The sequence below is a fragment of the Cibotium barometz genome, chromosome 27, assembly GCF_041138505.1.
Source record: "Cibotium barometz isolate CiBa-2024 chromosome 27, ASM4113850v1, whole genome shotgun sequence".
Lineage (NCBI taxonomy): Eukaryota > Viridiplantae > Streptophyta > Polypodiopsida > Cyatheales > Cibotiaceae > Cibotium > Cibotium barometz.
In genome coordinates, this window is record NC_141072.1 from 15951359 (window position 1) to 16095537 (window position 144179).

General features: G+C 43.7%; 2 protein-coding genes across 9 annotated transcripts; one reads left to right on the plus strand and one right to left on the minus strand.

Moving 5' to 3' along the window:
• Nucleotides 1–10724: 10724 nt before the first annotated feature.
• LOC147623091 (uncharacterized) lies at nt 10725–111583 on the minus strand. Of its 8 annotated transcripts, XM_086821151.1 has the most exons (13): nt 111526–111583; nt 111107–111445; nt 85186–85275; nt 85009–85097; nt 72220–72326; nt 65160–65279; nt 52206–52413; nt 51946–52091; nt 50230–51758; nt 42931–43181; nt 42428–42518; nt 12307–12549; nt 10725–12198 (listed from the first exon to the last, which is right to left on the minus strand). In XM_086821151.1, exons 3-13 carry the CDS (start codon nt 85234–85236, stop codon nt 11428–11430), a joined length of 3606 nt encoding a protein of 1201 aa, XP_086677277.1. In that variant the 5' UTR covers nt 85237–85275; nt 111107–111445; nt 111526–111583; the 3' UTR covers nt 10725–11427. The 8 variants fall into 8 exon arrangements, with proteins under 8 accessions (XP_086677277.1, XP_086677279.1, XP_086677281.1 ...); XM_086821153.1 differs by lacking the exon at nt 111526–111583 and having other exon boundaries at nt 85009–85080; nt 111107–111515; XM_086821155.1 differs by lacking the exon at nt 111526–111583 and having other exon boundaries at nt 72220–72303; nt 85009–85094; nt 111107–111515.
• LOC147623092 (uncharacterized) lies at nt 53025–54273 on the plus strand. Its single transcript, XM_086821149.1, has one exon. It carries the CDS (start codon nt 53025–53027, stop codon nt 54255–54257), a length of 1233 nt encoding a protein of 410 aa, XP_086677275.1. The 3' UTR covers nt 54258–54273.
• Nucleotides 111584–144179: the final 32596 nt, after the last annotated feature.

Sequence of the window (144179 nt, forward strand, 5' to 3'; positions counted from 1 at the left end):
ACGCTCAACAAGATCTCGACAGGGTCGTTTGACTCTCTCTCACACACCGCGCACAGACACACACACTTTTTTTTTTGGGTAATATCCAGTGCAGTATATTTATATGCTCATAAATTTACAAGATGGGAAGTCTCCGAAGCGGAGAGTATCCCAAATGTCAGAAACATAAAAAGAAAAGCTCTAAACAAGAAGCATCCATATCACCCTCATGGCAGGCATCATATAAGGATTGCTGCAATGAGGCTCTGAAGGATTCATACGACTGGTGATTCTGCCGACCCAAGTATGCCAAATTATGCTCACTCCAAATTGTCCAAAGAGCCCAATATCTCACCCAAGAGAGAAATAGTGAGTATTGGGACAAGGACCGCATATATCTGCCAAAAAGCCAGAAATGTTTCCCAAATATGTGACTAGGGAAACGGAGCTGAAGAAAATCTGAAATTCTCCTGAGGAGGATCCTGGAACAAGGGCAGTGCCAAAGCAGATGAAGAACAATCTCTGAGGGAGCCTGACATCTTAGACATGTGGAAGGTGCAATGTGACGTTTAGCAAGTATGACCCCCACTGACAATGTGCCTGTCAAACATCTCCAAAGAAAAAGTCTTTGTTTCAATGGCATTTTACACTTCCACAACATCCGGAGATTCTTCCGCCACCATGAGAGGGGCTTCTTTATATGCCACAGAGAATTAGCATGTTGATGAATCCATGGGGCAGGCTGAAGAAGCCTGTAGGCTTTGATGGAGGTTAAGACAGGAAGGGGAATAGGATGAATGCATGTAGTAGATGGCTGCAATTGCCAATCCATAAGCCTGTCTGTGTCAGCCACGGGTGGAATAGGTAAAAAGGGATGCAATAAATAAGCAATTTTCTTCCATATCAACCTATGATGCATTCCCAATGCATAGGTAGCAGTGGCCCGGGGAAAGGATAAGACATATCCCCGATCATCTACCACATCATGTATGTACCTAATTCCCAATTTCATAAGACTGTATGCCCGAACAGGTTCCTGTAAAGCAAGTGGAGTGTCAAAGATGGCACTCCAATGAATACTTTCTTTCCTCATCGAGTTTGTTTCCAAGCAATTATCAGGAGCCCATTTGACCTTAGAGAGAACTTGTTTCCAATCAAGTATGAGGGCAGTAGAGAAAGGACAACCAGGTATTCTCCCTACAAATCTCCCAATCACAACCTCCCAATGATCCGTAATCCAATGACCATAAGCACAAGTTCTCATGTTGACACACATGGATGCTAACATACAAGTCCATGGTTGCTGTTGACGGAAGAAAGCATGCAACATTGTAGCCTTCCTTGCAAGTACATGATATTTTATATTGAGGACATTAAGTCCACAATGCATCCTTGGGGAGCACACCATTTTCATCTTCATCAGTCTCAATGCTTTAACAGCAGTTTTTGTCTTCCATAATATCTCCATAGCTTGAGACATAAAAGCTGAAATATCCCTGGAGGACCAATGCAGCAAGGGCAAATAGAATTGGACATAGGACATCACAATGGATTGTACTATTCTGAGCCTGACATGAAGAGGCCAAGTAGAAATCTTCCAGTATTCTAGTTTATGTTGAAGTCTCTGGAAAATCCATTTTAACTGCTGCTTTCTGGTGATATGCCATCCTATGGGATATCCCAAATGCCTGACAATATCTCTGGAATGCACCACCTGACCGGCCAAAGAATAGAATGCCAGTCACATTGTTTCAAGGAGAGCAATTTAGATTTTTCAAAATTGACATGCAATCCCGCTGCCAACCCATATAAGGAAAGAGTGGCCATAAGTATGCGAAGTTTCTGAGGAGAATTCTGTGGCATGAAGAAGGAATCATCAGCATATGCTTGTGCCAAAAAAGATGTAGCCCCTGGGATTTTGAGACCAGTCATCTATCCTATGCTTGTAAGATGATCAAGATACATCAAAAGAGGATGGGTCGCAATGGCATAGAAGAGGGCACTGAGAGGGCAGCCCTGTCTAACTGATCGACCCAATATCCATGACCGAGACAGATGGCGCCCAAGAATGCATTGAGCAGTAGAGCCAGAATAAAGCCAATAAACAGCATTTGCCATCTTGGGACCAAAGCCCAACTTTGTCATGATCTGAGAGATAAAATCCCATTGAACATTGTCAAATGCCTTAGCAATATCCACCTGCAATATAAGCACATCTTGATGCGAATACTTAGCATATTCAATTGCAGTCAAGGCATTGGATATATTGTCATGGATTTGTCTTCGCGGCACAAAACCATACTGATGAGGATGAAGTCCTGCATGCAGTATCCTGTGAAGCCTATGTACAATCATTTTGGCAATAAGTTTGTAAAGTACAAGCATCAAAGTAATAGGCCTCCAATCCGATATATGATCACACAGATGTTTTTTGGGGACAAGCTTGACTATACCATGTTTCCAAGAGTACGGCACAACTGATTTTCTTGCCAAGCCACATTGATCATTCGCAAAAGGATCTCTTTCAAATCATCCCAAAAAGAAATATAAAATTCCACTGTAAGGCCATCCCAGCCAGGGGACTTGTATTTGCTGAGGTGGAACAACGCATTGTCAAGTTCTGTGTCAGTAAAAGGCCTCTCCAAGGTAAGAGCATCATCCATTTCAACTATTCCAGAAACATATTGAAGAAATTCAGTCCTGGCATCAGTCACTTGATTTGATGGGGAACCAGGAGCAGAAAACAATTTCTGGAAATAATTGAGGCATTCGTCTTGGAGATCAGAGAAAGAGTGAGTCCAAGAGCCATCCAGTTTCCTAACCCTTAGACATGAATTTTTATTTCGAGTAGCATGCAAGCCTTGGAAAAAGGATTTTGAAGAGCAGCCCTTATCCATGAGGGGCTTCATTCTTGCCCTAATCTGCCATTTGTGCAATTTCCTCTGATCATTAACAGTGAGTTTAAATTGTGCATGTGAAAGGGAATCCTTTTCTGAATCAGAGAGTGGCCTCGACTGAGAAAATTCAGTCAAATGTTGTGCTGTCCTTTTTGCCCATTTAACCTCATTCCTCCATTTTGTCATGTGCCATTTGCCATACTCCCTAATGACATTCTGAATACGAGAGACGAAGCTGTCCCAAGCATAATTCATGTCCTCCTGGGCATGAACTGGCAAAGGATGAATGGCAAATCTGATCATTTGCTGAAAGTTGTACACAGACACACACACACACACACACACACACACACACACACACACACACACACACTAACTTGAGTAACACACACGTGCGCACGCTTTTTTAGTGAAACCACTGTCTCATTAAGGAAAATCATAGCTGTCCCAAAGTGGGGCAACTAATATGAAGAACACGCGAACAGGAACCCGTCGACTGCTCCCATATTGAGCGCTCCTCTGCTGCCGCCCTGACCTGCACCCTTCCTAGCCCTTCACTGCCCTGTTCTTCGCCTGCCTGCTGCTGATCACGCAGCCCTCCCTCCTATTTGTCCAATCTATATGTCCAAGTCCAAGAAACACTCGCTCATCCCATGAGTAATCTCCACAACTCCTATAGCCTTGTCCATGAAGAAAACCATTGGAAATGCTCCTTCTCGCAAGACAACTAATATAAAGCCTGTTTTAATGGTTTTTGGGTGATAAAAACATCCTTGATGAAATCTACAAACATTTGAGCTCTTCTTTGCTCATGTTCTCTTTTGGTTCTCCAAGAAATAAATTCTTCGTCTCTAAAAGATCGTCTGAACTGCTGAAACTCATGGTACTCTTCTGATGTCATGGCCACAGTTCCCATCAAGAATTTCTGTAACAACCTCATGGTTGTTCCCTTCATGAGGCCCATGGTCTCCCTCTGCTCTCGACATGGCTCTGTCACCCCAAGAAGATTTCTTTAAGAGAAATCCTGCTCTGATACCACTGTAAGCCCAACGGGGCATGCAGTGAGGACAGACTCAACCACGTGTCCAAGAGATAAAAAAATAAAGAGAGAGAGGGGAGAGAGAAAAGGGAATGGGGATCTTGCACAATACACCACATTGAGCGGGGAACAGGTCCCGCCCCCTTTCAAGAATTTATTCAGGAAAAATCCACGGGCACGTTGGCCCGGATCAATACAATCAATGAATACAAAACAAACAAATATACCGATGTAGGATATCCGAGTCATTAGGAAAAATTTGGACTCACTTTTGGACCTTTTAAGCTCTTTGAGATTCTAGGGAATATTCCATAAAGACCAATGAGGGTGAGGCTTCTGTTACGGAACTTTTGAGGTTACTTTTTAGTGGGGAGGCCACAACTTGAGCATAAAAACTCAAAAAAATTTCCGAGGTTGGTGCGTAAGAATCCTCTCATCAAGATCTTTCCAATGATATGTTACATGATATAGTTTTGAGGTACTATGGATAGAGTTATCCACGATCCCCCTTTTCGTAATAGAATGATGACTTGGCATTTCTTAGAGGGCCCAAAAATGAGTCCACATTTTCCCTAATGCGATGTCGATGTTGACATACAAGATCTCTGATGTCGAGCACACCACGGGGATGACACACAAGTATCTCTCACCGGGATAGTACCAAATCAAAATATCCAAATCTAAATCCAATGTATCCAAACCCAAATCCAAGTAGAAGTCGAAGTCGAAGTCCAGATCCGAGTCCAAGTCAAAATCCAAGTCCAAGTTCCATAACCAAGTTCCATGTTCATGTCGAAGCTTCATGCCCAACCTATATGTCTAAGTTCCATGTTTATGTCCAAGCTTCATGTTCCATGTCCAATCTATATGAACAAGTCCAAGAAACGCTCATCCCATGAGTAATCTCCACAACTCCTATAGCCTTGTCCATGTAGAAAACCATGGAAACGCTTTTTTTCGCAAGAAAACTAATATAAATTCTGTTTTAATGGTTTTTGGGTGATAAAAACATCCAAAAAGCAGTTTTTAGGGTTTTTGGAGCAATTTTAGGGTTTTTGCAATTTTTTGGGTTTTTGATTTTTTTGTCCGTACAGCTCCGTACACACGTCCATATCGCCCATGCATATGCCCATACAAGTCTTGGGATGACTGTACATCTAAAAAGCATGTTGGAGAGAAGGTGTTGATGGTGACGAAGAAGAAGCTCTTCACGGTCATAATGATGTCCACACATACTCCACGATCTCCTTCAATCTTCAATCATCTTGTTCATGGTACTACAAGAGAAGTCCAATCCTTTTTTATACTTGTAAGAGACCCTACTTTTTGCCAAAAAGCCTTCATGCTTGTGCTCTTCTCTTTTTACTTTTATTAATAAAATATTACTCAACTTTGGGTGCTTTGCTTTTCTGGCTTTAAGGCCTTGCTTTTCGGCCTTAGAGCTGCTTTTGAGAAAGCGCCTTTTACCTTTTTGGTTCGGCTCAGTCTCCTCTTTCCAATGGTGCCATTGGCTCGTGGTCAACCTTGTTTGACTTTTTGCTTTTTCCTACTTTTTGACCAAGAATGGTGCTTTTTTCTTAACCAAACCTTATGGATCTTCCACCTGTCTGGTATCCGGGCTGCATTTCATCATGTGAAATAGAGCTAAGAGGGCCAAATAGTTACATTACCTCCGTCTTACATCGCAGCTGTCCTCAACTGCGGACCGCAAGTGTTCTAGGCAATTCCATATCTTCCAAGTACATCCATATGTCCGTGGTATATCCATATGTTCTTGGTACATCAAGTAATCCATATGTTTTAAGGTACATCAAGTACATTCATATGTTTCAAGGTAGTAGATACTAGCCCCATCTCGTGAGCTTGTGCATATGGTCTTTTCTCATATCTGTGGTGTGATCTGCTCATCTTGCAACATCTCAATGCCTTTTCTTTGTCCGATGTCCTTGTTCTTGATGGTACATCTTCATGGCCTCTCACATGTGTTAGATAAAATAAATGCATATTTACCTCCTGCAAAGACTAGACACAAGTCAACAAACAAGTATGCATCGTTCGCGTCTACTATGTATTCCAGGTACTGGCCAGGTAGTCTGGAGCCCAATGGATCCAAGCATTGTCCATACATTCGCGAATCTAACAAAACAAACATTCGCGAAATCATAAAGCTCAATGTCTTTCTCATACTAGGCAAAAAATAGCTCTCCAAAGCTTGAAGTGTAGTCAAGGTGTCTCTATGCCCCATGTATGGAGAAGCAGGGCACTCTTCCATTACACCTGGCCTCGATTCCTTGTGTTACACATGACTTGGGTTTGTATCATAAGAAAACCCTCCTTGATGACATAAAAAGTCACTAAATTTCTATTCTGCAATCTGTTCCAAAACATCTTTGAAATCCTCTTTGGTAGCATAAGGATTCTTCATCAAAGTGAAATCCATATGGTAACCCATAGAAACCGCATGGCTCAAGGGTCTCTGAGATAATGCATCTACTTCCTTGTTGGCTTTGACATCCATCGGCCACAACATGGCTTGCTTGGTTCAAGACTGCTCCAATACAATCTCATCATGTTCAACCACAAATAAAAGGTCTAGAATATCCAACATCGGTTCTTTGCTAGCATAAAGTCTCAATGCTTCAAAAGGATTCTGTTTCAGCTTTGTCCACAAAGATCCCATGGCTTTATTTGTCGAAACATGCAATGGACTAACCACCACTGCAAACCATTTGTCGAACTTCCTGGCATGATGTCAATTTGATGATCTTCTGATCTCTCTGGCTTCTTTGACTTCCTTTACTTTACCTGTCCTGAGGAAACTTCATCTAAAAGAATAGGCCTAGAAATAGGTTCCTTGTCTCCTCCATGATAAATAGAGCGGCTGGCTCTAGATTCTTCTGCAATGGTGACTTGAAAATAGGCTTTAGCAGCTCCAACTCCTTTGGCTTCAGTGGCTCAATCCTTGATGAAATCTACAAACATTTGAGCTCTTCTTTGCTCATGTTCTCTTTTGGTTCTCCAAGAAATAAGTTCTTCGTCTCTAAGAGATTGTCTAAACTGCTGAAAGTCATGGTACTCTTCTGATGTCATGGCCGCAGTTCCCATCAAGAATTTCTATAACAACCTCATGGTTGTTCCCTTCATGAGGCCCATGGTCTCCCTCTGCTCTCGACATGGCTCTGTCACCCCAAGAAAGTTTCTTCAAGAGAAATCCTGCTCTGATACCACTGTAAGCCCAACGGGAAGTGCAGTGACAAACTCAACCACGTGTCTAAGAGATAAAAATATAAAGAGAGAGGGGAAAGAGAAAAGGGAATGGGGATCTTGCATAGTACACCACATTGAGCAGGGAACAGGTCCCGCCCCCTTTCAAGAATTTATTCAGGAACAATCCACAGGCACGCTGGCCAGGATCAATAAAATCAATGAATACAAGACAAACAAATATGCCGATGTAGGATATCCAAGTCGATGTCGATGTTGACATACAAGATCTCTGATGTCGAGCACACCACGGGGATGACACACAAGTATCTCTCACTGGGGTCGTGCCAAATCCAAATATCCAAATCTAAATCCAATGAATCCAAATCCAAGTCCAAGTCCAAGTCCAAGTCCAAGTCCAGATCCAAGTCCAAGTTCCATAACCAAGTGCCATGTTCATGTCCAAGCTTCATGCCCAACCTATATGTCCAAGTTCCATGTTTATGTCCAAGCTTCATGTTCCATGTCCAATCTATATGTCCAAGTCTAAGAAACACTCGCTCATTCCATGAGTAATCTCCACAACTCCTATAGCCTCGTCCATGAAGAAAACCATGGAAACACTCTTTTTCGCAAGAAAACTAATATAAAACCTGTTTTAATGGTTTTTGGGTGATAAAAACATCCAGAAAGCAATTTTTAGGATTTTTGGAGCAGTTTTAGGGTTTTTGATTTTTTGTCCGTACAGCTCTGTACACACGTCCATATTGCCCATGCATATGCCAAAACAAGTCTTGGGATGACCGTACATCTAAAAAGCATGTTGGAGAAGGTGTTGATGGCAAAGAAGAAGCTCTTCATGATCATAATGATGTCCACACATACTCCACGATCTCCTTCAATCTTCAATCATCTTGTTCATGGTACTACAAGAGAAGTCCAATCCTTTTTTATACTTGTAAGAGACCTTGCTTTTTGCCAAAAAGCCTTCATGCTTTTGCTTTTGTCTTTTTACTTTTATTAATAAAATATTACTCAACTTTTGGTGCTTTGCTTTTCTGGCTTTAAGGCCTTGCTTTTTGGCCTTAGAGCTGCTTTCTGAGAAAGTGCCTTTTTCTTTTTGGTTCGGCTCAGTCTCCTCTTTCCAATGGTGCCCTTGGCTTGCGGTCAACCTTGTTTGACTTTTTGCTTTTTTCTACTTTTTGACCAAGAATGGTGCTTTTTAATAGAGCTAAAAGGGCCATATGTTACAGCGGACAAAAAGGGTGGCCATGAGGGTAGAACACACCCCTTGGAGAGAGCCTCCTAGGAGAGATTTATACTCTCCTTCTATGGCAGGGATTGTTGGACAGAGGATGATTTCCAGAGGAGGCCTATGGCATGTGTGCCTCTTTGGATTGTGTGCCTCTTTGCATGAATGTCAAGCATCTATGGCAAGGATTGTTGGACCGTAGAAGCGGGGATGAAAGTATCTTTGCACTGTTGGACAGATTTTATGTGGATGATTGGGCCTAGATAGAGGAGGCTCTATTGCCATCTTGCTAGGTACTACCAAATCAGATCATTGCCCGGTTATCTTTTACATCAGGGAACTTGGGCGCCAGAAGGCTGTACCATGTGCCCGCATCCCAGACGCTTTTTATCAGGATGTAGAGACCTCCCAGGAGGTTAGAGAGATTTGGAGGCTTTGTGATCATCTTGACCCATGGGAGAGGCTTGTTTTGGTCCATGAGAGGATTAACCAGGACTATCATTATGTTGCTTTGGCCAAGAAAGAAGAGGCTCTAGCCAAGGAGGGAGCTATCAGACGCAAGTTGGCTACGCTTCAGAGGGAACACGAGAAGCATCTTGCATCCTCCTAGATCCCAGACCTTTTGTTCACTGTTAGAGTAGAGTTATAGGTGGCCATGGATAGGCTGGCTGAGTTTGCATTTCATGCTAATCATGCATTTTGGTCATAGATGGGTGGCATATGCAATAAACCATTTTTCTCAGCACATGGACTTATGCACAATAGGGATAGTTTGAGATGCTTGTTGGGTGGCATAGATGGGTGGCATATGCAATAAACCATTTTTCTCAGCACATGGACTTATGCACAAGATTCTCACGGAGAATTTCATACTAATCCAAATAAGGTGAGGAGTATTGCCTTAGATTTTTATCAGACCTTTCTCTCTGCAGAGGCCCACTCTTTAGATAGAGATACTGCACAATAGCTAATTTGGGAGAGCATGCCCAAGCTTATTATAGATGATATGTGTGCCTCTTTGGATGCCCCCTTTTCAAAGGATGAGTTAAGCACCCTCTCGAAAGGCAAACGCCCAGAGGATGATGGCCTCTCTTCTTCCTTCTTTTTGCAGTTTTGGGATTACATTGGTGATGATGTTACTATTGGTCTGCATGAGATGTGGTGTTATGGTATAATGGCCCCTTTTATTATGGAGGGTCTTATCCACCTTGTCCTGAAAGAAGGTGGGGATAAGACCAATGTAAGACAGTGGGGACCCATTACTTTGCTTGGTTCTGCTTACAAAATTTTAGCGAAGGCAGATAGCATGAGGCTTCAGCCTGTTAGAGCTATTCATGTTACACAAAATGGTTTCCTCCAAGGAGGTCTTTGATAACATCTTTTCATTTTGGGAGGTTGTGGAGTGGGCTAAATCCAGCCAACAACCCCTTGCCATTCTTTTGCTAGATTTTGAAAAAGCTTATGACAAAGTGGATTGGGACTTCTTGGATGGCACGATGGCACGGATGGGTTTCTCCCAGGAGTGGATCAGAGGGGTCTCATGTATGTATAGGGAGGTCCACAACAAAATTTTAGCTTGTGGCGGGCGTGGTGAGCGCTTTTAGATCTCCCGAGGTAGGAATGCCACTATACCTTTTAGTAGTGGAGACTATGAGCAGGTTTCTCAGAGCTACCCCAGGGGTCTCGGGCCTCAAGCTGCCTCTGACACTACATGGGGGTATATTGCTAGCATCACAGCGTCGCACATCTGGAAGGCTAGATGCACTGAGGCCATGGAGGGCACTTTGGTTTATGATGCTCAGTGCATTTGTAGAATCTGGTGTGATATTATCCACACGCTCATGGCCACTTTGGCTAGGATTCAGGGATCTTCGAGGGCTGCGAGAAAAAACGCTGCCAATTTATAAGAGAATGGGATCATGGCATTTTTTTCACTCGATCTCATATGGGGCTTTGTTGGCAGCACAAGGCACCCGATTGGTTGAGATTTCCCCCTTGCTCTGTTTGAAATCTCCCTCTTTTGTAAAATTTTTTCATACTTAATAGAAGTCTCTTTTCCGGAAAGAGAAAAAGGTGGGGTAACTACTACTCAGTTTAGAAATAGTGGGAAAACACTTCTAGTTGTTGGAAGGAAAGGCCTCCCATTTCATGAGAATATCAAAGGGATTGTAAAACGGCCTAGTCTAGTCAAGGAAGTTTGTATAGTCACCTCCCTAAGGTATGGGTGCCAATGCAAGTCCAAACTACATTGAAATTTAAAATATTAACCTTTCTTACAAAAAGTGAATCGTATTTATTTTTTAAGACCCATACTTCAAAAGAAAGACAAACATATGCAATTAAGTATATTAAATAGTATGACACCAAATTTGCCAATATCAAAAATACAAAAAATCATATTATACCCCATCCATGGTCCATGCCTGAAATTTGCAACCCTACCTTGGCCTTCAAAATAGTCCCCGGGTCACTGGTGGAGTGGATAGGGCGTTGAAGTCTCTCGAAAAGAACTCAGGTTCAAGCCCCCTCCATAACCAATGGATGGACGTAGCCCATTGGGGTTGAGCTCATTGTGGTGATGTGAATGCCCCGTGGTTGGGCCAGATGCAAGTCCCAGGTGATTTTGATGGCATAGATGTCCCAAGATAACACAGCTCTCTAAGCGCTTAGCAAAAAAAAAAAAAAATCCAAGTTTGAAGGCCTACAAAGTACCTTGGCTTCGTCTGAAACCCATCACTCACAAAAATTTACTTGGGGTGGGCTTCTTTAGAACCCAATTTTTAAGGTAGACTTCCTGTTCCGAAGTCTTGGAGGGCAATGATGCCTGCTGAAGGCTGCAAACAAAATTCAGCAAGTTTGACGAAAATGATTGACTGTCCCAAGAAAATCCCACTCCTCACAATGTTCCGGAGCTGCTGATGAAAGGCAAGACCAAAAAAGATCGAATGCTGAGTTCTCCTTTTAATTATTATTATTTTTTAAAGATTGCATGGTAAAGAAGAAGACTTATAGAGACATTCCACAGTATTATTCCACAGAAAGTTGAAATTGGCAAGTCAACCGGTTGACCAATCGGAGTCGTATCCAAGACATTGTGGAGAATTGTGAACATTAGCTCTTCGTGGAAGTTGTGCTAGCACTGCTTTCGTGGAAGCCTCTAATATTTCTTTCTTTTCCTCCAAGGAAGACATTGGCTGTTGATTTTCCTTGTCATTGTCATTTCTTGACTCACACACGAACATAGACAAGTTCTCCAGGGCATCATCATCTATACTCCTTTTTGAGAGTAACACCTTTTCACTGAACATGGCTCTCGCTCTATTTTCATCACATTCCTTGCTTTTGCATGGAAACAGATCCGTGGTGGTGTTGTCATCACATCCCTTGACCTTGCAAGGAGACACAGCTCTTCCACTCCTTTGCTCTACTTTCAACTGTGTTCTGCCCTCTTGAATCTCTTTACTCACATGGTCGAACATGTTCAAGAATTGATGCATTGTTCTGAATAGATCCAGTTGCCTTGGTGGTTGCTCATCACCATTCTCTCCAAAATATTCGGAGACACCTCTAAGCTTGTTGAGGGTCACATTGAGCTGTTCTTTGAGCTTGGCTACATGGACGGAGCAGTCTTCATAGAAAGGAAGTATTGAGTTAAGAAATCTAGATTCAAAGACGGACATATTACTAAGATCAGTTCTTGCAAACTCTATCTCTTGCTTGGTCAATTCCAAGCCCCTATCCAAGTCTCCGATGCTTGCCATAATGCTTTCCAGCTTCAAGGTGGAAGCAAGTTTGATGCTCTTGAGCTCATCTGGAAGATATAGAATCTGCATAAGATGAATGCCTTAGCTTTTTACTCCTTTAGAGAGCTCTACTCTTACAGAGGGAAAAAAACCCCTTGATAGCTGAAACATGGTGAAGCCAGGACCTTATACCTGATCATCCACCTTGACAAGCTCTGCCACGACAAAATGCAGAAGAGTTGTCTGCCTGTTCGATCCTTTGACATCCATCAGCTTTAGTAATGCATCCAACTTGAAGCCTTTTGCATCTCCTCTGCTACTGTCGCCATTCAGGTAGTTTCCAATAACTAAAACAGCCTCGAGTAGCTTAACAAACTTTCCACTTCTTTTGAGCTCATCACATGCATGTTGTAGCAGCAGCAAGTCTTGATTTATCTAGGGAATATGGATATACAGTAGTGCAAATGAATGCCCTTATTTTTGTGACTTAATAAGGTTTGTTCTTAATTTGATAAACGGAAAAAAAAGCCAAGAACATGCATAATGAACCAAAAATGTTTGGCACTACTATAAATAGCTCTAGGACTATAGGTACCCCTTAGAGTAACCTCTTGGAGGCAATTGCCAAAAAAATACCTTGGACTCTTTTTCAAACTCCTAGCTTTAGAATTCAAGTCATAGAGATATGATGTGAAATTAATCTCAAAACTATTCCATAACTATCCCATTAGTGAACCTAAGACTTAAGTATCCCTTTTTGGTCGTCCAAGGCACATTGTTATGTCACATCATCTCTGCAGATGGGACCCTAACAACATTGTGGCTATCCTCGGGTTACCCCCTCCAATCACCCCTATAGGGACCCAAATCTTTGGACACACCGGCTACCACTGTCTCCACGTGTATGCTGACATCGCACTCCCATTGACCTACCGGTTGTTAGCCGTCCACCCTGTTCCAGGTCCAACCCTGAATCAGACACCTTTGCCTATCTCAAAAAGCGTCTCACTGGGGCCCCATCCTCATCCAACTTCCATGTTCACATTGACGCTAGTCTCACAGTTGTGGGTGCGGTACTCAAGAACTCACCCAACCTAGCAAGGAGCACAACAGGGACCGCCCCATCTACTATGTAAGGCACCTTCTCACTCAGGCAGAGAAGAACTACATCACCACCGAGTGGGAAGGGCTTTCCATTGTCTATGCCTGTCAAAGGTTCTGCCACAATCCCAGAGCCTCCACTCCCGCGAAAGATGGACAGCTTCTATGCATGAAGCTAGGCTACAAGGAAGAGGACCCTCTCCCCTTCACCAAAGCATGGAGAGCCGGGAAAGACTCAACACGCAAGCAAGTCCTCATCCTATAGTTTGCAGGAGAGACGGAGAGGGTCACCTTCATGAGGAAGAGGGTCATACTACGAGGCTTAGAGGGAGTATTTTCTTGGATGATCTCACGAGGATGCAGCTAGAGCATAGGAGAGCTTGCATGCCATGAGTCTTACACGCGAGGAGAGAAGGCAAGAAGGCCTTCTATCGATATGGTCGGGTCATCATTGATGGTGGCTGGCCCATGGATTAGCAATTTGGGGCCTATGGGACACAAACCAGGCCACTGACAGAGATACACATGGCAGTATGGAACTGTAATGGTTCACTATGGGTGCAGCTTGGACGACTGGAGCATGTGATGGTGGGGAGAGACATCATACTTCTAATAGAGACACATCAGAGCCCAGAGAGAGGGCTACCTCGAGTAGAGGGATTCCAGTGGGCAGTCAACATACAAGAGGACCACACGCCAGGGTACCTCGAGAGGGTCGGGGGGAGTAGCAGTTATATTCAGACGGGAGCTACAGGGGAGACTGAGAGTGGTAGCACAGGATCCAAAGGCCAAAATGTTACTTTCCTCCATCAGGATCCTCCTATGTCATTATAGAGGACATGCCACAGGAGGAGGAGACAGGGGGCTCGCCATACACTTGTCTGTCAGAGGAGATTATGCATTATTCTACACTAGGGGAAGTATTTCTTACGGGTGACTTCAATGCCCACACACAGAGCAGACAGTGTGAGGTGTATGACTATGATGACATGGAGATCCTCCACCCTGTGGATCCAGAGGAGATAGGGGCTAGTCGGGCATCAGAGGACACTGGACCAGATAGAGGACATTATGGGGATCACTTACTAGAGTTGGGAGCCAAGCATCGTCTCGTTATTTATAACGGGATGCTACAGTGGCCGGGATCAGGAGGGCTGACATGCTTCCCACATGGGGGTTATACACGGACCGGAGGCACGGTGGTGGACTACATTATGGGGTCTTTGGAGGCATCACAGCTTGTCATCTCATTCTCCATCCCACCTCGTCCTATTGGGGCAGATCATACATACTTGGCATTTTCACTAGCCGGATCACCAGTATCACTAGTCCCCTACATACCGACGCCACACACTATCATCTACTTCACACATGACATGGCAGACATATACACTAGCAGAGTAGAGGATGGGCTCCTACTCATGGATACCATTACAGCCTAGCTGGCATCACTTCTACACACGGCTGCATTACAGAGCTTCCCACATTGTGTCCACTCTGGAGAGCCTGCGAGATCTGGGACTATGCCCCAGAACAGATGGTATCATGACGAGTGCATAGCCCTATACTCACGGCTCCGCATACAGAGAGCCCTGGGAGCCATCGCAGAGAGCAGGAGTCGAGGAGAGAGATGAGGAGACTTACTCGCCGCAAAAGGCGGGCCTTCGCAGAGTTACAGGAGCTAGAGATCTTCCATTTCTTCATGATAGCGGATGCATATCCCATGCTATTCGAAAGACCGTGGCTCAAAGTGGAAGGATCAAGCACAACGGGGATACGGACAGGATCACAATCCAGAGAGGGAAAAAGAACATCGACATCTCGATCGCAGGAAAAGATGAGCTGAATCTGGCCAGTCGACCGTTGCATGCAGAAGGCCTCAATTACCTGGAAGGAGTAGAAGACGACGAAGAAGAGCAAATCTTGAAAGAAAATCCAGATCTGTTGTCGCTCTTCGAGGTGGATACTGAGAGGATTGTATAGAGATACGATCCAAATGTTCTTGTCGCTCATCTTGAAGTACTCTTGAATGAAGAAAGTGCAAAGGAAGATGAGGAAGACACTCAAGCTCTCCTATTGGCAAAATATCTATCTAATCAAGCCTAATTCTATACTAATTAAACATGATTAAGCTCTCCTACTGGCAAAATATCTATCTAATCAAGCCTAATTCTATACTAATTAAACATGATTAATCTAAGGTGGATGTAATTTAAGTTTACTCATGATGAAGAGTATGTGCAATAGACTGAAGCACAATTAGGTTACAAGATTAAGACTTGTACTCATAAAGAGACTTGAGATTTGTGCAAGTGATGTGTTTCATTGCTTGAAATGGCCCCCTTCTATATGAGGAGGCACACCCTTGGACTTGTACATCAATGTGGAATAAATCCCTTTGCTCATGTGGCTTCATGCTAGGCTTTGCACTTTCTTGGCTACTCATTCTCACTCCCTACCTCTTCCTTGGGCTCTTTGGCACCACATTTCTCAGCAAACATAAGAGTTCATGAAGATCAGCTTGAAGAAGTAAACCTAGGAGACAAACAAGAGCCCAGAATAGTCAGAGTCAGTGCAAAACTCAATCAAGAATTCAAACGAAGACTTTTGGAACTGTTAAAATCCTACAAATATGTGTTCGCATGGAACTACTCTCACATGAAGGGAATTAATCCTAGCTTCTACCAACACAAGATCAACCTAAAAGAATCAAGAATTCAAACGAAGACTCTTGGAACAACTAAAATCCTACAAATATGTGTTCGCATGGAACTACTCCCATATGAAGGGAATTGATCCTAGCTTCTACCAACACAAGATCAACCTAAAAGAGGATGCAATTTCTATCATGCAGACCGGTATAAAATGAACCCCAACTATGCCAAACAAGTGGAGAAGACTGATAAGCTGTTAAGAGTAGGGTTCATCTATCTAGTGGACAGAGCAGAATGACTTTCATCAATAGTCATTATCGGCGAAGAAGAATGGGAAGCTAACAGTCTGTATAGACTACCGCAAATTGAACACCTCCACCATATCGGATGCATGTATGTATTATACCTGGGCATGTGTATGGATCATATGAGTGGATGCATACGAGTCCAAGGACATGGCAGGACATTTGTGGACTTTCGGGCGGTGCCCGTGTGGATTCCGGCCATGCACACATGGTGTGTTATGATGGCAGGCGGAATATTTTCAAGTACAAGAATGATGATAGGTGGTTCTCCAAGTTTACATGTGCACAATGCATAAATGATGCATGCCATAACTTTATTTTACTTTGTGTGACATTGTCTTGCTGCCTGGACAATGCTTGTTATTTTGGCTTGTGAAGTCCGAGGGACTGGGGACGCCCGGGCACCTTGTGGACGCGTGTGTGCACTCCTGTTTGGGCCTAAAACTGTGGGCTTATGGGTTTTGCAGGTGGTAAGTGCGTCCACACTCAATTTACAGCTTATTTCATTTACTACTAAAGTTTATTGGTTTGCAGGTCCACACTCATTAATAAGTGTCCGGACAACTTATAATGCGTTCGCATTTGGTTGGACCAAAATTAATGAAGTCCGGACAACTTATGGCCATTTCCCATTTGGTTGGACCTAAACTTATACAAATAGGACAAATGGAGCACTATGGGCTGGACACCTACCTGGACACCTTATGGGGACACGTGTCAGCCTGTATGTGTACCTACCAAGCCCCTTAGGCGGCACTGGAGAAAGGCGCCTCCTTCAAGAGGCCTTGTGGGCTGTTTTATTCAATATTCAACACATTGGAGAGCTGGTTGAAGCTTTGGGAGTTGCTACAGGGCTGGTTGCTTGCTTCCCGGACTCACACAAGCTTGGATATCGATCCCCACACTCTCCTAAAGGGCTGGTTGGTAAATTTCAGACCTGTAATTTCTGGTTATTGCGAGTTTTGGGCTGGTTACAGGTGTCCAAAGTCAACTTGGACAGTACAGGACAGCTCTAGGGACCTCCACAGGGCTGTAGGACCCCTTACAGGTGGATTTCTCGCGATAGAAAGTTGCTGTTTTGGACTGCTTATTGCACAAAACAGGCCGGACAGCAATAGAATATGTGAGCATGGATGTGTCTCAAGGATTCCTCGTATAACAGGTGCTTAGGGCAAGCATTGGGGACACTTGCTCGCGGAGAACACAGGTTTCTGGATCAGTTTCTCGCGTGGAAACAGGGCCTAAAGATCCATTTACATCCTGTGCAGGGCGGAGTACCTGTGAGGATTGTGATACTCTTGTGCAGGGCGGATGTACCTGTGAAGAGGCTTGTGCAGGGCGGATGTACCTGTGTGTAGGGCGGATGTACCTACAAATTCTCTTGTTTGAAATGTATTCATTCATGATGTATTTGGAAGAATCAGGTGCAGGCTGGTGGTGAATCCCCAGGCACCCGTAATCTTGTACTTTGCAGACTCTTTTGGTAATATAACCTAAAGGGGGGGGGTCAGCCTATCATCGGCCCCTTTATGTGGTGTACTGTCATTTTCAGTTTTGTGATTGTGATGCTCAAGTGTTAAGTGCTCAGAATCTTGTTCACATTTATACGATTCCAATACACGCGTCCGCCTCCCGTTACATTGGTATCAGAGCTCAGTTTTTCCCCTCATTGGAAAACGGTCTAAGGCTTGGAATCATAAGTGGTGACCTGATTTGAGTGTCATGGACAGCCACATTTCTGAAATTGTGGAGAACACACAGGACCGTGAACTTCATGGTACAAGGGATGCAAGAGATGCTGCAAGCAATGATGTCTATGGAGATGCAGGTACTCATGACACTATGCATTCTGATTTGGAATCTTTGAGGCGTCAAGTGCGACGCTATGGGGCTGAAACCGAAGAGCTTAGGTCATTGAAAAATGACCCGGACGTACAAAGGGTGTTGGCTGTGAAGGCAAAGGCTTCGGTCCATGAAGTCACTTTTGAAGCAATTGCAAAGGAAATGGATGTTGAGAAACCCCGGGAGCTTGCACTTGCATACCTAATGGTTAAGGGTGATGTATACACTGAAGCAGATGGTAGTTTGGCTTTCAAGAAGTCACCCCTCATGGCTGCCCGTGGTGATGCACATGATGCACAACAAGCAGAAAGAGCACAGCAAGTGCCAAATGTTGAAAGGACAAGAGTCCCTGGTGCTAGGCTTGATGCAGGTCAAGAGAAGAGTAAGGATGAGGGATCCTCTACTCATTCCCGCTTTGCTCCAAGAAGACATGTCCGTTCTCGTGTTGAGCTTTCCACTCATTTGGAGAGTGTGGCTCAAGAGAGAACCAAGAGGGATCGTGAATCTTCATCGCGGCATCATCGTCATGCAGATGAACAGGATGTACATAGGGATGCATATAGAAGGAAGAAGCCTCGAGAGTTCAAGTCCGGTGACAAGGATGTAAAGTTTGAAAACTTTTAGGGACGGATGGAGTGTACCAAAGCACTTGCTTTCATCAGACAGTTTGAGATAGCTTTTTGCAATGAAGACTTTTCGGAAAAGTCTATGCTCAGGCATGTGGGAATGCATCTCAAGGATACGGCAAGTGATTGGTGGCTTGCAAAAATACTTGATGGAAGTGCTGCCCCAACTTGGTCTTCTTTCAAAATTCAGTTTTATGATCAATTCTTACCACCAAACTTTGCAAAGGATGTACGCAAGGAGTGGGATTGGCTGTCCCAAGATGAGGGAGAGTCCGTTGCTTCATACATAGCAAAGTTTTGGAAAGTCCTTCTCAAGGTTACTCCCTTCATGAAGATTGGAGAGGACGAGAAGAAGAGAAAGTTTGAATCGGGGCTCCATCACATCATCCAACAAAGCTTGGAAGTGTACCCAAATAAGACCATACAAGAGCTTATACACTCAGCCATGATTGCGGAGAACTTGCACATAAAAGCACCCACAAATAAGTCATTTGCAGGTCAAAACAAGAGCAAATTCAGGGCTGGTTATGACCAAAAAAAGGGTGGACAGCCACCTAAGAATGCTCCCAAAGATGGCCGAGATGCAAAGGATGACTCCGAAAAGAAGCCGGGGGGTAAACGCCACAATTTTGGGCTCTCAAAACAGCAATTGGAAGAGTACAGGAAGGCTGGAAAATGCTTTAAGTGTGGCAGTAAAGATCATATATATCCTAAATGCCCACAGAATCCTAAGAATGCTGAGCCTAATGTGCAAAAGCCTCTTGTGAATGTTGTACCCGATGTGCAAGGTAATACAGGGCATGAGCCCAAGAGTAGAGTCATATGCAAGGCTTGGGGCAAATTGAAGGATCAGCCCGCTTTGTTTCTTTTTGATGATGCTTCCACAGATAACTTTATATCCGTACATATGGCTGCCGCCATAGGTCTCAATGTGGAAGACATGGGAATGCAAATGAATGCAGATGCCGCCTTTGAGGGCAAACAGGTTGATGTAACTCCGGTCATTGGTAAGCTCCGTGTACAAATACAGGACTACCTCGACTATGAGAGCTTTCTAGTGGCTCCTCTTACAGGTTGTGATGTTTTGTTGGGGATGCCCTGGCATCACCGTTTAGAGCCTGTTAAGGCTTACAAAGAGAAGAAAATCAGCTTTGTACATAGAGGCCGTGAGCACTCTATAGATGCTAGTACTACTGGAAGTACCATACCTCTTGTAAGCCATGTACAAATTAATAAGGCAATAAAGAAATCAGCTTGTTCTTACTTGGTTTTTGTACGTGATACCATTGAACATTCTAGTGTTGATGTTAGTACAATAGATCAAGACAAGCTTAACTTTTTAAATGAGTTCAAAGATTGTTTTGCGAATGCTTTACCAGCAAGGTTGCCACCAGAGAGGCCGGAAGATCATTGCATAGATCTAATTCCCGGTAGCTCTCCACCTAATAGGCCACCATACAGGGTGAGTGCTAGTCAACAAGAAGAGATTATGGCACAGGTGAATGAACTTTTGGAAAAGGGTTTGATTCGACCTAGTTCCTCGCCATATTGCTCGCCGGTACTTCTTGTTCAAAAGAAGGATGGTACTTACAGGATGTGTGTGGATTACCGTGCCCTCAATAAGATAACCATCAAGAATCGGTTTCCGATTCCGCGCATTGATGACATCTTGGACAAGTTTGAAGGTTCGGCATGTTTCAGCCGAATAGACCTCAAGAGTGGGTATCATCAAGTGAGAGTGGCACCTCAAGATGTACACAAAAATGCAAAAAAGAGTGAATTCTTCCTCCCAGAGATTCACTATCTTGGTCACATTGTATCAAAGGATGGTGTGCGCATGGATCCCGCAAAGATACAAGCCATGCAAGAATGGCCAGAGCTGAAATCAGTCCATGAAGTGAGGAGCTTCCTTGGTTTATGTGCTTACTACAGGAGGTTCGTTAAGCATTTTGCTTTCATTGCCGCTCCGTTACATGACTTAACGAAGAAGAAAGCAATCTTTAAATGGACACAAGAAGAGAGAGATGCCTTTCAAAAGTTGAAGAGTGCAATCATCTCGGGACCGGTACTCATTATTCCGGATTTGCACAAACCTTTTGTGGTGGAATGTGATGCATGTGGGGACTGCATAGGGGCTGTTTTGAACCAAGAAGGACATGCCATTGCCTATGAGAGCAGACGCTTGCAACATGCAGAGCTTCACTTACAGGTTTATGAGAAGGAGTTGTTGGTTGTAATTCATGCCCTTACTATTTGGAAACACTATCTTTTAGGGGCTGATTTTATGGTCAAAACTGATCATCAAAGTTTGAGATACTTTTTGACTCAAAGTAAGCTCTCAGAGAAGCATATGAGATGGGCAAATTTCCTCTCAATGTTTCATTTTCAGATTTTACACACTCCAGGGAAAAAGAATGTGGTGGCGGATGCCTTATCTAGACGACCACAGGTTCATGCTATTACAGTTGCATACCATGAGGACTTATCGGATATGCGTAATACTTATCATCTGGATGAGGATTTTGCACATGTATGGGCTGATTTGCAAGAGGGTATTGCTGTCCCATCTTATGTCATAAGAGATGGATATCTCATGATGCAAAATCGTATGTGTGTGGTAAAGAACCTTCGCCATAAGGTTATGGATGAGTGTCATGCTCCTCCATATGCAGGTCATAGAGGCATTTTGGCCACAGCACAAGCTTTGGAGAGGTATTTCTTTTGGCCACATATTCGCAAGGATATTGAAGCATATGTACGTGAATGTATGGTGTGTCAAAAGGTCAAGTTTGATCGACATAAAGCACCTGGATTGCTTCAGCCTTTGCCTATACCAAATGAACCATGGGAAAGCATTGCTATGGATTTCATTATGGATTTGCCAAAGACGCCACAGGGAAATGATGCTATTTGGACCATTATTGATAGGTTTAGCAAGCACGCACATTTCATTCCCGTGCGCAAGACAATAAAGCCAGATCATATGGCTAGGATGTTTTTGGCACAGATATTTAAACACCATGGCATGCCTAAATCTATTGTGGGGGATAGAGATCCTAGAACCACAAGCTTATTTTGGCGCGCATTATTTGACAATATGGGTACAAAGCTGAACTTCTCATCAGCTTACCATCCACAGACAGATGGGCAAAGTGAAATAGCAAATTCAGCCATCCTCGACTTACTGAAATCTTATGTATCCGACCGCAAATCGGATTGGGAGAAGTATTTGCCACTTGTGGAGTTTGCCTACAACAATACGGTACATACTTCTACGGGCAAGGCGCCCTTTGAGATTATCTATGGCAAGGTGGTGCTACCACCCATCCTTCGTACAAAGGATGAGATTTTTGCAGTAGATGAGTATGTCAGAGACTTGGATACTGCATTTGCACAGGTACGGACAGCCATAGAGAGGTCTCAAACCAAGATTAAAAAGGCAGCTGATAAGCATAGAAGGGATGTACAATTCAAACAAGGTGATTGGGTCTTGTTGAAATTTGAAAAGGCACGCCTTCGGAAGAGGCCAGGGAAAGAGGGAAAGTACCCTAAACTTTCCAACAGGTATTATGGACCTTTTCAGATCTTGGAGAAGATCAATGATGTTGCATTTCGGCTTGTACTCCCAGATCATTGGAACATGCATAATGCTTTTCATGTGAGCCTATTGAGGCCTTATGTGGGACCGACACCGTTTGAGCCGGTTTTGGAAGACCCACCCGAGGTGGATGAGCTGGAAGAGATTCTTCAACCTGAACAGATTGTTTTTCACAAGGAATGAAAGCTTGCGGGAGGCAAACTTGTTCGTAGGTACCTTGTGAAGTTCAAGAATTATTCAGCTTTGGATGCGAAATGGATGGATGAGGCCTACTTCGAGGATTACCCAGATCTTTTGAAGGCCTATCTGGAGCCTTTTCAGTTGCGGTCAGTTGATTAGAAGCCGGGGGGATGTCACAAATCCCTATATTCTAGGGACATGCGGATGCGTGTCAGGCCTGGAAACATGCGGATGCATGTATGTATTATACCTGGGCATGTGTATGGATCATATGAGTGGATGCCTATGAGTCCAAGGACATGGCAGGACATTTGTGGACTTTCGGGCGGTGCCCGTGTGGATTCCGGCCATGCACACATGGTGTGTTATGATGGCAGGCGGAATATTTTCAAGTACAAGAATGATGATAGGTGGTTCTCCAAGTTTACATGTGCACAATGCATAAATGATGCATGCCATAACTTTATTTTACTTTGTGTGACATTGTCTTGCTGCCTGGACAATGCTTGTTATTTTGGCTTGTGAAGTCCGAGGGACTGCGGACGCCCGGGCACCTTGTGGGCGCGTGTGTGCACTCCTGTTTGGGCCTAAAACTGTGGGCTTATGGGTTTTGCAGGTGGTAAGTGCGTCCACACTCAATTTACAGCTTATTTCATTTACTACTAAAGTTTATTGGTTTGCAGGTCCACACTCATTAATAAGTGGCCAGACAACTTATAATGCGTTCGCATTTGGTTGGACCAAAATTAATGAAGTCCGGACAACTTATGGCCATTTCCCATTTGGTTGGACCTAAACTTATACAAACAGGACAAATGGAGCACTATGGGCTGGACACCTACCTGGACACCTTATGGGGACACTTGTCAGCCTGTATGTGTACCCACCAAGCCCCTTAGGTGGCACTGGAGAAAGGCGCCTCCTTCAAGAGGCCTTTTGGGCTGTTTTATTCAATATTCAACACATTGGAGAGCTGGTTGAAGCTTTGGGAGTTGCTACAGGGCTGGTTGCTTGCTTCCCGGACTCACACAAGCTTGGATATCGATCCCCACTCTCTCCTAAAGGGCTGGTTTGTAAATTTCAGACCTGTAATTTCTGGTTATTGCGAGTTTTGGGCTGGTTACAGGTGTCCAAAGTCAACTTGGACAGTACAGGACAGCTCTAGGGACCTCCACAGGGCTGTAGGACCCCTTACAGGTGGATTTCTCGTGATAGAAAGTTGCTGTTTTGGACTGCTTATTGCACAAAACAGGCCGGACAGCAATAGAATATGTGAGCATGGATGTGTCTCAAGGATTCCTGGTATAACAGGTGCTTAGGGCAAGCATTGGGGACACTTGCTCGCGGAGAACACACGTTTCTGGATCAGTTTCTCGTGTGGAAACAGGGCCTAAAGATCCATTTACATCCTGTGCAGGGCAGAGTACCTGTGAGGATTGTGATACTCTTGTGCAGGGCGGATGTACATGTGAAGAGGCTTGTGCAGGGCGGATGTACCTGTGTGTAGGGCGGATGTACCTACAAATTCTCTTGTTTGAAATGTATTCATTCATGATGTATTTGGAAGAATCAGGTGCAGGCTGGTGGTGAATCCCCAGGCACCCGTAATCTTGTACTTTGCAGACTCTTTTGGTAATATAACCTAAAGGGGGGGGTTAGCCTATCATCGGCCCCTTTATGTGGTGTACTGTCATTTTTAGTTTTGTGATTGTGATGCTCAAGTGTTAAGTGCTCAAAATCTTGTTCACATTTATACGATTCCAATACACGCGTCCGCCTCCCGTTACAACTTCTCGGATGCTCAATTCTTCATCATAGATGGTAAAAACCCAGCTGGTATGATGAGATGCTGCAGTTCCTCTCTGACTTGTCCTTTCCGAAGTATATGTCCAGAGATCAGAGAAAAAAGCTGACTCTCCGGAGCAAGTCGTTTATGGTGGTTAGTACGTCAGCTCTACAAGATAGGCATTTATTATCAAATACTGAGAAGATGCGTCACCAAGCATGAATAACAGGCTGTGCTGGCTGAAGCGCATCAAGGAATAAGTGGAGGGCACTTTTCTAGAGAGGTCATGGGGCAAAAAGTGTTCCAGGAAGGATTGTGGTGGCCAACAGCATTAAACGATGCACACAAATTTGCAAAAGAGTGCGATATGTGCCAAAGGCTGGGCGAGCCTAATGATGCTGACAGAATGCCTCACATCCCAATATTGCCAGAGCCAAGGACATCATTGGAGAGAGGAGAGTAAGCTGGACCAAAAAGCTGAAAGCCGCTTTTCCAAAAAGCAACTCCAGGGCCAAAAAGAAAGGCCCTAATGCTAGAAAAGCAAAACTAAGGAACTTGAGTAATATTTTATTATTAAAAGTGAAAAAGTGAAAAGCAAAGAGTAAAAAAAGACCAAAAGCAAAGTTAAAAAAAAAGAAAACAAAGCAAAAGCATTGCTTTTGGCAAAAATCAGGGATCCTCTCAAGTATAAAAGAAGCATGTATCTCTCCAAGTGAACCACCACCATGGTTGAAGGGTGTGTGGAGTTCTTCATCATCATCAAGGCTTAGAGCTCTCCCTCGCCTTCATCATCAAGAACGTGGAGAAGTGAAGATCATCACCCTCGTCAACATCATCATCATCTCGATGCTGCAGTTTGTGCGCCGCCACCTATTGAAAAATACCGTCCTCCTGCTGTACTGAATCAACATTGTATCATTGCTGTGCGCTGCCTGCATCTGTGGGCCGCCCGCCCTCAGCGCCTTTGCACTGCCTGCACCAGTGCGTCCCTACTGATAGTGGCTGCCGCCTCTTACCAGTTGCTGCCACCACCTGGAATCTGCCGCCCCTCTCTGCTGTCCAGCGTTGCAGTAGCCGCCCTCCCCCACCAAAACCGCATGGCTACTGTGCGCCACTGTTAGCTGCTCTGTCGAGAGCTGACAATTGCTGCAGCCACGTACCTAGTGCTGGCTGCAGTCTTTGCCATTAAGCACTACCAGCTGCTAAGGTTCCGCCACCTGGCTGCTACCTACTGAACTGTTGTTTGCGTCCCCTACAGACAGAACTATTGTTGTAGCCGCTTGCACCCTCTGAACAGCACTGCCATCTGCCTGCACTTTTCAAGCGCCGCTTCTTCGGAACAGGTAAGGGAAAGAAGGGACACTTGGCTACAAATTGTCCCGACAAGCCAAAGTAAGAAACCAAAGAGATTGGAGGATCATCATATTGACATCATGCCGAGAAGCTCAACAAGAGGAGATTATGAAGCAAATGACCGAGTTATTGGAAAAGGGTTTGATTAAACCTAGCTCATTATCTTTTTGCTTTCTCAGTCTTATTGGTTCACAAAAAGGATGGTTCTTGGCATATGTGTATTGATTATAGGGCTCTTAACAAGGTCACTCTGAAGAATAGGTTTCCTATTCCTAGGATTGACGATATTCTGGATAGATTCGATGGAGCCACAATCTTTAGCAGGATCGACTTGAAGAGTGGTTACCATCAAGTCAGGATTGTTCCAGAGAGGACATTCACAAGACCGCATTCAGGACTACCTTTGGACTATATGAGTACCTTTTTGTCTTACCAATGCTTGGCTACTTTCAAACTAAATGATGGAAATAATATTTCGAGCACAGAGAAAGTTTGTAGCTACTTCTTTGATGACATTATTGTGAATTCAAATAACAAAGAAGAGCATAGAAAGCACTTGGATATGGTATTTCAGGAATTGCGGAAGCACAACTTGTATATGAATGGCAAGAAGAGAGTTCTTTTGTCAGAGATTCACTTGTTGGGGTAAAGGCGTTATGCCCACCCTTATACTCTGGAAAGGCCAAGGTGGTAGAAGCGATTACCACAGCCGAATAGAGGCCTGACGAAAGACACGTAAGCTGAGTGCTGGGCGTGAACGAAGGCAGCAAAGCGAGCGTTGGCCATTGAAGGAGGCGTAGCCAATCAGGCGGCGAAGGCTTTAGTCGACCATTGGTCACCGAGCGAAAGCCTGTGTAGGCTGAGTGCTGGGCGTGAACGAAGGCAGCAAAGCGAGCGAATACACAGGCGACGCACACCTCGTGGCTTTACGCCTGCTGCAGCAGCCAGGCGGAACAGGCATCTTGCACCTTGTGCCTGCGACTGCCCTCTTGAGGCCTGCGCGAACCCAACGCGAAGAGCTTCCTTCCAAAGGACCCACATGCACGTCCTACTGCACGCTTCTGGGCAGACTTCGTAGACCAGAAGCCTTACGCGTGTTCCGTGAAAACCCAAGTCGACAAGGATGCCTTGGCTGTGGAAAAAGGTGGAGAAAAGGAGTTCCGAGCACTTCATAATCGCTACGAGTTTCTCAGAGTTGTATACACGCAGCACAGTAATGCTGAAGATGAGAGCTTCATAGCAGGCAGCCAACCGTACATCAGCTACAGCAGCTTCATCATCCCCCTTCTGCACAGCATCAACCCCCCTTTTCTTGCAACAACAAAACCCGCCTGCAAATCAGAGAAAAAATTAGAAAATTACAAGGTATTTTCCTCAAATTTTTTTTGGGACTTGCAATTGAGCAGGTACAACCAACAATTGAGCAGATACAGGTGTCGAATTGCTCAATTTTGAGCAAAATTGGCAAAATTGGGTGACATTGGTCACAATCAGGATCAATTTGCAGGAAATTGGATGTCGAAATTTGGGGCTTTTGATGTAATTGTGCAATTAAGCACTCACACATGCTGTATGATGTGAAAAATCGCACATTTGGGCAAAATTGCAGCAAATTGCAGTGCAAATCAAGGGGCTTTTGTGCCGATTTGGTTGATTTGCACGCAGGCAACCGCATTTGATGCTGTGGATAATGTGTTGATGCCTTACAAGCACTCAATGTGCCTGTAAATCAAGGGGGTTTCATGTATTTGATGTATATGTGGCCAAGGGGAAGCATCGTGAACACTCTGGATGCCTTCATGTGCGTCAATGTACCATGTATGATCAGAAATTGATCTTAAATCAAGGGGCTTTTCAAGTTCGTATGCTTGTTGAGCTTGGCAAAGCAGCAGGCAAGACATTTATGCCTTGAATCCTCAAAAATCAGCTTGCAGTCAAGGGGCTTTTGCCCAATTTCTGTTCGGAACTGTTGTATACAGTGTTCGGGATTGTAAAAGTCTGATTTTCACTCATTTGGACAGCCAGGAGAGCATTTATTGCTATTGTACCTGCTGGTACAGATTTGGCATAGCTTTGTGCAAGTTTTGGCATGGCTGTACACTGTTTTGAGTGACCAAAAGGTTCATTTACAGCTGCTGTATTTGTCGGTACAGGTTTGGTACATCATTTGTGAGCAATTGGTACTGTTGTACATTACTTTGGAAGGGCAACAGAGCACATTTAAGGTGCTGTCCAAAATCTGCAGCAACCAGATTTTGGTGATTTCATCACATAAAGTGGGAGAAAAGTTGCATTCTTGCTTCCGCAGTGGGAGATAAAGCTTGGGAGAAAATCTGTGAGCACTTTGTGTGCTTTTTGGTGCAGTGTTTGCACATTTTGCAGGGAGTCAGGCATTGACAGGTTGCATTTTGCTATGGCAACCACAGGTGAGAGCTCTTCATTGCTTCACATCAAGAAGCTTGAAGGCTCGCATAATTATGATATTTGGCAAACCCAGTGCTACAATGTGTTGCTCCAGAAAAAGCAGCACAAGCCTATCAAAGAAAGGGGTGTGATGCCCGCTTCTCTTACTGCTGAAGAGTGGGAAGATATGGATGAGCTGGCAAGATCTACTATCATGTTGTCTATGTCAGACTCATTACTTTTCAGCATTCGTGAAGAGAAGACAGCTTGGGGAATGTGGCAGAGATTGCAGGACTTGTATGCCCAACAAAGTGCCTCAAGCAAAGTGTATTGGTTGAAGAAACTCATAGGTCTTCAGATGAAGGAAGGGGCGTCTATGACAGCCCATCTAAATGAGTTTAATGGTATTGTCAGCCAGGTCATTAATCAAAAGTTGGCAATGGACGATGAGTTCAAAGCCACCTTTTTGTTATGCACTTTGCCAGAGAGTTGGGACACATTCAGGACAGCCACTAGCAATTCGAATGCTATGCTGTCATATGCAGATGTTGAGGGTGCTCTTCTTCAAGAAGAGATGAACAAGAAAAACAACTCTGTTGGAAAGTCCAATGCAATGAATGCACGTGGGAGATCCCAGCAAAGGGGGAAAAGCCAAGAAAGGGGAAGGAGCAAGTCTCGCTCCAAAAAGGATTTGGAATGCCATTATTGTGGCAAGAAGGGACACATTAAAAAGCAATGCTACAAATGGAAAAATGATCAAAAAGAAAAGGGAAAAGGCAAAGACAAAGACAAGAATGAAGCCAAAGATGTAAAGCCGAAGGGCAAAAGTGGAGTCAAGATTGAAGAAATCAATGTGTCACATGCAGGTGGCAGTGAGGATGAGGTCCTATTTACGTCTTCACTTGATGCCCATTCACTTCTTACAGGTGGTCATGGTATGCACTCATGGATCATTGATTGAGGTGCCTCCTTTCATGTCACAGGTTGCAGAGACTTGTTTGTCAGGTATACTGCTGGCAATGAAGGAGTGGTTTATTTGGGTGATAACCATGCATGCAAGATTCTTGGCAGAGGTGATGTGAGGCTTGTGTTTTCAGATGGCTCACAGCTTATGCTCCATGATGTCAGGCATGTGCCTGAGATCAAGAAGAATCTGCTTTCTACTGGACAGCTTGATGATGCTGATTATGTTACCACATTTGGTAGTGGAAAGTGGAAAATTAGTAAGGGCTCACTGGTTGTTGCCAGAGGCTCTAAAGTGGACACTCTTTACTTTATGCATGCAGGTGTTTGTCACCATGCTAATGTAAATGCAACCGAGCTGCCGGAAATCTCTATGTGGCATAGCCGGTTGGGACACATGAGTGTCAAAGGAATGGAGCAATTGTCTTGTTTGGGTTACTTGCCTTCTCTAAAGTTTTCAAGTTTTCAGTTTTGTGAGCATTGTATATATGGTAGGCAACTACAGTGCCCCCACAAGAAAGCTCTTGGACAGAAAGATGCTCAGTTAGAGCTTGTGCATACAGATGTATGTGAGATGCCTCAGCTTTCTTTGGGAGGGGCAAAATATTTTGTGTCTTTTATTGATGATGCCACACGCAAGGTGTGGGTCTATCCTCTTCGTTTGAAGAGTGATACATTCTCAGTGTTTGAGAAGTTTGTTGCTCTTGTTGAGAATCAAACTGGCAAAACACTGAAAGCTTTGCGTTCCGACAATGGTGAAGAGTACATGTCCAAACAGTTTCAGGACTTTTGTGATGCTAAAGGCATCAAGAGGGAGCTCTCTACTCCTTATGATCCTCCACAAAACGGGACAGCAGAGAGGATGAACAGGACCATACAGGAGAAGGTCCGTTCTATGTTGTCACATGCTGCATTACCTCATGGTTTTTGGGCTGAAGCTGTTATGACAGCCGTTCACCTTATAAACAGGTCACCTAACACGAGGCTTGGTGGGAAAGTGCCAGAAGAAGTATGGACAGGGAAGCCTCCGTCATACAAGCACTTGAGAGTGTTTGGTTGCGTTGCGTACGTGCACATACGCAGGGAAATGCGCACCAAACTTGATCCTAAGTCTCACAAATGCATATTCCTAGGATATGGTGACAAAGGTGAAATGGGGTATAGACTTTGGGATCCCATGAATAGAAAGATCATACGCAGCAATGATGTCATTTTTGATGAAACATGCATGTATAAGGAGCCTGTAAGGCAACAGGAGCCTGGCAGAGTCATCTTTGATGATGATGGACATCATGGACAACAACAAAGGGCTGTAAATCAGCCATTACAGCAGGAAAACCAGCCCTTAAATGGTGCTGAAAATGGTCCAAATGGACAGCCAGAGATGGCAGAAGATATCCCTATGGATATACCACAGTTAGAGGAGATACCGGGCATGATTTTTCAGCCTTATGGCATGGAACAGGAGCCACCAATGGGTGATATGCAGGCTGGACAGCAACCTGCAAATGATGGTCATTGGGTACGGAGGTCCACTAGACCCTCCAAAGCCCCTGACAGGTTTGTTCCAGGGGTTGACTACTTGATGCTCACTGACTGTGGGGAGCCCTCATGTTATAAGGAGGCTTTACAGAGGGCAGATAAGGCTCTATGGGAGCGTGCCATGAAGTCAGAGATGGATTCTCTGCATAAAAATGGCACTTGGAAGTTGGTGCATTTGCCTGCAGGCAAGAAAGTTTTGCCATGCAAGTGGGTTTACAGGCTCAAAGTTGCACCAGATGCAAAGCCAAGATACAAAGCCAGGTTAGTGGCTAAGGGCTTCAAGCAGGAATATGGTGTGGACTTTGATGAGATCTTCTCTCCAGTGGTCAAAATGACCACACTTAGAGCTGTGTTAGCTTTGGTTGCTCATGATGATCTGGACTTGATTCAGATGGATGTGAAGACTGCTTTTCTTCACGGTGATCTCCATGAGGAGATATATATGCAGCAGCCAGAGGGTTATGCAGTGAGTGGAAAGGAGAAGCTTGTATGCAAGCTGAAAAAGAGTCTTTATGGGCTCAAACAGGCACCAAGGGAATGGTATCACAAATTTGATACATTCATGAAATCTCAGAAATTCAGGAGAAGTGACATAGATCACTGCTTGTACACCAAGAAAGCTTTGGATGGCAGTCTATTGATCCTCATCTTGTATGTTGATGATATGTTGATTGCCGGGAAATCTCGTAAAGAGATGGATGCCTTGAAGCAGAGGCTGCATCAAACCTTTGATATGAAGGATTTGGGTGATGCAAATCACATCTTGGGTATGCGGATACTTCGGGACAGAAATCAGCATGTGTTGTATTTGTCTCAGAAGGAATACATTGGCAAAGTTTTGCAGAGATTCAATATGGACGGGGGGAAGAAGACTAGTACTCCTTTGCCTCCATATGTGAAACTCAGTGCTATGGACAGCCCACAGTCAGATAGAGACAGGGCTGATATGGCCAAGATTCCGTATGCTTCAGCTTGTGGCAGTCTCATGTATGCCATGGTTGCTACTAGGCCGGACATTGCATTTGCAGTGGGAGTGGTTTCTAGATACATGGCCAACCCTGGCAAGAAGCATTGGGAAGCAGTGAAAGGTGTCATGAGATACCTGAAGGGCACACAGGATTTGTGCATTTGCTTTGGCAAACAGGATGCATTAGTGCATGGTTACACGGATTCGGATTATGCCGGTCATCCAGATAACCGGAAGTCTACTACCGGTTATGTATTTACATTCACAGGAGGTGCTGTGTCATGGATATCCAGGATGCAGAAGTGCACTGCCTTATCTACTACAGAGGCCGAGTATATTGCAGCCACAGAGGCTTGCAAGGAGGCATTATGGCTATCTCGGTTAGTGGTTGATTTGGGTTATACAGGGGATATTCCATTGTTGCATTGTGACAGTCAGAGTGCCATCCAGTTGGCAAAGAACCCTGTCTTTCATGCAAAGACGAAGCATGTGGATGTGAAGTATCACTTCATCAGAGAGGTGATAGAGAACAAGCAAATTCAGCTTGTTAAGATTCATACGGATGACAACCCGGCTGATCTGTTGACGAAGAGTTTGCCTCCGGAGCGGTTTGCTCATTGCAGACACTTGATGGGCATTGGATGAGGCCAGTTTCAGCCTTGATATGGCCTTGTATATTATCATGTACATGCTGATTTTTTTTTTTCTTCATTTAAGGGCACTTTGCCTTTAAGTGGGAGGTTGTTGGAGTAAAGGCGTTATGCCCACCCTTATAGTGTGTACAAGCCCATAAGTTATAGTACATAGTACACTTAGTACTTTTAATGTACTAAGTGCACTATGTGTACTAGTGCAATATACATGTGTGATAGGGGAGTCACACACTCACTTGATGAGTTGACTTATCCCCACAACTCTCTCTCTCTCTCTCTCCCTTGTGCTTCTCTGTGTATGTCTCCCACATGAACTCTTAACCTAACCCTAATTCTCCCATCATCACTGCTTGGGCCATATAGTGTCCAAAGAAGGGGTCAGGATGGACCCAGATATGGTCAAGGCTATTATGGAATGGCCAGAGTTGACTAGTGTGCATGTAGTTCGAAATTTCCTTGGCTTATGCTCTTATTACACAAAGTTCATCAAGTGATTTGCCGTGGTAGCAAGTCCACTACATGATCTGACAAAGAAAGCCGTGGGATTTCAAAGGACCAAAGCTGAAAAAGAACCCTTTGAAGTACTAAAGTTTTATGCTAGGAAAGGACCAATATTGATTATTCCAAATTTATCAAAACCATTTATGGTAGAGTGTGATGCCTCAGGAGATTGCATTGGAGCGGTCTTAAACCAAGAAGGCCATGCCGTGGCCTATGAGAATCGAAGACTTTAAGGAGCTGAAAAGACTGCACCCACTTACGAGAAAGAATTGATGGCTATCATTCATGCGTTAAAGATTTGGAAGCACTATCTTATGGATGTTGAGTTTGTTATCAAGACACATCATCAAAGTCTTAGGTATTTTATGTCTCAACCTAAGATATTAGAAAAGCATATAAGATGGGCTAGTTATTTGGCCCAATTTCATTTTCAGGTTATGCATACCCATGGGTGGTAAAGACAACAAAGTAGCAGATGCTCTATTTTGAAGACCCTTGAGCCATGAGGTTTCTATGGGTTACCATATGGATTTCACTTTGATGAAGGATCCTTATGCTACCAAAGAGGATTTCAAAGATGTTTTGGAACATATTGTAGAATATAGATTTGGTGACTTTTTATGCCATCAAGTAGGGTTTTCTTTTGATGCGAACCTAGGTTATGTGTGACACAAGGAATTGAGGCCAAGGTAATAAAAGATTGCCATGCTCCTTCCTACCTGGGGCATAGAGACACCTTGACTAAACTTCAAGCTTTGGAGAGCTACTTTTATTGGCCTTGTATGAGAAAGAACATTGAGTTATATGTTAAAAAATGTTTGGTTTGTTAGAATGTCAAGTTTGATTGACAAAAGCTAGCAGAATGTTCTATGGGAGAGTATTGTTATGGATTTTATCTTTGGATTGCCAAAGTCAGGGAATCATGGTATATGGACCTGTTCAGGAAACCAAGAAGATCAACCATGTATGTCATCGGTTGGACCTTTCAAATCATTGGAAGATATATGATGTTTTCCATGACAGTTTATTGAAACCATGTACAGGTTATCCCCAGAAGAACTTGTTTTGAAGGATCCACCAAGGGTGGAAGAGCCAAAACAGATTCTGTTTCATTTTGTGAAAAAAAGAGGAAAGACAATGGTCAGAAAGTTCCTCTTGGAATTCAAGAACTATTTGCTATTGGATGCAAAATGGATGCCAAAGAAGTAGTTCTAGGACTATCCAGATATACTTCGAGCTTATGAGCATTGAGAAAGTGGTTGGTCCAACTGTATTTAAAGTACAGATATGGACGTCTTGCAAAATCAAGACAGATTCAAGAGGGAGGGATTGTGCCTCTAGCTCTCTTCATTGTATATATATATTGGACTGGAACTAATCATTATTCTGCTTAAATAATGGTTACTTGGACAAGCTCTAGTTTGGGTGGCAATGATGCTCGATAGTCCAAGGAGCAGGATTTGTATATAGGAGGCAGTGATGCCAGATGACCCATTGACGACAACGATGCCAGATGACCCATTCGACGATGCCAGATGACCCATTGACGACAACGATGCTAGATGACCCATTCGACGGCAACAGTGCCAGATATCTTGGACCTCACAGTCGGGCGATCATTTTGCAACCAGATGGCCTAGATGATGATTGTATTGGATTTCGGAGTCGAGCGGTCATTTTGCGACCAGATGACTGCATTGGATTTCACAGTCGGGCGGTCATTGTGACCAGATGGCCCACATGACTATTGGATTTCGCAGTCCAGCGGTCATTGCCACCAGATGGCCCACATGACTGTATTGGATTTCACGGTCAAGCGGTCATTGCAACCAGATGGCCCACATGACTGTATTGGATTTCGCAGTCGGGCAGTCATTGCGACCAGATGGCCCAGATGACTGTATTGGATTTTGTAGTCAGGCGGTCATTGCAACCAGATGGTCCATATGATTGTATTGGATCTCATAGTTAGGCGGTCAATGCGACCAGATGGCCCATATGACTATGGAAGAACTCTCGGGCGGTCCTAGTGGGCCTTCAGGATAGACAGAGTGGTCCTAGTGGCCAGATGGCTCAGCACGGTTTCAATGAAACCAGACAGGACAATCCATGAACAGTAGGATCATTACTTGTGCATTGCATACTGATGTATGTTTGAATTTCTTTGATTTTCTGTGCTATTTTTGATCTATGGACAATGCTTGGATTTATGGCATGTGATAGTCCAGTGGGCTTTAGTCTACTTGGCCAATAGCTGGAATACCCACTAGACGCGAATGATGCATACTTGTTTGTTGACTAGCTTGTATCTAGTTTTTAGAGGTAACTATGCATTTATTTTATCTAACACATGTGACAGGCCATGAAGATGTACCATCAAGAATAAAGCTATTGGTCAAAGAAAAGGCACTGAGATGTTGCCAGATGAGCAGATGACAACAGAGATATGGCGAGAGACCAGATGCATAAGCTCACCAGATGGGGCTAGTACCTTGAAACATATGGATGTACTTGTACCTTGAAACATATGGATGTACTTTATATACCAGGAATATATACTAGGGACATATGGATATACCAGGAAAATATTGTTGTATGTTTTTCTTATACTTAATAGAAGTCTCTTTCTGAAAAAAAAATGGAACAATGGGAAGGTCATGCAATAGATGACCTTAAGGGGATGTGGGGAGAATATCTGGAGAAATTAACAGTTGTAATGCAAGCCCCCACACCTTGCTACAATTGGCTCCCAACCAATGACAGGGTGGAAATCCGGACGAGAGATCTAGAAATCCGAATACAACCTTGATAGCAGGCCTAGAGCAAACAAAGGCCTTGGAAGCAGTTTTGCAACTGGTCAAGTGGGCAAGGAGGTTGGCAGCAGTAGTGAGGGAGGCGCCACAGCAGAGAGGAAGAGCTGCAAACGAAAAATGAGTAGCTGCCACAAGAAATAGAAGCCTAGAAAAAGAAATTCACGGTCGTGAAGGGAGATGGAAAGAAGCCAGCCGTAGAATCAGAAGGGAAGGGGAAAGAGATTGCGCTATGCAAAGGTTCATCAATGGACCTAATCCCCGACGACGAACTAAAAGAGCAGGCGTGGGCAACTACAAAGAAGCTGGAGGAAAAAGAAAACAATAAGGCTGCTCTTAAAGTCCAAATTGAAGAGCTGGAGGCACTCGTCGAAGAATTCAAAGAACACCAGAAATAGGATGGAAAAACAATAAAGGCCTTGAAAAAGAAGGTGGAAGCAGCTACAACTATAAGGGTGACAAGAGGGAAAGGGGAGAAAATGACAATAAATGAGCTGAACGTCGCTGTGACGACAGCCAATGCTGACCTCAAGAAGAGAACATATCAAATAGAGGCCATGAGAAAGGCACATGCAAAGGAAGTGCAGGCTAAGGAAAAGATGCTAGAGGACTTCTAAAGCTGGGCTAAAAGAGAGAAAAAGGCAAAGAAGGATCTGCAGAAAAAGATCCAAGAGGAAATGGGCCAGAAGAGCAAGGGTGTCTAGAAGGAGACTGCACTGAAGTGCATGCAAAATCTAATCCAAACGGCTCAACATGCAAGTGCCATGAGGTCTCCCAACTGGGACGAAATTGCAAAATTCATGAATCAGTTGGAAGCGCCTAAGACAGCAAGATAGGGCCAGAGCAGCTCTCAAGCAGGAGCAGCCAGATACGGAAGAAGCCCCTCCTCTGGATCTAGAGCACTGCGTGGAAGCAACGGGCTCTTATGACTGGGTGAGGAGGCAACAACTCACTCGAAGAGCGATACTGCTAGTGCCCCTCGCCAATGGAGTCACCTGGCAGAAAGAGGAAGGGGAGTAACAAAGTCCACTCTATGGGTGGAAATGGAGTTGGGGTAGGAGAAGAAGGCCAAAAGAGCCAGAGCAAACAGTTTTCGAAGACGATGCCATCACCCAAAGCAAACAAAGCCCCATGCCTTTGCAGCAGGCATGCCTGTGGACACAATGAAAAGGGCCAGGGCAAGGTATCCAGAGGCGTGACGCATAGATGTTCAATTTCGATAGGCTGATGAGAGGTTAAGGGCATGCCATGGTGGTGAGCAACAAGAAAAGGGCTTACGAGCCAAGATATGCTTAGGACCACCCTATCAAATCACGAACCTGCCTAGAAAGCACTGTCTCCCCACCATCCATCACCTCATCATCGGCCTCTTGTCCACATCCTTGGAACTCGGGATCCAAGAAATACACAGCAGCATGCATAGGAGAATGATAACCATTCCATCGTGCTTCACATAATTCTCGAACCTCTGCATATTTCTCATCAGACAAGCCCATTTCCCCTATTTTCCCGATCATTCACTCAATCCCCTCATAAACCTTGCCAATGCATGGCTCCCATCCATCTGCAATCCACATCAAGCGCATGATCGGCTTCATCAAAACATTGATAGTGTTGACTTTATCCCAAAATGTGCAGTCTTGTATGGTTCTTGCAACCTCTATGCCAGCTCTTGACCGAGAAAGAGCCCATCCAATCCACTCATTGCATACAACCAACTGCTTCAAAGGCAAGTGCACTTTGGATAACCTCTTCATCATGAGAAAGTTATAACCAAAGCGTGTCTCTGAGTACTTCAAGAGATCCTTTTTGGGCGATCTCTTGCGGAATTCATTCAAAATAAACTGATGGTTTTGAATGAAGCTTATTATCTCCTTGCCTTTTTGAATGTGTGGATCAACCCATGGCAAGCTGCCAACATCCTTCAATAAGTTGCTCAAACAATGAGCAAAGCATGGACTAAATGTGATATGTGGATACCTGTCTTCAAGCTTAAGACCAGTTGCTCTATTTGTTGCCTCACGATCAGCTAAGAACTGAATAACATTCTCTGGTCCAACTTTCTCAATACCTTCGGCCCACTCTTCCACAAGCTGATCTGCAGTTTTTCCAGTCCCAAAAGCATCATGTGAGGAAATGAATTGCATTCTTCCTCGAGAATAAGCAACCATGCCATGAATGGACCTTTTTCGAGTGTCACTCCAGCCATCTGCAGTAAGTGACACACCATTCTTTGCCCAACTTTCATGCACAGACTCTAAAGCACATGCAATTGCAGCTTTCTCCTTTTGCAACAAGGTGGTGCGTAGTGTCTCATACGAAGGAGGCTTGTATGTTGGGCCATACCGTGCAATCTCCTAGACCATTTCAACGAAATATCGAGACCTGGCAACATTGAACGCTACATGATCATGATAAAAGAACCTTGCAACAGCTGCATCTACCCTCTCTTTCTAGCGGGGATCCCAAGTTGCTCCCAAGGTTTGCTCCTTGCCGGAGCTTGCACCCATAGGCCACGAATCTTGGGAAAATGCAAAGCTGCCAAGTCCTCCATACTGCTGTCCATCTTCCCCATGTCTACTAAAGTAAGATGCATCAATTGCCGGTTTCTTTCGTGCACATGCTTCTCCTCTTCACTTGGGTACTTTGCCAAAAGCTCTCTACACATTTCAGGTGCTGTCCCAGGGTATTTGTTCCCTTGTGCTTTTTCATTGTTTACATGGCATAGATGTGCTCTCACACGGTTTGCTCCTCCGGACTTCTCTTTGTTACATTGCTTGCATTTCCATCATGTTGCACCTCCCTTCGATGAATATCATTCTAGCCTTTCAGCCTAGTCCCACCAAGTAGCATTCGAAGCCGATCGCTTTGAACCCAAGTAAACCATGATTTCTACAAATTCGGGCAAAAAGTTGAATAGACTTTCAAAGTTAACCATTACAGAGAAATGAATCCCTTTCTGTCTATTGTATAATGGGGAGAGACTCAAGAGTCGAGAGAGAATAAGGAGTTTTAAATTTTTCTATTTGTTGCAGACTGTGTAGAGTCTAGACTGTGACATATGCAATTTTTAAAAGACCAAAAGTTCAAATAGAGAAAGAGAGAGAGAAAAGAGAGAAAAGCTTACTGCCTTGCCTTGTAAAGTTGTAAGTTGTCACTGTACAGTTGAACTTGATCACTCTGTCTAATGTGAAGTTGTGAACAGCACAGGAAGGTTGCACGCTGGTACCAGGCACAGTGTAGTAGTAGTGTACACGGCAAGGGCTGGGGGCCTGGGGCGACTGGCTATAGCAGCTCGACTAGACCGGCTAGCTGGTACACAAGCGAGTCGGCAACAGCAGTACAAGCAGGCGGGCGAAAGATGATAGCAGTACGGACGTGCAATATGGAAACGCGACGGGCGACTAGCGTACCTTTTCTCTTTTTTTAAAAAAATACACGTCATCATTCCCACATGGGGGAACGGCAACCCACTGTTCCGATTGCGTCATGGCTGTTCCACTCACATTCCCCTTGTGTTCGGCCATTCCATCGTTCCCAAGCCGCGTTTCCCTCGTTCCTTTCATGCTGGCCATAGGGGAACACGTTCCACCGTTCCCCATGGGGGGAAACGGGGTTCCCCTGCTACTATGATCTGGACTGGAGGCTCTAGACTCAGAGGCAATCCGGATACACAAATTTTTCAAAACAACAACTGTGGGCTTCACTTGCTGGCGTAGGGTCCACCGTGATCACTAGGTGTTGATGGCCATCCAGCCCATGGCTGCTGCCCAGACTGACCCATTGAAAAACAAACTCTTAGGGTGTGAATCTTCTTGTTTTGTAACAAACTTGTAACTGTTTCTTGGCTACGAGTAGTACCTGGATGGATGTAAGCGAAAAAAGGTGATTATCCAGAGATGGATGGATGAGAGGATAGGGAAGATATGAGAGAGTGAGTGAACAGTTCATGAGTGGAGCTCTTGCTAAGGCATTGTACTGTATTGTTCAAGCTATTACTCAAGAATGACACATGGGTTGGTCTTTGTCTTATTTCTGTGCCACTCTGAATAGCTTTATATATTTTGCATTCATTCTGTGTTGAGTGTATTCGTGTGTCTGGACCTGGACTCCTGTTCGGATTCATGACAAACCCAAGAACTAACCTGCTTGCAATTGTGATTAACTCCCTGAGCTTAGGTAGATGGGTAGCTCAATGTCCTAGCGTTGGCTTATCGCATTGGGCACAGTTGCATTAGTCACCGCTCTTTTGGAGCCGACTAGGTGGTCCGGAACCTCATAAGCTCCGGACACCGACACTTAACAGTGCATTGAGCTATTGCCACAGACACTAGGGCTCAGTTGCAGTAACTCACAGGGAGTCACTCCGGTGTTGGTTCCCTTCAACAGCCTACAGGTCCTCCACAGAGAAGGCTAGGAACTTGGGAGTGGTTGAGATCACTGGTGTGTCTAGCATCAGTGGCGTTTCTTGAAGATCTTTGAAGGCTTGTAAAAAGGAGTGATCTATGATGGTGTGAGGTAGAAGGGAAGGGTTATCACCTTGTTCGTTAGGGTTGGCCACTTCCATCATGGTCTTCTTTTGAGCACGGCTGACCAAGGCAGCTGCTGTTGGGAGCTGGAAGATATGGGTGTAGGTGATACACCCAAGGTGGAGTGCAGGTAGGAAAGGGTTGTGGAGCACACTTGAACACTCACTGAGACCAAATGGTTGGCTGGTGTTGTTTGGAATGTGAAGTCAGTAGAGGTGGATGCCCTTTGTTTAGGACAATCCCCAGTATAATGATCTTTGGATTCTAGGCAATGCTGACATGGTGGTGTTCCTTCTGGAAGAGGGCACCGGCTTTGGTACTGGCCGTACTCTCCACACCGGCAACACAGAATGGGACAATTGCAAGAAGGGGGAGGATGAGTTGGACGAGTGATTGTGGGAGCAGTTGCCATGGTGCCAGGTGCTGGTGAGTGAGGGATGAGTGGGGGAAGGTAGGATGCTTGAGGGGTTGGTGGGCAGACGGGGGGATTGACAGTCTGGTAGGTTGGTGTGGCTGGGGGAGCAGCGGTAGTATAATGGCTAGGAGTAGGAGCTGTTGGAGCAGGGGCCAGGAACTGTTGCTGTTGGTGGAGCTGACGGAATCCCTTCAGAAAATAGCAGTCCTTATCTTCCTGCCCACTTTTCTCACAAAATGAGCAGTACCGCCACTGTCGAGGGCACTCATGGTTGGGATTGCCAGTCTGGTAGGTTGGTGTGGCTGGGGCAGCAGCGTAGTATAATGGCTAGGAGTAGGAGCTGTTGGAGCAGGGGCCAGGAACTGTTGCTGTTGGTGGAGCTGACGGAATCCCTTCAGAAAATAGCAGTCCTTATCTTCCTGCCCACTTTTCTCACAAAATGAGCAGTACCACCACTGTCGAGGGCACTCATGGTTGGTATGCCTGGGAAAGTCTCTTGGCCTCTTGCTGGGCCTTTTGTTCGGTCTTCAGCTCTTCAATCTCCTTGTTCAATTGCGTGAGGGTGCTCTTCTCATTTTGGGACGGGGGGATTGACAGTCTGGTAGGTTGGTGTGGCTGGGGCAGCAGCGTATTATAATGGCTAGGAGTAGGAGCTGTTGGAGCAGGGGCCAGGAACTGTTGCTGTTGGTGGAGCTGACGGAATCCCTTCAGAAAATAGCAGTCCTTATGAGCAGTACCGCCACTGTCGAGGGCACTCATGGTTGGTATGCCTGGGAAAGTCTCTTGGCCTCTTGCTGGGCCTCTTGTTCGGTCTTCAGCTCTTCAATCTCCTTGTTCAATTGGGTGAGGGTGCTCTTCTCATTTTGGGACTTTTGGTGCAGCTTCAGAGATTCTGACTCCCTCTTCATCTGGGCCACTGGATCATCTGCAGTGGTGGTGAAGTGTGTGGAGCTTCCGCCTCTCTCAAACAGGTGACGTGAATTTTTGAGTTGGGATTCCAGCTCCTGGAACTCCAGCAAGGTGGTAGTTGGCCTGCTCTCCCAGATCTTTTGTTGAGTGGACCCGGACAAGACCTGCATCACCCATTGGCGAACCATGTAATCACTGGGATAGGCAGGTAAGTGGGTCACCAACACTGGTTCGTTTGATCAGCTCTGACAGCCTCTCCAGGCAGTAGGTGGAGTTTCCCCAGGTCCGGAGAAGGCGGTCCTCATAGTTCGCGAAGGTATGAAGGAAGTGTCCCGCAGAATGGCCCAGTCAGTGAAATGATCTATTAGTAGAAACCAGCTGAACCACTTGTCAGAACCATCTAAGGTGGATGGGAAGAGCACCAAGTATGCATCTTCCCATTGCAAGCCTCTAATTCTCCACATGGCCACGAAGTGCCTCACGTGGTCTTCGGCGTCTTCCGTAGCAGAACCTTTAAACAAGGGGAGCTTGGCATTGACCCAGCCCAGCACCGTGGAGACGGGTTCTGGACCCCGAGTGTTGGCTTGACCTTCTCCATTATGACCCAATGTGGGATCACCAAGATTAGCAGCCAGAGGAAGGGGTGGAGGGGGACTCCTAGGAGGTACAAAATTGAACCTCGTACGGCCGTAGTAGCACACTGAGAAAGGACTTCTGATAGGACTGACCGGGGTAGCACGGGCATGTGTATCGGGCATACAGGGGTACACATAGCAGCGTACACAGAGACAAGATAACAAAGACTCCCAAAGTTTTTGAGAGTCCCCACCAGGCACACCAAATTTTAGTCTACCTGTAGCTGGTTTGGCTGCGTGGCACACTAAGGAGTGGATGGTTCTCTCTCGACAATATGTCCAGAAGTCACAACAAGGAGATCATGCAGGTTAACACAAGAAGCTCTCACACTGCCTTCTAGGATGATTATTGACCAGCCTTTCGCCGTGGTTTTGTATTGTTGTCTCCATACCTAATAGAAGTCTCATTTTTTGGGGGAAAAAATCTTCATAAGCATACATATGCATATGCATACATACATTCGTATATGGATGTGCCAAAAATAAAATGACCATCCTAAAAGTTTAGAATGATTGTGTCAATATATATATATATATATACTTGTTGAGGTAAATGGCTGCATTGAGACTTGAAGCTGAGAACCCAGATTCGTTTGTCAACTCGTGGAATGAGCATAATCTCCAAGTAGTATCTGCCAACAACAAGCGTGTTTAAGTGAAAGAAGTGATGGTGTGCATGTGCGCATGCGTGTGGATGTGGGTGTGGGTGTGAGAGAGAGAGAAGAAGAAGAAGATATATTAACATATTGCAAAAGACCCAACGGGTCTATGCGACAAAAGGTGTACGATGTGTCCATGGAATCTCATCAGAGAGAGAGAGAGAGAGAGATGTTCTTAACGTCTACGAAAGAACCGAAGACTCTATGAGACCAAAAAGATGTTACATGTGATCCAGTAAACTGGACGTCAAGACAACATGAAAAAAGTAAAAGACTACATGAGAGAGAGAGAGAGGAGAGAGAGAGAGAGATTGACTGTATGCAAAACTTAATCCTCTTCTGAATGTATACTAATGATCCATGCAATCACACAAAATTTTCTCACTTTTCAACTTCAGCTAATTTCAATGGATCGCCCTTGTACTCTTTCAAAACGGAAATATCCTCCTTTGTTGGAAGGGTACGGTGGAGCACATTAAGAGCCTCACTTGTCAAAAGTCCCTGATCAATTTCATGTAATGCCTTGCAAAGCTCAGGAAAAGGCTTGCGCAAGCTTGACAACTGAATACTTATATTATGTGCCCTCTTCATGTCGATAACATGAATGCCTTGAGGCTGCTTTTTCATCAATAGATTCTGATTCAGATTTGAACAGATCATCTGAAGTCAACCATACTGAAGTGGTGTGTAGAGTTAAATTTATTATATGGTATTAGCAATAGCAAAGTGATTTGGACAATTTAATGGGGTCTCATTCCTTTCACACAATATAATAAATATGGGTATGTATGTATTTTTTTATTGTATGCATGCATGTATGTATGTATGTATTATGTGCATGTGTGCATGCATGAATAAGCATGCATTTGTATATTTATCACACACACACACACACACACACTTTTTTTTTTTTCATAAAACCAATGTTCTATTGTACAATGAGAAGAACTCTCATGAGAATGTTTCTCATTAATTCACAAACCTATAAACAATCGATAAACAAATCTAGATGTATCTAATCTAGCTGGTGGCAGTCATATAAGGATTGACACAATGATTGACGGAAGCAGTAACACTTGTCAATCAGGGGTGACTAGAAAGCCAGTCAATTGCGTGCAATCCAAAGTCACCAGAGAGCCTAAAATCTTGTCCATTCAAAAAATGGAGCCATTCCTGCTAGCCTCCTCTCATATCTGCCAAAGATCCAAAAGTTCCTAGAGAAATGTGTACCAAGAAATTTGACAATCAAACGCATAGATAAACTATGCAAGAAATCATGGGTGTCAATACAACATCATAGCAAGTGCTGGATGGTCTCATTAGAGCATGAACATCTTGGCCATTGAGCAATGGTAATCTTTCTTTTTACCAAAGTTTCACCAACAGGGAGTACTCCTGCAATACATCTCTAGAAGAATATTTCATTGCTTTAGTGGCAGCTTGCTTTTCCATACTTTCTGCAAAGTTTGTTTTGCCAACTTGCCATAACATTTTTGTATGCTCCGAGAACTAAGGCCGTAGATCAATATCTGTAGATGCTTGTTGCTGTGTATGCATACACATATAGTTTTGTTTTGTAAAAACCACTGTTTCTATTAGGTCAAATGTACACAAAGAGACCACCTCAAAGCAACACAGGTCACATAGATGTTGAAAACTAAAAACACTGGAAAAATAAATCCAGATGAGACTGATCTAACTGCTATAGCTGATAGCAATAATGTAGAGATTGTCGCAAACGATTGAAAAAAATATTTATACTTGTCAATCGAGGTCGATTGAAAAACCAATCGATTACAAGCAATCCAAACTGTCTAGAGAGCCCAAAATCGCGTCCATTGGAAAAATGGAGCCATATGTGCAAATCTCTAATCATATCTCTCAAATAGCCAGAAATATTGTGAGAAACATGCATCTTGCAATATGGCATTCTAGCATCTAGATAAATGATGCAGGAAATCTTGTGTCAAGGCAATGCCACAACAAGTGATGAATGGTCTCATTCAAGCAAGAACATCTTGGACAATGAGCAGAAGCAATCTTTCTTTTTGCCAAAATACTACCAACAGGAAGTACTCCTACAATACATTGCCAAAAGAAGACTCTTTTTAAGAGGTAACTTTCTTTTCCATAGCCTCTGCGAAGTTTTTTTTCCACCATATTGCTGTCTTATCCGTAGCATATTTCCATGCTCCGAAAACCAAGGTGGTGGTATAATCAATCGGTAGCTCCTTACTACTGTGATATGTGAAAAAGGAAATTTCAAGGAAACAAAAGTCTCCTCTCTATGGAATATCCAATCTGCAAGTCTATCCTGGCCACGGTCTAGTACGACATTTTGGAAGGGCTGTAATTGTGTTTGGATTTTCAGCCACGTAGGCCTGTAGTGCATACCCAAACTCCATCTTTGTTGAGCTTGCGGGAAAGATAAAACCCATTCCTCAGGGGATATGACATCTTGCACAATGCATATGCCTTTGATAGACAGAAAATAAGCTAGTCTAGGAGTTGTAATCCCCAATGGAGGAGCAAAAGCGTGACTCCAATGTATGTTTTCCTGCCTGACCGTATTTCCTGTCTGAGGAGGTCTTCTAGACCAATGAGCATATTGCAATACTGCTTTCCAATCAACAATCAGCAGGCTTGTGTATGGGCAGCCAAGAATCTTGCCTTGGACACGTCCAAATAGTATATCCTAGGAGTGTTACCAAAGGAGCAAGTTTGATAGGTTGTCAACATTGTGGGAATCATGAGTCCAAGGTTGTTGAGCCAAAAAAGTGTGTAGCAGGGTTGCTTTGCGTGCTAACATATGATAATGAATATCAAAAACATTGAGACCACCATACAACCTCAGTGAGCAGATTCTTTCAAATCTTAGTAGGCGCATTGCTTTCTGATGATGTTTATTTCGCCATAAGACCTCCTTGGTCTTTGACATAAAGCTGGAGATCTATTGTTTTGACCATATTAAAAGCAACAAGAAGAACTGAATGTAAACCATAAGAACAGACTGCACAATTCTCAGTCGCACATGAAGAGGCCAAGTAGATAAGTGCCAGTAATCCAATTTGACTTGCAATCTTTGCATGACCCAATCAATGGCAGATCCGATGAGACATTCCAGCCTAGTGGATATCCCAAGTGTTGAACAACGTCAGTGGGCTGAATAATCTGTCCTGGCCATAAAATGCTATGCCAATCCATCTCCTTCAATGGCAGTAATTTTGATTTTCTGAAATTCATGAATAGGCATGCCGCCTCTCCAAAGAGCTCAAGAGCTTGCATAAGTACTTTAAGATCATTCCCTCTCCATCCTCTTCCGACCCCCCCCCCTGTCGCCTTGCCATCCCTTCCCCTCTTGCTGGCTGCCATCCCTTCCTCCTTTTAGCCTACCCGCTCCTCCCCCTCCTTCGTCTCCCCTTGCCTCTCACCCGTGGTTCAAGACAGCTGCTTTGCCATCCGTGACCGAGGCTGCCATTCCTTGCCTATCCTTCTCACAAGAGGGCCTCCAACTCCTCACTTCGATAGGAATCCCTAGGCCTCCACTTTGGTGTGAAAGATTGTTGGGTAGCCGCTCGCACATGGACAACTCGGGGATCTTTAATAGGCTAGCCTCCTTGGAGCACATGTTAAGATTACCGATATTCATCCTTTGGGGCGCAACTATACTACCAAGTTGGGTTTGACTTGCCAACAGCGTCAGATAGAGTTATGCAGCTCAGCCCGGCACACTCCGTACGGACCAAGCCTTCTTTGTGAGGTGGCAGAACGGCTTTGACCCAACATCTGACCCACTGGGTGGCGTTTCATGCTTCCCTGTGTGACAGTCTGCTTCCCACACCTCAGGAAGGAATACCTTCCTCTTCTCCCGGTGGTTGGTGGAGCCATTGGGACACTGATGGAACCCCCCACTGTTGCTTCGACCCTTGCTTAGGCGGCCGGGATTTCATCCTTCGCATCTATGTTGCTTATCCGGAGATAGTGCCGCATGTCATAGCTCTTCCTTGCCTCTAGGAAGATCCCATTCTATAGAGATTAGAGTACTCTAGCCTCCGAGGCCAATTCTTCATATGCGACAGAATCCTTGAAGTCCAATCTCTTGGGCTGAAAGAAAACTACTAATGGCCTCGGCGACGAATAAGAAGAGGTAAGGTGCCAAAGGACAGCCTTGTTGAACTCAGCGTGTTGAACCGAGCGGGAAAGGGGAATCTGTCACCACGGGCTCCCTGAATGAGATCTTGGCTGTGCGAGGCTCAGTAAAGTCCTAAGACTCCACGAATCCACTCCACGGGGAATCCCATCCGGCTCATCATCCCCTCCAGAAAGCTCCAATCCACCCTATCATAAGCTTTCTCAAAGTCTAGGAGTAGCACAATGAGGTCTTCCTGCCGCATCCTGGCTGCAGCTGTCGCCTCCTAGAAGGTGAAGATGTTGTCTAGAATGCTCCGATCTTGAACAAAGCTGGTCTGAGTGTCATGAATCAAGTCCGGGAGAAAGGTCTAAGTCTCCTACTAATGGCCTTGGCCAAGATCTTATAGGTGGTCTCTAGAAGAGTGATGGGTCTCCACTGCCGGGTCTCCAATTTGTCACCACCCTCCTTAGGAATCAAGTGTATCAAACCCTAAGAGCCTCTCTGGCATGGCACCTGTGATTATAATCTCGTTTGAAGGTAGCTCGAAGGCCACCTTCCAAGAGGTCCCAGTGATGAAGAAAGAAAGAGACTCGAAGCCCATCCGCCCCTGGGCATTCACCCCTGGGTAGTGCCATCACCGCCTCCGCCAACAACTCCTCACTGAATGGAGTCAATAAGAAGGACCAAAGAGAGGGGAGACCACCTCTCTCGTGTGCCGCCAAACTCTCTCACGCGCCTCCATCACCTGTGGGGATAATGGGGCACCTGTGAGAAGAGATCTGAAGAAATCTGATCTCTTCTCACGCGCCTCCATCACCTATGGGGATAATGGGGCACCTGTGAGAAGAGATCTGAAGAAATCAGTGGCGATGGCTCGCACGTGGGGGGATTAGAAATAATAGCTCCATCATAGCCACGCAGCCTGCGAATACCATCTCTCCTCTGGCCGGGACTAGCTATCTCAAAGAAATCCCCTGTGACTCTGTCACCGGCTTGAGTCCATAATGAAGCTCTGGCGTGGTATCTATACTCCACCCTCCTCTCCTCAATGGATCTAATCTCCGTGCGGGCGGCAGCAAGCTGACTCTCGATCCATGGGCTATCTGGGGAACGCTTCTGAAGCCGTTGTAAAGAGGCCAGACTCTTGCTCCCTAAAGCCCTCCAATTTGCTCTAGGCTGCCTCTTGCAAGAAACCGCTGATTTCCCCTAGGCCAGCATCCAATGTGCATGCAGCAGACATGCGCAAAAGTCTAGTCCCACCCAAATTTACTCTATCCTACTGCAGATCTCGGGGTCCTAAATGACGTTGTCCGGAATCCTAGAGCTCGCTTGCCTGTCATGCGTCCAAGGGTCCTCTAGGGACAGAATAACCGGGGTGTGATCTGAAAAAGTAGCACCTGCCAAGATACCAATCATGCCCCCACGACTGCAAGCCCACTCATCAACGTAAAACCTATCAAGTCTACAAAGGTGGGGCTGGTTCTCTTGCTATCTGATCATCATGTCCCCTAAGTACCAGCATCATCTCCTCCAAGGCAAAGTACTCTGCTTCTAAGACCGTGGTCGTGCCTCCTCCAAGTTTGTCCTCTGCTGCCTCTATCATGTTGACATCACCACCCATGCACCAAAAGTCAACCTGGGAAAGGGCCTCCTGGACTATGCTCCAAAAAAGGGCTCTACCTGCGGTGGCATTTGGGGCATAAACATTGAGGAAGCCAACACTATCCTCTCCAATCAAGATGGTAACCCACTATGCTCGCCCTAGGACTAAAACTCGTGAGCCTGTTCACTGTCGGCAAAAGCTGCTCACTGACAGAAATACAACCTCCTCCCTTCATCCCTGGAGGGCTGAAGGATGAAGACCAGAAAGTATGTGGCTCCTACCTGGTAAAATCTTCCCGCATCAGCGGGTGCGCCCCTCAGAGAGGTGATGCTCCTCGAGGAAAAGAACCTTGATAGGTCCCCCCACTATGGCTCTCTAAAGCTCCTCTAAGGATGCCTCATCTCTGAAAGCACTGAGGCCTCCCTAAACCCTGTATGTTCCACGAGACTATCCACATATCAAGTCTCTATCAATCTCTGTGTGAGGCGGAACTCGCGGAACTACCCTCCACTCAGAGAGTCTTAGGCGAGGGTTTAGACGGGGAATAATCACAATCCGTCCTGTGGCGAAGGCGTGCCAAGTGGGCGCAAATCGTGTCCTCCATGTAGCGCCACTCTGTCTGAGCACGAGAGTATGAGTACTCTGGACTCTATCAATCACAATGGAGGTACTTGTTAAGAAGGGGGAAGAGGTACTACGACAGAAGTATGCATGAACACAAAAAGCAACACCTCCAAGTTGGAGGCCACCATCTCCCCGTCCTAGTCTCTGTAGCTTGAGCCTCCAAGCTCCATCCTAGCCAATGGCCAAAGATGGGTGACACTGTCGGTGATGTGAAGGTCGTGAAGATGATGGGAGAACTCAACTGCCTAACACTGGATAGCAATAGTCACTGACTCTAAATCCCACTCCGTCCCCAAATGGGAAAGAGAAGATCATCACGCTATTCTCTGGTGTAGAGGGTCTGAAGTGGTGAAAAACCACACATACTTGAATAGAGAGGCGGCAATGGTCATCTCCATCGGCTCAGAGAAATGGTCTACCGGCCCCACTAGGCACTGAGAATCTGAGGAGGGATCTCGGCGGGGAATCGGCCACCAAACTGGAGGGGCCGGAGGGGGACGCTTAGCGACTCGAGGAGGCCCATCGCCAATAAGTGGGTGCTACAATAAATGCTCATAACGGTTCTCTAACAATGGCACTAGTGCCATTCTCATGCTATTATCCCCTTTTGGTTGGAGACCTTTATTCATAGGGACTATGGAGTTTTGGAGAGTGGCAGTAGTGCCATTCTCCCCCTTGGGTTATGGAGAATGATAGTAGTGCCATTCTCCCATTTGGGTTAAGGAGAATAGCACTAGTGCCGTTCTCCCCTTCTAGTGCTGTTCTCCCCTTTTGGGTTGGAAAAAATGGCCTTATTTCCATTCTCCACAGAACCGAATCCTCCTGTGCTTGGCCAGCCTGGCACGCACGACGACAATGCTCAGCCGTGGTGGTCAGCTGACGGCCCAAGCGCGGGCCCAACCATCCGCCACTCTCCGGCAGCTGTGTGTCATCCACGATCAGGACCTGGTGCTCTGCTACCTCAGAATCTTCCTCTCACTGTATCCCTTGGTGAGGATCGGGGGGGGGGGGGGGGGGGGGGGGGGGGGGGGGGGAAGGGGGGAACACTGGAGGCGTTCTCCTGGACTGACATCGAGGGGCAAGCTCTGGCTAGATGGCCCATCTGCCTATAAATGAAACATTGGCCTAGAAGGCTTGAATACTCCACTTGGTGAAGGATGGGGTCTCCCCGGAGGCATGGGATAGATATAACATGTGGCACTGAATCCGGCAAGGCAACACAGATGCAGAGGGATGGAATCCCATCTGATATAACATAGATATGAATTTTATATTATGTTATTACACAGAAAATTAATTTTAATAATAAAACTCTCACCACCTACCTTCCCAACTTGTCCACAAGACCGTGAAGGGTTTGCAGCAAATAAAGATTCAAGTTGTTTCAAATCCATAATGTTGACTGACTCCATAGCAGTGTATTTCCATACGGTTCTCTCTGTCATTGGTCCAGTTATCTTGTTCCAAATCAGCTGCTTCATTTTGGGCTTTTTTACATCTGATGAGCTTGTCCAATACTTGTGCAGATTGAGATCTGACTGCTGCAAATGGGACTCAGTAAGTTTCTTTAGGGGTGAGCAAGGGAGTGGTGGTGGTGGTGGAGGTGGTGACTTTGCATGTGCTTTTGGCAGAGGAGGAGGAGGTGGTGGTGGTGGTGATGGTGGACAAATAGGAGAAGAAGGCCTAGGTGGTAAGCTAACAGGAGACTTACTATGTAATAATGGTGAATGTGATAGTGGAGGCAAAGGCAGAGACTGGGGAAGAGACCGTGGTGGTAGTGGACAAACAGGAGCAGAATTGGCAGATAGCAAGGTAACATGTGACGTACTTTGCAGTAACAATGAATTTGGAGGTGGAGGTGCAGGTGGAGGTGGAGGTGGAGGGGGGGGGTGTGTTGGTGGCGGTGGCGGCAGTGCTGGTGATGGTTGTGGCTTTGGGCATGATGGAGGCCGCTGCAGAGATGTGGAAGAAGATACAGGGTAATCCATAACATCCAAACAAGGCGAGGTGGCATTTGGCAAGAAAGGTTGCTCTGGAGATTTTTCAGCACATATAGTAGCAAGCTGCATTGCATGCACAAGTCCTGACTCAATACTTGTTGGTATGGCTACGCCGCCGCATTCCCTTTTGTCTCTCAATTTCAGTGAACACTTGGTGTTTTGGCACGTTTCTACAGATCCATTCTGTGCGTCCATACAAGCACAAAGCTCCTCATCCAGATTTCCACAAACTTCTCTTGTTTTGGATACCTGACCTCCTTTGGGTACATGCATGCTTATGTTTTTTGAGTTAGGCATATTTTTGCGAGACCTTTTTTTTAACATATTTGTTAAACATTTCTTATGTTTTTTATTCAAATTTTTGCCTTTGTTCCCGTCCAAGAAAAGATTCTTAACACCTGCATTCACACCATTGTGTTCCAAAGGGCCAAAAATCGTACTTTCCATGTCAATCCAACATGAGGTAACTCTCCTGACTGGCTTGTGATCCCTCGTCACCTTCACCTTTAAGTAATTATGGGTTGAGAGCACTCTACCTTCAGGAAGAGAACTCAAATCAGATAAAAGAAATCTGTTGGAACTCTTCTCCCTCTGTGAAGTTGAATCCCTTTTGACATCTACATGCTGTCTCCATGCTGCTGATCTATATTTCCCGCAACGTGATCTGCTAATTTTAGAACTCTTCCTATTTTTAGAAACTTTCTGTCTTATCCTCATGTGTCTCTTTCTCTGCGGAAAGGAATCCACCCAGGGTTTATAGCTTCTGATCATAGTAGTATTTGTGAAACCAGCTTGATCTGACAGACCATTGGCAATCTTCACAGAAAAGCTATGTACACTTCTTGACTCTGGACCTGATTATTGTACGCACATTCCATTGATCTTTTTGATGTGGCCATGCATAGTAAATGGGTGCACCATACACAATAAAAAGGGGATGTAGTAGATTACCCACACACGTACACACGCATTGCACATAAGCAAGTGTTACGCAAAAGGATTTGATCTCATATCTTATTCTCTGTAGATAGAAACATTTACCTTTCAAGGTAGCCCTTTGCTTATTTTGTGCGACTTCTTGAAGACCAAGAAACATAGATGATGGCCGACCATTATGAAATAAATAGTTCCATTGTTTCACAAATAAAATTATGAGTCGAGTTGCAGCTTCCACAATCGTTAAGTGTCTGGCACAAGTAAAACTAGGGGGTGAAAGTCATGAACAATACTAGACACCTTTCTATTGAACTATTTAATGAACTTTTAAATAGGATATATCCACCAATAGGCTATAGCTTTACCTGTGTAAAACAGTAAAATACGTCTTCTCTTTCACAAAGAAAGGTCCAAGCAATGAGCCTAGCTTCAGAACATGCGCCCAGTTGTTACCTAAAGATGATTGCTTAAACAACACTAAAGCCATATCTTTTAAGAGTATATAATGTCGCTGTGGTAAACGGTCTACCAGCATCCGCGTCACATAGAGCTGAGAGTCAATATTTGTATTTTCTGTAGAGAAAAATAACAACATGCCAGGCTTAAACGGATTGTACCAATAATTGTGAAGTTGTATGTATGAGTGTATGAGTGTGTGTGTGTGTGTGTGTGTGTGATGCATTGGTACAGATTTGTGTGTGTGTGTGTGTGTGTGGTGTGGTGTGTGACGGTGTGTGTGTGTGTATGTGTGTGTATAGGTGTGTGCTCCCTGCTGCCGCTGCGACTGTCCTCTAGGGCTTGTAGCTTCGTTTCGCCCTCGCCTCAAGCCTGCAGCAGCCCTCCCCGCTATCTCCTGGGGGTCCCCTTTGTGTGTGTAGGTTCTTCTTCTTCCCGCCTACCACCCTGCTTTCTCCTCTCTTCATCGCTGCGCCTCCTACTACACTTCTATTCCGCGAGCTGCAGCCTGTGTACAGCTGTGTGTGTGTGTGTGTGTCAGTGGTGTGTGTTACATACGTGTGTGGCGTCGCTGCTCGACTCTGATCGCCTGCTGCGACTTACCTGTTTCGGATCTTTACTCGCCTGTTGACCATCGCCTAAACCTGCTGCCGTTGAATGTTCTTGCTGCCGGCTGGCCTCCCCCGCCTTGCCTCTAACAGAAGGTTAATTAGTCGCCTATGTGCATAATGGAATCGCCTGAGCTGGCCATTTACAAGCGTCGGAAAGCAATGAACACCTCGAATTTGGATGCCATGTCTTTGATTAAGGAATGCCTGCATGAGGATTTCGAAGAAGCAAGATGTGCTTGGGAAGGACCTCCTCCAGTCACAGAAGTGCGTATTCCGGTGCAGGAGCTCATGGATCCGGTTGCACAGTATGCATTGAATGCAGTGATTCTCTTTTTCCCGGGCAAGATGCCTAGTGCACAGGATGTGGGACAATGGGTTGATTTCTTGCTTAAGCGTCAAGCAGTCCGGGGTGTTTATTTTGGAGCAAGAGGATTCTATGAGGTATTGTTAGCAGACATGGAAGCTAGAGATGCTTTGTTGGAAATGTCTCCCCTCTTCTTCAATACGCAAATGACTCATGTTCTTCCCTGGGCTCTTACTAAAGATTATCAGAGCCTTATTCGACATAAGTGCCCGGTTTGGGTTGAAGTGGTGGATTTTCCTCGTACTTGGCGTCATTTTCTTCCTTTGTTGGCTGCTCAATTGGGCAAAGTGATTTGCCCCCCCAAGTTGGATGCCAATACAAATCGTTTTTGTATTCTATGGGACACTGATCTTCCTGCTCCTATGGGCATTACCGTTGATTCTGGGGACACAGTGGTCGGAAAGCGACCATTCAAGCTTAAATGGGGGAAATTTGCCAATTCCTGTTTTCGCTGTGGCAAATTTGGTCATATGCAATCTGAATGTTCTGAACCAAATCTACAACCCCCTCCTTCGGCTGTCCCTACCCCTCAGACTCCTCCTCCAGTGAAATCTTCCCCTGAGGCACAATCTAAAGGTGCTTCTGCATCCACATCAACAACTGGACTCAATAAAGGTAAAGGGAAGCAGTCTCAAATGCCAAGTGTTCCTGCTTCCCCGAATATCAAAGACAAGGGCAAAGAGAAGCTTCCTGCTACTCAGGCGTGGATAGTACCCAAGAAAACTGTCAAAGCACGTACTTTACCATCTTCTCGCAATTATGTGCCCCCCTTGAAGAATGTTGCTCAGCAAAAACTGCCTTGTAATGATAACTCTTCCCTAGCTCAGGCCTGGGATAAAGTTGTTCGATCCTATAAGGAAGTAGTTACAGGGGGCACCGCTTCAACGTCGGAAGGCCATCGCTTGTTTCCTCCACATTCGAGTTTTGATTTGGCAGCTGATGTTTCTGCGACAGATGCGGATGTGCCCATGGGCACGAGTTCTTAAGCTTTCTGTTGGTTTTCTCGCCCACTGTATATACCATTTAAGATGCATAGTTCTATACAGTGCTTTTCATATAATGTGCGCGGATTATGCAATCAGGATAAATGGAGGCTAATCTGGCACTATGTACATACTTGCAAAGCAGATATTGTTGTTCTTCAAGAGCATAATCAGCATAATTTTGCCGGGCAAACTTCCTATTTTGCAGGATATTGGATAGCTTATGCAGGATCCGCTGGATACTCTGGAGTGCTGATGCTTGTTCGTCATGAATTATTTCCCATGTTGGTATTCAATGATCCAGCTGGCAGATGGATGGTCGTTCAATGTATTATCAACGGGGAAGTTTTTGAGTTTGGTGGGGTGTATGCATACACAGCCTCTACTGACAGGGCTCGTTTGTGGCATGCCATCTCCTCTTATTGTTGGCGTTCTAATGCATTCCTTTGTGGCGATTTTAATAATGCTCCAAATCATGTGGATAATACTACTGGACATTCTCACATGCTTCATGTGGAACGACAAGCTTGGGATCTCTTTCAGCACACATGTAATGCCTTGGATTTGTGGCCTCTGTTGCAAGCCAATGATCCAGGATTCACATTTCAGCATAACGCTCGATCAATGTATCGTGCTCGTCTGGACCGATGGTATCTCTTTCACATGCAACAGTATGATGATTTTGTATGTGATATGTGGATTGATTACTCCTTGTGTCTCTCGGATCATGCTCCGATATGCTTGAAAATACAATTCGGCTCTTGTTCTGCCAATGATTCATTAACTAGAAAGAGACTCCTCCATGTCAATAATGCTTATCTTAAGCATGAGGTTTTCCGCAATCTGATTGTGGATATTATTTCGCCATTGATCTCTCAAATGCATGTTGATATGGACACAGCATGGTTTCGTTTTGTTATGCGGATTCAATGTGTGATCCAGGATTATGGCAGACACTATTTATCGCATTTCAGAGAGCAAGTTCAACAGGCCAAAGGCACTTGTCAAAGTTTGATGCATCTGGCTAACACTTCATCCCTTACTGAAACCCAGATGACAGAGTTGCTTTCTGCTCGTGCTTTGTTGCATCGTAATGATGAGAGAAAATTGACAAAGTGGCAGACTAGAGCTCGCCAAAAAGCTATAGCGGATAAAGGATGCACTTCTAAACAATTCTTTCGTCATTTACATCTTTCTAGGCAGTCTCAAACTATTAAGAGGATTAAACTCCCGACTGGTGATTGGACTACCTCTCGTGTGGAGCTTGCACGGGCCATGGAATCTCATTATGGCAAGATTTTTGAGGCCTCTTCTCTCACGCAGGAAGGTCGAGAGGCTCGTCGGTTGTTTTTATCTCGAGTTGCACCGATTTTATCGGCGCAGCAGGCTCAACTTTTGGAAGCCGCCTTCACAGAGACAGAATTGTATGCCAGTTTGTGTGATTTGGGTCGTTGGAAATCTCCCGGTTGGGATGGCCTTACTGTAGAATTTTTCTTGTCGTTTTGGCAATACGTGGATCAGCCACTATTGTTAATGATAAACAGGGCATGGGAGCAACAGGTTTTGCCTTCATCTTGGAAAGAAGGCTTGCTCAAGTTGATTCCAAAGCAAGCACTTTGTGAAGAGTTCTCGCAATGGAGGCCGATTACACTCATGCCTGTGGTTTATAAATTGCTTGCTAAAATGCTTGTCAATAGACTTAAAGGGTTTCTGCATGATGGTTTGCATCCATCTCAGTATGGCTTCATTCCACGAAGGCAAATTACTGATAATTTAGCAAATGTCATCATTGGCATGGAGTATGCGAAATACACTCGACAAGATGTATTGGTCATGCAGGTTGACATTGAAAAGGCATTTGACACTGTTCTTTGGGATTACATTGCAGATACCATGCTTCGGCTGGGATTTGGGCCTAAGCTATCCTCTCTGGTTTATTTCTTGTATGCTGACAGTACCTCTGCCGGTTTGTTGGATGGTTTTCTCACAGATCCTTGGCATTTGGGACGTTCAGTAAGGCAAGGTTGTCCTCTCAGTGCTTTGCTTTATGCGATTGCTACTCATCCCCTGCTTATGTATTTGGAATCTTTGACTTCGTCTGGAAGATTGCAGGGCTTGAAATTACCCTCTGGGAAACATTTTATTGCGCAAGCTTATGCAGATGATTCTCTCTTTATGCCTCGCAATCACCAAGATGATGTGGAACAAATTATGCACACTCTTCATTTGTTTGGATTGGCAGCAGGCCTCAAAGTGAATTTTCGTAAATCCAAACTATTGGCTCTGACTGAGTGTGATTGGCATAAGCTGCTTTGGCCAGGCGAACTTGTTCCTCCGAACATTATAGTTCGTCATTTGGGTTATCCGCTGGGTTGGACTGTATCGGCTACACGGAAATTGGATTGGGTAGCCGAGCGCTTGCACTCCAAGTTGCATTATTGGAAGTTGTCCACTTGGCCGCTTCATGTGCGTTTGAGAATTGTGCAATGCATTCTTGTAGCTTATGTGCAGTTTTATCTACCTTTGCTATATTGGTCTCAATCCCGCTTGAAGTCCCTTATGTCAAGTATATTGGCGCATTTCTGGCGCACTTCATCTCGTGGAAAGGGCCTCAGATTGTTATCCATGGACAAGTTATGCTCTCCTAAGCGTCTTGGAGGCCTGAATATTTTGGATTTGAGACGTCATGTTTTGGCTAGGAAAGCTATGCTTTTGCCGGTTTTGTTGGATCAGCAGCAACCCTGGACTCTCATGGTGTCCCATTTGTGTCGGCATATTGTCACGCCATTCTATGGTCATTGGCAACCCACATACTGGGATCTTATATGTGGAAAACTTGAAGGACACATTCCGGGATGTCCTTTCACTTCTTCTCTCATTATTGATTGGAAGGAAGTTACTTCACATATGATATGGCATGGTTCCCGATCTTTGATGGGCAATTCCCTGCGGCTAGAGAGTTTGCATTGGAGTCGTGTATTTTCTTCCACTTTGGTTGACCGTTCACCTCGTCAGGCATATTTTCTATCTCAAAAAGGAATTTGTCAGATACATCAGGTGGTGGATGACACAGGTCAGGTTCTTTCTTTCTCTGTTGCGGCGGATCGTTTTCAATTGGGATCCCATTATTCTCATCTTTGGACAGAAATTCAGCGGATGATTGCTGATATTTCTCCTTTACCTCGCCTGAATGTGGATTCCCGTCTATCTGATTGGAATCTTGGAACCACTGCTATGGAATGTATTTCAGCTGGGACAGTTTATGCCCTCTTGCAATCGGATGCATGGATAGTCAGACATGGTAATCAGCTATGGTCTCTCTCCAAATCTTCAATGTGGTGGAAACGTACATTGTTTCGCATTTGGAAAAGTCATCTGCCTCTTAAAGAACGCCTGTTCTTGTGGCGCTGTTTGGTTGGTGCTCTTCCTGTTGGTAGCTTGTTACATGCACGTCATATTGCGCCTTCGCGTTGTGTCCGATGTAAAGCTACTGAGGAGACTGTCCCACATTTACTATGGGGTTGTGTATGCTCCAGATCGTTCATTCGCCAGGTCTCGACTGCTCTTCGCCTTCGTTTCCCTTCGGGCATTTTTCACAGATGCTTTTGGCTTTTTGGGGTGTTACAAGCATCGCAGTCTCAGTTTGCAGTATTTTTCAGCTGGGTCCGATTCTGGGTCTTTTGGACCATATGGCATGTTCGGAACAACCTCATGTTCCAAGCCAATGACATTGTTCCCTTCCATTACTTCAAGTTCTCGCTTGGTAACGCGCTTCATTTTGCTTATGATGCTGGGGACATCACTCTTGATGCTTATAGGATTTACTTTGATTGCTTCTAGGTGGTGGAGCCTATAGTTACTTTTCTTTTTTTTGGGTTTTCCTCGCTTACAGGTTTCCCACTTGTAAATGAAAAGTGTGATCTTTTTGGTGGGTTTTCCTCGTTTTGAGGTTTCCCACTTGTAATTAATGACATTGAGCTTTACAAAAAAAAAAAAAAGTGTGTGTGTGTGTGTGTGTGTACACATGCAGCCTTTCTCCTTTGTGCGCTCGTGTGTGTGTGTGTGTGTGTGTGTGCGTGTGTGCGCGTGCGCGTGCGTGGGTGTGTGTATACTGTGAGAGAGAGACCCTGCGTGGTCCATCAGCCTCGACTCGACTCCATCGTTTGCTGCTCCCGTGAGCACCTGGTTCCCTCGCAGCTTCAATTCGTCACCGAAATTGCTCAGCAGACTGCCTCGCCATTATCCCAATCGCCCAGTTCTGCATTTTGGTCGCCGGATTCTGCTTCTGGAGTGCCCGTCCCTGCTCGTGGGTCCACTGCGACTGTTCGCTGGTGCCTCTGCAGCGCCCTCGATTCTCTGTCCAGCTGTCCTGATATCGCCCTTCTGCACCGACTTTACCTAGTGCCTATTATCTCATCATGGCTTCTCCTACAAAATATTATGCTCACAAAAAACAAAAGCAGGCTGTAGGTCAGGATGACCCTGTGCATGAAACGCCCGAGGCTGGGCTGATCTATGAGGTAATGCATGAAGGATTTCAGGATACACGCAAGAATTGGAAAGATCATGTTCCTATGGTGGGACTTGCAGTGGATGTGGATGAAATCATAGATCCCATTCGAGAATATGCAAAGCATACTGTGATTATTTTTTTTCCAAGCAGGATGCCTGTTGCTGCTGATGTCGGGAATTGGTTGACACGGACATTGGGTGGTTGTTTTGTTCGCAAAGTCCACTATGTGGCAAGAGGTTTCTTTGAGGTCATTATGGTGGATGAGCACCATAAGCAAACGCTTTTAGAGCACTCCCCTCTCTTCTATGGACAACAGATGGTTCATGTATTGCCATGGTCCCCCACCAGAGACTATCAGGCTTTGATTAAGCATCGCTGTCCTGTTTGGGTAGAAGTGGTGGACTTCCCCCAATGTTTGGCCTCCTTGTTACCTAAAATTGCAGCATCTCTAGGAAAGGTTGCATGCCCTCCTAGACCAAATGGCAACTCAAATCGATTCTGTATTTTATGGGACACGGATCAGCCCACTCCGGAATCTTATGTTGTTACCATAAATAATGTTTCCATGGGGAGTGCTTTTTTCAGACTCAAATGGGGTCTTTTTGCAGGCGCATGCTTTGAGTGCAAAAAGTTTGGACATATGACATCTCAATGTCCTTTGGTCCTCCATAAGATGCCGCCTGATGCCTTGCCCATCCCAATGCAAAATAAGGACACTCCTGGTCCTTCAGGGGTTAAAAACAAAAGTGTAAAGACTCCTGTTATGCCTCAAGAAAAAAGCAAAATGCCAGTCTCTTCTAATATGAATGTAGCTGTGGCTAATCCCTCTACTTCTTCACCAAAAGGAAAAGAAAAGACACTTCAAGAAACATCTCAGCCACCACGCAGGACAATTATCCCCAGGCGTCCTTTGCCTTCTAGAACTTGGAATGAAGCCTCCTCTAGTGGGCATACCCCAGAAGAAAATTCTGGAATTGGCATCACCTGGGCTACTGTAACTGCAGGTCGTACTCTGTTTCCCGAAGAAGAGGCTACTAGCTTGCTAGCCACCCGTCTCATAGATATTCCTCCTCCTGATCGGGGTGCAGACCCTGTGGAGGAAATGCAAGCTTGAGCTACTTTTTTGTTCATACTGTACATACACTATAAATATGATGTCATATATCACAGTTTTGACTCTCAATGTACAGGGTTTGTGTGACCCTAAAAAGTGGAAGATGGTTTGGGCATATTTGAAGCGTATGAAACCAGATATCGTTGCTCTTCAAGAACACAATCAACATCACTACGCTGGACAGCAAGGCCATTATGCTGGTTATGATATTTTTTATGTAGGCCACCATGCCTTTTCGGGTGTACTTTTTCTTGTGAAACATCATTTACAGCCAGTCATGGCATTTAATGACCTCCAAGGCAGATGGATGGTTATGCAGTGCTTTATTCAGGGTGAAATCTTTGAATTTGCATCAATATATGCACCTCAATTCTCTCAGGCTAGAGGACAGATATGGCAACAAATGAAATTGTACCCTTGGAGACAGAAAGCATTCATATGTGGAGATTTCAATAATGCCCCTCAACCTCGTGATAATACATCCGGTCGTACACATATGCTTGCTACTGAGACGTCTTCGTGGGCAGATTTTGTAGCAATGCTTAATCTGATTGATCTTTGGAAAGAATCTCAGCCCTTGATGCCTAGGTATACCTTCCAACATAATGCACAATCCACTTACAAAGCTCGCTTGGATCGATGGTATCAGCTTGATCCGTTTCATTATGATACTCTCACGACCAAATTGTGGGTGGATTATACATTTACATATTCAGATCATGTACCCTTATGGCTCAGAGTTCATCTGCACGACATGCCTGATGACAGATTGCCACTTCGAAGGTTGCTTATCATCAATAATAGTTACTTGGAGCATGATGCATTCAAAGCACTGATACTTGAGGCCTGTTAGCCACTCTTTCCTCAATCTTTCATTGACTTGGATTATGCATGGACAGCTTTTATTGCTCGCATGCAATCAGTCATCCGTGATTATGGTAAACAGTATCTGGAAGGTTGGAGACAAACTGTTGCTTATGCTAAGCAAACATGCCAATCGTTAATCGAGCTTAGTCAACTTCGCTCCCTAACTTTGGCTGAAGCCACTTCTTTATGTCAAGCTCGTCACTGTATTCAGGTAAATGATCACCGAAAGCTTGTCAAATGGGAGATACGGGCACGACAGCAGGCACTTTTGGACAAAGGCTGCTCTTCCAAAAAAATTTCCAAGAGTTTACATTCCAGGAAACAAGCTGCATCTATATGTCGTACTTTAATTTCAGATGACACGTGGACCTCCACCCGAGCACAATTGGCTGCGACTTGTGTTACCCATTTCTCCTCTCAATTTGGTGAAGACGATTCTCACGCCATGGAAGTGTGTGATGCACGTCATCGGTTATTACAGCATGTATCCCCCATCCTTTCTGCTACTCAGGCGCAACAACTAGAAACAAAATTCTCTGAACAAGAACTGTCTGATGCAATCAGGTCTTGTGGCCGATGGAAAGCTCCAGGATGGGATGGCCTTACAGTTGAATTTTTTCTTGCATATTGGGACACCCTCAAATTACCTTTGCTGCGTATGGTAAACATTGCCTGGGAGACAAGGCAAATGCCAGCTTCCTAGAAAAAAGGATTAGTGAAGCTGTGGCCTAAAAAACACTTATGTCAGTCTTTGGCAGATTGGAGACCAATCACCCTTATGCCGGTGATATACAAGATTATCAGTAAAATGGTTGTCAATCGCATTAAGGGTGCTTGAATGATGGACTCCATTCTGCACAGTATGGATTTATTCCTCGCAGGCACATTACAGATAACATTGCAAATGCTTATATTGGCATTGAATATGCCAAATACACCCAGCAGGATGTCTTATTATTGCAAGTGGATATTGCTAAGGCTTTTGATACTATTAAATGGGGTTTCATTCAAGAAACCATGCGTGCTCTGGGATTTGGAGAAAAAATGCAGAATATCATTTACTGGCTTTATGCTGATAGCCAGGCGGCTTGTATATTGTCAGGAGATCTCTCAGAATCATGGACTTTGCATCGTTCAGTTAGGCAGGGATGCCCTTTAAGTGCTCTTTTGTATGCTATAGCGACGCATCCCATGCTCCTTTATATAGATCATTTGGTTGATACTGGCAGTCTTCATGGATTGGACATTCAGAATACACGTCAGTTGGTTGCTCAGGCATATGCTGACGATTCTTTTTTTCTTCCTCGCAACACACATCAGGATCTCTCTACTTTGATGCAGGCTCTTTCTTTGTTTGCCCTTGCGGTTGGCCTAGAAATCAATTTTCAGAAATCTAAATTGTTGCCTCTGCATTCAAAACAGTGGCATAATTTGCTATGGCCAGGAGAAATAGTTCACTCCACTCATTTGATTCGGCATTTGGGATATCCTTTGGGATGGTCAGTCACTAGGCGTCAACAAACAGATTGGGTCTTGGCAAAGCTCAAGAAAAAGATGGAATACTGAAAATTTCAACATGGCCATTGCATGTTCGTTTACGGATTCTCCAATCCATCTTGGTTGCCTATATTCAGTTCTACCTTCCTCTCATCAGATTTTCTAAGGGGGAGCTGAAATTATTTATGTCCACCATCTTTGAGATATTCTGGAGGTCGAAGCAGGGGAAAAAGAGTGTACGTTTGCTTTCGGAAAATCGTTTGTGCACCCCTAAAATGCATGGAGGCTTAAATATCCTTAATTTACAGGTGTATATTCTTGCCCACAGAGGTAAACTGATGCTTCAATTTCTCGAAGGCACTCAGCCTTGGACAGCGATGATCCGTCATTTGTTACTTCATCTGACGACTTCGGCTTTTGGCCCTTGGCAACCTACTCATTGGGATTTTATTCTTGGTTACATTACTGGCAAAATTAAGGGCTGTCCTCTCATTTCTGGCTTACTTGCTGATTGGAAGCTTGTCCTTTCAAATTTAAAATGGAATGGTCGCGGCTCCTTACAAGGCAACTCTCTCCGCGCTGAGAGCATCCACTGGTCCAAAGCATTTTCAGTTCCCCTGGCGGTGCAAGAACCCCGGCGTTCATATTTTCTCCACTCAAAGGGTGTTACCTCTGTGGGAGATGTCATCCATCCTGATGGCTCCCCTCTTTCTTTTCCACAGGCTGCTGCACATTATGGCTTGGGACCTCATTATCGTCGTCTTTGGCGTGATATAATTCAGATGCTTCAGCCTTTTTTGCCGATTCCACTGTTGGAAATTCGAGATCGCCTACAGGATTGGACTATCTCCTCTTTTGATTCTTCATGCCATCCCTTGAGGCGATCTGATATTACAGTTGCTGGTCTGTATAAACATTTGTTGCCATTGCCTTGGGTTTCTGAACGGGAAAATCTCTTCTGGCATATGCATCGGTCATCTTGGTGGTGGAAAAGACGATTGCGATATCTTTGGCAGTCGAAGCTTCCTCTTCGACAACAGCTCTTTTTATGGCGCGTTCTTTTGGCTGTTATTCCCTCAGGACAGTTTCTGGCACGCAGACATATATCCTCATCCACTTGCCATAGATGCTCTGCTTCCAGGGAGACAGTCATTCATATTTTTTGGAGCTGTCCTTCTTCTCGTCAGTTTTTTCTTCCTCTCATCCAGCTTCTGCGGGCTAGATTTCCAAATATGATATTTGGAAAGTTTTTCTGGCTATTTGGTCTTCATTTGCCCAGACCAGAGTTCTCTCTTTTCTTCTCATGGGTGCGCTACTGGGCTTTATGGACACTATGGAAAGTTCGCAACCATGCAGTTTTCGCTGATGCGGTTTTCTCTGCTTTTTCTTTTTTTCGGTATTCCCTGCATCAATCTTTCTTCGATTGCATGCAGTTTGACCAAATAGATCATGATGTATATATGTCTTATATTGACATCTTCAGTTGATGTACTTTAGGACTATCTACTTTGGATAGTCATCTTGTAAATCTAATATACTTATGATTCCACTATTAAAAAAAAATGTGTGTGTGTGTTTGTGTGTGTGTGCGTGCGCGCGTGCACGTGGAGACACTTGTTTCAGTGAAATTCTTTTCCTTACAAATCACAGTAGCAAGAGTTTACAGATTGATCATTCCACAGCCTTGGATGGCCTTTACATGTGCACCTCAGAATTGTTCAATCAATCATTATGGCGTATGTGCAATTTTATTTGTCGTTGCTAATTTGGCGTAGAGCTAATATTGATTATTTTATGTTTGATTCCTTGGAATTGCTGTGGAAAACCAAGCATCGTGTGAGAGCGCTATGCCTTTTAAGATGATCTTTGGTTTGTACTCCTAAAATGCATGGTGGATTAAATATACTTGATCGACATTATCATCTCTTGGCAAGAAAGGCCACCATGATTCCCACTTTCTTTCAACTTGAACAACCATGGGTCATAATGCTTGCAGGCATGTGGGCTTCTATCAAGACTAAAGCTTATGGCAATTGGCACATTTCTCACTGGGAAGCAGTGCTTAGTAAATTTGAAAGAAACATTCCTTGATGCCCTTATGCAACTTCTCTTCTTCGTGATTGGAAATTAGCTCTATCTTCTATTTGCTGCCATGGTAGAGATGCGTTGACTGAGGATTCTTTTCGATTGGAAAGCATCCATTGCCTGTGATGCAAACCCAAGTTGTGTTTCAAACAGGGTTGTGGGAAAGTCATCACAAATCCCTCATATGTGACAACATCTGCCACAGTGATAACTCCAATAGAGGCCAAAAAGCATGCCTTCCGTGGTTCTTGTACTGCAAGTGGCCGAGGAAACACCGAAGACCACAACCTCCGAGGACGTTTTCCTTTGTTCAAAGGAGGAAAGCCCTTCTGGATTTTTGGTGTTCTGCCATCTTGCATGGCTAGATTTGACACTTTCATCATTTGGATGGATATTGGGCACTTTTGACTATTTGGAAGGCTAGGAACCATGCTATGTTTCGGCAGCCTTCTCTGGATGCTTATGCTTTCTTTCGTGCTAATCTTCACCAGTCTCTACATGATTGTCGACAACTGGAGGCTACTGACATCCCACAATTTGAAGTCTTCTTCTACTGTTTTTAGCTTTCTTCTTTGGATGACTTCTCCTTGAAGTACATCCTCCCCATGTATATTGTTTCTTGGTAATAGAGGACTGATTTTTACCCAAAAATTAAAAAAAAAAGAGTGTACACGCACGTGTGCGCGCTTGCACAATGTATGTTGATAGTGAAAGTTCCAAGATAAAAACAACTTCATGAAAAGATCTCCCATCAGCATTGTGATGAGAGCCCTAGCCAACACAAATGAGATAGTGTGACATTAAATTGATGAAAGAATAAGAAAGATACCTGCAATAGTCATAAAGTATGGATAAAGGGAACTTGTAAGTAGAGAGCCATTCAACTTCTTAAGATTCAGAAGAGCTACATTTGCTATGGCATAAGGACATAATGGGAGTTTTGTTGAACCTGGAATCACCAAACAAACGCAAACAATGAGAAGTACACTGACAAGTGCTTAGTAATTTAGATCAAATCTTTTGGAAGTTCTCACATTGAATTAATTGATAAGGCAAATCTTTTGAAAGTGCTCACATGGAATTTGATAAGGCAAAAAGGATGTGTGTTGGGAGAGTTGGCGAGTATGTGTGTGTAAACACACACACTTTTTTTTTTTTTTGGGTAAATCCATGAACAGTATATTATCAATGAAATTTACATGAGAGTCTCCAAAACGGAGAGCCTCAACGGGAAATCAGAAGCAAAGAGAAACTATTTCCAGGCATGACTGATGAAGATCTCCTTGGTGGCAAGCATCATAAACAGATTGCCGTAAGGAGCTTCTAAAATACTGATAAGATTGCAAAAACGGTTTCCCAAAATATCTCATGTTGTGATCCTGCCATATGGTCCAGAAAGCCCAATATCTGACCCAGTACAAAAGTAAAGAGTAATGGACCGTGGTTGTAGGGAGTCTGCCAAAAAGCCAAAAGTGTTTCCCAAAAAAAGAGTTAGGGAAACGAAGGCGAAGTAACATGGAAATTTTGCGGATGAAGGCCTTAGTGCTGGAGCACGTCCAAAACAAATGAGGAACCGTTTCAGAAGGGGCCATGCATCGAAGACAAGAAGCAGATACAATCCTTCGTTTAGCAAGGGTGACCCCCACAGATAAGGAACCTGTAAGATAACGCCATAGGAAAAGCTTTTGCTTGAGAGGCAATTTACTCCTCCATATATTGCGAAGATTCTTTCGCCACCAAGCAAGTGATTTTGTCATATGCCAAAGAGAATTAGCATGTGAATGAATCCATGGTGATGGCTGGAGGAAAGAGTATGTCGTCCTAACCGTTAGGTCAGAAAGAATAACAGGACGAGAATTTGAGCCCACCGGGTGTAACTACCAATCCTGTAATCTGTCCCTATTAGATAAAGGAGGGATGGGAAGAAAAGGCTGCAGCAAGTCAGCACACACACACACACACACACACATATAGAGAGAGAGAATTGTATTAACATCTTATAAAAGACCACAAGGATCTATGAGACCAAAAGTGTGTCTATCATGCACATTGACATGAAAGCATGGTATGGAAAAGGGTAAGATAACTAAAGAACTAATACATAATAGATTATGAAAATAGTTGACTATTAAAACTACATTCTGAGGTGGCATCATGGGCAGAAATGCTTACGCAGAAACGCTTACGCAAAGCACAAATATTTTCCTTCAAATAGGTTACTCATGTTACAACAAGAGGCAAAAGAAGCATAAATAAATAAAGATCAGCCTAAAGAGCAACATGAAGAGCAGTTGAAAGAGCAGCCTACAGAGTAGGGTCCCAAACACATGCTTCTTCTCATGGAGCAACAAAGAAGAAGGGAACTTGTTGAGGAACAATAGATAGAGGATGCCAAACACAGGGCGTCTGAAGACCGACGCTACGCAGAACGCGCAGTGTTGGAGTATCAACATAAGCTTGATCGGGAAGCCATGCAACTCTAGCATCAGCAGTTGCTAGCAAGCCTACAAGCGAGTTTGATGGCAACCCTTCGCAAGTTGGCACACCTGGTCCTAGTTCCTGAACCACTCCATCAACCCATGATACAAGCTCAACCGAACTTCAATAGCTATGATGGTAAGTGTGATCATTCTCCAGTCATGCAATTTATACATCAATCTGTTGCATATTTTCCATTGGCTGAAGTTGCAGATCCTCAAGACAAAGTCCATATTGCGTCTCCACACCTCAATGGGGAAGCTGTTACTTGGTGGCAGCATTGCTCGGTACAGCTTTCTTTCTTTCTTTCTTTCTCTCTCTCTAAACGAGGCAACCACATGGACCGAGGTGATTAAGAAGACACAGAAAGTTGTCAGAAACAAGTGGAAGAAGCGGGTAGCTGGATTGAGGTTGCCAAGAAGCAACAGAACCTGCCATCATCCCCAAACATCATCAATGACACACTCGAAGAGGAGAAAAGAAGGAAGATTAGGGCATTGAATGTGAGAGTGGTGGGATGGAAGGAAGGAGCCTCGCCGAAAGAGAACGCCATAGCACTATGCAGAAAGCTAGAAATCGTTGATACCCCCTTCGTTGAGGCATGGAGGGTGGGCAAACACACCACCAAGGAACGCGCACTCATCCTCAAATTTGCGGGGTTGGAGGCGAGGCAAGCATTCCTTACCAAAAGGCAGGAACTAAAAGGAGAAAAGACTTGCCTTGAAGATGATCTCTCACTAGCACAGGTGGCACACAGGAGGGAGTGCATGCCACGCATCTTGGATGCACGGAAGGCAAGGAAATGGGCAGTGTACAGAGATGGGAGGGTGATCATCACCGAGCGATGTGCCCAATGACGGTGCGAGACCTATGAGACCAAGCTAGAGATTGCAGTTTGGAACTACAATGGCGCCTTGAGGACTAATGCAGGTCTGTTCGAGGAGACATTTAGAGGGAGAGTCTTGGTCTTATACACAGACACATCAGTGCCAGGGGAATTGGCTTCCAGAGGTGAGAGGATACAGATGGGAGTCTGTTCACCGCCCACACCCACGCACAATAGGGGGTACTCCGGGGTCGGGAGGGGTGGCTTTACTATACAGGGAGGAGCTTCAACATGTGATACAGGTGGTCGGACGGGATGAGGCCGCACGGTTTTTGTGGGTAAGGATCCAGACACAGAAGGCCCGAGACATCTACCTTGCAGTGTGCTACTTTGCACCCTCCAATTCTAAATATGCCACCCATGGAGAGTCCCCGTACTTCCCCCTTTATGATGTTTTCCAGTCTAGGGGACATCCTCCTGGCTGGAGACTTCAATGCCCGCACCGCATGTGCACAGGTACCCTTCTTTGAGACAGATGATCCCATGTACCAGGAGATTGACACAGTGGGTGCAGATCTGGAGTGGACATCACAGGATACAGCAGCCCACACACACTATGGAGAGTATCTCTTAGCCCTCGGTGGGGCTCATAGGGTAGCCATTTATAATGGCCTGGCTAGATGGCCTAGATCCAACTCCTTCACCTCCAACCCCTTCGGACATGGAGCCAGTACAGTGGACTATCTAATGGGATCCCTCTCTCTGATCCCACTCATTCCCGAGTTTACCATCTCACCTCGCCCCATTGGTGTTGGGACTGACCATGCATACCTGGCCTTCTCCCTCACATGCCGATACACCATCCAACCACTTGCTTTGCCCCATCACAATCCGAGATACCACTTCACCAGAGAGACCTCTTCCATCTATTCTAATCCCGTCTACCGCATCCTCTCCGACCTCGACCCCCACATCCCACTTGATGAGCTTACCACACACCTCTCAGCCACCCTCCATACGTCCGTTGCAATCGCCTTCCCGCACTCCAGAGCCACCCCTACATCACCGAGAGGGACTGTCCCATATATATCCTCTTATTTGTTTTTTGTAGGCTTCTTTTGGCCACCCTACCTCCAGACATTGGGAGATGGCGCTAGGATCCACCACTCACCAGCAGGTGCGAGTGATCTTTCGACGTCTCACATGGAGAAAGAAGAGAGCCTACCTCGCCAGGCTTGAGAAGGAGCTATACGAGCTATTTCATGGAAGGGACTGTAAGGAGGCCTAGAGGATCTTCAAGGACGCTCTTGTTCGGCAAGCTCTGCCACAACTGGTGATAAACCTCCCTCCTCGGGTATCAATATGCCCGCTACAACACCAGATAAACCCTCCGCTACAAATAAACTTACATGTATCTTCTAATTATATTGGTTACGCAAGTAATTATTACCCTATTATGCCCGTTTAAAGGTGATCATTGCCTTCCGACTCCGATTACTTCACCCAGCACCTGGCACACCTACGCCACCTCTCTCTACCATGCCCTCGAGCAGGCACCTCTCCCCCATCTACCCGAACCTCGTCCCCCACACTCTTCCTTCTTTCACCTCAGCATGGTGAGAGATGCTATTGACAGGATGCAGACTCGGAGAGCACAAGATCATGATGGACTCCTCACCAAGCATTTCTCCCATGCTAGGGACACGCTAGCCCCTTTATTGGTTCAGATGTTTAACAGGGCTTTATGTGAGGGCTTCCTCGTCAGCTGGTCATCGAATACTATTGTACCTATCTTCAAAGCATGTGACCCCATGGACCCCAACAACTATAGGACTCATGATTGGTCACACCTTGGCCAAGATTTATGGTTCGATTTTGGAGCATGAGTTTAGTAGATGGTCCGAGGAGCAGACTCAGAGCACCGGGGCAGGCAAGCTTCAGGAGAGGGCACTCCGCACTAGATCATATCTTTACACTAGGGGGGATCGTTGAGGAGGGGAGAGCTCACGGGCATTGGAAATACTGCTGCTTTATAGATTCCCAGAACGGTTTTTGTTATCGTCCCATGGGCCAGACTGATGAGGAGACTGCAGGATATGGGAGTGTCAGCAAAGATCCGTTGGGGGATCATTACACTCTATGAGTCAGTCAGGCAGAGTACGTGCTCCAGGAGGTGACTCAGAGATCATACACAGCACTATCGGGGTGAAGCAGGGCTGCCCCTTGTCTCCTACTCTATTTGGACTATCCATTGACGAGATCTCAGATTACATAGACAGACAAGGAGGACCAGGAGCATGTTTGGCAGGAATCCTGATACCGATCCTCTTGTATGCAGATGATATTGTTCTTATTTCTCATTCACCAGAGGGGATGCAGAGGCATTTGGATGCATTACATGCCTTTTGCGAGGACCGGGACCTCACTGTGAACCTTGGAAAAACCAAGGTCATGATCTTTAACACCTCCTCACAGTGGATAAGTAGATCTGCAGTACAGTTTACATATAGTGGAGAGCCTGTGGCGTATGTTACGTCATATGTATACCTTGGGATCACTTTTGTTGGACCTCAGTTCTCGATGTGGAAGGCGGCCGAAGCTAGATTGATGAGGGGATATGCAGCCCTTGGCTCGCTAGAGAGGCAATGCTCACAAATACATTTCCAAGAGCCGAGGATGAAGCTTTGGCTATTTGATACTCCAATTACTGCACTAGAGAGAGCCGGCCGAGACAGATACAGAGAAGGTATATGATGGGTGGAAGCCGATGGAGAGGCCCCTAGTGGCAATGATCTCATGCATGATTAGGAGTAAGCCATCAGTGCCACATGAGATTGTGCGGGCAGAGATGGGGGCTGCACTGATAGTGACAGAGGCTCTACTCCAGACTGTGACATACTGGCACATGCTATGGGAGCTTCCACTTGATAGATACCCCCGGCTAGCCCTGGAGTCCTCCAGACAGTTGACACTTGAAGCAGATACAGAGTGCTGGTATGCATAGGTAGGCACTTCGTTTGGCATGCACGGTATGCAGATGGACGCACTCCCCCGTTTCCAGTACAGCATAGAGGCCCCGTCATTTGCTCTCAGCTGCTGCACAAAGTGGAACAGGGTTATCAGGAAGTACACTGTCAGGCTGGATACTCAGAGGACATGGAGTTCACCTAGCCGTCCACTGCGGACGAAGATGGCCTTCTACAGAGATCACCTCCTATGCCTGACAGAGGATGGGTTCATCATCCACCCACGCTACATGGACACACCCCTATCTTTTGGGGTGAGATGTGTGATCGGCTAGATCCGCACCTCGTCCCACCAGTCTCCTTGTTAGTTCTGCTATTTAAAGGTCGGTCTAGTCAGACTTGGTATGTTACTAGCCAACGTTGTTAGTCACTAGGATACCAAACTTGGCATTCAAGTTCCAAAAAAGTTGGCTCCCATTGAGCATTAATCAACACCCTCTATCAAAATGATGCAGACAATCAAGTCATTGGGGATATGCTTTTACATATTTCAATAAGAGAAACTTGTTGGAAAAAGTATTTACCAAAATTAGAGTGTTACATAACAGGGCTAAATGTTCAGCTACACGCTTTAGTCCATTTAAAATGTAAGCCAAGTGTACAGCTAGCTATGGGGTCAGCAAAGAGAAAAGTACAAGCAAGACATAAATGTTTCTTCTAGAGAGGAAAATTGAAATGTTATACATATATATACCTAGATGAATCCAGGAACATGCCCAAATTCACATTTTAGGAACGTGCATGTTATATACTCATGGTAGTCAACCCACAAGACTACAACTATCAACTCCATTATGCATAGTATGGACTAGATACTATGACATCCCCACTAACGTCATCAGTGCCCAATAGTGGGTGTAGAACTCTATATCAAGATATGCTCTAACACACGCACTCCACACACACACACACACACACATAAGAGCATATATTCACACAAAGCCCTTCGTACTGAGTTTCTGTCAAACCTCTGGAGATGCAGGGCAGACTCAGCCATAATGAAGCCTAGCACTAAGGGAAGTAGCAAATAGAAAGAATTAGTTCAGCAAATAAGTAGTTGACAGGGCAAATTGAAATGTTATACATAGCCTATTATGACCTATTATTAGAATCCCTCAAGTCGGATACTAAGATAACACAATCTACAAGAGGAAGCCAAAAACCGAGGTGGTCAATGTGATAAAGGGTGCAAAGGGAAGTCCCAAGGCATTGAAAAAGAGTTAAGAAGGTATAAGACCCAAAGAGGGAGGGACTTAACCTACGCTTTTGCCTTCAAAGCCTTTAAAGAAAATTGTGAAAGAAGCGAGGAGAATCAAGTATCATGGCTGGGAGCTAACAAAGGAAGAAGCCCTCTATGCTATCTGTGAAGTGTGTTGAAAGCAAGTAAAGGAAAAACCAACATGACACACGCATAAAGTCAATCTCCCCATAACAAGAACCAATGACATGAAAAAAATCAACTTCACAATAGTCCTAGTAAACTTGTGGCTTTAAAAGGTAAACATAATAAAGTTCATAATTTTGGAAAAGTATATAGTTTTTTTTAAAAAGAGAAATACACTCGTTGTTTTCAGTCGCAAGCCATCTTTCCGCAGCAGCAATCTCTTCCTTGCCAGCATGGACCAGAAACAATCCTTTGGCATCTGATGCATCATAAAGTAGAGTTCTGAGCCATAAAAACACGACATAAGCTATCACAAATAAACACAGCCAGCCAGGTTTAAACATTAGATGGCTTGTTAGCTGATAGAGATTATAACTCGGTCTCCAAATCAATATGCTCTTATGAGTGACATATCATACATGACCTATGACATGTAAGACATGATACATACCATTCTTTCAGAGAGAGCACACCAACTCTCAGTCACTTATTTATTTATTTGTTTGTTTGTATTATAGTTGTTATCATCATCATCATGTTATCATCATGACATATGACATGTAAGACATGATACGTACCATTATTTGAGAGAGAGCACACAAACTCTCATTCACTTATTTGTTTGTTTGTTTGTTTGTATTAAGGTTGTTATCATCATCATCACTAATAGTAGTCAGAATATACTTCAAATCCATGGCATATGCCATGACCTAACACAATGATCCATGATAATACATCACACATTCTCATGCATATATTGCATGACCACATGACAATGATTTATAAATTATGGTACTATATCACACATATTTGATAGTGTTATGCAAAGATGGATGACCATAAAGATATTGATCTTTGATCCTTGTTCGTTAACCTTCACAACATACGAGAAAAGGAGAGTCATTTTAATACAGCGTATACTATAAAGCATATGAATCAACTATACATCTTTCTTTTCTCTCCCAAAAGACTCTACAAGAATAATGTAGAGATATGCTACAAATGCAAGCTTCATACGAGGAACTATAGTGGAAGAGATTAGAACAGAAACTTGTGAAAATTGCAATTTAATTGAAGGCTTGACAAGTGAAAGAGATTAAGACACAGGATAAAAACTAGGCCAAAATAGCTCTTGGGTTGGCTACATGAGTGCATAGTCTTGTGGAAGAAAGATGTAAGCCTAGAGGTGTGATTTTAAAAGGCGTGAGTTGCCATGAATCAAATAGCAAGGAACGTGAGTCAAATAGTAGGTGTGAGTTAAACAACATGAGACGTGATTCAAATAGCCATCCACGAGAAGGGGGCATGAGCAACAACACCGTGGGACTTGGTGGTAATAGTCGTACCTAATACTATACTAGGAAATCAATATTGCCTTAAGAATCACCCACCAAGATTCTTATAAGAGAATTTATACTTGTCTCAATTTCCAAGAAATATTCTTGTCCTTCCTAATTATAAGCACCACATGCCTAATTATTATGAAATAATTACCAACCCTATTAGAGTGCAAGCTCCCATTGGCCATGCCCATGCGAGCTCTCATGTCACCAAATTGGCTGTTGACCAGATGATCAGTATCACCGGTTTGGATAGTTATCCGTGTGAACCCCATGTTATTGAATCAGAGTCATTTGACCAGACTCATAGGCCCGGTTCATACCTGACGATTTGGATAACACGTCTATAACGCTTGAAAGATGGAGGATTATCTCAACGTCAAATGCAGTATGCATTAGCCTGTTGCTTGGCATATGCTTTGCTTTGGTGTGGAAATTGCTTGGATTTATTGCTTATGAGTGACCAAGGGCCACCGACACCTAGGAACCACCCTGGGTGCATATGTGTGGAAGCTTGTTTTGGCCTGACAGTGTATTCTAAAGTTTTCAAGGAGGTAAGTATAAATGTTTTATAACTAACGTGAACAGAGCAAATTCACACTACATTAAAAACCCGTGCACATATTATAAAAAGGGTGGAGAACTTATAAATCCGGTGCCTCTCCATTAATGAAGTGTGGGCTATACCAAACTACGGCTGGTGAGTGGGCAGTCCTACAAAACATTACAAGTGGAAAAACCCATGCATATGGATATGGGCAAAAATTGGGAATTTGGACCCCCTTCAACTCTCTTCTGCACGTGCAAAATTCAGTTAGCATTTATGCTTCTTAGAGGTTTATCTCCCCTACTCATAAGCAAACTGATTTCTGGCCTCATTCAATCAATCCATTTATTTGTTCTTCTACTGCCCAGAGATGCACGAGTGCTGATCGGCCTGTTTTTGGACTGAATAAAGGTTCCATCTTGCTGTCCAACCTGATGCTGTGAGGAGCTGCTGCCCTACCCACTACACAAGCCTCGGGAAGACGTAAAATCAGCGAATATCAGTTTGAGAAACTTTCTCACGATGGATCAGATTTATAAGCTTTCTCACGATGGGAGAACTAGATTACCCTGCGAGAGTGAGTATTTACCTTCAGCAGTGGGTATATATGTACCTCGCCCGGGAAGCGCGGGAGTGGGTGTGCATCGCTTTGACCATGAGCACAATTAAACATTTCGGCATTCAATCACAGCCATTAAACAATCCACAAAGCTGAAAACAAAAGTTGCACAACTGACACCACATAGAGACCGGAATGGGCTAACCCCCCCCCCCCCCTTGGAGTATTTCATTATCCAAGGAGAAATATAACATGTACAAGCTTTGAGGGCCTTACTCCCCATGGGAGATGCCGGATTATCCATATACAATCATAAACCTGTCCTTCATCCAACATGGCTATATGTCCTTCCATAGGTGCACAAACATGTATAACAGCCCACATGGCTCTTCCATACGTGCATAAACTTGTATGACAGCCCATATGGCTCTTCCACGAGCACATAAACCTGTAAACCAGCCCATGTGGCTCATTCATGAGCTCATAAACTTGTATAACAGCCCTATGTCACATCCATGCGCGCCAAAACCTGTAAACCAGTCCATGTGGCTCATCCATGAACTCATAAACCTGTATAACACATAAAACCAGAAATTTCAGCAAGCTTTAGGATTGTTTTGCTGAAAAACAGCCATCCGGAGTGTGCACGATGATGTAGAGTAGTGAAAATCATCTTCCGCAAGCTGGATATGGCTATGGTGGGCTTAGAAATGAAGAGAAATGCTCAAAAATCAGAGTTTTCAGTCTCCAAAAACTTGCTTCAAGCTCAAACTCGCCCAAGAGATAACTCTCTCATGTTCAAATAAGCAAGAAAATGCTACAATGCCATGTGTAGAGCTGAAATGACAAGTGTGAGGACACTTCTCTCACTTTTATCCTCTTATCTGCCACATGTCCCAAATCCAAAGGCCAAAAATTCCACAATCTTCAGCTGTAAAGATATCCCACATAATGACTAATTTCACATCAGCGCTTTGGCAATATTCGATCTTTGTTGAATTCCGGAGGTAATGGCGCGAACGGAAATTCCATCATAGATTGCCAAAATAGCAACTTTGCCTAAAACCCAAGAGATCATCTCTTTGTGTTCCACCACATGAGAAATACATGTAAGCACCATTTTCATTGCTTGATCTCCCCCAAATCCTCAGGAGTTTGCCAAACATACTTTCCACTTGACACTTGAGCTCCAAAACCCATTTCTGTGTCCAAGAAACCGTCTCGAGTGCATGGATCATGCTATGAACACTTGGTCCTCTGTACAGGATAATCTCCCATTCCCAAAGGTTGTACATTATTGATCTTTTGGGCATCCAAAGCCCTTCCACACACATGAATTCTGGAGATGCTCAATATGGTGACAATATTTGTGATTATGTGATCTTTTTATTGGCAAATAATCCACTACCCCGACAATACTACTCTTTCAATGTTTTCATTCAAATGTACTCGGACATTTCTAATGAGCCAGTGGAGTAGCTCCCGGACATTCCAAGCTTGGAGAGTTCCATACACTTTTGGAAATTTAATACCGTAAGGGAGGGGTCTTGGAATTATGTGGTTCCATCTTTCATGCTTAAGTGTATTTAATTGCATTCATGGTTAATCATCCCAATAACTACACTTCCATTACACTTTCGTGGTAAAGTGTATCAGAGTTTGGGCTTCCATCCAATGGATTGGAAGACGGTCTAATCTTGTGAATTATTGATCACTAGTTTCATTTTCTAAAAAAACAATGGCTAACCACGCTTGAAGCCATATGGATGCTTCTACTTCACAAAGAGCACCTCAAGATGATCATACTTCAGAGTTGGTAGAATCTCCTTCCGACTAGCCTCCTGTAGTTACCATTTTTTCATCGCCTGTAGTAGGCACCCGCCCCCGTAGGTGCTTTTTTATCCGAATACCGCCAAGGAAGCACCTTGTGGGGTTTTGAACCCAAGGACCTCCTGGTCCTAGGCAAACACCTTCACCAGTTGGGCTATCACCTCATTGGCGAGTGGAGATGAAGTTGTTAGTAGAAATGTGATCCTTTATGTTGGTTGGTCTTGAATTGTGGTTCATGATGCATTCTTGAATACAAATTCTCCATCTTGCTTTCTCAATAAATCACCACTCTCGAGCAAATAGTCAATGGCCAGCTCTCAAGATCCTCTATCCCAATCTTTAGCATGAGAGGCAACATTTCTTTGGTTGCCCATAACTTTTGTACATCAAGATCTTTCGACATAACCTTTAATTCAGCCATCTAGTGTGGAAAAAAAAAAAACTTCATCTCCACTCAAATGGCTATCACCTTGGGGATTGAAGTGGGAGACATGCGTCAGAGCGCAGTACATATACGGAAGGCAAATGATTTAAGTGTGGTAGCAAAGACACATATCTCCTCAATGTTCTAGCAAGGGCAAGGAAGAGAAGCACCCAAAGTGCATGTAAATATGGTGCCCATTGTTGAGGAAATACGGGTCATGACGCAAGGAAGGAGAGAGTGGTATTCAAAGCATGGGGACAACAGCCCGCTTTATTTATGTTTGATGATTGCTCTACCAACAACTTCATCTCCAATCAAATGGTTTCCACCTTGGGGATGGAAATGGGAGACATGGGACCCGAAATACATGCATGTTCTGCCTTTGTTCAGAAGGATGTCCTCTCAGTGGAAAGCTGTGAATTCACATCCAGGGCTACCTCGGCCATGAGAACTTTCTTATTGCACCTCTCAATGGATGTAATGTATCGGATGATCCAGATTGATGCCCTGTCCATAGCAAAGATGCGAAGAATCCTCTACCAAATCTATCGAGCCTTGGGGAATCCCAAAGGCAATGTCTCTGAGTCTCCTGGGGGTGGCCACACTACAGGCAAGCCGTTGGTCGATCACCAACCACCAGCCAAGTGCCGACCGCTAAAATCCTACGTGCCATCAACCAAAGAAAAAGGGTGATCTTTCTTGGCCGAAAGCTACCCAGCAGTCTCTTCCAAAAATCTGAAAAGAAACACTGTGAGAGGCCCTGAGACTGCCAATGTGCTGCTACTGCCAGTGTGCCATCCATCTCAAGCATCTGGATCCTGCGGCCTAGCTACGCAATATATGCAAAGAAGGGGACATCCAAAGTCTCCTCCCGATCCGCAGGATCATGCCAAGTCCAGGGGCTCTGACCGTTTGTGGATTCCCCAGGAGCATGGACCACAGGACGTGAAATTGGAAGGAGGTCTCAAACATGGGATCCATGGTGCCATGGTAGCCCCCTCCCTAGACAACCACATCTTGGCCCATGTTTGAAGAAGGCCTTGTTTCCCATGGTGACGAGTCAGAACTTCTTGATTGGCTCCAAGCGGTAGAAGTCCTGACATCCTACATGGTTGACATCATAGACGAAGGGTTGTCAACCTCTCTTGAGTAAGGTTGAAAAATCAGTAGCTTTAGCCATAAAATAGCTCAAATATCGGTGCTTGACAGCTGGCTGTCGTCCGTCAAGGCTTGGCTGTCTGTCGCATTGGCACTCTCTGCAAAATGATTGCACTGTCCCCACAAATCAGGCGCGCAACGTGGTGTGTCAAAAATTGAAACTTCGTCTTCCACACTGAACCTTTTCTGGCATATCACTTAGCTTCGCCCTGTGGCTTATCTCCTATCTCAGCTAACTGCTTACCACCACCCTATCACGTATCATGCCATCTCAGTGCCATCTGCCACCTTGCACACCACGGCCTCCTTCATCCCTACCACCTTCCTCAACCTATCGCCTCACCCTCAGCCTGCTATGTAGCTTCTTGTTCCTTCTCCCTGCCCCCCTCAGCCCTCTTCATGCAGCAGTTCCTTCTCTTGCTCAGCTTTGCTGCCCTTTCGCCTTTCTCAATGTAGGAAATGCAGCTTGCATAGCACCTGCTCCACTCATATGGTGTTGACTACCCTGACGGCTACCCAGGCACCAGCCATTGATACACAAAGTGCAGGTAAACTTCAGAAGGGGCTCATCTCTTATCTTACAACTGGCCTTATCACGGTTTGGAAATATAAATCAAGTACAACAGTGGTGTCCTGGGTGGCAACTTGGGATTGCTTCTCCATTTTAATTCCAGCAACAGCATAAGCCAGCTATTGAATGGTTTTGCTACATACCTGCCATTGTTGATTCAGTGGGGAGCACATAATTATTGGATGTCTTTTGGATGACACCACATTCTCATCATGCAGGGCGTGTTCCATGCTCACATTTTGTAGCATCTTTACTCATGTGTATGGCGTTGTCAATTGTATGGTTGGACTTCAACTCTAGAGTCAAACATCTACGTATGAGAAGATGGTAGGAGCCATTGGGTGTGGTGCAATATAGTAGGAGCCAAGGGAGTGGAGGGTTAGACCCGCCCTTGGTGCACTAGGGAGGATATGGTTTGATCTGTGGTGATGCAAGCCTGACTCCACCTTCTCATATGTTTATGGTTGCTGATGGTTATCTTTGTAATTGGGTTAGCGGAAGCTTAAGTGGTATACACATGTGTGAGCAGTTGATGCTTTGTATTCATGGTGATTCATCGGGATGGTGAATTCTTGTTCTTGGATTGTGGTGGTTCATGGTTATACACATGTATGGGAATTATGTGCTCGTAGTGAACTCTTAACACCCGAGGCACTTGTAGAGGGGTCGGATGCCCATTTTAATGGAGTGGTTGTGTGAAAGCAGGTTGTAGTGTGTGTGATATATCCCATATGCGAAGGGGTGTGAATGGGTCCAAAAGTTGTATAAAAGAGGCTTTTTCTAATGGAAACATCATCACTTGGTTTTGCTGCAATGGAGTTCTTGTGTACGTAAGTGTTAGTCATTAAGTGTTATTCATTTAGCTTGTTCGCTTTCAATTCATTCTGTTAGACCTTAGGCAATCAAACCTGCTACAGAGTGTGGAGTGAGTGTGTAGTGTGAGTTGCTTTTCTTTTCCTTTTTTTTTCCCCTGGGGAAAAGATCCTTCAATTAGTTAAAGAGAAAAACAGCCACAAAGGGCTAAGTACAACCACGAAGGGCTAAATACAAACTCGCCTCATATAAGGGCGGGAAACAAGTGATCATAAGGGGGAGAGATGCTTCTCCTCCGGCTGGCCGCTCTATGAGGAGAAGGCTATCTCATACAGGGGGATGGGGGGAAAACAACCACACAGGTGGTCTGTAGTGCTAAATGGGGTCCACTCCTCGGGCAAGCTGCTCGCCGCCCTCCGACTACCACCAAGTACCCACTGCCAGATTCTTGTGTGCCGTCAACCACAAGAAGAGAGTGATAGGCCCTCAGACTACCAGTGTGCTGCTGTTGCCGGTGTGCCATCTATCTTCAACATCTGGATCCTGCGGCCGAGCCTTGCTGTATATACAAAGAAAGGGGCATCTAGAGTCTCCACCCGGTCTGTGGGATCATGTCACGTCCACTTTCCAGGGTCCCACTGCAACCGCGTGAGAGGTCAGCACTCCCAAATCCATAACCGCCAAAATCTCTCCCTGGCCACCTTGGCTGGTGTTGGATCTATGTGCCATGCATGTGCCCGAACACCAATCACCCTCACCCTCTGCAAGGTGCATCCTCTGAAATCCTCCAAGGGGGGCTCTGATCTCTCTAATCTGCCATGTAATCCAATAGTAAAAGTGAGCAGACAACTTTTCTTTTCCTTTTAGTTAGGTTTATTCCCTCTTGTTACCCTCTTCCCCTCTCTTCTCATTTCTTGTTGAGGATTTTCCGTTGCATGTTCATGATGATTAATTTCTTATCTTGTTGAAGACGTGCAAGGAAGAAGAAACTTTCTTTTTGAAGTGGCATTATTGCCGTGGGAAAAAAGAAGGCCGATGAGGCTCATAGCGGGGCGCCGGTGTGAAGGGGGCCTCACTGAGCCTATTAAGCAACCCAAAAATTTGGGCGCACACAAGGCCTATCTGGGGAACTCAATGCTTTTCTAACAAGAAATTCCAGGTGCACCTTGGTTTGCCAAGTGGGGTGCTGTGCTGTGCATTTTGGCTCGCCCTAAACACAGACAACATAGTTGGCAGTGTGGCCTTGTCTCTCTGATGAGAGGGCTGTGATACAACGAAGAAGGAAGCAGTGCCAAAAGAAGCAACCCTGTTGTCATGGGTGGCAAGCAAAAGACGAAGGTGGCGCTGCAGCACAACAAAGCAAAGGTGGGCGGGTGTAGCAAAGGAGAATGGATGCCAGCAGGTAAAGGAAGTAAAGCATCTGTCGGAGCTCTTCAGGAGCAAGGCAAACTCAGCAAGCGTGAGGAAGGAGGCGCCCAGTACCAAGCAGGAAGCAGGGAGATGGCTCTATTGCAGGTAAGGCACAGCATGCAAAAGGCTGCAACTCTGCTGCAAGACAGCCACGCCCAGTAGGGGGAGAAGGGCTGCGTGGCACAGCAGCTGGGTTGTGGGGAGTGCTGGCCATCATGGTGGCACAGCATCAAGAAGGTGGCAAAGCAGGGAAAGTGCTGTTCGTGGTGGAGCTCTGAAGACAGCTGCTGTGGCAGAGCGCAACAAGGAGTGTGTGGGGGGGGCGTGTGGCTGTGCCATGAGGAGGAGGTGGCTGTACCGAAGCATGGGTGTGTGGGGGGGGGGGGATGCGGCGCTGCATGGCACAGAAGGCGTTTGTCGTCATAAGCGCTGCAGCAAGGCTTCAGACATGGCGTCTATTGTGGCTGAGGTAGGAGTGGTGGCAGAAGGAGAGCAGTGTGTCATGGCTTACTTCTCAGAGTAGGTACCGATGACAATCAATGCTTCCCCGGTGAGAGCCTTACCCCTAGAGTCTCCAGGTACCCCCACCCCCCCTAAAGAATCATGGGAGAACAAGTGGACTATAGTTTCCTCAGATGTCTCCCTGTGGATGCCAGCACTTTTGCTGAGACTTCGGCTCCTCTCCAAGTCATTTTTCAGTGATGCAGACTGGCCACTCCGGAGAGTGGCGCAATGATCATCCATCCCTATGATGCGGATAGTCACTTGGAACATCCAAGGATTGGGTGGCCCACATTGCCGCTCTAGTGGGAGGCTCTATCGACATCCTTTTAATGCAGGAGCACCATTTGTCACCTCGTTGTGCCCGCAAACGCAGGAAGATTTTGCGGGGTATGGCATCTTCCAGAGTTTGGGTGTAGTAAGGGGAGTCAGAGATTCTCCAGATAGCAACAGGCGGAGCACAAGCCCCAACCTCTCCCGGTTAGATCGCTTCTATGTTGATGAGTGGGCCTGTGGACGGGGCAGTCTGGTTGGTATCTTGGCTTGCACTTCCTTTTCCGACCATTCGCCCGTCATCCTTTCTCTAGAGGACCCCTGGTGGCAAGGTAGTCAGCAAAGCCTCTGCATGTCCGAGAGCTTGATACAAGACCCACAGATCTGCAGGAGGATTTGAGGATCTATGGGGGAGCCTAGCCTTCCATGAGGGCACAGCAGCTCTACGACTTTGGATAGTGGGCTTAGTGAGATCAGTGTCATTATCCATGAGGCAGCCCACACCAGGTTAGTGGAGTTTAGAGAGCAGGAGAGGAACCTCTGCTGGTGCCTTGCCTCCCCCTAGCGCCGGAGGAGTGCACCCTGGACAGCCCGTGGATTGGCACTGAGATCAGCTCCATAGAGGAGAGGAAAGTTGAGTACAGATTCCATGCAGGAGGATTGAGGATCTATGGGGGAGCCTGGCCTTCCACGAGAGCACAGCAGCTCTGCGACTTTGGATAGTGGGCTCAGTGAGATCAGCTGACAGCATCATTCTCCATGAGGCAGCCCACACCAGGTTAGTGGAGTTTAGAGAGCAGGAGAGGAGCCTCTGCCGGTGCCTTGCCTCCCCCTAGCGCTGGAGGAGTGCACCCTCAACACCCCATGGATTGGCACTGAGATCAGCTCCATAGAGGAGAGGAGAGTGGAGTACAGATTCCATGCGTGAGCATCTTTCTGGATTCAAACACAAGACAGAGGAACTAGGGACTTCTTCAAGAGGACAGGGCCTCACCATAGGAGGGATGGCATGCGGAGGCTTAGAGGATCGGATGGCACCATTGTTTCGGAAGCACCCCACGTTCATGCCATCACCAAAGGCTTCTTCAGTTCCCTCCTCATTGCAGAGCTGCACTCCTTGCAAGTACAGGATGTGCACAAGAGGGTCTGGAAGCACACGCATGAGATGGTCCCTCTGGCTCTTCAAAGTTTCTTGTTGATACCCTTCTCTTCTGAGGAGATTGCAGAGGCTTTGCAGGCACTCACCAGAGGCAAGTGCCAAGCCAGGATGGGCTTCTAGTCCCCCTATTTCTTCGACACTGGGGACTCATGGAGGGCTTCCGCACGGCCTTCAATTAGATTATGAGTTCTGTATCTATGCATGAGAGTCTAGCGGAGGGTTTGATTCACTTGATCCCCAAAGAGGGAGGTGATAGGTTGGAGATTCGCCAGTGGAGAGCAATTACCCTCTTGGGGACAGCCTACAAAATCCTCGCCTACCGTTGACTGTAGGAAGACCCACAGATTTGATCCATGGCACACAGATAGGAGCATCCTGGATAACATCGTCACTTTTGCGAGGTGTCTGCCACCACTCCTCTTCGACAACAGGACTTGGCCATTCTTTTGCTGGATTTCGAGAAAGCCTAGGATAGGGTTGATTGGGGCTTTCTCGAGGGAACTACGTGCAGGATGGGTTTCCCTGTCGCCTGGATCCAAGGTGTATCCGCCCTCTATTCAGCCCCTGATCGAGGGCGCTCAGTGGTGCGACAGATTCCCACTTTCTCTTTCAATGCACCAGGGATGTCCCCTTTCCCCCTTCCTCTTCCCTTTTGTGGCAAGGGTGATGAGCAGGTTTTTAGTCTCCCAGGAGACCAAACTTCAAGGCCTCAGGTTGCCAATCAGGTCTCAGGAGGAGCTACTCGATTCTGAGGTTGCAAATGATGCAGCAGCCTACCTCTCTGGAGAGCTGGAGAACCTCCGCAGGTTTGCAGATGCAATCGAGGTCTTTGGCCAAGCCTCAGACACTCAGATCAACTGGCACAAGTCCTGTGGATTTCACGTTAGCTCATCACCTACCCCTACTTGGCGCTCAGTTGAGTCTTTCCAGTGGATTCCGAGGGGTACCCCAGTGCGTTATCTTGGCTGTCAAGTCGGGATGGATATCAGCTCAGAGCGTAGCTAGCCCCCCTCCTCCTGAGCATTCGGAAGAAGCTTCTATACTGGAGCACAACTAGGCTCTTTCTTGTCGGCAGGGTAGTGTGGTAGCAAACCAGGTCCTCCTCGCTACCGTGTGGTACATCACCTCCTGCTAGGCCTTTTCCAAGTGGTGTATTGGACAGGTAGAGCGATTGATCCGCAATTTCCTCTCGGCCACATCCGTTCTGCTCTTCACCAGTCTCCCCCGGCCCTGGATGAGGATAGACTCCGTCAGTCTCTGCTTTGGAACCCCTTGATTACCCTTCCTAGAGGCCACATGCTAGGCTCCCGCCCGCACGTCTCTTGGGGGCTTTAAGCGAGGGACCAGAACACTCTCTTGGACAGTGCCTCGCCTTCAGATGGCTCCCACCCAAGGCCAGGAGCGGAGCCTCACTGGAATCTCAGGCAGAGACAGGCTTACCTTTGACATCGACTCTTCCATTCCTCCGGAGTGGCTTGCACCGATCCTCAATCCGCCTCCCCTTGGCTGAGTTGGGGTTTTTACCAGACACAATATCCCAATTGCGGTCCATGGTGCAGATAGAGGCACCCTCGTGACCTTTTCTATTGGACGACAGGATAATTTGAGTGCCCCCCAGCACCCCGCACCCCCCCCCCCCCGCGCGCGGGTCAAAGTTCGAAGATAGCTCAGAGAAGCTTGGCAGTGGGCACGTGGCTAGTAGTTGGAGGTCGGCCGGCACTCTGCTCTAGGCCTCAGGAGTCTCAACATCATTGCATTTGGGATTTTCCCAAGGCGCAGCAGGTATGGCAGAGGATCCTCTGAGTCAGCACTAGCCCTTGCATATGAGACAGGACAGGGCCTCGCCCTTCTCCTCTCTCACCACAGGATCACAGCAGCCCTGTTTTCAGCAACCCCAGAGGGGCCCAGAGGGGAGGAGTTACCTGTCAGAGGTGGGAGATCATTTTTTTTTAAAGATGCTATGCTGCAGAGCTGTTTATAGTCCGTATCACTCCTTCATGTTCATCCTGTTCCTAGGCCTTGTTATAGTACCCATAAGGTGGCCTCATTGTAGAGTGTGGGCATGCAACCCTTGCCAAAGCTGAGCTGCCCTTTAACCATATGATAGGGCAACTCACCTAAAGTCTCTGCTAGATAGGGATGAGGTACTGACCTGGCTGTACCCCATTTACTGCCACATGGCAGCAAGCATCTAGATGGCTCCCCATGCTTTCAACAAATCAACTGCTAGGTGTTGTCATAGAGTAGTTTCATAGTAGCCTTGCTTTGGTTTCTAGATTTACTGCTATGCTTTTTGCCTATGTATAAACCTCCAGTTGACCATTTTATATTATTATTAATGAAAGAATTAGGTTGTGAGAAAAGGACGACAAGTGTTACCTGATAAAAGGAGAAACTTTATAGCTCTTTGTAAAGAAAAAAAGCTGACATGTGTAGAGGTCAATGATTCTCCTGCATTCAATCGCCTGCTGATCATCACGTTAAAGTTGAGTGTACAGCATAGAATAAGGATACTGCAATCCAACAAATTGATTGTCATCAGACAGCACCACCAACCTGAAGAAAGGAGCAGCCGGCCAATAGCAGCTTCTCATTCTTTGTACACATTGCTAAAGTCCCAAAACCGGTATGTCAAGTGAAGCATTACTGTAAAATCAAATAAAAAGCAATTCTTTTTTATAATTAAAGCATTTGGACCCTTGTACTTGAAAGAACTTTATGCCAGTGTCTACCCTCTTTAACACATGTTGCAACCACCTAGCAGCTATAGCAATAGATTAATATTAAGAAACAGCCGAAACACAAGGTTTTTTGGGTTGAAATGTCTGTTTCGGGGGGTGATAATTCCGAAACGCCATTCAGCTTTCCAGCCTCCTTGCCCTTTTGGTTGTTTCCGAGACAACCTGCCGTTTCCATGCAAACACCCCCCAATTTTATGAAATATAAGCTTTTCTTTTCTTCTTTCTTCTCACCAATCTCCTCTTTCCTACTCTCCCTTCATTTATTCCGCTACCTGTTCGTATTTCTCCTCTTCCTTTTCTTCTACCCCACTCTCTCCGCCTTGGCGATATAGCATTCCCCAATTCAGCACCCCTTAAAGTGTGACACACGTACCAGGAGTATGCATGGCACAGCCGGACAGAAGATAGCAGCCAACAGGCAAAGTCAAACAGCACAGGTGACACATTGCACTGCCACATGGCAGTGATGACATGGTGGAGGTGACGTGGTATCAATTAAGTGGCATTGATGGACTGGCAATCAGGTACAAGTGGCCGCCAGTAGTACGATTGACCGACTAGCCAAATCATCCTATTCATCTGCTTTTCTCAGTGTTGGACTTCACAGAGTGTTTCTCTGTAGTATAGTGGGTCATAGGGCTGTGATTTGATGCCTTCATTCTCAACCACTTCTTGTACTTGAATTTCGATTGTATTACTTCTTTCTTATACATAATACAGGGCAGTAGTTTAGGACACTTGTGTGTGTTGTATGTGTGACTCCATCGCACTCTCCTTTCTATCTCTAGAAAACCCTAGCATATAGACACAAGTGTTCAACAGTTGGTATCAGAGCCTAGGGAACCCTGCAAATTTTTCCCCCTTTTTGGCACCCGTGTGTGTGTACTACTTGGATAGGGTGGAGCATTTAGATTCCAAGAGTGCACAAGTTCGGGTTTGGGGAATGGGTTCTCTTGATTGCTTCCTTGCCCCACCAAACCCTTACCTCAATCTAGCACAATAGCCCTTACAAACACATGAATCCGGCCACTAAGGTGGCCAATGGGTAGAAGCATGTCCATGTCTCGAGAGAGCGTGAACGTGACATCCCCTCCTGCTTAACTTGGAGCACTCATACAAATGATGCTTCGCTGCACCAACTTGGTACGGATCCTCTCCCGAACTCGCTCTCTGTCTCACACACCGATCTAAACTCCAATAGCATGGCTATTGGATCTGTTGTCTAGAATGATGTCTCCTCTATTGTCTCCTCAATTGCAGGCACTGGAACTAGCCCCTCTGCCTCTAGTGCTTAGCTCGCATCATAGACACCACTATTGAATCGCTCATCTCATCCTCCTCAACGGATTTGCAGAGAAAAATCTGAAGTTCACTTCATGACTCCTCTTTGTCCTCGGAAAGTGGAATGGACTATGGTCCATTTGCATGGATCAGCTCCAAGCCTGGTAGTGTCTGCTCCTTGGGGCCTGGGCTCATCCTCTAGAATCTCCTCCTTAATTATGAACTTCATCATTGATACCACTTCCTCTCTTGAAAGATTTATGGCATCCTCAGACACTCCCTCCTATTGAGCTTCATCTATAAGGATAGACCTAAATTACCACTCTATGTACTCACATTCTTGCTTGGATCTCTTATCGGCAAGCTGTCAAGGCGTTCTCCAACTGTTGGATAATCTCCTCACCCCTCTATTCTACAAGGTGCCACTATGCTCTTGTAAAGATCGATATTGGTGGACCATGTTTTCTCCCAAGAAACCAAGGAGCTCTCTGACATCTGCCGAAACTCCATGTTCTACACGTGTACCTACACGTGTACCTGCTTCAAAAAAACACACCTTTGTGGTCAAGGACCAGGTGAAGATTTCATCCTTGCGCGATGGAAGAAGGGTGGGTGTAGCCAATTGGCTCGAGCAAGGATGCCACATATACTCAGGATATAAATCACTACCCTATCTTCCCCCTCTGTCCACAAACTAGCCGGCCTATAGCACCCCTTGGAGGCGCCCTTCAAGTGTGTAAAGTTGCTTGGGGTGCAAAGCTTGGTTTTACTTGGATCAGCAGAGGATGCACTACTAGATATTTGGGATGCCAGGTTGAGGTTGATATTTCTCCTCAAGAGCAGTTCGCTCCAGCACTTAGATTATTCATAAGAAGCTTCTTCATTGGGGCTCTAGGAGATTGGATTTAGCCTCAAAAGCGTCGGTGGCTAATCATGTATTGCTTTGTCTCAGCTTGGTTTATTGCCCCTTGTTGGTGCTTCTCTCATGCGTGCATTGGTTATTAGTTGTGAAGGTTGATCCACAATTTTCTTTGGTCAAGTTTGAATGGCACCATAGACGCGTGCCAGGGTAGCTTGGCTTACAGTTATTCAGCCCAGACGAGAGGGGGGGCTTGAATATTATTGATCCGGATGTTCAGTGCAGGGTGTTGCTCTGCAAACTCGTGGTTAGAGGTTTCCTACCAAGCACTGAGCCTTGGAAGGATTTTTTCCTTTCTCAGATTTCCGAAGAGATTGGCTGCCCAGCATGCGTCTTTTGTTCAGCGAGGCAGATATAGAGCACCATCTTCCCCTCTTATTGTTGCCATTGTCAGAGCATGGAGAATCATGAGACCTTTCTTGTGACATAGGCTTCCTAGGTTTCTAGATGAGGCTCACTGACAACCTATTATGTGGAATGAGTTCATTAGGGATGAGGCCGGTCGGCCACTTAGTGCATCTTGTTAAATACAGTGGTCAGGATGGGAGAGACGTGCATATACAGTAATTCTTGAAAGACCTTCCAGAGTCTTCCGGTGGATCGGAGAGCTACATCCATTCAACATCTTCTTCTTTTTTCGGAGAGGAGACTTCTATTAAGTATGAAAAAATATACAAAAGGGAGATTTCAAACCAAAATGAAGAATAGACCATGATCTCACTCTCTCATAAACTAGTCGCGCTCTCTTTGCGGCCCTCTTGGATTCTAGCCCAGGTTGCCATAAGGGTATGGATAATATCACTCCAAATCTTGCAAAGGCACTCTGTGTCCAAGACAATAGTGCCCTCTATGGCCTCAGTGCATCTAGCCTTCCAGATGTGCCAGGCTATAAATCTAGCAATAATCTACCATGCATTGTCCAATCTGTGTGCCGGCGGGGCGTATCCTAAATCTGGCAAATCCTAAAGGCAACCTTGCTGAGCAACCCCCTGCCTGATCAAAATGACGTGACTCCTGTCGTCCCCCTCATACATAAGCTGGGGATCCGACTAAGTCAACATAATGATAGCACCAAAAGATATGTAGGCATCCTTACTAATCCTGCCAAATAGGTGTGCTATCACGGTCCAAATCCTCTATGCTTCCCTGCATTTCCATAGGCAGTGATAAACTGTCTCTGAAGCTCCTACACATCTTGGGCAAGTTGGGCTAACACCAACAACCGATCTCCACTGGTTGGTGGCCAGTCCACCATGTAGTGAAATCCAAAAAGAATGAGGAGATTTGTACGTTCTTGTAAGAGTGCCACAACCTCCGCCTGAAACTCCTCTGAATGTCAGAGGTAATACCATAGGACTCCCAATGAGGTCAAAGGGTAGGGACTCTCTGAATCTGTCCCAAAACAAGCTGCTTGGCATTCCTCACAGTGCAGCTATAGAAAGGCAAACTTTTCATCGGATTGGTGGCATCCATCCATTCCCACTCACCGGGATCCCAAGGCAAATGTTTGATAGGGCATCCACCAAATAGCCAAAGGCAAGAAGAATCTGTGATCATCTTAGGGGCCCGGGGGGGGGGGGGGGGGGGGGTGTCAATATAAAAGTGCTTCCCTGCTCTGACAACAACTCTCACGGGCCGAACTACTAGGCCCTCAACCATATCCTGCAGCACACATTTCTCCAACTGCCACCCACCGTGAACAAAAAAGAAAAATGGTACCTCACCCTTCCCTAGGGAGGGGAGACCCATAATCTGCAAAGGAATCCCGGTCCTTGAAAAAACCCCAAACCACAAGTGAGGAGATCCATCCAGAAAAGGCCCTATAACCCAATGGTTGAGTATGGTTGCATCAATTTGCATAATCCTTCAACTAGCTCCCCTCAAGTGCTGAGTTAGGCCAACCCTCTGATCCTCCATGAGGCTCTTAAACCTCTTCCACTCTAGGACAAAAGGAAAAAACATCTCCCAAGCAACCCAATGGATATGTGTGGCAACGCCAAGAGATCATCCACGATCAAATCTTTCCACAAAATGGGTTGTCTGTAAGCCTCCTCAACTGACCGAGAAGGTATATGAACTAAAAACTTCTCATGCACTCCCAAGCCCGAAGAAGGGACCTAACCAAATGGGAGGAGGAGGGGCCGTGATCTGCCTCAAAAAAGATGAACCATGAGCTGTACAGCTAGTCACCACCCCTAACTAGAGTGCATCTCATAACCTGTTGCATGAGAAAGTCCTTCCAAGGCTCAGTGCCAAGAAGAAATCCTTAGACAATCAACTTGCAAAGCAACGCCTTACAATGCACCTCTGAGAGTCAATGATATTCAATTCCCCCTCATGCTTAGGTCTGATAATGGTTTCCCAGGCAACTCTAGCCTAGGTGTGTGCAGTACCATCCAACCCTAACCACAAAAAGTTCCTAATGAGGCGGTTAAGTTGGCCAATGCATCCTCTATTGTTGCATTTTTTTTCCGCCCTTCCACTATGTTTTGATGCATGAGCATATGCGTGGCAGCATGCGCATAAAGAAGAGTGATGCCTTCACTTTGTACCCTCACTTGGTTTTGGCACACAAGCATTTTTTTTGCAAGCAAGAAGCTAGCATCAAGGCACCGCACTCAAGCATGTGTGGAGCTAACCATGTGAAATATGTACCAAACAGGATACATCGGCGAAGAGAGTTGTGGGTGCAAATGTGGCGGTTGAATAAGGGCATGACCCACTTTGATTTTTAAAGGCTTTAAACCTTAGCTTGCTGGGTTTGGCCCACTTTAATTTTTAAAAAACTTGAAACCTTAGTGGCTTGGGAAAGAAGCGGCCAGTATTAAAGCGAGACGCCGCCATGCAGCCTGAAGCGAAGCGTCACCAAGCGCCAACCCGCACGCGATCGCTTGAAGAGAGAGAGATGCGGCCATTTCTTGTTGCCGGCCGTTGTGGTGCGAGCAAAAAGAACTGAAGCAAGATTCACTAGTTGCCGCTGCAGCCCGTCACGCAGAGACTGTGGAGGAGGAGGAGCCGAAGTCGCGCACTCCTGCGATTCAAACGGCCTGCATCGTAGGAAAATAACCTTTATGTTACCCGTCTCTTTTAAAGCTTTTCTTTATTTTTTTTAAAAAGTAACATTAAAAAAAAGGCTATCGCCACTTTCACTTGATTCAAGGGGAAAAAGAGATAAAGAAAAAAAATAAAAGCATAATAACTTCATCTCTTTTCCTTGCATGTGAAGAGAGAAGCGGAAGAGGAGAAGATATTTGTAATAAAGAAGAAAGTCCGATTCCCGGCGGCAAGCAATAGCATAGCTTCGCACTCACACACTCACATAGTCACGTGTTAGCAAGCCTCGTAAGTTGTTTGTATTCAAAAATTGAAAGCATCGTAAAATTCAATCCTTGAGGGCCGTGAGGGCATTGTTTCTCGTGGAAGACATCATCGGCAATCGCGCAAAAGCTTCATCAACATCAAGCAAGAAGTGGCTAGATAAGATTTCTTCTCTCTCTTTTTCTCATCATAAAATGGATAGGATCTATAGTGAGAAAGGTAATATCTGACAAGTGAATCAATCGACGGGTCATGGATAGAATGAGAGAAGCAAAATTGGAAGGATGGGATGACTTGAAAACCCTTAGAAGACTACCCAACTCCTCAACTCCCAAACACTTAAGGTCTTGCACTATTTCCCAAGAATCAATGTCAAAGCAAAGAAGGCACGATCAAAATTTTGTGTAAAGGAACCAGAAAGGGCCATCAAAGCTAAGGAATCTGCAACACGATTTTCATGACGAGGCAAAAAGGTCAAGGAAGAAGAGGTGAAATGGGTGAAGAGGTCACGGGCTAAAAGACTATAGTAGTGCATCAAAGGGTGGAGGGTGCGGGCTTGGCCATGAAACTGGTGGACCACAAGTTGTGAATCTCCATAGATATGAACATGAGATGCTCCCAAAAGAAGTAGTGCTCTCAAACCGATCAAAAGTGCTTGATATTCAGTAATGTTGTTGCTCAAATGATCTCCCAAAAGAATAGCATTCCCTTCACGTGGATATATGACAATGCCGCAAATACCAAGTTTGTCCTTGCCCCTACATGCTCCATCAAAGTATAGACTCCAAAAAGGTGTGGTAGATTCAACATCATCTGCAACTCATAACGGAAAAGTCAATGCAATCACATCCAATAGGGCTTAATTTTATCAAAATTGGTTTTGGTAGAGAACCATGTCCCATCCATTTCTGTAAGCTGGACTTTATTGCGAGGATAAACCTCAACAATGCAATAAGGACCCGACCATAAATGGCTCAACTTCCTAGGGAAAAGCTCATGACGTGCATCATAGAGAAGAACCAATTGCCCTTTCTCAAAAGAATAGGTTTTAGCTTTCTTATCACGTTGTTTGGTTTGACGTTTCTTAGCAACCTCTTGATGTAAATAGGATCTCAATCTCCACTCATCTAGATGCTCCAAAGTGCCCAATCTCTCTTGCAAACTCTCCTCCAAAGGTAGTGTGTGCTCATGCAAAAACCTCAAACTCGCCAACTCATGCTCAATAGGTAACACGCATTCTTGCCCATAAATTAAAGAGAAAGGAGTGAACCCCGTGGCTTCCTTGAAAGTAGTGTTATAAGCCCAAACAGCTGCTGGCAACTTCTCATCCCAATCCCTTTTATGAGTGTCCACAGTTTTTCTTAGGATAGTGACCAAAATTTTGTTTGTGCTCTCAACTTCCATTAGTAGAAGGTTTGTAGGGGGTGGTTTTATCATGACGGATATTGAAATAAGCAGTGAGTTCCTCAATGACATCATTAAGAAAATGGGTCCCCCTATCAGAAACTAACTGAGCAGGTGCCCCAAAACGACAAATGATATGCTCAGTCAAAAATGTAGCAGTAGTGCGTGCATCATCTTTCCTCACAGCTCTAGCCTCACTCCACTTAGTTAAGTAATCCGTAGCAACAATGATATAAGATTTCCCATGCCTGGAAGTTGGTGTAATAGGGCCCACATAGTCAATCCCCCACTTCTCGAAAGGAAGGGCAGCTAGAATAGGATTATTAGGGCGTAAACGATTCTCAAGGCGGGTGGCTCTCTGGCAAACATCACATCTTTTACACCACTCAAATGAATCTTTAAAAACAGATGGCCACCAATACTCAGCCCTCAAAATTTTCAATGCAGTAAGTTTCCCAGCAAAATGACCTCCACATGCACTATCATGACACTCTTTCAAAATGTGTGGAATTTCCTCTCGTGCAACGCATCGGCGATAAATGCCCTCAAACCCCTTGTGGTACAAAGACCCATCAATGATAGTGAATCTCTAAGCATGCGTAACTAATCTCTTCTTCGCGGCTTTGCTCATGTCAGAAGGAAACTCAAGCGTGGACAAATAATGAGCAATTTGGTCATACCACTCACGTGCATACTCAATGCGAAACAACTCAAGTGCAGATACAATAGGCTCATCTTTGCATGGGATTACATCAGCTAAGCAATCCACTAACTTTTGCAATGTAGGAGGTTTAGATTTAAGCTCATAGTCAAAGGCTGCAACTCAAAAATCCATCGTATAATACGCTCAGGGGGCTCTAACTTATTCAATAAAAGGCGCAAAGAATCTTTAGAGACATAGATGATGGTGTGCTGGGTAGCCATATATGTGCGAAACTTCCTAGCACTCTCAGCAATAGCTAGACAAGCTCTCTCAACCCATGTGTAGCGTGTTTAAGCATCTTTAAGCTTGTGGCTATAATATGCAATGGGATGCATTTTTTTATCATAAAGTTGTGCAATGCAAGCGGATATTACCAAATGAGAACAAGAAGAAAATAAATGATAAGGCTTGGAAGCATCAGGTGGTTTGAGGATGGGGCGGTAGTGAATGCACTTTTAAGAGAAGAGAAAGAATTTTGTTGAGGTTCCCCCCAAATGAACTTGTGCTCAACTCGCAGAAGTGTATTCAGTGGTAAAATAAGATGTGCCATATCTTTAATGAAGCGGCTATAGTGCTTAGCGGCTTCAAGAAAACCCCTTACTTGACGCACGGTAGTGGGTGGCAAAAATGCAAGAATAGCCTCAACTTTTTGGGGATCCATAGAAATGCCATGCTTGCTAATGAGGTGACCCAACAAAATGCCATAAGTGACCCCAAACACACACTTTTTTGCATTCAAAGCTATTGATTTTTCACGGCACTTGTGAAAGACATACCTAAGGGCTGCAACAAGTTTATCATGCGTGGTCCCAATCCCCAAATCATCCATGAAGATCTTTAAGAAATCGGTCAAACCATCACAAAAGGATTCATGCTTATAGCGCTGATATGAAGCACCCGCGTTGCAAAGCCCAAACGGCATGACATGATATGCATATGTGCCAACTATAGTGGTGATAGTGGTTTTGAGCTTATCCTCATCAGCGATAGCCATTTGATTGTACCCAAAAAAACAATCCAAGAAAGCATATATCTCCCTCCCCACCAAAGAGTCAAGGATTTGGTCAATAAAAGACAAAGGGTAGTAGTCCTTAATGGTAGCTTTGTTAATCTGCTTATAATCAACACATATGCGAAGCTGCTTATTCTTTTTAGGGACTACAACAATAGGAGACACCCATTCAGTGTTATCGACAAGAAAAATCAAACCTGCTTCTAAAAGCTTTTTAATTTCCGTATAAACCCCCTCTCTATAATGCTCAGGCAATCTGCGCTGGCGCACAGGTGTAGTGTCGGGTTTAAGAAGAATGCGGTGCACAACAAGCTCGGGTGGAAAACCTCTCAACTCGGTGTAATCCCATGCAAAGATGTCCTGATACTCCCGACATAAAGCGATAATCTCCTCCCTCAACGGTGGATCTAAAGAAGTTCCCAAAAGCACAACTTTCTCATCCCCCTTTATAGGAACTCTCACAGTATCCTCCTTTCTGGCCAACGGTGGGGTCTCCTCATCATCCTCAAGGGTAATCTCAACAGAATCAGGGTAAATGCAATAGGAACTCGGTGTACATGAAGAAGTAGAACTCCGGTCATCATCCCCATCACTCTCAACATCAGTAGTAACCCCAGGACTCACAATAGAAGAAGGGTAAGCAAGAAGAACCGCTTGGGAAGATCTACCAAGAAGCAACCGCCCTCTAGGAATGTCAATAACACAATCAGTCTTCCATATCCAAGGTCGCCCTAAAAGAAGCTGGTACTGGCCAGGTCCTGGACTAAGCCACAAAACATAACAATCAATCTCCACCATATGCCCAGCGACAGTGACTGGCAAACCCTGGATGAAACCCTCAGCTCTCACTGGTCGATGATCACCCATACGCAAACTAGTAGCAAGAACTCCGTTGAAAGATAACCCCAACTTGGAAAAGGTAGAATAACTCAAAACGTTGACGCCTGATCCTCCATCAACAATAGCATGTGGAATCACTAGCTGGTGGATCATGCATTCCACTCGAGGACACTCACGCTCAGCAAGAAGGGAATCCACTTTCTGAACAACAGGAAGATTAGGACCCACTCCCTGGGAAGAACTCAAAGCTCTGCAGTACCTCCTCAAAAGGGCTCGACTAGAAGGAGAAGTAAGAAGGTATTGTGGAAGGGACATGGTGAGCTCTACTCGATTAAGAGCAGAAACAAGGTCAAAAGAAAGAATGGGGGAAAACAACTTACTTGGAGTAGGGCGTGGACGAGTGTGGCGAGGTCGAGGTAAAGGGTCGGCAACAAGAACAGCGACATGGGTGGGTGGGTGGGTAGCAACAACAGGTTCGGGATCTCTCTCCTCATCAACAACCTTCTCTTTCCTCTTTCGTGTGATGGCTCGCACGAGTGATGAATCTAACTCAATCATATGAATCGAAGGATTCTCAGTGGTGGTAGGTGATGCACTAGACGAAGCAACTGCTGGAGAACTAAGAGACGCCCTCTAAAGAAGTGTCCAACTAGGGTCTGGGGATTTCTCGGCACCAATACGATGATTAATGGGGCCGGGGGGTGGCAAAGTGGTGCTCTTATTGATCAAATGGAGCATCTTAATGTAACACACATCCTCTGTGTGCCCCCTACCCAAACATTTCTCATAAGTGCAAACCCTTAAACCAGAGTTTAGTGAGTTTAGCAATCCTTTAAAACAGCATAGATGAAAGTAAAAATAGATGTAGTAGAGTCGACACCAGATGGGGTCCCGAATTACCCACTGAAGGGCCCCCTTGCAAGCAGAAGTATTTGCTTTATTTCTTATTCTAGAGAACTGTAAACAAGCTGAACTATGTCCACAAGATGAGCGGACAAACTAACTGACTGACCGCCAAACACAAGGAAAAATGGACCAAACGCTAGGCAGAACTGTGCATAAGCTTTAGGCATCTGTGAAGCTATCTTCGAGAGTAATACACCAGCCCGAGACTGAGGGAAGGTGTGCTGCAAACTCCTGAAGAGACTAAGCTTCTATGCCTTGGGCTGAGAGCACAAGTAGGCTGAAAGTATGCACACGCACAAGCCTAAGCATACATGCTTGACTCCTGATGCTGAACTCTAATTTTACGACTGAATGAATTGGGACTGAATTTGCTCTTGCTTTTTTATATCCCCCTTGGAAGTTGGTCGGCTACCTGAAGAGGTTGTCGGCTTGCAAATTATGCTCACAACTGTTGCAAATGGCATTAAATGCCTTAGATGCTCAGTCGGCTGACTAATAAGCCTGGTCGGGTTGCTAATAAGCCTGGTCGGGTTGCTAATGTACCTGGTCGGGCTACTAGGGCTGGTCGGGCTGATGCCCGACACAGTCTAGCCTAGCCGACTGGATCCCCAATCCCATATAGGGCTGCCGACTAGGTCTTGTGAGTAAGGTTAGGGGCTTAACTACCCCTTGCAAGGCTAGCCATCACTTGGGCTGCCTTGGGGCTGGCCTTAGGGCTGGCCCCCTTCTACATGTGATGCAGCTATATGCTCCTAATGCAACTACTACTAGGGTTGACCTCTACATGCTCATGAATGATGAACACTTGCTAAATTCTCCACAGTGGGTTAAGAAGACTAACCTAACACTAAGGCTGGGAGACTGACCTATGTAGCTCGTGCCTGACATGTCCCCAACTGGGCTCACAAAGGGGTCACGGCACAAGGGCACATTGCATCTTGGTTGCCAACTACGGAGAGATGGCATCTTCTGAACTGCCCATGTCGAAGAGAACAACAAATTGTTGCCCCTTCACGGTGCCATACGCTCACATAAGACCTTTCTGACGCTCCTCCTCAACGCCGCCCTCCGGCCTATCATCGAATACCAGTGCAGATACCGCATTCAAAGCGGGCAAAAGCTGAACAGCATTGGTGGTTGAGAGCGCGGGTGGAGGGGGTGGTACAGTTGTGGCAGTAGCCACTACAGAGGCTGGTTGTTTGCTCTTTTCCGCCTGCCATTAGGTGAAATCCTTCTTGGCATGTCCTGTGTGGTGGCAAAAAAAACAATCTGACTGCAAGAATCCTCCCGTAAGGCCTTCCTTAATCTTTTCTTCAGGGGTCTTCCTGGGTCAATCCTATCGCTCCTTCCTAGAGCTATTTTGGAGCCTTCTTCTTTTGATCCTTCTTGTTGTTGTTGTTGTTGTTGGGAGCCCCCTTACCTGATTGCTGGTTAGAAGCCTAGTTCTGCTGGGTGGTCTGCGTCTGTGCTGCTAAGGTTTGGGGGTGACTGGAGCGGTCTTGGGCTTGCCTCCATTGAGCATCATCTCATGATTCTGCGCAAGAGTCAAAGCCCTGTCATATGGAGGCTCAAAATTTTGAATGGGGAATCGAATGTTAGGATCCAATCCCCGAATGAATTGCTCGAGCTTCTCCTCTTCGAACTTCCCCAACTATTGAGCTGAGTGATCACCTTGTTGGAGTAAGTAAGCAGAGGGGGGAGACGTTATGGGTGAGTTTGTAGACCTCATCTTCTAGATTTGTCATGTACTGCAGAGATAGAAACCTAGTCTTCAAATCTGACACAAAAGTGTCACAATCATAGTCCGGTAAGCCAGTGTAAGGATCTGTATGCAAACGAAACCAATGTTGCCACCAAGTGACTGCATCACCCATGAGGTGTGGAGCGCCAGATGGACTTTGTCTGGTTTTCTATGATCTTTGAAAGAGGAAAGTGGGCAACAAACTCATGAATAAACTGAGTCACAACCGAATGGTCACACTTGCCGTCGTACTTGGTGAAGTTCGGTGAGGCACGGATAACTGTTGTTGAGACTAAGGCAGGGTTGTGAAAAGAAGTCACCAAAGTCCGAAGCGTCTGTTGAAACTGTTCCCGCAAGTCTTCTCGAGCCTATTGCTTGTGGCACGCCTTCCCTTCGAGCTCTGCCCCAATCGCTCCTCTTTGGCCTTGCATTTGGCAAGTGTGTGTTTATATTTCTCGATGACATACTAGTATTTTCAGCTACGGTTGAGCACCATGACATTGATGTGGAGAAAGTCTTGAAGTTGTTGGAAAGCAACGAGATCTACGTCAATGAGATAAAGTCAGAATTTTATTTGTTCGAGGTTAATTACCTTGGATATATAATTAGTGCAGAAGGCATTCGACGAGATCCGGCTAAGGTGGCCGAGATTGTCAATTGGGAAGTCTCTCAGACTGCTTATAACATCAGATCCTTTGTGGGTATATGCCAAGCATACTCCACCCACATAGACAAGTTTTCTGACCTCTCGGCGGATCTCACCAATCTGCTAAAGGGTGTCAAGACAAAAAGGCAACGGATTCGAATGACTCCACGAGCATTGGAGGCATTCAAGAACCTCAAGGTGGCTTTATCAAAAGTGACTTGCCTCGTGGGACAAGCCATTCAGGAAATCACCGATGCGAGTAACATCGCAATTGGAGGTGTATTACAACAAAATGGTCATCCAGTAGCTTACATGTCTCGTAAGTTACTGCCCGCAGAGAAGAATTATTCAGTCTACAATCGTGAACTCCTTGCCATTATACAGGCCTTGAAACATTGGAAACATTTTCTTTATGGCCGTGACTTTGAAATTCGCACTGACCATCAGGCATTACACTGGATTCAGACAATGCCAAGTGCACAATGGAGTGACCGACAACACCGCGGGAGTCAGATATTCCAGCAATTTAGTGGTATGATTGAGTACCTTCCAGGAAAGGCCAATCCAGTGGCTAATGCTTTAGGCAAGAAGGGACAAGTGACTTTGACTCAGACCACTAGACTTGACCTTGTTGGTACGGGACCTGACGACATGAAGCACACGTACGCGGATTCCGAGGAATTCGGTACACAATGGGAACAGGCATTGGATGCCACAGGACCATGCCACTTTTTAATACGCAATGGTTGGCTTTTCTACAAGGGGCGACTATGTGTCATGAAGTTGTTCAGGGCAACTCTTCTCCATGACGCCCATGACGCTATTACTAGTGGTCATAGGGGCATGAATTTGACTTTGGAGAAATTGGAACGGCAATATTATTGGCCAAAGATGAGGCGAGATGTGTTTTCATATGTACAACACTGTGGTATTTGTCACAAGGTGAAAGCTTCTCGTGGGAAGAAGATAGGGTTGTTACAGTCCTTGCCAATTCCTAAGGGACCTTTCCAAGATATTTCGATGGACTTTGTCACGAATCTGCCTCCCAGTCCGGGTAAGCGTAATACTCAGTGCTTAACTATAGTTGATAGATTTAGTAAATTTGTTATGCTTATTCCATGCAAGGCCAATGTGACCGCCTAGGATGTTGCCCAGTTGTTCATTCGGCATTGGTACCCGATTGGCGGGATTCCTAGGACCATAGTGTCAGACCGAGATGCCAACCAATCGTTTTTGAAGGGCATTGTTTGATAACTTTGGTACTAAATTGAATTTTTCCAGTGCATTTCATCCACAGACGGACGGCCAAACAGAAATCTACAACCAATTGGCCTTTGATGTGTTGAATTGTTATGTCCACGATCAACAAGGTAAGTGGGAATCATGTTTGCCTTTAGTTCAAGCTGTTTTGAATGATTCTTTTTCTTCAACTATTGGCAGGACTCCATATGAGGCAGCATTTGGAAGACCATTCCAATCGCTATTGACCAGGACCTTGTCTTCAATACCTAAAGCGAATAGATTGACAGAGTCTTACCAGGAGATTTTGGAGTCAGTAAAGGACAAGTTGGCTAAAGCGCAGGAGGCCTACACTCGACATGCCAATAAAGACCGAAGGGATATGAAGTTTTCAGAAGGTGATTGGGTGTATCTTCGGATTATGAAGCAAAGGTTGAAACAGGTGGACAACCGATGCCCTAAGTTGTCTTTCAGGAGCTTTGGACCTTTTCCCATCCAAAGAAAGATTAACGAGGTTTCAATGAAGTTGAAGCTACCAAGGAAGTTGTGGACTATGGACTGGCCGACCAGCAGTCGGCCAGTTGGCCAAGCTTGGAGAGGTCCTATGAAAAGGGACCATGTAAGGCATTCAACCCTCTAGGGGTTTGGGTCACTAGGAGTCCCATAGGGGGACAGTTTTGGGTGTTAATCCCCTTTTATTCAAGGCAGCCTAGGGCTGTGTGTAAGAGTATCTTTTTGTACTATAGCAATATACTGAATTTCCAGCATATCTCTCTCTCTCTCTCTCTCTCTACTCTCTCTCTATATCTGCGTTTTTGCATCAACATGTTGCCAAGAGTGTTTAGGGCTGAAAGAAGACTCCCAGAGCTTCCGCGTGTTACATTGGTATCAGAGCATCAAGCTCAGCAAAGCTAAACACTGATTCAGTCCCATATGACGGTGTACAGGTCCAAGGTACAGGAAAGTACACGGATACGAAGCCCAAGGCAAGGAGCACAGAACCGGGAAGAACTCCCAGGAGGTTTGTTGGTGGTGTTCCACAAAGCCAAAGGGGATGGCAATCCTCTGAGCCAAATAGGTTCCCGGGCAACGGTCCCAAGGGAGGTTATCCCCCAAGGGTGATGTGAGAGTGCCAGACTCATTTCTCAAGAATGAAGACCAAGACGGTGTTCAAAGTCAGGGCAGGAATGGATTGTGGACTAGATGGAACAGATGCATAGATCTTCGTTTGAGACAGAGTGGTTTGGAGAACAGGCCGGGTTCTCAGAGAAAAGGGGTTGCCAAGGGATGGATGGATGACAGAGGGACTCCGGGAAAGGATTGGGATGATGACAGTCATCCAAGAGCACGTTGGATTCCCGTCATCAAGTTTAGCAGAGGGGGATGTCATGTGCATGATCAATGCCATGGACAAACTTCAGACGCTGATCCAGAAAAGGCAGCCAGATAAAGACTTTGAAGAACCAGAAGTGGAGCACAAGAGGACAAAGGTGGATTTAGAGCAAGGCTTGGAGGGGCTTCTAGACCATGCGTTAGGAGCCAGATCAGGGGGGTCGGCTGAACCAGCATTGGTCGGCAGAAACGGAGGAAGGCTGCAGCCAGCGCATCTTAATCAAGGGAATATTCTGGTCGGGCAGCACTGAAAAGGAAGTTGTGGACTGTGGACTGGCCGACCAGCAGTCGGCCAGTTGGCCAAGCTTGGAGAGGTCCTATAAAAAGGGACCATGTGCTCATTGTTAAGGCATTCAACCCTCTAGGGGTTTGGGTCACTAGGAGTCCCATAGGGGGACAGTTTTGGGTGTTAATCCCCTTTTATTCAAGGCAGCCTAGGGCTGTGTGTAAGAGTATCTTTTTGTACTATAGCAATATACGGAATTTCCAGCATATCTCTCTCTCTACTATCTCTCTATATCTGCGTTTTTGCATCAGCATGTTGCCAGGAGTGTTTAGGGCTGAAAGAAGACTCCCAGAGCTTCCGCGTGTTACACGTATGGCTTGACAAAGAGTTTTTCGACGACTATTCAGCGTTATTGACGAATTATTTGGAGCCTATGCAGCTTCCGTCAAGTTAAGCAGAAGGGGATATCACATGCATCCCGCACTTGGATGCCACGTAGACATATCTGTAGAGAAGGTGCAAGACCTAGGGTAGAAAACTAGTCCCATGTGAGCCCAGTCCGGGACGAGTCAGCCAGGGTCCCACTCCGGTCAGCAGGTGTGCATTGTCCTGCACATGAAACAGTGCCAGTCCGCGATGTGAGTCTCCCTCTGGAATGATGTTAGTGGTTCTGTGTATCTGGTATGATACTGGAGGACAGACCACTGTGTAGACAGTTAGGGTTTGCATATAGGAAAGGGGCCAGCCCATAGGGCTACCCCAGGGATAGATATCTAGGCATGGGGGAGGTGTAGAACCACCCCCATAGGGGCCAGGAAGGCCTTGGCTGTGCCCACGAGCCATGGAAGGGCTGTAGGCCAGCCCTAGGGCCCTTGGACAAGCAGCCGACAGGGTACCCAACCCCTAGAGGACTGTAGGCGGCCAGGCGGGGGGCAACCCAGTAGCCAGAATCAGAGGTGCATGGTGGCCAGCACCCAGGTGTGATGCGCAAGGATTTTAGCATTAAATGCTGAATTTACAAGCTTATCCTTGGCTATCCTGGCCCTTTGATCAGCTTCAGCACTTGGTGAAATATGAGATGAATGACTTGAAAATAGGCCATGGGTATTTATACCCCTCCACGATGTTGGTCGGCTGGATTAAAACCAGTCGGCTGACTAGAAATAGTCCCACGACCAACGCAAAAGGGGTGAAGGATTGAAGGTCAAGTGCAGAGGATTATCCTCAACCAAGAAGGTTCAGGTTCAGTCTTTTATTTCAGTTTTGCATCATTCTAAAAAAAGCAAATACACCATTCGTGGTGGGAGCCCTACAGAGGGTATTCGAGACCCAATACTCTCTCTCTCTCTCTCTCTCTCTCTCTCTCTCTCTCTCTCTCTCTCTCTCTCTCTCTCTATATATATATATATATATATATATATATATAATTTTATTTTATATTTTATTTTATTTTTCTGCACATCTACATTCAGTTTTGTGCGTTAATTTCGTCGCGACAAGTGTGCTATTTTTTCTGAGCATTGAAGTTACCGATCTCCCCGAAGCTTCTGCATGTTACAAAACTAGACTGCAGCAATTCTTGGAGTTGATGATCCAATTCTGTCTCCATGGCCTTGCTCAAGCAGTATGGAAACTTAATGGGAGGTTCAAAACCTAGGAGGAGCTCAATTTTATGGTCCTCCGGTCTAGATAGGGGGAGTCTAGGAGGCAAATTGTCCCAAAGAAAAATCTTATGAAACCAATCATGGAGGGCTTGTACTTCTCTGAAGCACTGGTCACAGTCTGGGTGGTCTGAACGTAGATCACCGCACACACTGAGCCTTTCCAAATCTCTATTTTAGCCTGTAGATGACTAATGATAGGAAGGTTAGGTATCCCAAGTTCACACTTAATGATTACTGGGACCTTTGACACATTTCGAGTAATCCGGAATGTGTGCTGGGCCCAATCAATGTCTAGGGTGAACTTGTGAAACCATTCACTGGCATATGGCTCCCAGGGGAACCAGGGTGGAGTATGCATCTCAGTCAGCGAGCAGCTTCTATCCGAGGTTGTGGATTCTGGCACTCTGGTTCAGGGTCGAGCGCAGTGGATCATCCTTCGGGTTGGGGAAGACCGCATTGGCTTCCTCAACTTCTACGCCCCTAATGGGGCGACCGGGAGAGCTGAGTTCTGGAGCACCATTAGGCAGTCCCTCCCCATGGGAGACCATTGGTGCCTAGGGGGGATTGCAACATGCTGGAGGATGCAGAGGACAGGATGGGGGGCAGCCAGGAGACCATTCATGGGCCGGAGCTCGCTGCCTGGGAGGAGCTAGTGCTGCAGGTGAGAGGCCAGAATCCGTGGACTCTCTCGGAGTTTGGCAGGATGCAGGGGAGTTTATCTTTCTCGCGCTCGGATAGACGGGCCACAGGAGTTAACCTTTCCCGCATCGACAGGTTTTACATTGATGAGTGGGCTTGCGATAGAGGTGGCACTGTGGGTATACTTGCAGGCTCTTCTTTTTCAGACCACTTTCCAGTGCTTCTCCAGATCGAGGACCCTACGAGAGGAGAGCGAGGCCAGAGCGTCCGGATTCCAGATTGTCTCATAGAGGAGCCCGAGATTGCAACCAGAGTTGAGCAGGTCTGGCAGGAGCTTCAGTTCAGGAGAGGATCGTCAGCCAGCGATCTCGACAGGGGTTTGCAGGAGATCAGTAGGATGCTCAGACAGGCTGCCCTGGACCGTCTGGAGGCTTTCAGAGAGCAGGAGAGGAGCCTGCGGAGGAGTCTAGCTTCCCTTCAGAGACTTCAGGAGAGGGATCCTACGAGCCCTTGGATTTCAGAGCAGATGGAGTCAGCTCGCACAGAGATCAGATCCATCGCGAGGAGAGGAGGGTGGAGTTCCGATTCCATGCTCGGGCATCTTTTTGGACACAGGGTGGAGACAGAGTGACTCGGGATTTCTTTGAGGTGACAGGGCCTCGCTTCAGACGAGAGGGTCTCAGGCGTCTTCGGCAGGCTGATGGCCAGGTAGTGGTGGATCCCCCCAGGGTTCGGGCGATCGCCACAGATTTTTACAGGGATCTGCTCTCTGCTGAGCCAGCAGATGACAGGGTGAGAGAGGCTCGGGAGGCAGTCTGGAGCTTCACGAGACCGGTTGTGCCGGCCCATTTGCAGCACTCCCTTCTCTCCCCCTTTTCGGATGCGGAACTGGAGGCGGCTCTTCAGACACTTCCTCGGGACAAATGCCCAGGAGAGGACGGTCTCTCAGTGGCTTTCTTCCAGAGGTACTGGATCCACTGAGGGGGAAGCCCATCCTCTCCATAGTGCCTTCTAAGAAGGCCCAGTCCACCCGATCATATGCCTTCTCGAAGTCGAGAAGGAGCACTGCCAAATCCTCCTGCCGAAATCTAGCCAAAGCCGTAGCCTCCCAGAAAGAGAAGATGTTATCCAGGATGCTCCTATCCTGGATGAAGCCTGTCTGCGTGGAGTTGATGATGTCCGGAAGGTGAGGCTGAAGCCGCCTGCTGATCGCCTTAGCTAGGACCTTGTAGGCCGTGCCTAGCAAGGTGATCGGTCTCCACTGTCTAATCTCCAGTCTGTCATATTCATGAAGGGAGTAACCTTGAGAAGGATTTTCTAAAACTTTGCTATGTATGAAGCAACGGACTCTCCCTCATCTTGGGACAGCCAATCCCACTCCTTGCGTACATCCTTTGCAAAGTTTGGTGGTAAGAATTGATCATAAAACTGAATTTTGAAAGAAGACCAAGTTGGGGCAGCACTTCCATCAAGTATTTTTGCAAGCCACCAATCACTTGCCGTATCCTTGAGATGCATTCCCACATGCCTGAGCATAGACTTTTCTGAAAAGTCTTCATTGCAAAAAGCTATCTCAAACTGTCTAATGAAAGCAAGTGCTTTGGTAGAGTCCATCCGTCCCTGAAAGTTTTCAAATTTTACATCCTTGTCACCGGACTTGAACTCTCGAGGCTTCTTCCTTCTATATGCATCCCTATGTACATCCTGTTCATCTGCATGATGATGATGCCACGATGAAGATTCACGATCCCTCTTCGTTCTCTCTTGAGCCACACTCTCCAATGAGTGGAAAGCTCAACACGAGAACGGATATGTCTTCTTGGAGCAAAGCAAGAATGAGTAGAGGATCCCTCATCCTTACTCTTCTCTTGACCTGCATCAAGCCTAGCACCAGGGACTCTTGTCCTTTCAGCATTTGGCACTTGATGTGCTCTTTCTGCTTGTTGTGCATCATGTGCATCACCACGGGCAGCCATGAGGGGTGGCTTCTTGAAAGCCAAACTACCATCTGCTTCAGTGTATACATCACCCTTAACCATTAGGTATGCAAGTGCAAGCTCTCAGGATTTCTCAACATCCATTTCCTTTGCAATTGCTTCAAAAGTGACTTCATGGACCAAAGCCTTTGCCTTCGCAGCCAACACCCTTTGTACATCCGGGACATTTTTCAATGACCTAAGCTCTTCGGTTTCAGCCCTATAGCGTCGCACTTGATGCCTCAAAGATTCCAAATCAGAATGCATAGTGTCATGAGTACCTGCATCTCCATAGACATCATTGCCTGCAGCATCTCTTGCATCCCTTGTACCATGAAATTCACGGTCCTGTGTGTTCTCCACACTGTCAGAAATGTGGCTGTCCATGACACTCAAATCAGGTCACCACTTATGATTCCAAGCCTCAGACCGTTTTCCAATGAGGGGAAAAACTGAGCTCTGATACCAATGTAACGGGAGGCGGACGCGTGTATTGGAATCGTATAAATGTGAACAAGATTCTGAGCACTTAACACTTGAGCATTACAACCACAAAAGCTGAAAATGATAGTACACCACATAAAGGGGTCGATGATAGGTTGACCCCCTCCCCCCCCCTTTAGGTTATATTACCAAAAGAGTCTGCAAAGTACAAGATTACGGGTGCCTGGGGATTCACCACTAGCCTGCACCTGATGCTTCCAAATACATCATGAATGAATACATTTCAAACAAGAGAATCTGTAGGTACATCCGCCCTACACACAGGTACATCCGCCCAGCACAAGCCTCTTCACAAGTACATCCGCCCTACACAAGAGTATCACAATCCTCACAGGTACTCCGCCCTGCACAGGATGTAAATGGATCTTTAGGCCCTGTTTCCACGCGAGAAACTAATCCAGAAACCTGTGTTCTCCGCGAGCAAGTGTCCCCAATGCTTGCCCTAAGCACCTGTTATACCAGGAATCCTTGAGACACATCCATGCTCACATATTCCATTGCTGTCCGGCCTGTTTTGTGCAATAACCAGTCCAAAACAGCAACTTTCTATCGCGAGAAATCCAACTGTAAGGGGTCCTACAGCCCTGTGGAGGTCCCTAGAGCTGTCCTGTACTGTCCAAGTCGACTTTGGACACCTGTAACCAGCCCAAAACTCGCAATAACCAGAAATTGCAGGTCTGAAATTTACCAACCAGCCCTTTAGAAGAGTGTGGGGATCGATATCCAAGCTTGTGTGAGTCTGGGAAGCAAGCAACCAGCCCTGTAGCAACTCCCAAAGCTCCAACCAGCTCTCCAATGTGTTGAATAATGAATAAAACAGCCCAAAAGGCCTCTTGAGGGAGGCGCCTTTTTCCAGTGCCACCTAAGGGGCTTGGTGGGTACACATACTGGCTGACATGTGTCCCCATAAGGTGTCCAGGTAGGTGTCCAGCCCATAGTGCTCCATTTGTCCTGTTTGTATAAGTTTAGGTTCAACCAAATGGGAAATGGTCATAACCTGTCCGGACTTCATTAATTTTGGTCCAACCAAATGGAAACGCATTATAAGTTGTCCGGCCACTTATTAATGAGTGTGGACCTCCAAACCAATAAACTTTAGTAGTAAATGAAATAAGCTATAAATTGAGTGTGGACGCACTTACCACCTACAAAACCCATAAGCCCACAGTTTTAGGCCCAAACAGGAGTGCACACACGTGTCCACAAGGTGCCCGGGCGTCCCCGGTCCCTCGGACTTCACAAGCCAAAATAACAAGCATTGTCCAGGCGGCAAGACAATGTCACACAAAGTAAAATAAAGTTATGGCATGCATCATTTATGCATTGTGCACATGTAAACTTGGAGAACCACCTATCATCATTCTTGTACTTAAAAATATTCCGCCTGCCATCATAACACACCATGTGTGCATGGCCGGAATCCACACGGGCACCGCCCGAAAGTCCACAAATGTCCTGCCATGTCCTTGGACTCATATGCATCCACTCATATGATCCATACACATGCCCAGGTATAATACATACATGCATCCGCATGTTTCTAGGCCTGACACGCATCCGCATGTCCCTAGAATATAGGAGTTTGTGACACTTATCCTAATAGGACACTAGTACTTATCCATTAGACGCTAGTACTTATCCTAATAGGACGCTAGTACTTATCCTAATGGCTCCTAATAGTAGGACACTAGTACTTATCCTAATAGGACACTAGTACTTATCCTAATGGCTCCTAATAGTAGGACACTAGTACTTAGGATCTAGTACTTATCCTAACAGGACACTAGTACTTATCCTAATGGCTCCTAATAGTAGGACACTACTCCTTATCCTATCCTAACTAAAAAGGACACTAGTACTTATGTACTTATCCTAATAGGACAAGTGTACTTATCCTATCCTAAAATAGGACACTAGTACTTATCTATGTACTTATCCTAATAGGACACTAGTACTTATCTTGTCCTAAAATAGGACACTAGTACTTATCCTATCCTAAATGGCTCCTAATGCTTTAAAAAAAATCTACCTTTTAGGAGAAAAAGAATTTGAGCAAACAAGAACCACATATATTTTTTATTTCTGACAAAGAAAAATGTAGTGGTTTTACAATTTTCAAAATCATCTTGAATCATGACTAACTTCTACTACATTAATTAATGAAGAATTATGAGTTTTGTCTTTCAAATAGGGAGATGAAGTCATCTCCAAATTGGACGCGAGGAATGCCATCCTCACTATCTTCAATTATAATCTCCTCATCATCTATGATGATGTAGTTATCTTTATTCTTTGAAGTGTTGGTATCAAAATTAATCTTTTCCTTTCTTTTCCTGAAACCATTTGCATTTTTTTAGTTTTTAATTGAAAGTTAAATCAAAAGAATTTTTGGAAATAAATTTTAACAAACTTACTTTAAGACTTCTTCAATTTGATTTGAATCCTTCCAATGGTGAGTGAACCAATCCAGTCTTGGTTGTGAGTCTCCTACACCCTCTCTCATTACAAAAATCTCCTTAATGTCATTGTAAGTGGTATGTGTAAGAAAGATCGTGCACTTCCATAATGCATTGATTTTGTTTATTGCCATCTCTCTACCTTGGTAAAGAGTTATCCAAGAAGAAGAAGGGTAGTATTTTTCAGTTTTAATCATTTTATGCATTGTTCTTAAGAAGTCATTACCAAGATGATGTCTCAAGTGGGACTTCCAAAACATGAGGGCTCTGTCAAAAATGTTAGAATGGGTTAGACAAACCCTATTCTTGAGTTCATCTGCTCCAAATTGACTGTAAATTTCAAAATCCCTTGAAATAATCTCTGCATATGTCTTTCATGACATAGCCAATTATACCATGAAAGGTACGCATGCCCTTTTATCTTAGGACTCTACACATTACAATTCCTCCTATTTATATCCCACTTGTCCATCAATTGCAAAAGCTTGGTCATCTATTCTTGAAGAAATAGAAGACTTGCTTGCTTCTATTCTAGTCTCTTCCATTATGAGTTAAGAAGAGGCTAAAATAAGAGTAAGGTTAGGCTAGTTGGCAATCACATACACACAATGTTCATAAGTAGAGGGCATACTAAAAAGTAGCACAAATACAGCTCTCCTCATCTATCACAACACTAGCTCCACTCAACTGATCTAATGCCATTGAGATGAGTAACTAGAGAAACCTTTTCATAATTCTCATGTCTATAAAGTTTCTTGCTTTTAACATTAATTTGTGTTAGAGGCATAATACGAAAACCTTAGAAGCCCTATGACTATTTTTATGTTTTTTCAACCTTATTTAATTAACTGTCATCTCATATGGGAACATTGCGTGTCCTCCTTGTTGCATGTCCTCTTCGTTGGAAACGCTGCATGTCCTGTTCATTGCGAACACTGCAAAGCATCATGCTCTCTGGATCCGTCTCTGCACTGCCAAGCACACTCTCTTAATCAAAATTTCTTGCTTACCGCGCCAGAAAAACATTAAATAATAAATTTAAATTAATATAAGCTAGTTTCCTAACTGTAGACATTTTTCGACTATTGTTGGCCTGAGAATTAAAAGTTTCCATCTATCTTGCGATATTAATGCATTCTTTTTTAAAAAATTATTACTATTTTCCTAACTTCCAGGCACGCTCTCTTTCGCGCACACATTTTGCCATCTCTCTCTTTCTCTCTACTTACATTTTTCGTCTATCTTTTAGATATTAATCGAAACTTATTGTGTGTTTATTTACTCTATTTTCTTATTCAGATGAGACGAATTTGAAAAAAAGAACACGAGAATTTAGTAAATTCATTCCCACTCAATCGAACACAATTGAACAGTCTAATGTTTTCCTGAAAAATGATCATGAAGTAAAAGCAAGAGATCGTCCTAAGAAGAAGCTTTCGGCGAATTAAAAAACTCAAGCGAATAAAAACATTAAGCAATTTGAGTTGAGTGTAACTATATCTATTGGAGGATGTGATGTGGATGATAATCTATTGGTAAATTTAAAAGATTTTATAGAGAAAGAGACAATTGCAGGTACATGCTCTCTAGAGAGAGAGAGAACATTCTTTCATCTTCACTTTCAGATGGTGATCAAAATCCTAGCATCATCTATTATTGCGGTGAATAGAAAAATAAAGAATTACCTACAGTAGAATGTAAATGGCCCAATAGGAGAAATTGTAATGTATAGAGTCCTAAGGCAAAAGAACATGCATACTTTTCATGGTATGATTGACTATGTCATGAAAGACATGGACAAGCCGCATTATCAAAATATTTCACACAATATAGATGCAGAAGATATTTCAAAGGATTTTGAAATTTACAGTCAATTTGGAGCAGATGAACTCAAGAATAGCATTTGTCTAACCCATTCTAACATTTTTGACAGAGCTCTCATGTTTTGAAAGTTTCACTTGAGACATTCTCTTGGTAATGACTTCTTAGGAACAGTGCATAAAATGATTAAAACTAAAAAATACTGCCCTTCTTCTTCTTAGATAACTCTTTACTACTAAGGTAAAGGGATGGCAATAAACAAAATCAATGTATTATGGAAGTGCATGATCTTTCCTTCACATACCACTTACAATGACATTAAGGAGATTTTTATAATGAGAGAGGGTGTAAAAGACTCACAACCAAGACTAGATTGGTTCACTCGGCGTTGGAAGGATTCAAATCAAATTGAAGAAGTCTCAAAGTAAGTTTGTTAAAATTTATTTCTAAAAATTCTTTTGATTTAACTTGCAATTAAAAACTAAAAAAAAATACAAATGATTTCAAGAAAGAAAAGGAAAGGAAAAGAAAAGATTAATTTTGATGCCAGCACTTCAAAGAATAAAGATAATTACATCATCATAGATGATGAGGAGATTATGATTGAAGATAGCGAGAATGGCATTTCTCGCATCCAATTTGAAGATGACTTCATCTCCCTATTTGAAAGACAAAACTCAAAATTCTTCATTAATTAATGTAGTAGAAGTTAGTTATGATTCAAGATGATTTTGAAAATTATAAAACCACTACATTTTTCTTTGTCAAAAATAAAAAATATATGTGGTTCTTGTTTGCTTCAAATTCTTTTTCTCCTAAAAGGTAGATTTTTTTTAAAGCATTAGGAGCCAATTTTTTTAGGATAAGTACTAGTGTCCTATTGATTTCATTGTAGCATACATCAGGACAAGAATTTTTTAAAAGATGATCATGCACCATCTTGTGAGCACTTAAACATGGAAAAATAATAATAATAAACCTGGGTCTTTGCATGCTGATACAGATCAAACATCATGTATAGAGCGATGGAAAAGGGGCCGGAGACATACCATGTTGTGAGCACCTTGAGGGACTGTGCGACCATGAAGGCGATGAGGGCAGCCATGAGGGGCTGGTTTGCAAACATTGAAGAGCGGGCGGGCTGGAGATCGGGCAGGTTATCCATGGCAGAAACAGCAGAAGAGTCCATATTTCCCTGTGGTTTCTCCCCTTCTTGTTCTTCTTCTCCCTGCGTCGCAACGATTGGCGGGGACGGGCTGCAGCGGCGGGGCGGGGGGGGGGGCGGACGGATTTGTCAGTAGAAGCTGGAAAATCAAGAAGACCCCATGCCAAAGAGAGCGATCCGGAAGCCCAAAATGGTGGAAATCGCCATAGCCAGAAACTGCATGCTGCACGCAGGTCAAAGATTTCGAGATTAATGCATACTGTAGTTCATTATTGTATTACACGAGAAGGTGATGGAGGGTACCTTTTGTTTTTCCATTTTATTACAGTCGTCTTGTAACAAATAGGCGATAACTACCTATGAGTATATGCACCCAAAACCTTCTTTCCAAGTTGGATGTATTAATATCCTAAGGTGACCATTGCAAAACCTTTTTTGTGGTTGGATGCATAAATTTCCCAAGGTGACCATGGCAATATTTTTTTGGTAGGTAACCATGCTACACGTGTCTTCTTAGTTCTATTTCCATGCAAACAATTGTCGTGGTGGCCTTAACACGTGTTGTCGTGGTCGTCTGCATTCATTTCGCATGCCGTCGACTTTCAATTTCTCTTTTTATGGTTTGATCGAGGATCGCTCGATCGTTCGTTGTGCCCAATGCTTTGGTGTTTGGATGCTCCATACTGTCCGTCCTGGCGGATGGCACCTCGTGCTTGTTTTGTCATTGGCTACCTTGCTCGTGGCTTGTCGATCTCCGCGAGCAAGGTCCTTCTAGAGTTGAATCTTCGATTCTTCCATGCCATCCTTCTAGACGTCTTCTGATCTCTATGTCCATTGTTGTGACGTATCATTCCTTTATTGGATGCTCCGTGTTGTTCGTGCTAGCGGATGCCACCTCGTGCCTCTTCTTTTGTCATTGGTTGCTCGTGGACTGTTGACCTCTGAGCCAGCGTCCTTCTGGAGTTGAAGCTTCGACAACCAGCAACTCGACTTCTTCCATGTCGTCCTTCTGGACAGTTTCTGATTTCTACCTCTGGTACTGTGACGTATCATTCCTTTGCTCAATCTATGTCTTCGCAATACTATGATGTGTCTTTTTCTTGTTGGTCCATCTCCACCATACTGTAATGTGTCTTTTTCTTGTTGGTTCATATGCTTCCATAACATGCCATGTTCTACATACCCATGCATGTCTGTTTACTATTCGTAACTCTTCCTTTTTGCCATACTATGGTGTGGCCTTCTTTTCCTGGACATTGTCGTGCATTTCTCACTCATTATCCGCCCCTATTAGTAATGCGTCCTATGAAATTTTAGGAACAAATGATAAAATGTATAATCAAGAAAAATGATGGTGTTTGACTCATCAAAGCTACAACTTGCCGTTTATTGCTTCTTTATCTATTACTTCACCCTCATCCTTCTTCCTTTTGTATTAGCAGACTTTGATCATGTGTCCTTTATCCTTACAGTAGAAGCATGTCCTTAGATCCTCAATCTTCTTCTTCTTGTCCATTAATTGCAAAAGCTTGGTCATTTATTCCTGAAGAAATAGAAGACTTGCTTGCTTCTATTCTAGTCTCTTCCATTATGAGTGAAGAAGAGGCTAAAATAAGAGTAAGGTTAGGCTAGTTGGCAATCACATACACACAATGTTCATAAGTAGAGGGCATACTAGAAAGTAGCACAAATATAGCTCTCCTCATCTATCACAACACTAGCTCCACTGAACTGATCTAATGCCATTGAGATGAGTAACTAAAGAAACCTTTTCATAATTCTCATGTCTATGAAGTTTCTTACTTAAAAACATTCTAATTACTACATTAGTCAGCCAAAAATAGATTTAAGTCTTGTCCATGTTTCATTTAGAGCTCTTGGCAGATCTCACTTGATGTAATACCATGTATAATAAAGGACAATGCTCTTAAATCCGTTGAATCACACTTGCATACTAAATCTAGATTTATTGCATATGGCCTTCTCTCAGTCCCATCCACAATATCCCAAAGGTCTCTATTAATAAGATCCATCTTCATTTTAATGCACCTTGTATGGTACCGAGGTACCATATCAAATTTGTCTTACTTATCCAAAAAGGACCCAATGAAAGTTATCATGTTCACACTTGATGATTCCACACACATTGGATATCCTTTATAGAATGAGGATGTTACAAAGGGCTAATGATTGCTTTTACACAAAGTAGAGTATCACAAAAATATCACCATAAAACCCAACAAAAGGAGTCTTTTATAAATCCAGGACTTTACAAAAGTGAAAGAGAGAGTGAAACCAGGCAAATCCCTCTTTAACAATAAAGGATTTTTTTTTTCTTGCTTCTCAACAAAACAACCCTCACCATATAAATATAAATGTTTGCTCAAAAAGTGTGAATGGATTCATAGTTTGGGCCACACCCACAATCACTTTCCAGATAATTGCACAAATCATTCTTTTGCAACCAATTAGGAAAACATCCTTTTGAATCAAACTTGGTATTATACAACCAAGTCCTTAAATCTAGATCTCTAAGGATACTTATCTTAACCATAAGATTTCAAAAGTGCATGATTTTATGAGAGAAAGACCTACCATCAAATCGTTTTCTCATCTCTAGATTAGGGCAACCATTACTTTATGGAGAAAAGCATACTTCCAAGGATGAGAAAGACATCCCTTACCTTTCATTCACACAAGTTAGAGAACTTGATAACATCAATCCATCCTTAAGAAATAAGAGTCTACTTTTTAGTATACCCTACTTCTAATTAATGTATAGACTTAAAGAAAGGAAATTTAGCCAATGCTACCTTCTAAAGTTTGTACATATGAGAAGACATCCTTTTACTCAACCCAATGGAACCATTAGATGAGCCTTACCTTTACTCCATGGACTCTCAACCCCTTTGTAAGTGATAATTGAGCCATATCATTATACTATTGACTCACAAACAGATTACATCCCCATGTTACCATACCAATGACAACACTTGCATCCAATAGATAGGTAAACCATGTGGTCACACCATTGGCTCTCAACACTTGCATTCAACACATGAGCCATTGTTGCCACATCAATGACTTCCAATGCATTATCTCCCTAATAAGTAAACCATGTTACCATACTAATGGCACTCAACACTCGTATCCAATAGATAGGTGAACCACAATGACTTCTAACACATTATATCCAATGATTAAACCATGTTACCATATTAATATCTCTCCACATCTTGTATCTAATGAGAAAACCACCTCCCTACACATATTGGTTCTTAATACAAATTGTAGTACAACATTGAATCTTAGTACATATTGTAACCAAATAGATAAACATTAAAATCATAACACTGAGCCTCTTTGAGAAACTCATTCTATATGAAACGACCTCATCTTGGAGGGCTTATCTATATTAACCACAATAAGGAAATACGATAAATCGCATGTGTCTTATGAATGAAATAAGACTTATTCAATTCCTTTTCTTAAATTCAGCCCACCCACTGTTAATAATCCCATTTTGGATTAACAAAGATGCTCCTCCAATTAAGGACATTAATAAGTGTCATGTAAAGGCACTATAAAAGTTGTACATTTTGAGATACTAGCTACCCAAGGCCTTAGTTAGTAAGTTTTGGGCGTCCAAGTGTAAATAAGGGCTAGTTGTATAAAAGGCAAATTCTCATAATGAAAAGACACAATCTCCCTTTGGTTTATGAGAGCTCTTGATTTGTCTCTTGTGGGAGAGAGAGAGAGTGAGAGAGAGTGTACTCTAGTGCATGTTCCTTTTTTATGCATGTGTGTGTGGAAGAGTGAGAGGTAGATTGCCTTGCATTGTGGTGTGAGTAACTTTGCGGTAAGTAACAGCGTGGAGGTGGAAATTGGAGGAGTAGAGCTTCCTAAAAGAGAGCTTGGGGAGCCTTAAGGGACGTGAGCTCAAAGCATTGGTAAGCGCCCCCAATGATGGTTGTTTATTGCTTCCGATTTTGAATGAGTAGATTTCTCTCTTGGGAGGTGTGGTAGCCCATAACATTTTTGGTGTCGCTACTGGGGAAACACCATTGTTTCTTCCATCCTCTTAGAGCTCAAGGTCCCATTATGCAAGATTCACTATTGCCTTTACATTTGGAAGGTGCATTGTGAAGAAATTGTGTAGATAAGGTTTAAGTGGTAGAGAAAGAATTACATTAGTTCTAGAAAAATCACGAGTTGGAAGTGTGGGTGAGTACTAGGGAGAATCTACACTTAGTTTTACATTCAATTTTTGTTGTTTTACATTACCAATTCCTACAGCGTGAGCTAGAAGTTGGTGACACGAAGTGTATTGTTTTTTCTAAAAATCACAAAAAACTATAAAAAAGGAGCCATTGGTTGTGTTCATGTCTTGCATTGCATTCCTAATCCTTGGCACAACCTTTCTAGATCAATAGGATAGGAAAATCAGCTTCTAACCATTATTTGGTCGACGCGGCTGTAAACATGTGAAAGTGCAGGAAACCGTTCACTGCATGAAATATAACCTGCTAATTCACCACGTGAAATACTTTTCGCAACCAGTGCCAGGAATCTCGGGATAACCTTATTAAAATTAGGGTGCCTTATCCTGACACATCTGACACAACAAAATATATAAATCATATCTCGTGAAATAGCAACGAAGCACTTCACCAAGTGAATGACATTCTGTTTCACAATGTGAAGCATAGTCTATTTCATGATGAGAACTGTAATCTGCTACTTCATGGTGTGAAACATAACCTGCTACTTCACGAGTTAACCCACGAACTAACACGTCAGGTGTTAGTAGTTCACGAAATAACCTTTCACGGATCGCTAGCTCACAAATTAAGGGTTGTTAGACCAGAGATAAGAGAGTACACTAGTTGCACCATTGGAGTCTATGCGACTCAGATTAAAGTAATCATGAGTTAAGAACTCAAAACGTGAAACAACAGATGCCGTAACATGAAAAACAGTTCACGACGTGAACAACGTTCTATTTCACGGCATGAATTGCAACTTGCTACTTCATGACACGTACCATTATCTGCTGTTTCATGGAAATCTACTATTTCACGACCAGAAAAGATAGTTTGGCAGAAAACTAGGTGAAATGGTTGGAGTAGTGATTTCACATTGAAACACATTCTCATGCACTTGAGGTCCGAGAAACTCATTGGAAACAACCTTACCCCCGACGACAGTGCATCAAATCACCCAGGTTCTTCCTACCATAAAAGTGTTGGTTCAAGCCGCTTGGTTAGCACTCAATTGAGTGTTTCAACTTGGAGGAATTTGACCACCATAGAAACAAGTAGCGGAGAATCTATGGAAGAATGGCTAAGATTCTCTAGCCTTGGAGAGGAAGAAAAACCCTCTTCTCCTGCGAGGTCCAGCGGAATCTTTGATATGGCCAGGGGATTTTTTGATCTCCAGTACGGCATGAAAGATGAAGCGCAATCTATTGGCAACGGGCTCGTGAACAAGTGCAATCTACTGGCAACGGGCTCGTCAACAAGCGCACGACACGGTCTAAGACCGGATTTACCAACCCAACCTTCTAGCCCTAAGAATGCTAACACAATAAGGATTAGTGGGATGGTGCCCCAAGTTAGAAGGGATAAGGAAAGCGCCACTAAGACAGGTCATATCTTCTTCTCCACATTGGAAGAAATGGAAATAGACTTGAAGAGGGCTAAGGTAGAGTGACAATTTTACGGCTATTGAGCTTAAGAAAATAAGAGCTCAATATGCGAAGAACAAGGGCGGAATAGAGAGAAATGGAGGGTTTGAATCAATTTCGACAACGTGGCAAAGAACCAAAAACATCTAAAAATGCCACTAATAGCATGTGGATGAGAATAACAGAAGGAGTGATATCAACTCTAGAACCCATCAATGAGGAACCAAGGGCTGACGAAAGCCTTGAAACACAAGAAGAGGAGGACAATCTACCTAGAGCACTTGGCAGGAGGTGAGAATTGTCTCTATACAAGAAAATATATACAAGAAATGATCAATGATCCCACGTTCTTACAAAGCATGTAACTCTTTATCCTACAAAGGTAGACTAAGGCTGCCAACATGGAGCCAGACAATGAGGAATTACCTGGACCTAGCCGTAGACCAAATTGAATAGAAGACCATATACAGTAAGAAGACGTGGTCTAGGTAGGGGGCTCCTCAAAGGCCAATTGTGGATCCTAACGTAGACCTAAACATAGTCACAAGGGAGGATCTGCTAAATATGGCCGCAGAAATGGGTCTAGGTATGGTTAGGGAGCTAGACATTGCCCTGGAATCCATAAGGAATCAGATTAAGATTTTTTAGTCCATTCATTCCATGGGATTGAATATGCAACAAACACGTGTATGGAGCCCTCACTTGCCACGGAACCTAGAGACAAACAAAGGCAGTCTCGCAGCCATACTATCTACAACTATCAAAATGCCGCTAGGACCATTACTACGCAACACAGCGGCATTGTGGGCAAATGTCAAGGAGGACTAGGTAAAAGGAAGATTGAACCCAATGTCCACTATAGAGGGGAGCCATCACCTCTGGGGCAGCAGAGAAAAACCTAGTGCACGATGAGGAAGAAGGAACACCCAAATTCGTCAAAATACTTGTCAACCAATTGGGCTGGTATTATGAGAGTGATGATACGAATGCCACAATTCCAATCCACCACAACGGGTACCAAGCACTGGCTATCCTAGATGGAGGTGCTGGTGTAAGCATTATTACCAAACGATGTTGGAAAAACTGGGAAAAATCAGAATTGGAAAGGGTAGATCTAATCGTTAAGATGGTAGATGGAACATCCTCAAGACCAATGGAGCTGTTGAAAAACGATAGGCTTAAGGTCTTTTCGTTCTGCTACCATCATACATTTGTTGTAATGGAATTTTTGCGCCAGCAGCTGGATTCATATGACATTATCTTGGGTAGAACCTTCATGAGGGAAGCCAATTTGGTGCATGATTGGGTGTTAGATCAAGTGTTTGTTTGAAAGGATTTGCGAATTTTGAAAATCAGTCTGTATACATGGAAGGCACATCCCATGAAAGGGCAACTATTTAGAAATAATTCGGTTCACCAGTGAGTGAACCACATCCTTACAAGTTTGCCAACCTATTGAGGAGAATTCATGGGAAGAGGAAGAGGTCTACTCTGAATTTTAGCAAAAACTAGATGCATGTGCTTGCCACTATAGATATGTTGCCTCCGAGAGGAACCTAGTACGTTGAATCGGGAAACATTCCTACCACCTCATTGTGCATGGTAGATGTGCAACCAATAGAAGAGGAAATAGAGGATGAAGCCTCCAACATAGAGGGTTCTAGGTTGCAATGCCGCAACAATATCCACCAACACCTCAGGAGATGGCATAAACAAAAGAGGTATGTCGCTCGACGAAATGCCCTACTACAAAGTAAACCCACGGATGCCCTGTGGCTAAGATATCTTGAGGTCACTAAGGTGCACGAGGAGTTTTCTAATAAGAGTTGGGGTGAGGAGTTGAGTAAGATAACCCTGGAAGGAAAACGAGAGAAAAGGCTATGCCACAACAACCGGAAATGCCTAAACTCACTAAGGCAGGACGTAGAAAACAAAATAAAGCTCTAGATGAAGCCAAGCACAAGGCAAAGAAGGCGATGGCTCGGACAAAGAATGAGGAGGACGACAAGCGAGTCCTACTCTTAGTGCCGGACCATTTCAAAACATACACCATTTTTGATGAACGAAAGGTGGCCCAATTGACAACAAAAAGAGTAAAGGAAGATGGCCAGTCCACGTCTTACGAACGGCCCAGCTGAAGTTAAGGAGGCTGATATTGTAGAGCCAGGGGAAGACACCAAACCTGTCTACATTGCTAAAGACTTGATTGCGGGCTGAAGAAGAAGAGCTTATTTCAGCATTCAAGGACTGTTTTGGTTGGAAATACATGGAAATGAAGGGTGTACCAAAGGTGGTTCAACACATGATCCCGATCATGGAAGGATCGAGATTATCTTGGCAAAAACTGTATCAGATGAATCCAAAGTATGCGACAATTTTAAAGGAGGAAGTGGATAAACTCAATGCTACGGATTTCATCTATGAAATCAAGCACACAGATTGGCTTTGTGCCAAAGAAAAATGGGAAATTGAAATTCTGTGTTGATCTCAAAAATATCAATGTAACCACTAGGAAAGACCACTACCCACTGCCATATACAGAACATGTATTAGAACGAGTAGTAGGCGAAGAAGCCGATAGCTTCTTAGATCAATTTTCAAGCTATAATCAGGTGTCTATAGCACCAGAAGACCAACATAAGACAGCCTTCAATACGATGTGTGGGACATATGCTTATAAGGTTATACATTTGGCCTCACCAATGCCTTAGCAACTTTTCAACGACGACTGATGTTTATGGCCTTCAAGGACTACTTGCAAAAGTGGCTAGAGGTATTTATTGACAATCTATGTACACACTCATGCTGGACTCAGCACTTGGCTTGCTTGAGGAAGGTGTTTGAAAGATGCCGATTATATCGTATATCCTTAAACCCTTTAAAGTGTCAATTATGGGTCAAGCAGCACGACATAATCTTAGGCACATTGTGTCTAAAAATGGTATTTCCTCTTATGAGAGAAAGGTAAAATTGATCTTGGAATTATCCCCACTAACCAACTACAAATGTGTACAACGATTTATGAGCCACATTGGGTATTATCGATGCTTCATCATATTCTATTCTGAAATTGCCAGGTGTTGGAATTAGGGTTGCAGGAAAGCACACAAAGCTTGGAGAAGAAGTAGTAAGAATGCACACAACACACAATATTAGATTGTGTCAATGTACAAAAGATAAGTTAGCCCTAGAAGGATGGGCGTATATACAAGCCGGGGAAAAAAACCTCCTAAAGAGGGAAAAAGTGCCCCGACGGTCCTAAGTGTGTTCACACACATCACTGCCTATATATATATATGGCAACAAATCTTGGAGAAGAAGCAGCAAGAATACACACAACACACAATATTAGATTTTGTCAATGTACAAAAGATAAGTTAGCCCTAGAAGGATGGGCGTATATACAAGCCGGGGGAAAAAACCTCCTAAAGAGGAAAAAAGTGCCCCTGGCGGTCCTAAGTGTGTTCACACACATCACTGTCTATATATATATATAGCAACAAATCCCCCCTGGGAGTGATGGTGTGAACGAGAGCTGGCACTCATGTATAGGGGAGTGCCATGCCCGAAGTAGATCAGTCCACAAAGGGGAGCAACCCCAAAGCTTTGCGGAAACCTTCGAACTTCTCACGAGGAAGCGTCTTTGTGAAAAGATCGGCGAGGTTGTCCTGTGTTGGCACATAGGCCAAGCTGATCTCTCCTGCTGAGAGTCTCTCCCTGACATAGTGATAATGCACCTCAATGTGCTTTGCGCGAGCATGAAAAACTGGGTTTCTCGCAACTGCCAATGCGCTCTGACTGTCAGTGAAGATAGAGGTGGCAGACTCCTGTCCAACACCCAAGTCAGCCCCATAAGCCGTGTGAGCCACACACACTCAACTGTATCTGTGAAAGCTGCCCTGTACTCAGCTTCACAACTAGAAGTGGCCATAGTAGGTTGCTTCTTGCTCAATCAAGATATGCATGAGCTACCGAGCATGAAACAAAAGCCACTTGTGGACACTCTTGTGTCATAGCAACCAGCCCAATCTGAGTCCGAAAAAGCATGTAAATCTGGCGGCAACGATCCCCCCTTGGGATAAAACAACCCAAGATGTATGGTGCCACTCAAGTAGCGAAAGATGCGTTTAACTGCCTTCCAATGCTGAGACCCTGGGCTATGCATAAACCTGCTCACCTCTGAGACTGCAAACTGAATGTCCGGCCTCGTAATGCATACATAAATGAGGCAACCAACAACTGTCTGATAGAGTGTGACATCAAAGTGATCTCCAGCATCATGAAGACTCAACTCAAACCTGTCTCCATTGGAGTAGCAATAGGCTTGCAGTCTTCAAGGCCAAATCTCCGCAACAATGTCTCAATATACTTTGTTTGACACAAAGCAATACCTCCATCACACTGCTTAAATTGTATCCCCAAATAATGATGCAAATGCCCCAAATCTGACATCTCAAAAGAGGCATTCAAATCAGCCTTAAAATCAGCAATATGACTCTCATTTGGTCCTATGAGCAACATGTCATCGACATAGAGAGCAATGATTAGATGTACACCATCCACACGTTTAACATACAAAGTGCTTTCTGTTGGACTATTCTGAAACCCATGTGCAGTCAAATATGCATGTATCTTTTCATACCAAGCTTGTGGAGCTTGCTTTAAACCATATAAAGCCTTTTTCAACCTGCACACTTTGTTTTCCTGCCCTCTTTGAACAAAACCACGAGGCTGCGATACATACACCTCCTCATGCAAATCTCCATTCAAGAACGCAGTCTTTATGTCCAGCTGATGTACATTCCAACCATTATGAGCTGCCAATGCACAAATGCTACGAATGGTAGTCATACGACAAGTGGGAGCAAAGGTCTCATCAAAATCAATGCCCTTTTCTTGAGCATAACCCTTTGCAACAAGTCTAGCACTGCCATCTGGCTTTCGTTTCAACTTAAAAACCCACTTACATCCAATGGCCTTTTTACCAATAGGCAAATCACACAAAGACCATGTACCATTCTTCATTATAGCATCATATTCACTTTGCATTGCAGCCAACCAATTTTCTAATTTTTGTGCCTCATCAAATGAAAGAGGTTCTTCCTCTTCACACATACTAGACACAGCCAAAGCATAACAATCTGATGCATAAGAGGTATGCTGAAAACCTGAACGAGTACGACTAGATATAGATGTATCAATTTTACTATCACACAAGGTTTGCACCAGCCATTTAGGCATACCTCTAGCCTGCTCATTTTCAGCCCTATCCTCAGAAATTACATCCTGTAAATCTGCATCAGAAATAGGCTGATCTATGATGTCGTTTGAAATCTGCATAGGCTGAATATTTGCATCATTAGGACTTACATTTGAATTCCCACCTGTAAACAGAGGCAACAATGTATCAAATACATCCCTTGAGCTCACACCTGTCTCTTTGGTACATGATAACAAAGGCTGCACAACATCTTCCACAAAAACAACATCTCGACTAATCAAGATACGCTTTTACTGCGGATGATACAATCTGTAACCCTTGCTCTCAGCACTGTAGCCAACAAAAATACATTTGACAGCCTTATCATCCAATATTCTACGTTGTTGCACAGGCACTAAAGCATAGGCCAAGCAACCAAAGACATGCAAGTGACCAATAGAAGGCTTCCTGCCATGCCAAGCTTCGTATGGAGTAATAGACTGCAAGGCCTTAGTGGGACACCTGTTGAGTACATATGTAGCACACATGACAGCCTCAAGCCAAAACACATGTGGCAAAGCTTGGCTCTTGACCATACATTGTGCCATCTGGAAGAATCATGCGGTGGTTGCTTCTACTCCTGGGATTCGACTTTACAGTCACAACGGTGAGAAAAGGAACACAACATGTTTTGGCGAACCATATTTCTAGAATTCTTAATGATGGAGAATTGGCAACAGGCATTAACGATGACCTTCCAGATGCTTATCTATTCAAACTTGACATGGTGCGTGAGTGGAGTGAGGAAATTTCTGACTATCTCGCTAAAGGGTTCCCACCCTTTAGCAAGATAAGATAAGATGTGTTGGCTTATTAAGCTAGCTGGACCTTATCAATTGATTGTTGGAGAATTATATAAGCTAGGCAAGGACGATATCCTCAGGAGATGTGTGTGAGAAGAGGAGTTTGTCACGATCTTAGAAGCACACGTAGGAATAGTTGGAGGACATTTTGTGGGAGAAGTTACAGCTTGCAAAGTACTTCAAGCAGGACTGTGGTGACCTATGTTATTCGGGGATGCCATAGAATCTGTAAAGAGATACAAGAAATGTCAACGATTCGCTATTCCATAACAAAAGGACAGGATGCCTCTCACCCCTGTGATTGTGAGACAACCCTGTGATTGTGAGACAACCCTTTGAGAAATGGGGTATTGATTTTGTTGGACCCGTTAGTCCAACAACACATTTGTCATCACAAGCCCGTTATGTGATCATGACTACAGATTATTCACTAAGTGTACAGAGGCAAGAGCCTCTAAAAGAGCTGATGCTCAATAAGTTCTTATATGAACAGATCATTTCCAGATTTGGCTACCCACTTGAATTAGTCAGTGAGACAGGGGTTCACATTTCAGTAATAAGGTGATTAAATAATTACTTATTATAAGATCCCTTGTAGTAAACCACAAATCAACACCTTATTACTCGCAAGCAAATGGCCAAGCTGAGAGCACAAACAAGATATTATGTGCTATCTTGACTAAAACCTTGGAAGCGTGTTGCACAGATTGGGAACACAAGCTGACTGCAGCACTATGGACCTATCGCACATCATATAAAATAGTGACAAGATACACTCCCTTCCATCTAGCTTATGGCATTGATGCGATAATGCCTATGGAATTTTTAGTTCCTAACCTACGAATCGCTATACATGAAAAGGCTCACTGAAAATGCATTAGCTGAAAGGTTGGTTGACTTGGAAAAACTGAATGAAACCTGACTGATTGCCTCGCATAGGCTTATGGTCGAAAAACTACGAAGAAAACATTGGTTTAACCATAACTTGAAACATAAAGAACTGGAAATAGGGGACCTCATCCTCATGTATGGTGTGGGAAGCACCAAGAAAATGAAACTAAAATACAGAGGGTTAGGGCCATTTAAAGTGTCCGCAATCACCCCTCAAGGGTCAGTCCACATTGAAACTATCAAAGGGGTAGAAATGGAAGCTACACGTCAACATGGCTTCACTCACCTTGCTTGACAAGGATGACTTGGATATTGAACTTGCAAGACTCAGTGTAAAGGTCTCTACAAAGGAGGGCCACACGAAAAGCATTGCACTCATTGATACGGGGTCAAGTCGTAACTTGATTTCCTATAGGACATGGGTAGCCTTAAACAAACCCCCCTTAGAGGCAACTAATGTTGAGGTTCAAAGTGTGCATCCATCTGTTACATATACAATAGGGCTTTTGAATATAAACATCTCTTTCAAAAATAATCCCTTGGTTAGGAAGGTGTTTGTTATGTCGACAGAACAATGGAAGAGGAAATGCTTCTTAGCCGAACTTGGATTTGCGCCAGCAACAATTGCCATATCCAATGGGCAAAATGAGAAGTACAACTTAATGATGGCAAAGACATATTATTGAGTCTTTGACAACTGTAAAATATGAGGGCTTCATCTATGCAAGCAACCTGCTCTTCTTGAAACCAAAACTCATGTTCAAGGTGCTGATGCAGTCACACCCTTTGAGCCTACCAAAAGAATCATGTCGGGGATGCATACTTAACCATGGAGTCAAGGAGGTACCCTTACATTTCATACCCTCTTTGAGCCCCAATGCCAGATTTAAAGAGAAGTTACTAATGGGAGGAGAAGGGACATTATGGAAAAATGTGGTTCATCACACAAAGGTGGCTAATCCGCATTTGGCTGATCTGCTAGAGATCAGAATTGTCACATTCATGATCAACTATTGTTTTTGCAGATGGCAAAAACAACACCTAGTGCATACAAGGGGAGGCTACACGGCTATCCACACAGATGATACCAACCCCCGCCTAGCAAATTTTGGCATACAGCTAGAATGGCGAAAGGAGTACCTATAACAGTCCTCGAATATAGTTATCAGTACCAGAGCTCCCAGCGCCAGCACAAAGAGTAGATCCCTTATTCATGCCACTCAAAAGGCGCCTGACTCCACTACAATTCCATGAGGCAAAGAAATGAAATTCTCATGTCTAGTACAACCTCTAACATTTCTCGCCATCAACATTCCAAGATATAACAAGTCAAAGACAATAATTGCTCACATGGATAAGAGCATGGCACAGAATCCTAGATCCAAATATAGTAGCTACTTTGAGATTCCTGAGTTGATTGTAGTCCTCATTGATCAACCAAAAGAAAGACATGCTGGATTTGATGCAGAGAAGCTTTGCTTTGACATGAACAGAGGGCCATTGAAAGAGGCATGATACTTTACTATCATCGCCTAAGGTGTCTTCTAGGATACATGCATATCACGTTCAAAGACATGGTTGACACCGGGTTCTAGACTTCCCACTCAAGATTCCAAAGAACCCTTAAAAAGCTTCCGTCCCGTCGTGCAACTTTTATAGACACGAGTTCAGTGAGACAAGGTCTTTTGACCTAGGTAAAGGTTCTGAGAATAGATAGTCTTAGTTGGTGACCCTCCCACCTACCAAGGCTGAAGACCCTTTGATGCAGGTGGATTATACATGAGGGAAATAAGCTATGATGATGATCACTTGCAAATAATGTCACGCTTTGTGCCTTGTCATATGATGCATTTGCTAATGAAAAGGTGTAAAGACATTACATCTCAAAGGAAGCATTATAATGAAAGGGTGGCACATGTGCTTGTGGATAGTGGAAGTACACATATAGTTCGTCAACGTGAAGTCACTTCAAAATTTAAAAATTTTGCCCATTAGCCTTCCTCATTTGACTCAAGTTCAAGTGTTAATGGTGCTCAAATGAAGTGTACTATGGTATGCCCAAAACACAAAGCTTATGCTCTCAAAGGACCGTTGAGAAATGTGGTGCCATTAAACACAAGGAAGAGGTAGGGAGTGAGTATGAGTAGCCAAGCAAGAGCAAAGTCTAGCATAAAGCCACATGAGCAAAGGGAATTATCCCATAATGATGTGAAAGCCAAAAGGTGTACCTCCTCATATAAAAGGGAACCATTTTCAAGCAGTACAATATGGAGCACATCCCTCAAGTTTCTTTATGAGTGCAAGTTAATCTATCTTGCAACCTAATTAACTTGAGTTTAGCTAATTTCCACTATCTTCATGTGATGAATGCCACTCACACTTATCCACCTTAGATTAGTGTTGTCATTAGGGTAGGATTAGTTTTTGATTAGGTAGATGTCTTTTCATTAGTAGGAGAGCTTGATACATAAGTCTTAAAAAGGATTACACTTGTGTGGCTGATTTGTTGAGTTGGGACCAATAGATATTATCTTGGGATGATGTGATTGGCTTGCTTCACTTGGGCATGGATTTTTAGTAAGGATTTATGAGATAGCAATGTTACATTTTGTTGGAAATAGTGTGCAAAATCTTACCTGGATAAATGCCACTCAATTCAAGAAGCTCAAGAAATAGGCTACTTGTATGCATTATAGCTTTGTGTGCAAAATCTTACCTTGATAAGTGCCACTCGATTCAAGAAGCAAGTGCCTACTTGTATGCATTACAGCTTTGTGTGGATGTTGAAAATATGATGTAGGCCACGTGGTAGATGTATGTGTGAGCACTTTAATCAAGGTCGCGGGCACTTATAGTAGCCTTGGACACATAGAGAGAGAGAGTGTCAAGGACTATGGAGTTTAGGGACTTGAGGCACTGGTCGCGGGCTATCAAGTAAGAGGGAAACTTGATACAGGGTCCAGGTGTGCTAGGATTATTCACTTGAGGGGAGGTGTTGAAAATACAAGTGAATAGGGTGTGTGTGGGAACAAGCTCTTGGATAGAGGCTGTAAAAGAGGAGATGTAATTGTGAAAGAACCTGTGAAAAGGTTAGAAGAATCTACTGGGAGAGAATAATGGGTAGCATGAGGGAATTTAGGAGTGTGGAGATATTCTGGGAGATATTCAGGGAAAAGAGAAGAGGTTGAGAGAATCAGGCAAAAGGTGGAGATATTCTGGGAGTGAATCATGGAGAAATCAATGGGATTTGATGCTTGATGTAAACTCTATAAATTGAGGCATAGCCCTAATGAGAATTTGCTGGTTTTTGAGTATCCATGCCTACATTAATCTATGTGCTAATTATCCACTAATTACGTCTTAATTACTTGCTAATCACTTTGTTAGTTATGTTGATTCTAGTGTTTGATCCACCATAGCTCATCATTTTGCTCAAATTTCAACAGGGGAGGCGTTGGGATAGCCAATCGTAGAGATAATTATAGGAGAGACCCCAAGTAAGGCACTCTACCCCCTTAGAATAGACTTTTGTTGTGACCCTTTACAGTTGGTATCAAAGCATTGTTTGCTTTTCTAACCAAAAAAGTATTTTTTTTGTTTAGATGGACCATACTGTGATGCTCAATCTTTCCCTAGAGGACTAAATGATAGCTTTTGCTTTCACCCATCTTGCCTCCAAGGACAAAAGAGAAGACTATCAGGTATTACTAGAGAATTTTGAAGATATGTTCTTTCTGCCAACATAGGCTGACCAGGCTCATGGAACTTTAGCAAGAGGATCCACGCTTATGTTGGGATGACCTAGCTTCTGAGAGAACATTCTTCTTATATGATTACTAGGCAATTGAGTCTAGCTGATGAGGTGGTCCTTATGAGATGATAGGCCTTAGTCAAAGATGGCTTCAGACGGTATATATAGTCCTTAAAATATCTCTGTATATCATGATAGTACACTCGAGTCAATCTACCATGGCATACCCCCAACGACATACTATTGTCATACCATTAATTGAGCCTAATCTAATAATAAATCCTTCGTGTACCTAAATAAAGAAGAAACGAATCTAATCTTTGAGATGAGTCTCTTTTGAGAAATGCAAACACTCATTTGATAAATTACACTGTGACCATGTCGACTAATAATAACCATACCCTTCTCATTTGATAAATTACATTGTGACCATGTCGACTAATAATAACCATACCCTTCTCAAAAATCTCTAAAACGAGATAAGATTTTATGAGCAAGAAGGAGTTTGCCCACCATGCTCTCTTGTAGATTTGTGATCACGAAGAAGAATTCTTTTTAGGCCATGAGAATTGCTAATGGTCTAAATGGTGGCATGACGACTCTCTTTCCTACATATTGGAACTTCCCATAGGCGATCTAGAAATGATAAATCATAATGTAATAATATGCCATGAAATAGAGGGAATCTAGAAATGATAAATCAAGATGTAATAATCTGTCCATAAAATAGAGGCAGCAAACTTGGCAGACTATTATTGGGTCACTGAGATAGATAAATCCTCCTATAACTGTGAGTTTTTAATAAGAAATCTTACTGGTCAATTAATTTCCACTAATTGATTAAATTATTATCCCTAAAGAAATAAAAATTTTGAGGAACCTTGAGAACTTTTGAAAGTCAAGGCATGATGAGACCTTGTAATGACTTGGGAATCCTTTTTTTATATAAAGAGAATGTATATATATGATAGGATCAAGGTGAAGGCAATGACAAGCTTTCAAGTCAACAAGGAGATGGAGATCAACATGAAGTAAATGTCACAAAAGGGACAAAAAATGAAGACATAACAATTTTAGATTAGATGACATGCTTGTAATTTTGTAGCAAGCTCTTTTTTAACCAATCTTTATTTAATTGAAATCTTAATATTTTTGCAAACTCTACTTCCCAACTGCTCATTTCTTAAAATGTAGGAACCTCTACTATTTCTTAGAGTGTAGGAACATCTACTTCCCAACCGTTCATTTGCAGATCTATGAGTGGGACTTTGAAGAAGAGAAGTACATTGTAAATATTAACTTGGGTTTTTTGTGACCTTGTTATGACACCAAATAGAAATTAGCCATAATCCTATGCCTGGTCAAGGGCAACGATGTTACCCCCTAGGTGAATATCTTTCTAGACTCAATGATCTTAGCCTTATCTCCCACGTACAAAGTTTGTATATGAAAATATTTTTTGTTGCTTTTAGAAGAAATGATGCATTTTTGACACCTTAGTATGGGGAAATTCCCCTCATGAAGGAGGCACCTATTTCACTTATGTGGGAGAGTTTTAAACTCCCAAATAATGAGATATTTTTATCTCTCCTCTCTCCTGTTTCAACTAGATCCAAAAAGTGAGCTAAACTGACCTAAAAATGGTCAAAAATTGACCAAACTGATCTGGAAAATTCTAGAACCAGTTTGCTTGGTTAGAGGCTCACTTTTTCCTATAAATAGAAGCCTTCCCCTTTGTTGAAGCTTAAAAGTGTTTTTGCACTGTTACCCTACTTCTCCCAAGAGCCAAAAACTGTGAATTTACTCTTCCCTCTTCTAAAGATTGGTGGCCACTCTTGTTTCAAACAAGAGTAGATCCCTCAAACCATCAAGCCAAAGGAAAGCTCTCAAATTCTCCTTGTAAGTTGGAGATTCTTCTCTTTTCTATTCATTTTATGGTTCTTTATGATTTTTGTCTTCTCTAAAATGAATATGATGTTATGCCTCATTGAAAAAAGGCATTCCCCTCTCTTCTTTAGTAAATCCAACCCTTCTTTATCCTAGATGAATGATTAGTGGATAGAATCAAGTTTTTCATAATATTTTTCTTAAATAAGTAGAAAATGTTTACATTAGAATGATTTAAATACTCTTGGTGAAATTCTAGTTGATTTTAGAGAGTTAAAAATTGAAAAATGGTCAGCCATACAAAGGAGGTTATGGCAAAATTTTCTAAAAATTGTGTAAAATAAGTTTTACCTTTTATTATTCAAAAAGAATAATTCCCATCGTATATGTATTCTTAAAGTGTTATTTTTCATCCTAGGTATAGAAAAATGCATATTAAAAGTATTTTATTTAAAAAAAGTGTTACTTTCTTTAGAATATCATTTTAGACATGCTAATGGGGAATATGAAACCTAGATTAGGATTGAAGATGAGTTTACAGAGTTGCTTGAGTATGTCACTCCATTGTCAAACAAAAGGAGAATAGAAAGATGTTTGGAGTATGCTAAAATAGCTAAAAGCATTACATCAAAGGGTCTTGAAGTGGTTCTAGATCTAAAAAATAGATGCAAATATCCATTTATCCATAGTGTGCTTTGCAATTGAGTGAGCAACATCAACCACATGCATTTAAAATGTCAATTAAAGGTCTTAGAAGTGGCCTTGACTTTGTCAATAGGATGAGACAAGGGGGGAAAATACAGGATATGTGGGTGCATTTTGACCACATCCACAGAGTCCCTATTGGCCAACTATGTCTACTCATGTGTATGACCCTTATATCCATGAGCTTTTGACTATAGCTACATGCAAGTTTAAAGTTAAGGATAGGTATGCACAAATAGAATTTGGGAAGATGCTAAATCATGTGGTGCAAGAGAATGGCTATGAGAAACCTGAATTTCGAGGATTCATGTAGATGAGGCCAATGCAAATTGGGTTGCAGTTCGTGCTGTTTACTTTGGAGGAGCAAATAAAAGGGTGCCAGAGAAGGAAAGAACTTGCATTTTTCATTAGGAGCAAGTCATGGTGCATCATACCCAAAAATGTATACCTCCCCCTTTTCATGAGGATCACAAGTCTTTATGTTGGAAATGGAGAAATTCACCATCTAAGGTAGTGGTGGCTGAGAATTGCAAAAATGAGATCAGGAAATTTTGGCAATCATGAGATGTAATACAAGGAGAGATTCTAGCATTGGAAATATGGTTGGCTTGGTGGGATATCTAGGCATTTGGGATCTTGATTCTAGCATTGGAAACATGGTTGGCTTGGTGGGATATTTGGCCATTCCACTGGGGATCTTGGTTTGTAACTCAAGATAAGTCTTGTATTTTTCTTCCCATAACTAATCTTTTAGAGACTAAACATGTAAGCATGAGAGCAAGTGTCAGTTAGCAAAGTGTTAAATATAATGCATACTTGAATGAGATGCACATAGGAAATGGACCAAAGATGCAAGAAATGGTAGAGAGATTTTACAATCGTGGAGTGAGTACTCCTACAAGTAAGAGTCTGGTTGATCTGGCACACTCATCAATGAAAGAGATGGGGATAAATTCTCCTGAGATGCAACAAGGAAATATTAATCAATGTAGTGTTCATAAAAAAAGACCGGTGCATGTAGATCCAAGTGTCATCTTAGAAGAAGACTAATATAGGCCAAAATATGTGACTATTATAGTGAACAACCAACAAGGTCCACAAAGATGAGAAACACATGGACATATCGAGACAAAAGTGCCCAAAACAATGTGGGCTATTTGAAGGGAAGAGATAGAGAAGAAAATGACTTGCTTTGGATGTTTACTAGGACATAGTGGAAGATACATCAACGAGGGAGATGGAGTAAAAAATGATGGAGTGCCTGCACCATGCTTTCTAGGGTTCACAAAAATACCGGTGGTGTTGTGGGGGGTTTATATATGGTTATGTAACTCGGCTCCCACTCACTCTTGGGATGTTGATGAAAGCCACGTGATTGGCACACCTAGTCCGGCTCCTGGGTGTGGCCAATGGATGAAGGGACATGTCTACATGCAGTGGAGGTGCAAATGCTCATGGCAAATGGATTTGCACTTCAAAGTGGAGGACCACCTCTGCAATCAACTTAAGCCAATGCAAATGTAGTAAATATTTGCAACCGGAATCTTATTCTAGGAATTGATTGTGGAAAGATAGAGAACTAATTCAATCATAAAAACCATTGCTTGTAAGCTTCAACTAAATCAAAGCAATTGAAAAATTAAACACTTAAACAAAAATACTTAGCTCCAAAAAGACCATATTGGGTGCAATCTTCCCCCCTCTTGTGCGTGGCCTCTCCCCACACAAGAGTATTTCTTTATTAGCTTTCCTTTTCACCAAAATTAGGCCATAGCCCCCAAAATACAAGATGTGCTTTTTAGAGAGCACGGCACTCTTCTTTAACAAAAATAGAGTGTCAAATTGGGACTAGGGTAAAGCCATAGGCTTTAATAAATTCCACAAAAATAAATGTATCTTTCCTAAAGTTCAAAATGGAAAAATCATTTAATAAGATTACAAGCTACTATGCTTGCCAAAAATGAAATGTGATGATCCAAGACATTTCTTCCAAAGTAAACTCTTCAATTCCCATAGTCTTCATCACCTGAAAATATAAGCCCAATTAATTATTAAATTAATCCCACAAATATTAAATAGGCACAAATCATCACCAACTCATGACTACCAGGCGTAAGTACCCCAGGAATCACCCTGCCATACAAACCTAACTGAAATAATCATAGGTGGCCTCAAACATACATCATATACCGCACGTATTAATATTTATAGTGGTGTCACCCACGATATTAACCTAGCCGGCATGACGCAAGAGTAATCTAGGCGTCCCCAAATTACTCAAGAGGGGATGAATAATATTTTTCTAGAGGACTTAAAATATATTCTCATGACAATATTCCAAGTGCTTTTTTTCTAAAATAGAGATTGTTAAGTGGAGAGAGGGTGATTGACTAAGGAGTTTCAAGAGTTTGTTGACAAGGGAAGGATGATTTCATAGGTTATTTGTAAGGCCATTATATTATGCAATGAATCCCACATCTTCTATGCTTGTACTAGGGATCTAGAGCAATGGGTGTGAGCTACTCTGTGTCAATAGCAAAATTTCTGTAGTGCACGTGTGAATGTTTTCAAAAACAAGAGGGCAAGCACTTGTACTTTGTTTACTTACAGGTTCTAGGAATAGATTCAATAGCTCACGATTTCATGTGCTAGGTAGCACTAACTAAGGTGTTGTTTCAAGCACTTAGTGTCAAAAGATGCCATGTACCAACATAATACGTAGATGTTGATGTCGCATTTTTTATGGCTTGTATGATGGTCCTTTTTGTTATTAGCCTCGACTTAGGTGAACTTCGATCGCACTATAATATAGCATCTTTTCAGTTTTGAAAATGCTATTGTTTTTAACCAAGATGCAATTTTGTGTTGGCGTGTGCATGTTTGGAATGTGATGCTATGCTTTTGTATCTGGAGGTTGTTTGATGAGATTTTCTTGACTTTTCCCTTTGCTCGGGAAACGTACTCCCTCATTGGCAACTAGCCATGCCTTCTTGTACTTTTTAAAAGTACCATCAGCTGTATATTTTGCCTTGTAAACCCACTTGGTGTCAATTACCTTGCATCTTGGAGGATGATCTACAAGGTACCATTTTTTGGACGAAGTCATATTATACTTGCATGGCTTCTGCCCACCACAAATCCCCTTGTGCTTCAACAAAGGTGGCATGTTCCTAAATCTCCAATACCTCTATCATGAGAGCAAAATTCACAAGATTATCCTAAGCACTATTTTTCTCCTCTAGCTTTTTTGATCTACAAACATCTTGAGGTGCATCCTTGATGGTGGTGGTGGGAGGTTCTGCTTCATCAAAAAGCTATATCTACCACTTAGGGAAGGGCTAACCCTTTTGTGGCACAATATTCTCTTGTTCTTCTTCAAAATACATAGCTACCCTAAAATTTGAGGAAGCCCATGCTTCATGGATGGTAATAAAGAAGGCACTGACTACCTTTTATACTTCAATTTGTGTCAAAGGGTGGCTCATATCCCCTTCTTTTATGTCTTTCTCTACATCTTCTATATCCTTATCCAAGCCCTTGGGATCTTGGCCTCTCAACTTGTGGAACTTGTCAAAGTAAGTTTTCTTATAGAGATCATCAATGAAGTCCAGGGCTTCATCTTCTTCCATCCTGTCAAAGGTCATATGGATGATGGTGAAAAAGAAGGCATTGGTTGCCTTTTTTCACTTCAATCTAGTCCCCCCACAATTCGACAGTAGAGAACTATTATGTCGATTGGGTTATGAGTTTTAGCCAAGGGAACAACTTGCATCACTTTATGTATGTGGCCCGGATAAGTGCAAGGCCTTCTACATTAATCCATTGTATGGCATGGTTCATCATCTCATTGCCCAAGAGGAAATTGGCTCTACAAACATTCAACAATATATGTTATGTGTCTACCTCACCCATGGGTTGTTTAGCATAGCAGTGAGCACCAAGACTGGTAAAATCAACCACAATCACATGCACGTTTTGGACATAGATGTCGGTTGGTTACTCAAGGTAGATACTCTCCCTTAAATATTAGCATGTTTACCAGCATGTACTCCATGGGAACTTTTCCACATAACGCGGTAAACAAATGCAATGTGAGTGTCTATTCCAAGGTATATAAACATTAATGAGATTCCTTGGAGTGCCAAGTGGAGGTATTGGTGGGCTGGGCTATGTTGCTGAAGCACCAATGTTAGCAAGGTCACAACCACTTCTTCTAAGATTAATTGTTCCTTTTCCACATTGGTCCCGGTGAACTCTCTAGAGTTTGGGCTAGCTGGCTCTTGAGCTCTTTCCGTCTCTAACTCTTAGTGCACCTGTTTGATCAGTGTATCCTTTCTTCTAAGATCTATTGCATGCAAGCTATTAATGTCTCAAACCAGTGCTATAAGTCCTTTGACTTCCCTTTGCTTGCTTAATGAGAATGAATCAAGGGTTCAATCCTTTTATAGAGTGCTATGGCTTTGTCCTCCTCCTTCATGAGTAAGGATTGGTTTTCTAAGGGCTAAGAAGAGTGTATCGAGTTCAGCCACCTGCTGGAGTTTTAATTTTGATTGGGATTTTCCATATTCTTGATTGTTCTAGAGCACCTCACACAACCCCATGAGCTCATATTTCTAAGCCTCCAACTGTGTGACTTTTTCTTATAGAATTGACGCTTTGCTAGGCCACCTCTTTCTGAGGTAAGCCTTAAGATCGGTCCAGGTTTGGGTATTTCAGTCGAGACGGTTTGTCTCGCAATGATTCCTCCACACAACCCTGGCCGTTTCCACAATCTTTAACCTGGCTAGAGCCATCTTGCTTCTCTCATTGTAGCCAATTACATCAAAATATTCCTCCATGGCCTCAATCCACTTTTCTACAACTTCACCTAACAGTTCCCCTTCACCCTTAAAGGGACCAGGTTGTGAACTATGAAGAGAGTTTTACGAACATCCAGGTCGAGCTCTTCTTCATCGAGTTGGGGGTTAACATTTCTACCACGGCGACCTGGATCCATGTTCCTATCAATACGAAAATTCTTGTTAAGTCTCTTTATTTATGATTCAATCTGATTTTTGATTTAACTAATTCCGGGGTTCTCTAAATAGGTCGGCTCCCCAAAGAATCAAGGGATAAAGATACTCATATAGAATGCATTATCAGTTAACAATTCATTCAGAATATCTCACTCATATCTTTAACACAATAATGGTCCATCAGACTAATTTTTTCCATCTGAACAGTCCTCCATGGGGATTTCAATTTGTCAAAATTTTAATTTATCATCCCTTAACTTGATCCACTGGACAAAAGTTAACAGTAGCAATCTGCCAGCACAATCCACTAATCTTATAGTGATTGGCTGAAGTCATTAACGTCATTCCAGTTAAGAACATCATCACAGGGACTCGTCCCATTCATCCTCATTACGATTTCGCTCAGCTTATTACATTTCAACCAAATTTCAGGGATCATCATTTTTTAATCAAAATCCAAATCAACTCATCAGTTCTCAACCAGAATTTAAAAATCATATCAACCACATTCGAATTCATCATCTGGATAGCATTAATGCTTATAATTTCAAGTCTTAGATTTACTTGTATATACTGCCAGTAAAGAGCTGCAGTTATACCCTCGGTATATACGGGTAGTCATAGTTCTTGGAACTATGTCTAGGCCTCAAGCAAGTCAGGGGTTCCATACAATTGCGGTACTTCCATCTGAAGACCCAATTACCAATTTACGAATTTCAGTTTGAATATCAAATTTTATGAATTTTATCACACAATTACAACCTTTTAGTGCTTCTTGATAAATTTTTGACATATCTGGCTTCTCGGTTGATCCTCATTAGCTAAATAGCTCTGATACCAACTGTAAGATCCCTGTCTCCACCGCGCAACAAATTCAGGGGTGCTAGCAGCGAAAGTAGCACTTCTTGCATGGGGCAGGGTCCCACGCTCAGGGACTCGCCCACCACTGATATCTGAACAGGTGATTAATTCCTTGGTTCTTCCAAAACCGAACTCAGAAAAACTTCCCTTGCCCAAAAAGCACAGGCGATTCCTCCAGGATAAAATTTTACTCTAAGGTAGTCAAGGTCATTACTAACCAAACTGATCCGACCGAACCTAAAGTCACTTGGACAGATCAAAGAAGAAACTTGCACTTGGATCATAGAGATCAACGCTTTTTTCCTCATTGAGAGGCACAACCATTGATTCTTTTCCATAGAATAATTTTTGGTCGGGATTTACTTTATCTAACGTACCATAACAGAATTGAGTCTCAGATTTAAGGATCCATCAGTGCAGCCTAACCCCATCCAGAGTCCCATGGGTTAGCCAACCGCCCAACCACTGTAGTGATGGGAACCAATTAGGAATTCGGTTAGGTTTTGTCCCGGGTATACCACGAAAAAAAGTTCCCAGGTCCCCTAGCCGGATGTTCATGCAAACATAAAACTAGTCACACCACTTACATACCCAATATGAAATTGCCTTTCTCTTAGCATCAGCTATCTTTAAAACAATCCTTTAATGAAACCATTGTGTCACTGATCACAATCCTCAAAATCTCTGGTTGAATCCTTATTTCCAATCATTCCTTCATCAGTGTACTTATGGCATCATTTGGCAACCAGAACGCTCACCACTTGTTCACTCAAGGGCCTTTTCGATAGTTCCTAGTTCATAGTAATCGGCATTATATTCACATAACAAAATGGAATCTTCGTGGAAGATCAGCAAGATCAACCAACAGATCCATATAAAAGAGTCATGGACTCATCCGTTGAGGACCAACAAGGTCAATCAACTAGATCCACACCGAATTCAGAAAACAACTCTTACTCCTTGATCCAAATCTTCCTCGACGCACGTGTGGGTATCTTCAGTGACCCAGAGCCCGAGTACTGTATGGTCAGCACCCTCTAGGATCCTTCGCAGGTCACCTAGCGCTTCACTCCTCATAGGCTGCTTCCTTGTGGTCCCTCATCCACACCGTACCCAAAGCTCACCATTTAAATTGAACCGAGGCTAGTCAAGACCTCAGCCGACCATGCTACGTGAGACATCCTCCTTTGACTCTCCACCGTTCAGCTGTTGCAACTTTATCAGTTAGGTCTCCATGACCTTAATCACAAAACGATCAAAATGCTTCCCCAGCATTCTTGACATAAAATAGTCATTTACAAACAAGTCACAAATACAGTTTCTATAATGAACTCTCGTCTTTCCATATTATCCCTCATCAGTCCACATTACTAATTCCACATTCCATTCATATGTGTACTCATTGTCATTCAATCACATCACCTCAGATTTATTCACATCACATATCATTTATTCACATCCCAATTCACATGTGATCACATCTCATCCATTCACTCATATCGACGTCACATCATTTCACATACACATTCACATTCATTATTCTACATACACATCCACATTCGTACATCCACATCCATCCACATCCGCATTCATACATACACATCCATATCCACATCCATACATCTATATCCACATTCATACATCCACATCCACATCCATACATCCACATTCATACATCCACATCCACATCCATACATCTATTTTCACATCCATACATCCATTTTCACATCCACATTCATACATCCACATCCCCATTCACATTCATACATCCACATCCCCATTCACATTCATACATCCACATCCACATTCACATTCATACATTAACATCCACATCTACGTTCATACATCCACACATCCATTTCTACATCCACATTCATACATCCACATCCACATCCACATCCACATCCATTTCTACATCCACATCCACATCCACATCCACATCCACATTCACATCCACATTCATACATCCACATCCACATCCACATCCACATTCACATCCACATTTCTACATCCACATCCACATTCATACATCCACATTCATACATCCACATCCACATCCACATCCACATCCACATCCATTTCCACATTCATACATCCATTTTCACATCCACATCCACATCCACATTCATACATCCACATCCATTCATCCATCTACATCAACCCACATCATTCACACATCAAACCACATCATCCATACATCAATCTACATTAATCAACATCATTCACACATCAAACCACATCATCCATACATCAATCTACATTATTCACACATCAAACCTCATCATCCATTCATCCATCTACATCAATCCACATCATTCACACATCAAATCACATCATCCATTCACATCCAATTCACATGCCGTCATTCATTCACATCCCTTATCGTTCATTCATATCACGATTCACATTCCTTCACATCCTATACCATTCATTCACATCTTAATTCACAGGACATCACATCCATTCATCCATTTTCACTTATCTGATTCATATCACTTCCATCCATCTATTTACATCTATCTCATTCTTATCACATCTCATCACATCTATTTATAGAATGTGAGAGAATTCTAATTTTTGGATATAAAGATTCTTTACGCATCTAATTAGGCATAAAGACAACTTTAGTAGGAATAACACTTTTATAAAAATCCTTTTATGCATCTATTTAGGCATAGATTCAATTTTAAGAAAAATAACACTTTCGAATTAAAAATAAACCTTTTATTATGCATAAATTCCATTTTAATGAGAACAACACTTTCAAAATAAAAATAAATCTTTTATGCATTTTACTATGCATAAATTCAATTTCAATGAAAATAATACTTTCGAAATAAAAATAAATCTTTTATGCATCTTTCTATGCATAAAATCAAAATTGATGAAAATAACTCTTTTGAATTAAAAATAAAATTCTTTATGTATTTATTTATGCATAAAATTAAAATTGATGAAAATAACTCTTTTGAAATAAAAATAGATTTCTTTATGCATCTTTCTATGCATAAAATCAAAATTGATGAAAATAACTCTTTTGAATTAAAAATAAAATTCTTTATGCATTTATTTATGCATAAAATCAAAATTGATGAAAATAACTCTTTTGAAATAAAAATAGATTTCTTTATGCATCTTTCTATGCATAAAATCAAAATCGATAAAAATAACTCTTTTGAAATAAAAATCGATTTCTTTATGCATCTTTCTATGTATAAAGTCAAAATTGATGAGAATAACACTTTTGGATTAAAATAAATTCTTTATGCATCTTTCCATGCATAAATCCAATTTAGTAGGAATTACACTTTTAGAATAAAAGAATTTTTCTTATGCATCTAATTTATGCATAAAATCCATTTATGATGAAAATCATACTTTTAATATAAAAAAATCTTTTATGCATATGTTTATGCATACAAATCATTTATGATGAAAATCACTCTTTTAATATAAAAGAATTTCTTTTATGCATCCATTTATGCATAAAATTCATTTATGATGAAAATAACACTTTTATAATCAAAATAACAATTTCAATATGCTTCCTTCTATGCACAAAATTTAATTCTAAAGAAAGTAACACTTTTTTTAAATAAAATATTTTTAGTATGCATTTTTCTATACCTAGGATGAAAAATAACACTTTAAGAATACATATACGATGGGAATTATTGTTTTTGAATAATAAAAGGTAAAACTTATTTTACACAATTTTTAGAAAATTTTGCCATAACCTCCTTTGTATGGCTGATCATTTTTCAATTTTTAACTCTCTAAAATCAACTAGAATTTCACCAAGAGTATTTAAATCATTCTATTGTAAAAATTTTCTACTTATTTAAGAAAAACATTATGAAAAACTTGATTCTATCCATTAATCATTCATCTAGGATAAAGAAGGGTTGGATTTACTAAAGAAGAGAGGGGGGGAATGCCTTTTTTCAATGAGGCATAACATCATATTCATTTTAGAGAAGACAAAAATCATAAAGAACCATAAAATGAATAGAAAAGAGAAGAATCTCCAACTTACAACAAGGAGAATTTGAGAGCTTTCCTGTGTGTTTTTTAAGGTTTAAAGTGCAAAAAAGCATGCAAACTCTGTTATTGATCTTTTAAGGAATATGACTTCTTCTTGCAATGTGGTCTTTTTTATTGTGGCATAGAGGTTGATGGTCCGAAGAAAAAGCATGTAACAACTATTTAAACATAAAACATCAAACAACACCTGAGGCAACAAAGTATCTTGCTTAAATCCACCATCTAGTTTCTCCTCCCCTCATACCAAATTTGTCAACTTTTGAGATTGCTATGAAGCTACAACACTCAATCTTAAAGCACACAACCTTATGTGATGTAAATATTCTTTACATCAAATATTGTTCACTCTATTTGCATTTTGTTTTCAAATGTTAAACCTTGAGACATACATGTGGTGACTCACATTTTTGCACTTTGACATGCCATATAAATCTATGTTGATCATTAACATTGTATGTCTTCTTCTTTGCACAAGATCAAACAGAATGTCATTTGGATGCTTAGATAGCTCAAACAGAATGTCATTTGGATGCTTAGATAGCTCAAACAGAATGTCATTTGGATGCTTAGATAGCTCAAATAAGATGGTTGATGATTGGTTCCTACATCAATTTCCAATACGTGGATTTGAAATAACCATGTAGAAGGTAGGAGAGAGAATGGTGGCTCTGCAAGTGTAAGGGAATGCATTTGTTTAGACTATGTAGAGACCCAAAAAAGCAAAGAAATTTGTGTCTACATAAACTTTCGTTAAGTTTCAATAAAAAAGTAGGGCTCTGCTTCAAGAGATTTTCCTAGAAAAAAGATGTACCTCATGAGAACATTTTACTAATGAAGAAGAGTAGGGCTCCACTGTAAGAACTTACCTCTTGAACGCTTTACTAGTGAAGCAAGCTATCTTCTTTCCCTCTTTTTGGGAAAGAAATCCTCTATATTTATTATCTATGATTAGAAACAAGCACAAGCCTTAAATGAAGACTTAAGGCATAAGCCAATTGTTGAGCATTGGATTAGTTGTTGTTTGCCTCCTTAAAAAAGGCACACTCTTCAGTGTGATGCTACACCTACAAAATAGTTTCCACCCTTGTTGATGTTTATCCCACGAGCCATTCCACCTCTTAATACCCTTCTTACGTAGTTTTTTGGCCTTGTTCACATTCATGTAGGCTAAAGGTTTTCCCTTTTGATCCAATACCACCAAATGCATTTGCCCAAGGACCCATCACATATCATGGGTTTTTATCATAACCATTTGCCTGTAGAGGATGAGGAGGAAATGAGAATGTATGCATCACTACCTCCTCCGGACTTTAGTTAAAAGTGGATGCATGTGTTGGCTACCATTGATGTAATACAGCCCAAGGCAGCCCAGTATTTGGAATCTAGAACCGTCCCTACAACCTCTATCTACATGGTTAATTGGCAGACCATGGATGAGGAATCAGGAGGGGAGACATCAAGTACAGAAGGTATTGTGGCACAAAGCAATACTAGTGCTCAACGCCTTAGATGATGGTGGAGATAGAAACGATATATAGCTTGATGAAACGCCCTACTACAAAGTAGACCTACGAAAGCCCAGTGGCTGAGATACCTTGAGGCTACTAAGGTACATGATGAATTCTCAAAGGACTGGGGCAAGGAGTTGAATAAGATATCATTGGAGGAGGGGAGGCATAAAGAGAAGGTCGTCCTTCAAGTGCCAGACGCACCCAAGCTTACAAAAGGAAGATGCTGAAAATGCAATAAAGCCCTAGCAGAGGCAGAACGTGAAGTAAAAAAGATCATGGGCAAAAGCCAAAAGTGACAACGAGGACAAGCCAGACTTACTTTCTGTGCCCGACCATTTCAAGAACTACATTGTTAATGACGAGCGGAGGGTGGTCCGACTAATAGCCTACGTGGGGTGAAAGAGGATGGGCTATTCACATCATGCGATGGCTCGGCAAAAGTCAAGGAGGTGGATATTACGGGACTGGGGGAAGAAATTCGACCCGTATACATTGCTAAAGATTTGACTTCGGTTGAAGAGGAAGAGCTCATTGCTCTCCTTAAGGAATTTAAAGATTGTTTCGCTTGGAATATACTGAGATGAAGGGGGTACCGCCTAAGGTGGTACAACATACGATTCCAATCATGGAAGGGGGTACCGCCTAAGGTGGTACAACATACGATTCCAATCATGGAAGGTTCGAGACCAACCAGGCAGAAACCATACTAGATGAATCCTAAGTATGTGGCAATTGTAAAGGAGGAACTTGATAAGCTCATTGTTGCAAATTTCATCTATGAAATCAAACATACGAATTGGTTGTCACCAATTGTGATGATAGTGCCTAAAAAGAATGAAAAACTTTGTGTATGCATTGATCTTAAAAAGGTTAATGCAGCCACTAGGAAGGATCATTACCCATTACCTTATACAAAACATGTTCTAGAAAGAGTGGCTGGAGAGAAGCATATAGCTTTTTGGATGGTTTCTCTGGCTACAATCAGGTGTCCATAGCACCAGAGGATCAACACAAGATATCTTTTAACACAATGTGGGGGACATATACGTACAAAGTTACACCGTTCGGCCTCACAAAGGCCCCAACAACCTTTCACAATGGTTGATGTGCACAGCTTTCAAGGACTACTTACAAAAGTGGTTGGAAGTATTCATTGACGATCTATGTGCACACTCCCGATGGGTAGACCATTTGACTTGCTTAAGGAAAGTGTTAGAGGAGATGTTGATTATATCGTATTTCACTGAACCCCTTGAAGTGTCAGTTTTGGGTCAAGCATGGTGTGATATTGGGACACATTGTCTCAAAGAATGGCATATCCACTGATGATAGTAAGGTCAAACTAATATTGGAGTTGCCACCACCTACCAATTACAAAGGAGTGCAAAGGTTTATGGGTCAGGCGGGGTATTATCGACGCTTCATAATTTTTTATGCTGAGATAGCCAGACCTTTATACAAGCTTCTCATTGTCTTTGAGTGGACTCAGGAGTGTCAACAAGCATATGATCATCTAAAGCAAGGATTGGCTAGCGTACCAATTCTATGATCCCCTAATTGGGATCTTGTATTTCATGTGCATATTGATGCATCAAACTTTGCAATTGGTTGCGTATTAGTATTAGCCTAGCCTAGTGAGTTCAAATTGGACTATCCAGTGTGCTTCGTTAGTCGTCATTTGAACGATGCAGAAGTGAATTACACCACCATAGAGAGAGAAGGATTGGCCATGGTTTACGCCATCACCCAAGAAATATCGACATTACCTCTTGGAAGCAAACTAAAAAAATATTTTGGACCACTGACCCAAGAGATGCTCTTGCCAAGAAGCGCAAGAAGAAGCGCAAGAAGGCTAGGAAGGCCAAGGCTAAACAATTAACGCATAAAAGACTGATACATGTCAACATGGCATCTATGACCCTTTTGGACAAAGGGGAACTGAATATTGAGCCAACGTGACTCAAGGTGGGATTGACCGTAGATAAGAGCCATGCAACAAGTATTGCAGATCGATACAGGGTCAAGTCATAACTTGATTTCCTATGAGACTTGGGTAGCATTAGACAAACCACATCTTGAACCCACTGATGCACAAGTTCGTATAGCGTTCATTTGACAACCACAAAAGTTGAAAGGCATTTAAATGTTAATATTTCCATCAGAGATAATTCCTTGGTGGTCGGAAGGGTGTTTGTCATGCCTGCACGTTCCATAGAAGAAGAGATGATTCTAGGACGATCGTGGATCTGTGCCAGTAAATGCAATATCCAATGGGAAGAGAGAAGAGCATTGCACAAGTAAGAAGGTCATGTCCATTCCCTTATGGAACTCAACAAACAGAGGGAAGCATGTCATATCTGAGAAACAAACAACAAGTACAGAGGCAACACATCAGGAAACAGCACTAGCACCCGTTCCAAGAAGTTCGCCCACACAATACTCAACATCTAAAGGTATGCAAAAGTGGGTGCCTAAGAACCTACTGAAGGGTTAGCCAGTCAAGGAAGACACTATGAATAGTATAAAAACTCAAAGAGGAACCA

Excerpts from the sequence above, each read along its gene's own strand:
- LOC147623091 (XM_086821151.1), bottom strand. The coding sequence starts at position 85,236 with ATGTGTACAAAGAATGAGAAGCTGCTATTGGCCGGCTGCTCCTTTCTT. Across the intron at positions 72,327-85,008 it reads AAAGTTTCTCCTTTTATCAG|AACTCTACTTTATGATGCAT; the intron begins GTAACACTTGTC and ends TTTATGGCTCAG. Across the intron at positions 52,414-65,159 it reads ATACTTTATGACTATTGCAG|AAAATACAAATATTGACTCT; the intron begins GTATCTTTCTTA and ends TTTTCTCTACAG.
- LOC147623092 (XM_086821149.1), top strand. The coding sequence starts at position 53,025 with ATGGAATCGCCTGAGCTGGCCATTTACAAGCGTCGGAAAGCAATGAAC.